General features: G+C 39.7%; 2 protein-coding genes and 2 long non-coding RNA genes across 9 annotated transcripts; 3 read left to right on the top strand and 1 right to left on the bottom strand.

The window, feature by feature from the left end:
- Positions 1–1,349: 1,349 nt before the first annotated feature.
- Positions 1,350–40,524, top strand: GSDME (gasdermin E). 5 transcript variants are annotated; one of them, XR_013181567.1, is made up of 13 exons: positions 1,350–1,461; positions 3,680–3,910; positions 5,040–5,232; positions 12,817–12,988; positions 13,985–14,105; positions 18,941–19,129; positions 20,759–20,886; positions 21,003–21,189; positions 22,552–22,625; positions 23,844–24,516; positions 37,244–37,393; positions 39,440–39,597; positions 40,351–40,524. XR_013181567.1 is itself a non-coding variant. In XM_077176131.1 (10 exons), exons 2-10 carry the CDS (start codon positions 3,700–3,702, stop codon positions 24,072–24,074), a joined length of 1,506 nt encoding a protein of 501 aa, XP_077032246.1. In that variant the 5' UTR covers positions 1,350–1,461; positions 3,680–3,699; the 3' UTR covers positions 24,075–25,448. The 5 variants fall into 5 exon arrangements, 3 of the variants coding, with proteins under 3 accessions (XP_077032246.1, XP_077032263.1, XP_077032251.1); XR_013181569.1 differs by lacking the exon at positions 37,244–37,393; XM_077176131.1 differs by lacking the exons at positions 37,244–37,393; positions 39,440–39,597; positions 40,351–40,524 and having other exon boundaries at positions 23,844–25,448.
- PALS2 (protein associated with LIN7 2, MAGUK p55 family member) lies at positions 26,143–84,754 on the bottom strand. Of its 2 annotated transcripts, none has more exons than XM_077176128.1 (12): positions 84,561–84,754; positions 56,781–56,902; positions 51,870–52,022; positions 43,484–43,636; positions 42,755–42,982; positions 41,479–41,610; positions 39,391–39,490; positions 38,801–38,869; positions 37,615–37,776; positions 35,884–36,086; positions 35,338–35,466; positions 26,143–32,999 (listed from the first exon to the last, which is right to left on the bottom strand). In XM_077176128.1, the coding sequence occupies exons 2-12, from the start codon at positions 56,895–56,897 to the stop codon at positions 32,823–32,825; spliced, it is 1,623 nt and encodes a 540-aa protein (XP_077032243.1). In that variant the 5' UTR covers positions 56,898–56,902; positions 84,561–84,754; the 3' UTR covers positions 26,143–32,822. The 2 variants fall into 2 exon arrangements, with proteins under 2 accessions (XP_077032243.1, XP_054496792.1); XM_054640817.2 differs by having other exon boundaries at positions 56,781–56,899.
- On the top strand, positions 57,257–61,135 carry LOC143693645 (uncharacterized). Its single transcript, XR_013181570.1, has 3 exons — positions 57,257–57,643; positions 59,987–60,072; positions 60,438–61,135. It is a non-coding gene; the product is annotated as an uncharacterized LOC143693645 (long non-coding RNA).
- Positions 84,755–84,766: 12 nt separating the features above from the next.
- Positions 84,767–90,805, top strand: LOC143693637 (uncharacterized). Its single transcript, XR_013181554.1, has 3 exons — positions 84,767–84,888; positions 85,526–85,830; positions 90,291–90,805. It is a non-coding gene; the product is annotated as an uncharacterized LOC143693637 (long non-coding RNA).
- Positions 90,806–119,805: the final 29,000 nt, after the last annotated feature.

Genomic DNA, 119,805 nt, shown 5'->3' with positions numbered 1-119,805 from the left:
TGTCCCCCCGCCCCGCGGGGAGCGGAATGGCCGCGGTGCCCGTGCGGGGCTCCGAGCGGTGGCACGGCGGGGCCACGCTCCCCTGCCCGAGCCGCTCCCGGAGAGGCGGGCGGGACCCAGCGCCGCGGCAGCGCCGGGCCTTCCCTCAGCCCTGGCAGCCCGCAGGACGGCGGCACGGCCGGGGAAAGGCAGGCGCCGCCTGTCTCCGGGGTGCCCGAGGCTGCGGCACCGGCGTGTGCAGGCACGTGCTGCAGAGCCCTCGAGGAACAAACAGAGGGCTTCAGCCAGGGCTAAAAGCTTTGGAGGTGTTTTTGGGGACTACGTGCGTTCAAAACCTGTAACACATTGTGTGGGCAGCCCAGCTAGGCTTTGTTTATTAGCTCTTATGGGTGTTTGTTTTTGTTTTTTTTTTCTTTATAATTTTAAGTATCTGGAGAGGAGGTGAAAGTAACTGTGATGTTCTTAATGAAACATGTAACATGCATGTCCTCACTTCATGCTCCCGTTTCCTTCCGATACAGACTCATACTCCTTTAGAATTCCAAGGCCATTACCACTCCTACACAGTGGTTAATGCCTAACAGCCCTTCTAAAGCTAAGGCTTTAGCCTTAAAAAAGCTTCCTCTTTGGCTTTTAGACATCGCATTTCCTTACAACTTGGGTCTTAGGTTAAATGCAAAAAAAAAAAAAAAGATTTGAAAGATACAGAATGTAAGAAATATCAGGCAACTATTTGCTTTCTTTTGTACTGACAGAGGCAAGCAGCAAGTGCTCATTAAATGTCGCTTTGGGTTTAATGTCCTACTATACTGAGTTAGGGAGCTGTAAAGTAAAGAAGCAGGGATGAGATTTGTTTGTTTAGGTTAACGGTGAAATTGGTTTCATTGCCTTCATTTGTTCTCATTCTTGCCATTAAATTATCCTCCTGTAGTCCAGATTCAGGCTAATTTTAGATTTTGTGGTAGGCAAGGAAGGGACTCTTCCTTTTCTCTTTCATGCCTAGCTATCTGCAAGAGTGAATTCACTCTGACGGGCATTTCCTACCAGCTTGATACCTTCCCTTTTATTTCTTTCAAACCAAGCACAGCTCTATTAAAATTTGCAGAGGAACAAACTCCCAAGGCAGAGCTTTCTTTAAGCTGGGTCTGTAACTACTCCCTGTCCATTGGTTCAGGATGGCACTAAGCCTTGGGCTGTATTAACTCCCTGATGTTTGGGGGCATAATTGCTCTGTGTCTTTGTCCTGGGAAGAAGTGAAGCAAGCTATTTTGGGGCATTGTCAAATTTGTGTTAAAGGTGCTATATCCAAAGATAAACAGGGATTTGGATAGAATATTCTTGATTTGCAGGTACATCTACACCAGCAAAATATGCTCCCTGCAAAGACATTACCAGCACAGCAAAGTGTGGGAGACACTACCATCATTTTGAGCGTGAAAACTCCCCCATCTCTCCTGTCTGGTGAGTGTTGCTAGTCCTCAGAAGCACTCTGTCCTCTTCCCTGGGTGTTCCTTTGGCTAGTCAAGAGCAGTGATGGGAAATGAAGGCAAAACACTGTGAACTGGAAGTTTTACAGACCAGTGCAGTGGTTCCTCTCATGAGATTTAGTGAGTTTGTAAGAATATTAGTACCTGGTTTTGCAATTTGTTTTATGATATACTCAGAAATTGGTGGCCTTTTTAATTTTTTTTTTTCCCAGAGACTATGCCCCTGTGAGCTGGCTATGTAGCAAGGGGATCAGGGTGAGTGAGCTGTCATGTAAAATACAAAAATGTTTGTAGAAGGTTTTGCTGGGCAAAGGCAGCTAATGCAGAAAGTGAGAATTTTTTTGGTGGTCCTCTACATAACAAATCAGTCACTGTCTGGCTGTTTGCAAAATACAGACACTCCTGCAAAAGAAGTCCTGTGGATAAAGGAAACTAGTTTTGGTTTGAAGTTATATTTGGGCTTTTTTCCTTTGCTGCTGCAGTGGATCTGCACTGCTTTATTCTGTTAAAAGTGTTCTTACTAAGATTAAAACCAGGGAGATTAAGGAGGAGACATAAGAATGTAAAAAATCAGTCTGAGTTCAGTTTAAGAGGTCAGAGAGCAAGAAGTCACTGGAAATATTCCCAGTGCCCACAGCTGAGGTTGTGCTGCAGGGTTTGCTGCACTTACAGTGAAAGCCCCAGAAGACTTTTCAGTAAAATGCTATGTGACTTAGACATTGCTTAAATCTTTTTGATGCAGGTATTGTTGGAAAACACCTTTTATTTGTTAGACAGACTAGGCTGTAGATGATTCATGAGGAGGCAAATACCTCATCATGAATTAGTAAATACTGTGTGGAATATCTGAAATGGGATTTGGGAAAAACTAATGAAAAGGTTAAGTTTGCTTCTTCAAAAAGGCTTTTTTTGCTAACAATAAAATACAGAGCCTGTGGTCCAAGCACTAATAATCTGTATTCAGGTTATTGTTTTCTGTCAATAATCCTGAGTGCTCACTGCAATATCAGTTTTTGTTTGAAGTCTGTCCTGCCTTACTCTAGTCTGTGTTTGTAAATGAGAAATCTAAGATCTGTGTGGAGCAAGACAGGTAATTAATCATGGAAGTGTGAATACCCTGCTGAGACGTCTTATGATCGTAGTTGAACTTTCTGGTCAGTGCCAGCTGGGGGACTTAAAGGAATGCTGCTGGATTTAAAAACTGATTTAATTCTGGAGATATCATTAGCTCAGATAACACGGAGTTGAAAAACTAGAAAGATTCTTTAAAAATATCAAATATTAATTTATTAGAATTGTTTGTTTGGCACCTGTGAATGGTTGTTTTTACCGTTTATTCTGTGACTTCAGCCAGACTCCCTTACTGGAAGACATTCCTTGTAAATACAGTAAAATACATTCCCAGGGATAAGGAAAACCTTACTTTATAAGAGATGCTGGTAATTTTTAATTAAAATCATTGCAAAGCAACAGTAAGATAATGTATGTAGTTGTGTAGGGGATATGAATAACAGTTGTGAATAACAGTTGCACATAATGTATGTTTCATTTAGCTGTAGTTATGCAAATGAAAAATAGAAAATTGGAAAACATTGAAGGTAAAAAAGAGTTCATAAATAAAAAAATTAATTGGAACTTTCCAGGGGTGTAGTTCAGAAACAAAATTTAGTAACAAGGATGCCAGCTTGGTGCTTTTTATAGAACAGTTGTTATTATCTATCCATGTGTTTATACTCCCTATTAAAAAGATCAAGATAATTTGTGTGAGTAATACCTAATTGCCTTATGTGGAGTAAGTTTTATGTTAGGTAATAAAAGAAGGATCCTGTGGGGAGGCAGAAATCCTTTGCCATTGCCCCAGTGCTCTGCTCATCACAGCTGGTCTCTACGGGGTGCTCATTAGTAGATGCTTTTTCATAGAATTTCAGGTAAGCTGTGTAACTTTTTCCTCCCTAACAGAGTAGTAACCTGTGAATGTCCCTCTTAACTAGAATTCTTTTATTAGTTACTGAGAAAACTTGCACTGGGACAAGTAATTGGAACTCCTTCCCAGCTCAGAGTGGAGAAGATAGGTTGAAGACACCATGGTGTTCCTTTGTTAATACCAATTCTGTGAAGGACTTCTTAAAAGGACAATGTAAATATTTATACTTTCCAACTGTAGTTGTTTAAAAACAGATGTATTCTTTCAGGCTTTAACTGATTCCCCACGATGTTTGCAAAAGCAACGAAGAATTTTGTGAGAGAAACTGACAGTGGAGGTGACCTGATCCCCGTCTCCCACTTGAATGCCTCAGACAAGCTGCAGCTTTTGAGCTTAGTTACGAAGAGGAGGAAATTCTGGTGCTGGCAGAAGCCCAAGTATCATTTCTTGACAGTCACCCTGAGTGATGTGCTTACTGAAGACAAACCAATAAAACCAGGTAAAGCCATACTTGGGCAGCACTATTGGTGCAGATAAAAACAGTACAATCCCTAACCTGTTCTGTTATTATTCTCAATTATGTTATTAGAGGGCTTCTTTCACAGAAATGTTCTGAAGGAATCCTCCATCCATGGGAATGAGACGAATGGATCTTTTCTCACTTGACCATTTATGTAACTAAAACTGGTAGTAATAAATGTTGGTTAAAAAAAGAAGAAAGTTTTGCCTGGGTAGAGTTATTAAATTAAGTGCTGAATGTTGTCAGGCTGTATAGTCCTGCTGTTTAATAACAGTAGCTACAGGAATATCCCTAGAATATTATAGGGGGCTGTATGTCATAGTAGTGTGAAACTGTACTGTGCTTCAGGTCAAAAGCAGTGAATGAACAGTGTCTTGTTGGTGTTAGTAGCCCAGGGAATGCTTCCAGGCCAGGCCAGATGAGTTTTACCACCCATTCTGTTTGTCTTGCTCAGACTGTTAAAAAGGGTTGACCCTTGTACTTTTTTCTTCATCCAACTATAGCAGTCCCACCCATGTTTTAAGATTATTGAGAAGGAATCCCATATTTCTGGACATGTCATAATTCCATACAGTAAAGTAGATAACTCCCTAACCTAAGATCTTAATTGTAGCTGGCTTGGAAATACAGCTGATTCCAAGTTGGCACTCTGCTTTTTAGGTATATAAAATTCAGAGTTGTTTTAAACCAGTTAGATTTTTCCATTGGTTTTCAGTGAACTTTGGGACAGCCCTATGATGAGTTGTGTCAAAATAATGCCAAAATACTAGCACCGTTGTACAAGCAGGTCTGCTTTGCAGTTTTCTTTGTAGCTGAAATAAATTTCAATCATTCTTTATAAATATTTCATAGTGTCTTAGTTCAGCACTTCAGTCACCTTATGTTTTCCTAAAATGGCAAAATACTGAAGATAGTAGGGCAAAGATGATGAAAACATGAAGAGAGCAGATGCAAGAGTTGCAGAGATGTAAATTTTATTATTTACCTCTTCATACTGTTCCTTGCCTTTGCTAACTTGTCATATTTTCTGTAAGTATCTGTTCCTCTAATCACTTAAGGACAGTTTCAGCACTTCTCTTCACAGAAATTACTGTTATTGCTTTCCTAGTGATTGTGGAGTCTGACTTTGCAAAATATATGGGGAAGTTTGAAGATTTTGTTCAAGGAAGTATTGAAACATCATTTGTGAAGTTCAGCCTGGGAGCTGGAGGGAAAGGTTTTGTGGAAAACCAGTCCTCATTTGGAAACCTGAGGAAGCAGGAGGTTGACTTGCAGCAGCTTATGAAAGATGTCAAGGACAGGTATGTTTCTAATGTGAATGTTGTAGTGGCCAAGAGAGATTACTGAGCTGAAAAGAGTTGGGCCAGCTGTGGTCACTCACCAGTTAATTCTGTAGTGTTGCCACAGTTTGAAAATTATTTTTATTGTAAGCTTTCATATTCCTGACAAATCATATATACAAAAATGAAATTCTCCATATGTTGAAATCTTGTTAGACAGACTTTTCTCTTTCTTGTTTTAAAAACATCTCTCTGTTATTTCATTTTACATTTTTGCATTAATTACTACCTGGGACAAGAGCCAAATCCTCCCTTCTTTGGGGGACTGTACTGAGGTAACAATCTGGAAAAAAAATCAGTTCTCTGTGTTACTGGGGCATTCAATATAGAAATTGAATTCAGAACTGCTAATGTTCTTGTAAGCAGGCTTTTTAATTTTGTGTGTGTGAGTGAGCATGTTAGAAAATGAGATTATTTGAAGTTAAAGGAATAGCAGAGGTGAGCAAGCATAGTCAAGGCATATTCTACCAGCTGAACAAAATATAGATATGTTGCTTCCTGTTATACACTGTATTAACTGAGGGGAACCATGTTCTTTATTTTCCGAGATATGCAACACTTCTCGCTTCCTGTCCTACTCTGAAATGGGATCTATTTAATGTTGCAGTGGGAGTGTCATGTACCAAAGCCTGTTTGGCAACCAGCTGCCAAGTCAGGGGTCTGCTCTCTGTTGCAGGTCGAGGCTCAGTGGGAGATGAGGGTGCTTTATTTGTGACAGCATTGTACTCTAGATCTGTAGCAGAGGCTGTAATGAATTTAAATAGCCTTTGCTGATGCTCTGAAGATAAAGATGATAGGTTTTTGCTATCAGTGCAGAAGTTGTCAGAAGCAATGTAAATTTGCTTTAGATACACCGATGTTCTAGAAATAATCGATTCTCCATTTTCATGGGAACAAATGGCTGGTGTTTCTTTTATTGTGAGCATTCACAAGTCAACAAATTTATTCTAATAAGGCACCTTGCTCTCTTTGTACTGAGTGCTTTATTAAAAGCAGAAAATACTGGGCCAAATGTGTGCACCAAGCCAGTAAAATTAATCTGCATCTAATACCAAGACAATAGTATTAGTCAAGATTTAGAGTCTTGTTTGTAGCACTAGGTAGAGTCTTATGGAGAAACAAACTACAGTAACTTTGATTTAGGATCAGTAAGCTTTTGCTTGAAGTTACCTACTCTGTTCACAAAAAGAATCCTCCCACAGCAAATCAGCACATCTTGGAGTTCCAATCCTTTATGTAACTAAATACTCAAAAATACATTACCTTCTTTTGAGTGTTGAAAATCAGTAGCTCTACACTGATCTGTGTGTGACTGTTAACTGAAGTTGATGTGTATGCTACTTTATGCAAGGCAGTAGGTCTTAGTTCATACAAAAGATGCTCATAGCTTATTAAAGCTTATGATGTACAGTGTGTAATTGAAACTGAGTCAGTTTGCCTTCTGCCAGGTCACTGAAAATGATGAGTATAGCAGAATTTTTTTTTTCTCCAGTGTAATGCAGAGGCTCACTGGAAATTGTTGGCAATGCCTTATAGATGAAATTCTACTTACTCGTTCATAAATATTCTATGATTTATGATTGATTGTGTCCGAGTTTCAAACTTTCATCTCGTTCATGAGTACTGTGTGAAATTCAGGAGTGCTGATGCCTACAAGTTAGTGATTTTTGGATGCAAAACATTACAGTATTTACAAGAGAATGTTTACCTGTCAGGCCTTGTGAAATGAAAGGCAGCAATCTGATCTTGATGTCATTTAACAGCATGTGGTGCTTTTGCTTGTTTGATCAATCATTGTTTCATTTATTATTTCTACATATATAACCTAATTAAATTGCATTTTTAAATGTTCTTGTATTAGGCTGATTAAGTCAAAGCTGCAGATTAGTAGCAGTAAAATCTAAAAAGTCAAAGCTGATGTGCCTTTTAAAATAAGTTACATGAGTCTTCAGTGTTGAGCAAGCTGAAAGTGCTCAGTGGCAGGAAATCAGTTTCCTGTCACTTCTTAAGTGAACCTTCTGAAGGAGAATCATACTGATCTCCTGATTAGATTCCAGGTGCTGCATTTGCTCCTTTTTCTGAAAAAGAGTGAAAGCTGAATGATGTGGGATGAGATGCTTCCTGGTTTGCAGAAGCAGTGACATTGTAAATGCAGAACACAATAATTAACATAATAAGTAATACCTAAAATAAAGTTAAACAATAGTTTTAGGTATACAAACTTGGCATACTTGCCTTTACATTATTTTTGATTTTGTATTACATAGTGCTTGCTAGTTCACAGAGCACTGTAACATGCTGATACATGATTTAGGGCAGAGTCCTGTGCCTTTAGCTCAATTGGTTTGCTATGGATTTAAGATATTATATTCCATCTTCTATTTTAAGGTTTTCAGTACTGTTTGCCATAAGGTCCTCTTAGAGTAGTTGATGAAGTATGGGCTGGATGAGCCACTTTTCAGTGGTGCCCAGAGACAGAGCAGAAAGCAGTAGGCACCATCTGGGACACAGGAGGCTCTGTCTGAACATGAGGAAACTCTTTTTCACTGTGAGGGTGGCTGAGCACAGGTTGCCTGAGGAGGCTGTTGGAGTTCCCCACCTTGGAGACATGATCCTAGGCAGACTGCTCCAGTGGCCTTGCTAAAGCAGGGAGGCTAGACCAGATGACTGTCCAACCTCACCCATTCTGTCTTCTTCCCAACCTCAACCATTCTTCTTCTTCCCTCCAGTAAAAAGATTTATGAGGATATTATGATCTCTGTACTTCTCATATATTAACAAATTTGCTTGCTTGTTTTTTACCATTTCACTAAAAGTCATGGAAGGTTATTAAATGAGAAGTTCTGAGAGGACAGGGATAGCAGTCAGTTCACGTCAGCTGCAGAAAAAATTGCCTATCACACTTCCATCATTTTGTGTGAATGATTCCTAACTCTGTCATTAGCATATTAGGAAAAGAGTTGTGTTTTTAACAGCATGCTCTGGCATGCTGAAAGATACTTTCATACTGTTGCATACTTCATTTTAGTTGAATTAGTGAAACTGCATGGTACTGTCCATCCTGAGACAAAAATAAATGTCTATTCTTAATCTGAGTACAGTGGAAATTCAGACTATTTTGTGATATATTTTTTAAAACTCCTTGAGCATTTATGAGCATGATGAGAAAACCATTCAGTTTTCTATGTAAGCTGCTACATGCGATAATATGAAGTCACAAAGTGTTGTGAGACAAGATTGAATAAAAGCAATTGTGTGTGCCTGTGATTTAAAAAATAAGGAGCATGTCAAATAGAAAATAGAGAAAATACCTTGCAGTCTGAGATGTTTCTGTTATTCTTAGGGAAGATGTTCTGTGAAGTACATGTCAGGTTATTCTGTAGGGAAAATAGTGAAATGCTATCAATAAGCTGACTATTGCAGATGCTGTGTTCTGTAAGAAGTAGGTCAGAGAGGTTATATTTGAAGTGGGTTAACAAAAGAAATATGCATCTGTGCTTGGTGGAAAATGGCAGAGTGAGATTTTACTCTCTGACACTCATCTCTATTAGAGCAGGAACAAAGCTGGGTGAAGGCTCTCACTTGCAAAAAACACTATTTGTATGGAAGACATCAGACTACAGCACATTATAAATGAAGTGGAGAAGAAGCTGTGAGCATGAGCTGCCTGTGTCTCTGCAGCTGGGAGAGGAGGTGTGTTGAGGTGACATTGCCCAGTACAGGACCGAAAAGGTTTTTTACTTGTAAGTAGTTTGGACCAGTGAAAATTTGTGCAGAGAGGCAGCAGTGCTGATTTCAATGTGAGGATGGAGAGTACGCACAACAATACCCATTCTCCTTGGTAATTGTAGGAAATTCACAAGTACCTTGCTTTGAGGATTTGTGGGTGGCTTACTGAGCTGGTTAGACAGGATTTGATGGAAAATGGTCCTGTGGCCTCTCCTTTGTGGGAAATTAAGTCAAATTCCGTGCCCAAAGGATAGACCCTCGGTCTCAGCACTGGAGTTTAGAGCAGGCTCTTGCTCTCTACTTTAACTGTGAGAGCCTGCTATGTTGCCAGGTGTTGTCTGTTTTTTCTTGTCTTTATTTGGTTTCTACTTTTCTCTTTTCTTTTCTGACTCCAGTCTGCAGCAAATTGCCTTTATGCCTCTATTGTCCACTGCTTTCCTAATGTAAGAAGAAAAATACTGAATGAAGGTGAAAGAAGTCTTTGCATTATGGGAGAAAAGAAGTGTTTAATCTAGTTAAATGTGGAGTGAGACCAAAACTCAAAGAAATTCTTTTATTTACATGTTTGACCTGTAAAGCTTCCAGCATAGTAAATCATTAACCTCAGGAAGGTTGTTTAGGCAGAAGAAATAATCAAGCAAAACCCCTAATTTGTATTTTTAAAATAATTTTTATTTATACAGGCTTTTACTCTGTGTGTTGATAATGGGACTTGGCAGACCAACATCTCATTATATTTTCTGTAGTGTTATTTTTGAGTGCTTCAGCTCAGCTCCTTGGGGTGGGAATGGCAATGGTGATGTAGTATAAATGGCACAGGTTTGGTGCGGGCTCTTGTATAGTACAGAGTGAAAGAGATGGTAAGAGCCATGGTTGTAGAACAGAAGTAAAAGCTCTGAAACATGACCTGTAAAATAAAAAAAATCAATGCAATTTATGTGCCTTGCATGCATGTGTTCTCAGGGATTTAACTTGGCCATCTTGTGTTACTCAGATATTTTCTTATATTCAGCGTTATGCTGGCAAGTGAGTTCAGTTCTTGCAAAAATACAGTCATAGACTCAGCAGCCATTGCCCTGCAATACTTGAAGGCCTGCTCAGATTATCAAACTTTAACCCTGTTGTGGATTGCTCTTGATGACTGTTTTCAGTGATAATTTAGATAAGATACTTGCTTACCTTGTGTCATCATCTCCTGTTTGAGTTGCTGAGGAGAGCAGAATATTTTGCCTTCAACAGGCTGTGCCCCAGTAATAACTCATGATGTGCCCACATGCAACCCCAGAGTTCTGTTTTATGATGGAAAGTTCAGTGCCAGAAGTCTAGAGGAGAGCACTTTACTGTGCTGTCCTCAAAGAAGGTTTCTGTTGCTGTGGGCAAGGCTGTGTGTTTGAAAGCTCTGAATTTAGAGCTCACTGAACTTACTGGGCAGAGGAGAACAGTTTTGACAGCTTTACAATGGGACACATCCCACTGATGTCATTTGAACCTTGGGGCTGTGACAGTGGCTGGCACACATTCAGCTCTGTGCAGGGGATCCCAGGTCACCTCTGGGCACTGCCTGGGGTGTGCTGCTGCAGCAGGTAGCTCTGTGTCCCTGTGTGTCCCTGTCACTCCATAGCCCTCAGTACTGCAGCAGCTCCTCCAGCGTTGCCTCCAGGATTTGTTCACTGCCCCTCTCTGCAAGTTAACATCTTCTGGCTCTGCTGCTGCTTCTGCATCTGGGCCTCAAAGCCAGGAGTGTGACAGGGTTGGAGCCAGTCCTGCCTCAGGCAGAATACTGTAGAAGCAGGTGGAAGAAAAAGTCTCTTGAATTTGTTTGGGGATTCATTTGCATAGGTCATATTCTGTAGGTTTCTTCAATTAACACTTATTCAGAAATAGCAAATCTTTATTTAATAGGTGTTTTTCTACGTTTGTTTGAGGGGCTTTTTTTCCTGTAAATTTTGGAGATATCCAGTAAGTTTTTCATCCTCTTAAACAGTCAAAAAATACATGTGAAAGCAAATGACAAATTGTTTTTGTGCTTCTTCATTGTTATTTTTCCCCTGTGGCTCCCTAGGTCAAATGTTAAAACTGCAAGTTCTTAGTGCATTCACTTGTATTTTCAGGATGCTTAGCACACCACTTTGAAAACATAAATAATTATTGTGAAGTATATGATAGGCTTGATAGACTGTAACTAATGGCTCTGGTTTGGCAGACAGCTCTGGGAATGGTGAGGTTTGTGGTTGCTTGATATTTCTTGAATTTTTGCTTAATCCAAAGGTTCATTGCATTCCAAGCATAAAGCATGACTTTGCACCAAATGAAAAAAGGTTATATTAATAATCTCAGGAATGTTTGGGGCTGCTGCATTGCTTCAGAGGTATTTTCTTTCCCTTGTCTAAACAATCAACTTTAAGGTTTTCAGACAGTTCATTCCAACTGATTGAACTTTCATATAAGCATGTAACTCTCCAAAGATCAAAAATTGCCTGAGGACGTTTTAAATTCAATAAAAACCCCAGCTGACTTCAGACTTACACAGACTGTATAAATTCAGAGCTTCAGAATCTAATAAATCTAAAACTTTTTAATTAAAAGTGGAGATATCTCGATTTAAATGAATTGGAGTCAGACATGTCTTTCTGTCACATTTTTGGGAAATTGCCACTTAGGTCCATGAATAGCCATTTAGAATAAAAGGGAGGAGAAAAGACTGAATAATTTGAGTCAGGGATAGCAGTCCTTTAATCTTCCAATAGTTTTGCTAGATTACCTGTTCATAAAAAATAAAATATCTCATCTGAGGACCTCCAGTGAATATTTTGCAAAAGTGTAATATAATTGACACATTTTAATCAATTAAATACAATTAAGAAATTGCTTTAACTGTTTCCAGAAAGTCTGTTAACACCCCAAAAGACAAGGTGGGGTAGATTTTGTAACATTTTCTTAGAAAACTAACCTCCTGTAATGTTTCTGGAGTTCACTTTCTGTCTTCTGCTCATTCTAAGAAGAACCTAACGTTTGAACTGTTTCCAGCAGCATTTAAACAGATGCTGAATTGTGCTGTGGAGTAGGGATGGTTTATTAAGTTGGTGCCTGAGCTAAGTGTTGAGCTCCCCCCACCAAGTTAGTTTTTCTTTTGACTGTGGCAGTCCTGCTCACCAATTTTGAATTTTGCATCTATACCAATGAATAACACACGACTTGGAAGCAGGTGGGTAATCCCCAGTCTCAAAATCAATGAAATCTTCTGTTTTCTCATTCAGCCCTTTGAAACAGTGGGGTCAGTGTTGATCCCACTCAGCCTGTTTGGGGTATAGGTGAGCACTGAAACAGATCCTTAGCAAGCAGTGGGGGTTGGCACTGGGGCATTGCTGTCCTTGTGTCCCCCAGCCAGCACCCCCTGCCATGGCCATGGCAATGTCAGTGCGAGCTCACAGTAGGAGAGGATTCAGTCCAGTGTCCAAGAGCCTGACTGGCTGGTTTTGTATTACCCAGGAAAATTAAAGTTGCCTTTGCTTCCCTCTTGCTTTTTTCTTTGCTTAGAAAGTATCCAGACAACTTCCATTTTTGCTCAGAGTAGGGAATCAAGAATTCAGTATATATTCAATATGTATGTGAGGATTTACTGTGGAAAAGAAATATTTACTGCTGCCAAATAACAAAAAGAGGACATCATAATTTTGAGGAGGCTCCTCATACAGAAACCATTGTCATTTTTGCAATAAAACCTTCTTCAAGCAATTTAGAAAATGTGGTTGGTCTTGTTTTTTGGGGTTTTTTTCACAATTATAGTATCGTTACTGCTGTATTTTTCTTTTTCAGAACAATAGATCTAAATAGTAGTTTGCTGCAACAAGTAATAGAAAGAAAACGTGAAGTGTTGTGCATCTTGAGAGAAAAGATAATCACGACTCAGAAGTGTACAATATCTGAACATATCCAGACAGAAGAAAAAGTCAGTGGTGTGATGGGATGCACTGCAAAAACAATAAAGGTAAAAGTTCCTAAAAATCTGCAAGGAATAGAATGTTTGCATATTATCTGAGAAGAAATTATTTCTCCAAAATGGACTTCAGAGTAATTTTCGTGCTTTTCTAATGTGCTGAACAAACTTTAGTGCTTGGTTGTGAAAATTCTGTATGGTAAAATGCTTTTTCCACTGCCTTTCTGGCAAAAGGTGCCATGTTTTTATATGAGCCTGGAATGTAGTTTCCATCAATACCATCAAATTGTGATTCTGTTTCTCTGTAGATTCCTGCCTACAGCAGAACATGAAGCAAACCTAAAACAATTCATTGCAATTGAATAGCAAAATGCATTGCTGAATCACGTTTATTTGAAAAGCCAAGTAATCATTCACCACAAATGGTCGCAGTGTCTACTGAGTTTTCATATTTATTGGGAAACTATTTGTTTTTGATCATGGGAGTAGAGATTAACTGCATTATGAGGCTATCTGAAAAATTGCCTGTGAATTGAGAAGGAATTACTGAAGTCAAAACATGCTCATTCACTGCAAGTTGTTTGTTTTTTTTTTTTTAAGCTGGAAATCACTTCTTTGTGCAGTGAGTCTCCAGTTGCAGGGATCCAGGAATTGCAGTGTAACAACCCCCTTTGCAAGTGCCACCTTCCTGGTACCAGCCTCCAGCTGGGCAAAAGAAATGTCACAGTAGAATTGGGCAAGGCAGGACACTGAAGTGGGTGCCCATTTCCCATTGACATGGGGCTTCATGTGTGACAGAAGCTACGCCTGGAGCTCAACTTTGTGCTCGGACAGGGTAGCTAAGAGCATGAGAGCTGCTCTTGCCACTGTGTTTCTACCTCATTTTTCATCTAGTTCCTTTCTTAGATGCCAGATGGAAGGTGTAACACTTTGATGAGACATCATGAAGAATAAAGGATATTCTCCCTCTGTATTTTTCACCTTAATTACATGTTTAAGCTATGCAGTAGCTGAATCAGATAAATGGTGAATAAATCTGTCTTGTAGGTTTCAGTAAGTGAGAATGGAAGTCTGATGAAGGATTCTAGTGTGATCCTTGAAATTCCTCCAGCAACCACTATTGCCTATGGTGTAATTGAACTGTTTATAAAGCACAATGGCCAGTTTGGTAAGTGAAAAACTTTTTTTTTGTGGCCCACAGTTCAACTGTGGGCAAAGCTGTTTGTCAGACAATGATTTTTGTGTTTCCCTGTGTGTGAAGGTGATTATGTTGTATGGTGTCCTTTGCCTTGATAGTTATTTGTGCTAGAAATGCAGATTTAGTAAGTTTAAAACTTCGATATAGTAATGCTTTTTCAGTGGCTTGAACACACTGTAAACTCAGAGTGACTTAGGTTTCAGGGAACCACAGGAGATTGTGTAGCTTGAGCCTCTGCTTAAGACAAGGCCAACTTTGGAACTTTGATCTAAGTTCAGTTAGATCAGATTGCTCATATCCTTATCTATTATAAAGTTTTGATTTATCTTCAGAGACAGAGATTCCATCGCTCCTCTGGACAGCCTGTTATCATGTTTGACCACCATGGTAGTGAAGTTATTTTCCTCAGTATCTGCTGTTTGCTAGATAGCTCCAGTCTGTGAACGTGCAGCTTGTTCTCAAGAGTCCAAAACTGGACATAGCACTCTGAATGCACTTTCCCAAGTTGAAAATTCAGTTCCATCAATCCACCAGCTACAGTCTTGTCAGTGCAGCCCAGTATGCAGCTGTTCTGGTTTAGGGCATATTTGGGAGCAAACTTCAATAACTGCAAGGGCAAGCTACTGATCCTCTCGGATTTATTGTCCATGTCTTTCACTGCAATTTTGCTTCCAGCCAGCTGGCCCTTGGCCTGGGCTATTCCCTTTGCCTGTTGCAGAGAGTGACCTGACTGTAAATCAGATCTCAACCAGGAGTGTTTAGACAACAGTCATGTTAAAAACAGAATCCTACATTTGGGACTGGAATTTAAACTTCTCTAGCTTACACTTTCATCTAAAGATTGCCCTCAGAGTGGTTGCAGAAATGCCCTTGTAGTGTTGTCTGGTCATGCTTTACTTACGTCAAGTCGAATATTTTTCAGGTTAAAAAAATGTTGAAATTGGCTTTGGGGGGAGTTGTATCTCTGCTCTGCACAATCACTTGGATTTTTCTTTCTTGTCTATCCTCATTTAAACTCATGGACCTAAAGGAGGTTTCAGAGGATGTTATGCAAGGAGGAATAAAATCAGATAGTAGAGGTGGAAGATGGGAAGGACTGATGTGGAGAGAAACAGGAGATACATTGAAGAAATAATTGGAGTAGAGTTGAGATTTAAATCCAGGATGTGCTTTACTTGGATGAGAAATGCTGAAGATTAACTCTCCATCATACTCCTTCTGATATAAAGGAAGTCTGTAGGCTCAAGAATAGAAGTAAATATTATGTAACCTGTAAAAAGTTTCTGAAAAGTGGAATTGCTCTGATGTAGCCCGAACACAGAGATAGTAGCAGAGGATGTTGACGTCATGGTTATAATGGAGCTGTAATTCAGAGTAATGAGGTGCAATTAAGGCTGTCTGACTGCATAGGTATATAACTGATAGCCTACTTAGATGATTTCTACATGAAATTATGATGTCCTGTTAGCTAAGAATACATAGGTCTTGTTAATGATCTGTATTTCTCTGCTTTTTCTACTTCTGCTGCTTTTTCCACTCTTTCTCATATTTAATATTAACATCTTTTAAGCTTCAAAACCAGTTTGTTTCATGTTTTGTCTTAAACAATCTATGTCCTGCCTCTTTTCTTTTTTAATTTGTGCTATTTTCCCTTGCCTGAATGGCATTGAGAAGGTAAAGGAGAGGAACTGAAAATAAAATTAGGGCTTTGCCAGCCAGAGTAAGTATGGTGGAGCCTAAACTTCAGCTTGTTAATGTCTGATAGCAGGGATCAGTGTCTGTTTATGGGAATAGAAAAAGCCTTTGAAGTTAAATCCAAGGAGTAATGTAGTCCTTTCTCGTGAGACTGAAAGTGACCAATAGCAGGTGTAACCTAGTGGGATTCTCTTGTTAGATAATTAGGGAGTAAGATGCATGTAAGCTTTTTCTTGTTTCTTTTTCTTTTCTACTGCCAGTACCTGAGTTACTCTGTTAGGAAGAATGGCATATGTTTCTTCTAAATGTTTTGACTTGTGCAACTAGACGTATTTGGATATTTTTATAAATAAAATAAATTTAAAAAAATTAGAAGGATCTAATACTTTTCTGATCCATTTACCATTGTGCTTTCCTGTAATCATTCTGTTTGATTTCTACAGGCTAATTTTTCACTCCATGTAAAAGCCGTTTCTGCTTAAGGCTTTGCAGTTTTGTGTCTCTAAAGTTGTGCTGAAGTGCCTCTTATTCATACTTTACAAATCGGGGGATATAAAAGCACCCAGCTGGTTTGTTTTGTTCTGTTCATGGCTATATGTGTGTGGTTTGCTTTTTCTTAAATGTCTGTAAATTAAGCAGTCCCAATATATCCACTTTTCCACATAAAGGAGTCTCTTTGATTGTTTTTGTTGATCATCTCTGGTTTTCTTGCATTTTTGTTAACATTTCTGAGTAACTAACAAGCTCTAACTGCACTGTTGGATGTTTGTCATTGATGAATGTAATAGAATTCAATACAGAATTTATTAACAGTCCTCTTAATACAGAATTTTGAGTCCTGTGTTTTCCTGTGAATTGAGTTCTGCTACAAATTAAACAACATCATCTGAAAACTTCTATTTCCCTTATTAGCATCCTTTTGCCTCAGGAGGGGAGGCAGTGTATTAGCACAGTTTTCCTCCTCAGGGTTCTTGTGAGAGGCTTGTTCTTTTCAATGACAGTAACATGAATGAGTTGGCCTTGCGGTGCCTCAGCTGCTGTCCAGAGTCTTGTTGCTTTGGGAAGTTCTTAGCTTGTGTTAATCGCTTTCTGCTCCTCTGTAGCTCCTTCTTCTCCATGAAGGGTTATGCAAGCATAAAGGTCTGTCATCTTTCTTTCTCTATGGGCAGGGATTTCTTTGTCTGCTTTCCCTTTGAAAAAGCTTTTTGCTGATGGAGTGCTCTCCATGCTTTCTCATCTGCTTTGAATGTCCTTAATTTAGTAAGACAGACTCTTACAACTGCAGAAAGGTTATATTTAGGTTTTGTTCCTGGTACATCTGAGCACTGTGCTTGATTAGTTACATTTTTTTCACTTTGCTGTCAGGTATTACTTTAAAATTGAGTTTCTCTTGCTAGCCTGCCTGTGTTTTCCTCAGACCCACTGCAGAGTGCCATAGGTACACATTCAAGTCTTGCATTTGAGCCAATAAAAAATGATCAGAATCTGCACCGGGCTTTGACTGTATTCTGCATCTTTAGGGCACGGTGTTGGACACATGAGCCCAGAATTTGATACTCCAGATTTCTCAGTATAACTCTTACAAAGGCTCCTTGTACCTTCCAGGAAGCCCTTAACTTCTGGCTGGGGGCACTGGGATGGCAGGATAAGGGCAGTCCTGTTTGGGTGAGTTTGGCCAGTGCTTGTCACAAAGATGAGGCAGAAAGAGTAATCCAGCCAGGCCAGGTGTGTTATTTCCTCTGTGATGTTACTGAAGAGAGACAGTTACTGCAGAGTGATTCTGTTAGGAAACATCCCTGGGTGATGTCCTTTAGAGGCTCTCAGAAGTCTCCTGTTGTCCACTTACCTGGAGGACTTGAGAATGGACCTGTGGCTTGGCTGAGAAAGAGGAGTCTGTCAGTGCCATGACCAACAGAAGGGCTCTCAAGAGTTTTTACAAATCTCAGAGAGTACTTTCATGTGTCACCTTCATCAGTGGATCCCCTTGCCTGCATTACAGCATGTCTCTTAGAGGTAGAAAAAGTAGAGAGTGGGGAATGAGAAGCTGGAGAGCAGTGCTGTGGAAAGGGACCAGGGGGTCCTGGGCAGGGCAAGGTGAATCTGACTCCCAGTGCCCTGGCAGCTAGGAGGGCCAATGCTGTCCTGGGGTGTGTGAGGCACAGAATCCCCAGCTCGGCAAGGGAGGGATTGTCCCACTCTGCTCTGAGCTGGGGCAGCCTCACCTCATGTGCTGGGGGCAGTTTTGGGTGCCACAATATAAAAAAACTCCTGGAGAGTACCCAAAGGAGGGCAGTGAAGATGGTGAAGGGCCTTGAGGGGAAGCTGTATGAGGGGCAGCTGAGGACACTTGGGCTGATCAGCCAAGGGACACTTCAGGGCACTTGGCTGATCAGAGAAGAGGAGACTGAGGGGAGACCTCACTGCAGTTACAACTTCCTTGTGAGGGGAGAGGGGGGCAGATGCTGATCTCTTCTCTGTGGTGACCAGCAACAAGAAATGGCCTGAAGCTGACTCAGTAGAGGTTTAGATTGGATATCAGGAAAAGGTTCTTTACCCAGAGAGTGGTTGGGCACTGGAATGGGCTCCCTAGAGAAGTGGTCACAGCACAAACCTGACAGAGTTCAAGAAGCATTTGAACAGCACTCTCAGGCACATGGTGTGACTCTTGGGGATGGTGCTGTGTGGGACCAGGAGTTGGATGTGATGGTCTTTGAGGGCCCCTTCCAACTCAGCTTATTCTGTGATTCTGTGAAAACATCAAGAATTCCTGCCTGCATCTCCTGTCTGCAGCATTCTGGTTTACAGTGTCAGCAGGAAGTTTTCATGTTAGTTTCTGTCTACATTAATTTAGTTCACAGGAGCTGGTGTCATGTTCTGTAGGAGGCAGCTGCACCACAGGTCTTGTCTATACACACTGTACCAAACATCAGGGATGCAGGAATGCTCAATAATTCACATGCACAGCAACCCCTGGCATTCTCTCCATCTGGGAAAGACAAGACATGGAGAAATAACATGCGAGAACACTAGAAAAGACAAGCTATCATCTCATTCAGTAATTGCTCGTCTATTTTATTAATTATTGTTTTTGATTGAATTTCTAATTCCAGAGTTCTGTCTGCTAGATGAACAGCAAGGAGGTTTTGAAAAAGAAAGTACAGAAGGCTCAGCATCTCCCCATTCAGTTCAATTCAGAGATGCTTCGTTCCTCTATCAGCCAGATGCTGTTGATAATGAGATGTACTCTGGGGCTAAAAACCTCGTTCCCAGTGATGCTTCTATAACTATATTGAAACAAGGTATTACCAGAAATGCTTTGCATGATTATATTACAGTGCATTAAATAACCTGATAGGCAGAAATAATCTGGTACAATAGTAAGTAAGAAATCTTGTTAGTTCATTTTAATAGCTCTTATCAGGAACTCTTGGGGGAATGCACTGAAAGAGTATAAAAAAAATCAGTTTGCAGTGAGTGTATGCAGTGGACTCTTTCTGTGAAGATTCTGAATCCATCTGTCATAAATACCATCTTACAAAGTCAGATGGCTCTTTTGCATTCCAGATAACCTCTGCACGTTTAGTGATGATACATGCTTTCATTCAGAAGGGGTCACTGAAAATAGTTTCTCATTATTTGAAAAATACTCTCAGTAAAGCTTCTCAGTTACAGGTTAAGTCTCAGAAATAGACATCTCCCTTGCCTTCACTAGCCTCATTATTTTCTGAGAAGCATTGTAACTGAGAAAATCAAAATGTGGTTTAAATGGAGATTTGCAAATGGGTATAATGGCCCAGGTACAAGTTTTTATTGTAGGAATGTGGAAAGAAGAGGCAGGAATGTTACTGGTGGAATGGAATGGAAAAAGGGAAAACCAGTCAAGGTCTCAGAACACACTGTGCTTTTCCTCAGTTCTTGGTGGAGTTCTTACAGCTGGTTCTCCTGATGAATATCACCCTCTTGTCTCTAAGTTTCCCCCTTGATAAATAAACAATATGTAAAAAACACTTGTGAAAGAATGGTATGCCCTGTTCTATTTTTTGTTTTAGTTTGACAGACCTATTTGCTTTTCTTGCTTAAAAGGCTCAGAGATTTCTTAAATTAATTTAACCTCTGCTGTCTCTTAGAAAATGAAAAAGCTAAAAAAAATTGTTTTTACTAAAGAATTTGGAAGTACATTTCATTTTATGTTATTTGTATAGACAAATTCATACCATTGCATCAGATAAACAAAATACCTGCCTGTGGCTGGGCTTTTTTTTTCCCCAGTGAAGTAATTTTTTAGTTATAAAGGACTTCTTTAAACAGAGCATGTTTCTTGACTGGAGTGACGTGAAGGAAAATTTCTTTTAAACAAATTTGAGAACACTTATATGCCCACATTTTTAGAATGTGGAAAAAAGAGCCATTCCAACCTTCCAGTTGGCATTATTGATTTGAAAGCTTCATTTTTTTTAGCAACATGGTAATTCGATGTCACAGAAGATTTAATTTCAGTATCATAGTTGAATTGTGAGAAATGAATGCAGAGCATTCTCTTGTACTTAATGAGTACTCTTCATTCTGCCATATAAATGAACATTCTCTGGAGATAAACTTCAAAGTGGAAGACTTAAGATGTAGTTAGTTTGTTAACATTAAAGTATTGAATTTCAAAATATTAGAAATACTGTACACCAAAATCTTGATTCTTGGTAGCTGTTCTCCTTTCTTAATGTTTGCATTGAGGTTTCATTAGCTACTTAGGAAATAAAATCAGATCTGTTCAAACCTTACCTTATAACTTGTACTGGTGAAAATCAGGATGTCAGGGATGTCAAGGTGTGGTGACAGATGAGCTTGTGAAACACACAGCAAAATGTTATCTGGTTTTACTGGCATTTTTGTAGAAATACTTAGTTTTATTTTCCACTGCTTTCTTGGGAAAGATCTGTCACGGTTGAAGACCCAGTTCCAGCCCTTTGTGAAGCTTCCTGAAGACAAGCAAAGAGCTTTATATAAAACCCTTTGTGAACTCTTGCTCCATGAAGAAATGGTGACTGCCCTGGGGGACATGGTAAGATCAAGAACCTTTGGATTTCTTCCTAAAAGTAATTTCAGAATAGTACTAGCATTCCCTTTTGCTTGGATTTTTCTCTTTTCAAGAAGTTTTGCTTATTCTTTTGCTTTCAGTTCGATGATATCTGCACAGGAGACAAGCCAGATCTGGAGGAGTTAAAACTTGAAGAACAAAGAGACCTCCTTGACTTCTTGCAGCTCTTAGGGTGCAGTTTAAAGAGTGAGCTGTTCTTGCAGAAATATCAGCCTCAGGATGAAGAACTTTTCTCAGCTGCTCACCTTCTTATCAGTGCTATATCTGGTATGTTGTAAAAAGCCCTTTTAAAAATTTTATTTTCCTTTTAGAAGCTCCCTCCATGTTAAAGCTTTTATGGCTTTCTTTGAGCAGTTGGTGAGCTGCATGAACATAAATTTTTCTGTTCCCTTTTTATGAGTTTGGTATACTATGCTTAGCATTCCTGGCTGTGAATTAAATTCAGCCCTCAATCACTGACAGATTTTGTGTGTAAATTGCACATTCCCCCAAGACTGCTCAACTTTGCTTCTGCTGAGTGTGAGCATTTGCAGTTTGGCAAGCTAATTTCTGTACTTATTGCCTGCCAGAGTCCTTCCTGCGTAAAGGCTGAGAATTACAAATTAGGTGTTGTCTCCTGTGTAACAGTGTATATTGTTCAAGTGCAAACTAAATTTAGCAAAAATGAGTTTAACACAGAGACACTGCATTTAGAGGGCTGTGTTGCAGCTGCTGAAACAGGAGATTAAACATAAATGTCAAACAAATGCCATCCTCACAATCCTAGTTAGCCCCACAGTGTTAATTAAAAGCTACCTGCAAAGTCCAAGACAGACTTCCCTGGATTTTTCTCTTCTGTCTTGTATATAAAGAATTCCTTGACATTAAGATAACGAAGGAAAGTCCAGTGTAAATTGTGGCACTGTGCAGCAGAATGTCAGTGTGCATCCATATATGCACAGGACCCAGGTGGGAGAGCTTAACTCATTTGTGGAGAGAGAAAAGAAATGGAAAACAGAAACCTGCTGATGTGGTATCAATTGTCAGATGCCATTAACAGCAGGGCACAGTTAATTGAGTGTGTTGCATTATCACCTGATTTTGGACATAATGTCTGCTACTAAAGTCCAGACATAAGTGTAGCTGGATCTAGATTCAAAAGCTGTCTTATGCTTGTTGCATGTGGTAGGAATTACAGCCTTGTTGTTCCAGAGTTGAAGGGCACCACAGGGATCAGCTAGTCCATCTCCCAAGGCAGACTCAGCTATGCCATTCCTCTCAAATCGGGCTTTGCAGAAGTTAGCATCACCTATGGATTTGGGAGCATAGGTTCTTGGTTTATTCAAGGCTTAAGTCATTCATCCAGCCTCCAGACTCAGAGTTAAACACTGAGGAGATACTTAGGGAGAGGCAAGGTGATGGGGAGGAAACCCCCTTTCCTACAAATGCCTTTTCTCAAGGACAGGGATAGTCAGACCCTCTGCCCATCCCATTCTGTTCTGCTGGCAGGAAGGGGCTGGATCAGCCTCTTCCAAACATCCAGCTGAGGAGGACCTGCTAGCTCCCTGATGAGGCTCCTGTTCCAGCAGCCAGCCTGGTGCAGGGCTGCTCACTGGAAATGACCTTTGTCTGTGCATGTGTCCTCCACAGAGCTGCCTGCTGACACCCTTGTCCTGCTGCGTGCCTGCTGCGATCTTCAGGTTGTTCCAGCCTTGTGTTGTTTGGTGAGTAATGGAGATGAGATGTGCTCGTGGGCACAGCAGCAGGAGTGGCTGTGTCCTCTGCCATTTTTCTCCCCAATAAAGGAGGAGATGTCGAGCTCCAGTGGGAATTTCAGCTGTAGGCAGTGCTTAGCCAAGGTCAGAATCTGACGTGGCAAATGCAGCACGTAATTTACTGCACGTGGATATCTAACTTCTGATCATTGCTGTATTTGGGAGATTTCATGGTTCAGGAGCAAAAGAAAATTGTGACTTAAGCTCTTGTTTTTCTTATAGTCTCACTGTTTTAAAGTCTCAGTAACAGTAAATCATCTCTCCTTGGGAAACAAATTTCGCTTTGATAGCAACAGTGCTTGAGCCTTGGCAAACCCTGAAGTCTCAAAACTCTGAGGCCATTTATTGTAACAGCTGAAGGAATGGCGCAGGGCATTAGAGTAATGCAGCACCTCTCCTGTGAGGAAAGAGTAAGAGAATTGGATTTGTTTAGCCTGGAGAAGAGAAGGCTTCGGGGTGACCTAATTGTAGCCTCCCAGTACCTGAAGGAAACTTACAAAAAAGATGGAGAGAGACTTTTTACAAGAGCAGGTAGTGACAGGACAAGAAGGACTGGATTCAAACTGAAGGAGGGTAGGTTTAGATGGGAAGAAGCTCTTTACTATGAAAGTGGTGAGGCACTGGAACAGGTTGCCCAAAGAAGTTGTGGATGCCCCAGCCCTGGAAGTGTTAAAGGCCAGGTTGGATGGGGCTTTGAATAATCTGGTCTAGTGAAAAGTGTCCTTGCCTGTGGCAGGGGGGATTGGAACTGAGTGATCTTTTAAGGTCCCTTCCAACCCAAAACATTTTCTATGATTCTGTGATTTTTCTAAGCTTTTAAAGTCACTTTAAAAAACAATAGTAAAATCCTTTAAATATGTAGGAGCAGGGGAAGTTCTTTTGTTTGCTCAGAGTGGTAGGTAAGTGTGATGTGCAGTGAGAGAAGTGGAACTCAGGGAATGACACAGTAGGAGAGATGTTTCCCCTTAAATTGTGCCATGGAGCTTTGGTTGTGGATCAGTACGTCGTACTTGTCAGGGCTAATAGCAAAGGGAATCTTGACCTTTTGCTGCTGCCTTGTCAGCTCTCCTGTGGTTTTATATGAAACTGAGCTGTGCAGTGGCAGGAACAGCAGTGCCTGGAAAATGTTTTAATGTCTCTGTCTTTTGCTGTCTCTCATGAATGCAGCCTAACATCGCTTCAGCCGATGGCACTGTGGCGCTGAGCAGTCCTTTGGTGGCCACTCTGGCTGACAGAGGAAGATTTGAGGCCGTGCAAAGGCTGTTTGCTTCATCAAACATCAATCTGGAAATGACAGAGTCTTCTGTAAGAGCTGTAACCATGAAAGAACCAAGATTCTTCCCACTTGTTCTTTATGTTGCACTGTATGGATTTCATGCTTTAGGTGGGAATGTATAGGAGCTGTACTGAGTATTTTGCTGTAGCCTGTTGCTTCTTTTGTAGCTCTGTAATTTTGGTGTGTTTGGGATCAGCAGTAGAGCTCTTCTGTTGGTACTTAAGGCAGCACAGCCAGGAATTAGGGTGACCAGGGGACTCTGCAGATTCAGTGAAAAATACATAAATAAGGGATGAAGGGGAGAAATTAAAAAAGAGAGCCATGGGAGAGAAACTGAACATAGCTGCTCTGGTAGGTGTCAGATCTGCAGGGCAGTGAAAGCCTGATTGCTTGCATTAATATGCATGGGAGAAAGCAGCTAAGTACAAACTCTTTTTGTAAGCAAGCAAACAGGCAGACCCTGGAAACCCAGGGTTCTGCAATGCAGCAACTGCTTTTCTCCTTAAGCTTGGGTGTGCAGAATGCCTTCACTCTGGAGCAAGTGCAATGGAGGGCTCTTAAAAGGTACTCGATTAGATTCTCTTAATTATTGACTTTTATGGATATGAACTGCACACTGCAGGAAATAACAAAGCCTCTTTTTCAACCACCAAGACCCACTTCAGGGATTCATACCTCTGTACAGCATTCTGTTTTCTGGTATGTTTTTACTTGTGTTAGCAAGTTTCAGCTGCATTCTGAACTTTGGCATGGCAATGCCTTCTGGTGTGTGCACATGAAGGGTCCCTGCTGCACACCACAGAAATGATCATTTTACCCATACGACATTTTCAATGCAGGTATTTTGCTTGTTTCTTTGACTAACAGAAAAGTATTAGTAAAGCACTGTGTGCTTGAACTATTTTGCCTGTTTTTTCATCATAATTTTTTATAATCATGGATGGTACAGAAATGCAGCAGAGATCACTGTAAATGTGGGCTTGGGAAGATGTTCCAAGTAGGTGGAGTATCAGTTGAGATGGCTGAGAGACAAACAAGCAGGCAGCTGTGTGGGGGTGATCAGTAACCAGGCCCTGCAGCGTAGCTGGTGGGTAGGAGTTCTGCTCACTTTCCTGCTCTATTCCCACATGGCCTTGAGCAGATTGTCTAAGAAGCCTTTAAAAAGTCACATCAGTTCAGCTTTCCTTGAGGACATGGACTTTGCAGAAAAGCACCACGGTGCCTTCCCACTGCCTGAGAGCTCAGGATAGCTCTGCACGCTGGGCCGTGGGCGGTTCTGCAGCTCATCTGTTCAGTGAAGCTGGTGGTGTTGCCTGAACTTTGTGCTGGTGTAGAAGGAAAGATCCTTGAGGAGCTGAAGTATGGAACTCTGCTTCTGGGAGCCGTGTGTAAGTGGGACAGTTGTCTTTTACCTATCACTACTAAAAGTCACCTCTGTAATGAGTTTATGAAAACTTTCTATTAAAGGCTATAGAAAAAATCAATAGAATAACTTACACATGTCATTTCCAGTGTTTTTCTTTTGGGGACTACATCTTTGACAAACAAGCAACTCCAGGCTGGCCTCACAGGGAAAATGCTTTTTCAAGCTTAGATGTGGTCTTCCCTAGCAAAGGAGGTGGTAAAAGACCCATAGAATGCTTCAGAGGAGGCTGAAGCTTGTCTGATGAAGGGTGTGATTTCACACCCTGATTTAACCTCCCCAGAACAGTGCTTCCCTTTGCCTTGCCCAGGAGGAAGGTTGGAGAATCCATACCTTTGCAATGCAGGAGGAGGTCAGCAGCCTTTCAAGAGTATGTGCTACCTGCAGAGGCCAGCAGGCTCTGCCTTGCAGCCAGTTCCCAGTTCCTTCCAGCTGCCCAAATCCCTGGGCTTTGTCCACTGGCCCATTCCAGTGTGGGCCCAGGAGATCAACTCCCTTTGAGCTGCAGTGCTCAGAAAATCAGGTGCCCAGCTTCAGCAATGATGACATTCCCAGGGTGGCTCAGGAGTCCCCAAGGTCTCCCTGTGCATGGAAAGGGGATTTGGCACATTCATGAACAGGGAGATAAACAAGACTAACTGAAAAGCTGCTTTTATGTAGGTGGAGCACCAAAATCCAAAGATAAAAGGCAGATTCAAAGACTGGTCCTTGATACATTATGTGGCTCAAATGCAGACTATCACCAAAAAGAATCAGAAAAAAGCCAATTACATTTTTTCAATATTAAATCTTTATTATATACAAAAATATTTTGTTGGGAATTAACAGAATTTCATCATTTGTACATTAACATTTTTATGTTTGGCTGTGTTTATTGTGAAAATACTAGCTGTGAAAAAGACAAGGTGGGGGGGGTCTTAGAAAACAAGTCACAATTTAAAAACATCCCACATAGTAGCTGACTTTATCAGTATGAAGTCACAATGCTAACAAGTCCCATATCCTAGGCCTGCTCTACAGTACTGTATTCAAACAATTAGGTACTAAATAATTTCCAGGTTTATATTAAAAAATTCAGCTAATTCAGGTTAAGATTTTTCTTGTAGGAAGTTTTCAGCTAAAGAAACTATTTTTTACAGGAGAGCAGTTTTGAAAGTTTTACAAATTCAAATCCAGGTTAATTTAATATACTGTAGAGATAAAAAAACGAAACAGAAAACCATGAGAGCTTCCAACTGGCAAAACCAGTTGTGAGAAAAGCAAGGTAAGGAAATTCCTGGTGACAGAGCTCTAATACACATTTAAACCCAAACACAACCAAGATCCTACAGTTCTTAGCCCGGTGTAAGGGTGGAAAGCAGCAACTTTCTTGTGTTTTAAACCCCACAGAAGCAGTTCCCCTCCCTACACCACAGTGCACAAATGTTACACATGGGCAACACATGGGGAGTGGGGAAGGGATGCTCAACATGCATTTTCCTAGGGGGAAACAATATATTTCAACAGTTATCTCCACACATAATTGTGTACAAGACCTGAACCCAAAAAAACAATCAAAACCTTTTTTTTGCCTGTACAAAGCAGCACTGTTCATTTTGCTTTATGCTATGGATCATGTGAAAGGTCAGGTAACAGAGAGATTGGGTTTTTGGAAGAGGCTCTGCTGTATTCAGGTAAATGTTGGCTGCTTGTGGAGTAACCAACAGCTGGCTCAGCCATGGGAACAACCAAAATTGCATGGAAAAGTATTAGCATGGAGCTACTGACATAAAAAAGAAGAGGCTAAATGGGAGAAAGTGTTTCCAGGACTACTTTAACTCTGTTACCTGACCACTGTCCTAGCAGCAAAAAGAACTCCATACCCAATGAGCATAAGAAACAGTTCCAAATACCAAGAAAAAAATGACTTCAAGTGTCACTTATTCTATAAAATATAAATATTGCTGAACCCCTGCTAAATAAATTCCATTTGTAGGTGAAGCTACATCACAGCTGTCACCAAGCTGGGGTTTGTTTTTAGGCCTGTACCAGTAAATCCCAGCTACAGTACCAGCAAATAAACTGAGAATTCAGCAGCTGACAATGTAACTGTGGAACCGTATCCCACTGCAGAGAATTCAGGTAATTCAGTAGACACTGCCTGAATTGTTTGCAGCATTACCATGGAGCTTTATATATGTATATATATGGGTGTTTGTGTGTGTGGGCACAAGCATGCTTTTTTAATATGATCAGAAGCCAAAGCTGCCTGTAAAAATAACCAAAACTGATTATTTTACAACTGTTTTCTATTTTTACTTTTAGGATCTGTCTTGGGCCTAAAACAGTGAGTTATACAAGTCCTAAATACTGATGTTTTTGTTAACTACTATTTCCTCTATAAGACACAAATTGAGAATCCCAGACAATTTCCACCAGCAAGCCTGTTAAACATATGTGAAAACTAGGAAGTACAGGCCAAAAAAGAAGAAACCCAGGGAAAATAAAAAGAAGGGCCAGGACTTCACTTCAGCACTGTCAGTCACAACAGTCCACCAGAGAAAGTAAATTAAAGTAGCCTTAAGGATAGAACCCCTTTCAGTGGCCCAGGAGAGGTTTTTTATTGCAGGGAGAGGAGGGTGCTGGGAGCTGAGGGGTATTTAAGGCAAGAGGCCCAGCAGACTGCGAGTCTTTGATCCAGTACCCACCACACAGACACCAATAAAATGATCTCACCACTTCTGCAAAGGAGCATCATGAAGTTTGGCAATAACCATGTGGTACTTGAACTCTTTGGAATTGGGGTGAGGCAGGGAACCCTGCAGGAAGCAAACAGCCTGTACAGATGTGCAGGACATGGGACAGAGCCCCAGCCGTTGGTTATCCGAGAGCTGCACCCACAGGCACAATGGACAGGGGGGCAGCTGCTGCAGGAGGCACTGTCCATGCACTGGGACACGGCCTCAAGGTTCAGTGGGAGCAGAGAAGCAACCTACAGGAAGCCTGGCTGGGAAACCATGGGAGAGGTGAAGGGAGTTCATATTCACAAGATTGGCTCATGTGTTAGGACAGGTAAGAACCCAGTTCCTGATCTGTGGAGCGCTCTACTTGATGGCTCTCCACTGGTCCTTGAGCATTACAGAGGCCCACTGGGCTCAAGGGGGTACCTAGCCAGGGATTTTCTGTGTTTCAAAGAGAAAGAAGTTTCCTATTTCTTAGCTGAATCACCCTCTTCAAAAAACAAAACCAAACCCAGGTGACTTCCTGAGCACTGAGCTGCAGGCAATTTGTAAGCAAGTCACTTAGGTATGATTTTAGAAGATGCAGCGAGTAGAGAGGATGAAGGAAAAAACGTCACAATTTGAGCTCAGCCAAGATGTGACAGTTTATATAAACAGAAATTCAAAAGCAATGAGCTGATCTGCCATCCTGCTCCACAAAGCTTTTGTACAACTAAGTACACAGAGCTGCCCTGAGCCGAGAACACGGCACAAGTCACAGATATTGCCTTGGTTATGAACTTGATTTTCCTTGCCTACAAAGATCTGTGATTCTGCTCCGTGTTTACCTTCGTTGCAAAGGGTTGCAGAACATTTTGAAAGACCTTTATAAATCTATGCAAGATGATGTATTCCATTATAATTATCCCACTAAACTTGGACTGCATCTTGATGCAGAACCTAAAGCAGACCTGCTATAACACTTAGAGACAGCAGGTCATCACCTGGGTACACAATGCACCACAGTATTTACAGGAGAGTTGAGACTGGTGCACGCTTAAGTGAATTTTTGGTGAATTCAGGGAAATAACTTACAGGTCTTGGCATACTGACTGTACTTCTATGTATAACTTTTCATTCACAGGGCAACTACAGTGTTTCTTCTATAAGTCTCTATATGTACAGAATTTTACAGCACCTCATGCACTGTCCAAAACAAATAGAAATTACAGATAAATATAGGGTTTTTTTAGATTGAAATATCTGTATATTTAGAAAAATATACATTAGTAAACACAATAAACCAGGTAGAGAAGTGTACCAGTTCTAAAGTCTCACATGCAGGTAACATTTCTGGATTAAGTCGTGGTAGCTTAGTATGTGATAACCAACATGAGCATTTTTTGTTTTACCATCCACATACATATACACAGACAACTATTTGATAATTTACTTTTCCTAAACTACTTAAATATTTATCTTGTGATACATACCACATATCTTAAACATTTAGCAGCATCTTCACCTCGCTCAGACACACCTATTGTACTCTTTAACAGTCAATGTAAAGTTTTCCTGTTAGTATCTGGAAAATGAATGTTTAGTACAGAATGAGATAACATGAAATCCCAGTTATTTTAACTCCTTCAAAATACTCCAAACAGGTGTTTAATGAAATGTTTTTGCTTGCTCAAAATGAGCCTCTCATAGTGTCTTCTTCCCTAATTGCACAATGTACAACAGCTGATGCAGCACACCCTGGCAGGTAGGGACCGTCACAGCTGTGGATGGGACTGAAACAACACCAGCATTTCAAGAACCTCCAAGAACATTCTTTTCAAAAAATAGTAACTATTTTTCTCATTCCAGTCATTCTACCAGGTGGGGACAAACTAAGCAAAGTATCTGATGAAAATCTGACTATACCAAAACCCAAAACTACCACAAAGAAACAAAGCAATCTCCCTCCCCCTCTCACCATTAAACAATCCAATGTGAACACTCGAGATTTAACACACAGATGCACAGGGTGTGCTGTTTGGGTTTGGGGTTTTTTCCCCCCCAGCCTGGCACACACACAACCAAATCAGACCTGCAGATACTTCCACACCATCTTTGTGCCAACCCAAGCAAGTCACCTTCTCTTACTGCTTCAGAACTGCACTGCAGAATTGCTCACTGCCATCTACATCACCACCACCACCACCCAAAGCTCAGCCACAACACTCCACCACCTGACTTAAACCCACAGAGTGAACCTGAAGCAAACATTCAAGCTTTAGGCTTTAGCAAATATGTGACTATACTGGAGATTGCTAACTAGGGAGACTCTCTTGACAGTATTCTCCCTGGGATGGAAACAGAATGAGCAGAGAGAAGCTTTCCTGACTACACCTTGGTGGCTGTGTTTCATGTGTTTGGTTCAGTAAATTTACAGAAAAAAGATGAAAATAAGTGATGCTTGCAATATGAAGTACTGAGGTGTGTAAACTGAAGAATCTTTTCATTCCATTCATTGGGGAAGAGTGAAGTCAGCCCACTTTTGGCATCAGAAATAAGGGTATATTTCTAACTCATAATGAAAAGGCATCTTATCTGTCCAGACAGCATATCTTATTTACAGCATATGGAGGACTCCCATGACACAGTACACAAACACAGTTCAGCCATGTTCAGCACAGAGTGCCAAAAGCAAACCACTGAAATAGCCAAGCAACAGCCCTGCTGTCATTTGCTGCTACACACCACACTCCAGCCACTTCTCAAAGCAGCCTCTGAGCAACAGGATCACAGAACGTGTCTCCTGGGAAAGAAAACTACAAGTCCCATGCTGGTGCCACAACTGAGAGCTCTGCCAAACTTAAAAAAAAAAAACAGAGAAAACAATCCTGGAAAGCATAACAATAAAAAAGCAGTGGTACAAATTTTCCTTGGAGAATTTCATATTCCCTCTGAAAAACATTTTGAAATCTCAGTATTAAGAGCCAAGAAGATCTCCTGTGCTACACACAAGTTTAACTAACGTTTTCCATACACACACACTGGGATTTCAAGCCTCCTCTGTCCCTCTTTCCCCACAACAACCAACTTTACAGGCTGTGTAAAAACCATCTGTTGCATACGGGTGTTTTTGAGTTTTTTTTCAAACAGTTTTCCTCTACTGCATCCACTCAATTTTTTCTTTACCTTGTGCACATAAAAGTCTTTTGAGAGCCACAGGAAGCAATGCTGTTTTACAGTGCCTAAGCCTGTCTTCCTCCAGAAATAGTTCTGAGGAAGATGCCTTTTGATAGCATTCCAGGTCACACTTTGGTGTTGAAAAGGAATCCAGAGCCAGGTGCCTGTCACCAGATGGAAGAGGAATTAAACAGATGACTTCAGTTTAGACACCTAACCCAGTATGTGATGGTGAATGTGACTATATACAACAGCTGACAGTGTCATATAAAACATGGTCACAAAAAGAGCTCATCTGAGCAACAAGCTGTATTTTCCTTCTGTTCCCATTAATTTACATCAGCTTAAGTTTTGATCAATGAACCTGAACCTAACCTAATATGAATTATATCAATGAGCGTACTGAGGGGAGAATTGTCACTGAAAAGGAAATACACTGTAAACGAAAAAACCTATAAACAACATTGCTTTTTAGCAGTAAGCTTCCAATTCACAAGCTATCTAATGAAAAATGCAATTAAAAGCAATGTAAGAAAAAGCACAGAAATGCCATTACACAACACTCAAAATACAGCAATTAATCACACACAAATATTTAAAAGATAATTTAGAACCCAGCTAGAAATCACAGGAAATGAAGCCACAGATCACTACACAAATACAGAACAATGGCCTAAGAAAAGAAAATGTCTTTTTTTTTCTTTTTTTAAGCAATGTGTTTTCACAAGTATGAATAAATAGTCCTAAACATTAAGTGTCACCTACAAGGCTCCACATTATCAGGTTCTCTCTCAAGCTACTTCACCATTATTCAAATTGCACTGAATTACCTTGCGTATGACTTTCTAATGTCAGTACTTCAACTGTGATGGGCTAACAGATTGGCTCCCAAGAAAGCATAATAAGCAGCTTGCAAGGTATTGCTCTATGTTATTTTAGGAGACAGATAGAAGGGAATCTACACAAAAGTTATCTAAATCAAGAGATATCAAGAACTTTTGAAACATCAGGAATGCACCAACATTAAGCTGAAAGCAGCTGGAGCAATGGACCTGTGTTTTTGTTACTGCTTTTAATATTTAAAATTCTGCTCCCATGAAATTATTATTTTTTGAAGAAAAAAACCTCAAAGAAATTAGTGTTCTTTCCTAATAAGAGCTATAGACTTTTGATCAGTTAAACACTGACATTAACAAATTTTACAAAAATTGTTTCAAGTATCCTTTTTTAATCACAGTGAAAATGTAAGACCAAGATGTAAATGCTGAAGTGAATGAAAGTTTCTTAGATGAAAAAGGCAAAGATACGAAATCAAAACATAGAAAAATGCTTAAACGCATTTCCTTCATGTGATATGAATAGAAAGGTTATCTGTAAAAAGTTAGAAAAATTAAAATAAATTACATATTTAAGTACACTTTCTCTTCAACATTTTTATAAAAATTCAGAACAGTGTACTTTTGAATATACACAGAGTAAAAATGCACAGGTGCTGTAGGTTATCATCAGTATCTACACGTCACGTTTGCTGTTGCTGACTTTATTTGTTACTGAAGCTCCCTGTGGAACACTCAGTAGACCCAGCTGATGGGGACCCACTGGGGCTCCAGCCTCAGTCTCTCGATGGCCGTCTGCAGCTTCTCAAAGGCTTTGTCCAGGTTGTCATTTACAATGGTCAGGTCAAAGTAGTGGTTGTACGCTCGCTGGATCCGGGCACTCTCATCCACCGTTTTTTTCAGATCAGTGTCCTATGCAAGAGATTTTTAAGGATTAGCGAATCTAAATCTCACTAAAGATTTAAAGATAAGACTTGGCAAATCCTTAGAGATGCAGAAGAAGATCCCTTCAGTACATACTGCAACTGACTATTTAAAGCTAGATACCATAGACATTTTAAAAATAAGGAAAGTTTTCATTTATAATGCATTCACACAGAAATTGAGCTAAAATACATTGAAAGGGCTCAGAAAGTTCTGAGTGGTGTCAGTAATGTTAAATATGGCAAGCAAATGTTTGCCAATCTTACAATTTTGAAGAAAATCAATAGAAGCACGTGAACTTGGGCTGGTGTGCACGGGGAGCAGTTAATCACTTTGTAAGGGCAACTGATGAACCAACCAGAATAAAATTAATGCTTTAGGAATGACTGAGTCAATCAGTTTTGTAAATATATTTGTGTCCCTTTTGTTTCCACAGAAGACACCAAAAATCCAAGATTTTAAATTAGGATGAAATGAAAGACAATTTCTAGCAGAATAAAGCTCTAGAATACCTTATGGCTCTTAGAGACAACATTTTAGCCTAGCTCACCTGACATCAGTCCCTCATTTGTAAACTACTGATACATTACTGTAGTCCTGACCTGAGCTGCAAAATATGCAGGAAATTTATATTCCTACATGATGAAGCCTTTATAAAGTGCCTCTGAGCACGTTTTTGTGTTTTGTTAGTCCTACATTCTTTAAAAATTCCTCTCAATTTTTGTGCAACATCAGTTTTTTGGAAGTAGTTATGAGATTTGTCTCCCTTTACAGTAATTATTTCAGTATTTGCAAGTCCTTATACAGCTGTCAATATAAAAACCAAAATGAAAAACTAAGTTTGTCAATAGCCTTTCCTTCACAGTGAATGAAGGAAACAAGTAAATGTATGAACCCAAGAGCCAGACTTTTTGTAATGGAATGGGTTAGGATGCTAGAAATAATACAGCCAGGTCTAACAAACTGTAATACTTTAAATGACATTTGTTTTTCATTTGTTCAGGAAGCACAAGAATATGAAATAGCAAATCATACTCCATATACATGTGCAGGGATGCGATGCAGAATCCATAAAAACACATAAATGCATATCTGAAATTTAACGAACCTCTCTATTATTTGTAAGAAGTAATACAGACCTAAAGATGTCCCTTAGGGAATCAAATATTAGGAAGTGCAGGAAATTATTTTTATACTTGTCTGGATAGTTTAAACCTTGCCTTCTTGTATATGCACCATAAAATTCAGGGTTCATTTGGAGCAGGAAAGAGGGATGACTGACTGAGCATCCACAGAGATACTAGAATGCATAATAACTAGAAGCCATGACTAAAAATTATACACTCATTTAAGTGGAAATACTAAACCACCCCCCCCCCCCCCCATTTTATAGCTTTGAGTGCCCTGTCAGCATTTATTCAAGATATTCCTATGAAGCTGCAGCACTGTCATTATGAGCCATCAGCAAAACACAGCTTTTTTTCTGTTGGGGAGTTAGTTGAACTGCTTCATCTGGCTTTTTTTTCTTTGCTCCTGAAGCTGGGAAAGTTCATGCCCACACAGAGTATTTATACTTAGCTGCATTGGAGGAATCGTCTTATTTCCCTCTGCTACACACAGTGTCTCAAGAAAAGGAGGGAAGATCTAATGAACAAAACATACCACTTCACTTTATATGACAAATCCAAGGAACAACAGGGGAAGCTGTTCAACACTTCTTATTCTGGCAGCTGTCAGCCACTCTCAGTGCAGCACATGATGCTGCAGCAGTGAAAACAAGGACAACCTGCATTCTTGGGGTTTTTTCTGGGTTTTTTTTGGGGGGGAGTGGGGGTTGATAGTTTGCTGGTTAGTGAGATTTTTTTGCTTTTTCCTTTTTTGACACAAGCTGCAATATCTTTCCCAAGCATTACACATTCCATTTGTAAAGCACACACATATTATAAGACAAACAGGAACAAAAATTTGGGTGGGGAGGGAGATGGGAAAGTCAAGGAAAGACATCTGCATAAAAGAACAATTGCAACCATGAAATATCTACCATTTGCTGCAAATAATCAAAGGTGACAGTTCCCAAAGTACACATTACAAGTAATTTTTGTAATCAACACTTCTCTGTAAGAGGTCTATTTTTAAGAAAGAAGCAATCTCCCTTATACATAATATTTGATTAACTTCTACTAAGTAATCAGCAAAAGTCTTGCCTAGCTTTTCTAAGAGACATTTGTTTCAGAACAAATTCCACCTAAAATGAATGATAAAGAATTTTTAAAAGATCTAAGAACATCTTGTTCAAAGAAAACTAAATAGGAAATGATCTGCTTACAGTGAGAAGTTTGGTTGTAATTCCAGCATCTACCACAGCCTTGTGCATAGCTCGCAAAGTCTCTAACTCTGGAGCAGCAATAAACACCACATAGGGCATGAATTCTGAAGTCCTCAGAATTTTTAGAGCCTAGAGGCAAAGAAAAAGAAAAAAAATTAAAGTTTGAGAGTGACTCACCACATCTCCCCCTTACTTAAGGGACACAACAAAACTCATCTGTGATGATGGGCAGCAATACATAAGTGAAGATTCTTATTTCTATTTTGGAAATTCCTACATTGCCTTTTGAAATGCTGAGCATCATTCTTTCCTTGGCTAAAAAGATTATTTATCACTCTGCAAGACTCCTCTTTCATGCAAAATTTAAGTTGGGTATTTTCCACCTTTCTAATCCATTCCAAGTAAGTGCCACAAACACAGGAATTCAGCTGATAATTGTAACCTTGAAACCAGATAAGAAGCCTTCAAATTTGAAGGCATCTCTCTTCACCTCTTCAACATTATAATCCCACACATGTTATAATAATAACATTATAAATCATATACCTGTGGATTCACATCCAAGATGCAGGTCCTTCCTGTCTGAACAACTTCAAGGATGGAATCAATTTTGGTGCCATAAAGATTTCCTTCATATTCTCCATGCTCTAAGTATCTGCCAGCTTTAATATCCGTCTCCATTTCAGCTCGTGACACAAATCTGTACGCCTGCCCATCTTTTTCATCATCCCTTGGCTTCCGTGAAGTAACTAAACAAAAAATTAAAAATATAAATTGAATGTTTTCATTTTATATTTGGAATATAAATATGAAACTGGACTGCCTATTAAGTAGGGAGACTATAATACACATTGTTATACAGTTGTAATTGCTCCATGTACACGTTTATTCTTCATTCTAGATAAATTTTAGAACTGAGCACAGCCCCTCCTGCTGGATTAGAACTCAACACCAAGAACATGCTTCTCCCCATAGAGCACTGGATCAATTTCATCCCTTTCCCACCTCCCAAAACACATCCTACACAAATCTGTTTATGAATAACCTGGAGAATTTTCTTCTAATCAAAGACCAACTAAGTTTACTGGTTCTCCCACTTAAAATCTGAAGTAGAAAAAAAGGTTCTACATACAATAAACTGGGTATTGCATGTGCATGATTAGACTAGCAGATTGGGGAAAGTTTACTTTTATGCCTTTGAAGAATGTTTAACAACTGTGCTGCATTACTTACATATATTCAAGCATCTATATAGCATTTTAGAGAAATAAGTAATTCTGAAGGCCTTTTTGAAATAGAGTAAGAATTTTAGAAGCAATAAAAAGCCTCTTACTATTTCGCCAATATAAACTAATGGAATTCCCAAGAGAAGATTTCTTTTTAAAAGTAACACTGAGAAGTCAACCTTGTTATCAGGCCCATCAACCAATTTTAAGTGCCCTGGCCAGTTTTGATGCTAGAGATTCAGCAAATGAGAGAGACTGGTTCTCTCATCTTGCACAATTCATCTTTCAGACCTGTCCCTCCCTCCTATTATTATCAGATCTATTTCTTGCCCACTGGAAACAGAAGGGAACAGACTGTTTTCGAAATTCTGAAAAGTACATGTCAGGAGAATAATAATGTAGCTAGAGTGGGCTTCTCTGGTCAACAGCCAAACAGGAGGGAGGAGTTAAAAAAAAAGGTTAATGAGCAAAGCATCTGAAAGAAAGGCAAGAAAAAATGCTTCAGGTAAAATAAGTTTTTTTCTGCTATTTATAGGGGGGGAAATAAAAGATCATGTGCTTAAGGCTAGATATATTAAAATAGTTATACAAATCTTGGAGATTACAAACACTTCAGTTTTATTGGATGTTTGCTGCTTTTCTCTACATTTCTAAACTAAGCAACAATTTATAATGCCTAGTCCACAGGTGGAAAACTAAAAGGAAGACCTGAGAAACGCCACTGGCTGTTCATTACAGAAGGCTACTGGGAACTTATGGAATGACCTCAGTAATGGATGGCGACTGACACTGAGGAAACCCTGACTGAAATACTGCACAGACAAAAACTGGCATTCTGCAGCATCAGTACCATTTAAGTGCTAGTTACAAATGTTTTCATGGTCATATGTTAGTTCAGTTTTCTGAAAACAGGAAGAGCCTTTTGTTTTCCCACTCTATACAAATTTTATGCTCTGACAAAATGACTCCAACACTGAATCACAAGGATAAACATCACCTACTTTCCAGTTAATCAAAGGATGATATTACATTCAGAATCCTGAGAACTTACATGGCACTGTAGTTCCAAATCTAGTAGGATTCAGCACAATAAACCTGTTCTTCAAACTCCTTCGCCCCACTCCTTGGGCCCCAATCAAGACCAGGGTTTTCCTCTGAAAAGGAGGCATTTTGGCTACTTCCTCATATATCTGGATTTCATGGCGATCAAATTCTACATTGAGAAACGTACAAAAAGCTTTAATACACACTCAGGGCTGTAAGAAAAAAAAAATTAAGTAGTCCTGTTTATCAACAGACCCCATGTGAATACAAACAGTGCTCAGAGGGCAGTAAGTTTGGCACAAGACTTCTAGCTTTAAATTGGTTTGGGAATAAAATAGTTATTTCTCCATGGACAACGTAAGGTCAGGTTCTCTCTTTTACTTCCAAGGAGAAAGTCTGTGTTTGATCAGAAGGGGAAAACTGTGACTGACAATTAGTGAACTTCCACAGAATCATGGGATGGTTGAGGTTGGAAGGTACCTCTGGAAGGCATCTGGTCCACCCCAATGCCCAGGACCACATTCAGACCCTTGTTGATTATCTCTAGGGAGGACAACTCCACAGCCTCTGTGGATAACCTGTGCCATTGCTCAGTCACCCTCACAGTGGAAAAGGTGTTTTCTGATGTTCAGAGCCTGTGTTGCTTGCTGGCTCTTGCCCTGTCACTGGGCTACTCTGCAAACAGCCCACCCAGCTCCATCCTCTTTGCACCCTCCCTTCAGGTATTTCTACACATTGGTGAGAGCTGCCCTGAGCCTCCTCTTCTCCAGATTGAACATTCCCAGCTGTCTCAACTTTTTCTCATGGGTGAGATGCTCCAGTCCTTTCAACATCTTTGTATGTCCACATCTCCCTTGCACTGTGGAGGTGCCCACTCTTAGGTGTGGCCTCATCAATGCTGAACAGAAGCAAAAAATCACATCCCCTCAGCCCACTGGCAACAAACATTTCACTGTTTTTTCTTAACACCCACTCCTTTTTCTCTGATTTCCACCCACCAAATGATGTATGCAGCACAGCCATGTCTGCACTGGTTGCTATTGTTTTTAAACCATAAAAACTATCTATCAAACTTATAATCTATCAAACTTATAATCAAATATTTTACTGCAAATCTTTAGCTTTGGATACACTACACTCTGCGAGTTTTGACACCTAAAGAACATTGACTTTCATGTAGTATTAAGAGATACCTGCATTTCTTGTAGTGAGATACATCATCTTTTTCTTTTTTTTGCTGCTTATTGTTCCACAGAAAGGCCCTAAAAATAAAAAACTAGATGAACTCACAATTTCTGTTAATTTCTAAAACTTATTTATATGAATACATGAAATTTTAGATTAATACATTTATAAGGACTATTCTAGAATTGTATATATCCTAGGGCAAGAAATTACATCTATTTACAAACCCATCAAATGGTACAGGAACAACTGAACACATAAAAAAATATTTTCCTAGAAAAGAAAGCAGCTGAAAAATTCATGTTTAGCTTATTAACTTTCTGTGCATACCATACAAAAACTTTTTAAAAAGTGCACACTGCCTGTCCCACCTCATTCAGCTTTTCATCACCAGGTGGCAAAACTGATTCATGTATCTTTGAACACTAAACAGAGACTTCACCCTTTGTCCTTCAGCAAAAGCCAAAATACGAAATTCAGCATTTCACAATAATCTGTGTAATCTCACACAGCAGTTTTTCTATTATTTATGAAGGTGGGAAAAGCAAAACAAATGGAGTCAGAGCAAAATCTACTCCTGAAATTTATTAAATCTCACCTGAGTTGTCCCAGTCCCTCCTAACAAAAGCCTTCCTCTTCTCTTCCAGGAACTGGCTAGGAATTAGACCTGCACTTCCTCCTTCTTTGACATGACTAGCCTGGGAGGGGAAAAAAAACCCAAACAAATAATTATATTTAACTTGCAAGAAGCATTTTTCTCATCAAGATGGTGTTGACTGACTTCCTCATTGCCAGTTTCTCAGTGGTGAGTGTTGATACATTTACTACTGAGACTTAAAACTTCAGAGTCAGATGTAAATATTAAAATTCTCTTTTACAGGAATAGTGTCTTGATATTGAGTATTAAAATTTAGAAAATGTAAGTAAAATAGATGCAAGTTCCATCACTGGTTCTCATTATGTTAGTAAGCTCCTCCAGACATAAAATATTGGCATAAAATTCCCAAGTGGAATTCTCTGGCTCCAGACACTGAAGTCTCAGGTGACAAAAGTCAAGATTGCTAGTATACAGTATACTTATTTTATATTCTTGAGCTGCTCCAAACAGGCTTCAGTACAGTTTATTAACTGTCATTTCCCAGTGAATGCCAGTAACACATCCCTAATCATGCCTTCAAGCTTTCTGCACTAAGCAACTACATATTTAAAATCTTAGTAACTTAAGCATTCCCAGTGATGAATTGGCTAAAATATTCTATAAAATAATTTCATGGCAAGCTCAATTCTCAGCAAGCTTAACACACACAAACACAGTTATGAAGTGTCTAATTCTCCATAAATCTTTTGCTTGCAATAAATCCTTCTTTTGCTAACAGGAGATGTTTGCTTTTCAACTTGTATGCTTTTATCTATGACTAACTGATTTTTTACAGTATGAAGTTTTCATTAACAGTCCAGCATTTCTAGAAAGCATGAGGAAAAACTAAACTTCTTTTTCCTGGGGCATGATCTGCATAGCAATACACTATACTGATTTAACACATTTCAATATTGCCAGATTGAGTGTTGAAGATTTATTTCTCCTGGACTCCCACAAGTTACAACTGGAGAGACTGAAAGGCAATACAGAAGTCAGCATGAGAGCTAAACATCAAATTCCTCCAGAGTTTTGGAGTGTCTACTTCTGAAACTAATTAAGTTGGCAGCAATAAATTCTCAGCCTTTCCTCACACTTTTTATTGTCTTTCTTTCTGTTATTACTGTCACTGAGAAGCAACAAAATTCAGCAGCTGCTTAGGTATGTTGGAATCTTTCTGTTGCTTTTAAAGAAGTCATAAATCTTGTTCTCACGTAGTCTGGCTCTCTTCTGCTTGTTACCTTGCAAAGGGTGAGCAATGTAGGGGTCGAAAGGGAAATTAATAATGCTATACTCTTTGCCAGTTTTGAGGATCTCAGTTGAGAAAAGGGTCTTAAAAGTTCACAAAAGAGTCTTAAAAGTTCACTTGTCCCATTTTCAGAGGCACTGATAATATTTAATTCTGTGAATAGTGTCTTGTAAAAAATAAACATAGCATAAGCACTGGATTACATTTCTACTGCAGGACTGAATGTAGAAATACCACCTTAAAGCAGGATGAGCTGTTAATATTTGAAACACAGTGCCACACACTGTGACTATGAGCATGCATGATGCACAGCTCACAGACACTGACCACTGTAGAAATAAAACATACAGCCTCTCCAGACAGCTATTCTCACTCCCTTCAAATCCACAGGATTAATTTCTCTCTCTGCATCTCTGAGCACTCAGGAAGGGGTCCACGTCTTCCACAGCTGCTGTCAGGGAAGGCTTACCAGAATTATAGTCAAACTAAGACTTTTTTTCTAGAAATTGTCCACCTAGATTTATTTGTGGGAATGTCCAGGCTTATGATACAAGAACAAAGACAAATAAACACAACTAATAGTAAAATGAGTGTTACATATACAATTTAAAACATTACTTTTCCTTTAGTATTTCAACTTCATATCTTTATATTAGCTTGAAATTGGATTGAAATATAATTTTTTTTTTGGTGTATCTACTGTTAAATGGAAGTAGATCATAATTTAAAGAGTTTATTAGTAAGGCACCTACTGATGCTTTTCAGTTTTTTATTTTACTTATTTTAATCTTTTTACCAACCTGCCACCAATTCGGATCTTCCCGGTTTACAATCTGAAGAATTTCTCCTTTAGAAAATTTCAAACCTGCTTCTTTGCATGGGATGAGGTTGTCATTATATGGATTATAATCAAAATGACACTTCACAAAAACCTGAAATGTGTAAAAAGTAACAAAGCTTAAGCATTATAAAATACATTCTGACTAATCTATCTGTCAAACTGAAGTAATGTCTTTACCTACAGCATAAAAACCTTGACATGATCCAAGCTGCATTTGGCATGTAAAATACAATCTAGGGGGAAAAAGTTATTCACCAACTGGGATAGAATAATCAATGGTGCAAGCCTTGGCTGAAGTAGCTTCATGATAAAAATTAAAAAATCTGTTCCATTTGGACATGGTATTACAAAATGCTCATTTTTGCATTTCAGTGTATACAACTCAATTAGAATTCTGACTTTTAACTACTTAAAAATACAAACAAATTATTGGAATGTGAGCACTGTATTTAAGGCTTGTAGAATCTTAACAATTACTTTTAAATCATTGAGTTCATGGCAAAAAATAACAGGAGATGCAGCTGCTTAAGACTCAAATTTGATGCAGGGGAAGAAACAGTAGGTTGCATGACTGAACTGAAAACAGCTTTGACTCTCTTTGTACCAGGCTGGGGAGTAAAGGAAGCCCTGCACCTGCCTCAACAGAGCACATTCCCTCAGCCTCTACTCAGTGGAAGTCACAGGCATTAAGACCCACTACTTGAAGGAGCATCTTATAGGGTGCTTCAAAGGACTGATTCAGCTCAGGAAGTCACTTCTGCCATGGAGAAATTGACAGCCTACAGCAACAACAAAAGGATAAGGAACAGCCACCATCCAAGTTCCCACTGAAGTCAGAGAGTTCAAAAGCCTGTCTGTTGAATTAAATATGTTTCTGAATTCTGTTAAACTGATTATTTTGACACTAACCACATTATAAACACACACACACTTCACTGCATGAAGTGTGATTGTGGTCAGGTCATCAGAGATCACTTAAGGTCAAAGAAATGTGCTTTATATGTGGCATACAAATGCCTAACAATTTTAAACACTAATTTAAGTTTTTCAGGCAGGCATATTAGGTGAACAAACTCATCTCTAAAATGTAATTAAAAGTAAATACAGGTATCTAAATTTTACTCTTCCTCCTAGCATTATATTCATATGTCTAATCCAGAATCTTAGAGAATCTTACACAATAAAGTACTCAGCAGAAGTTCTTTTCACAGAATCATCAGAAATGTGCTACTGACCTGTTGAGGAATGACAGTGTCTCTGTAGCTGGGGAGAATTTTCAAAGTGACACTTCCACTGATGTTTTTCAGCAGTTCTTGCAGTTCTTTTGGGTTGTTTCCAACCTCGTGGCCATTCACCTCTTTAATAATGTCCCCTACGTGCAGAAGACCTTGCCGATCTATCATTCCTCCATGAAGAATTCGGGCTATTACCAGATCGTTGTTCTCCACTCTGAATGTGACTCCCTGAAACAGGTACAGGTCACTCAGTTTACCACTGTTGGAACTTCAGTTTCATTTTACCATTACCTCAAGCACAAATACACAGCTGTGGGATATTCCACTCACTCCAATGAAAACAGTTACAGCTACTACAGTGTTAGAGCTCCTGATACAGAGAAGCATCAAGTGACAGAAGTGCTTTCACACAAGATTTTCATAAGACTGAAAAATTACTGCTGTTTTGATTGCATGCAATCCTTTCATCTCATATCAAGATGTGGTGTTAGTCAGTTTTGCCAGCAGTCATTCAGGCCAGTGACTGCCTAATCACTGTCCCATTACTTCTTAGAGAGAATGGGAAGGAGTACACGAAAGTATCTTCCTATTTCAACCTCTCAATACTGAGCTTATCACCCATTAAATTACACAACATAATGAAAACACTTAAAACATAATGCAAGAAATCAGATATGTGCAAACATTTTCACTAGCATTTTAAAGACACACTCACCCTCAATTACTTACCAGTGGCTCTCCTGCTCTTTTGTGAATTCCAAGGATACGAATAGCATCTACTGGAACAACCTGGTTGTTCACGGAAGAATTATTGACTTCTGGGCTAGAAGGAGGGGAATCATAACATTTTGAAGCCACAATATCATGTGCTTCCAAGAGTGACTGCAAAGGAACAGAAAAAAATCTTTTTTATAGTCATGAAATAACTGTTTGTGAAAGGATTTAGTGCTGAATTACCACTGAATCTGTCCTTTTGGGATCAGGTCATAATACCATTACTTCACATGAAATAAAGCAAAAACGGACACAATAAATGCTCACATGAACTGATAAGCCTATTGCCTTGGCAAATATCCTATCTTGTACAGAAAAATGCTGCTTCTTAAGGAAATATAGGAGAAATGTAACTAAACTGGGAGGAATGTGTGATGTTACAAGGGAAGAAGACACAAAAAGGAGTACCTAAAATAGTCTTCCACCTAATGAGACAGTATCTGAGCAAATGGTTACAGTAAATGAACAGCCCACTGCAAAAAAATGAAGATAACTCATCACTAGATACTTGTGTTTAATGCAATAAAATTTTCCTCCACAGTAATTTGGATAATGACAAGTATGCAAGGATTTCTAGCTATCTGCAGAATGAGTGCTTCCTGCTTGCATAAAGCCAAGGCAGAATTCTAGTAACAAATTAATCCAAGCTTACAGAGTTTACTTTCTGGAAGACAGGAGCTCAGACCTTAGAGTTAACAGTGTTTTCTCCAGTCCATATACGTAAATATGAGGTAGAACGAAGAGATCCAAATGAATATAATCATGTTTGGAAGACAATGTAATTTAGGCATGATTTTTTCATAAAAAATATCTTAGGATAAAGAAAAATGTGTAAGGAAACACATACAGGTAAAGCAAGATCAAACTTGTGCACTAAGACAGTGGAGACTTGCAGACTTTCTGTCTTTCTGTCACCCTCTAGTGTAAGGTGTCCCTGCCCATGGTGGGGGATCTGGAACAAGATGATCTTAAAGGTCCCTTCCAACCCAAACCATTCTGCAGTTCTATGAGAGGAACAGGGACACCTGATAGCCATCATACGCAGTAGTCCAAAGCATCCTACAGCACAGGGAGTCACGCTGACAGATACACAGAGAGCAGCAGCAAGCAGAAGAGATGCCTACTGGGCCTCCAACTACACAGCTTTCTTTCCAACAGTGACTGGTCAGATATGGTCTAAAGGCAGGTTACTGACTGTGTCACAGAAGTAGCTAAAAAAAAAAGACACCATGGGACTATGACTGATACTGACATGCACATGCCAGAGGAAGACAGCAAACTACCAGAAAGCAGAGCAGGCGAGCAGGTAAGAGTCATGATTTGCTATGCAGTCTGCTCCATCCTTCTGTAAGCCACCTCTAAGCTAAAGGCTGTGCAACCACATCAGGTTAGTGCTAAGCTCAGCATGCAAGCCCTCAAAATGTCACAAACCTGAACAGTCATTTTAATCTGCCCATTACACGATGAACCTGCTGATATTTCAACTTGAGGTTAGAACGAAGTATTAATTCACCAATTTTGCCCCTTCCATTAAGACTGTAAAGACAGCTGCTTATTGTGGCTGCTCTGATACTGTGGACACAAACCAAATCAAATTAAATAGGAAAAACAATCATTTATTTAAATTAAGCAGCTGTCAGATGGTAGCAATTTCTAATTCTTCACTATCCAAGATACATCCAATCCAGAAACCAGGAGAATAGATCTCTCTGCCAATGTTTGCAAGCAACATATTTTTGGATCTTTCTGCATTTCCAAAATGAAACTAATTTGCATCAGCAACACATTTTTACAGATTAGCATAAAACTCATAAAACCAGGTAGATACAATGGTATGAAACTTCCAGTTTTCTTCTGGTCACATGCTAGAACAAATTGTCCCTGAAGCTTCTGACCACAACTCACTATACTTCTCATAAAGCCTCACACAGCTGCCTGGACAGGTCTCTGCCCTTTAATGGTAATGCAATTTATAGATTATAATCTGATCCAAAAAGCCTACTAAAATAACAGTCTGTGTCATCCTTTTCAAATTAAAATGCTCCATAAAATTCTTCAGTTCTTAAATCTGATCCCATTTCACATTCTGATCCTTTTTAACCACTCAGTTTTATGGATAAGCATGAATTCATACAACTGCTACTTAACCATCTCTCAGTCAAAGGATCTTTTTCCTATTTCCTTTTACACAATGCCTGAGTCACAGAAGGACTATCAGGGACTGCTCACAACTTTAAAGTGTTTTCTTTAAGAAAAGTAGTTCATGGGTTTCCTGGAGGCACAGTTAACTTATTACTGTCCCACACCTAACTCTCAGGTCTGAAACTCAAGAATCTGTACCAGTTTTATGAGCCTGTTTCCAGCCAGCCAGGTCATGACCTACAGGCCTGAAGAACACTTAAGTACACACACCTGGCAACGGGGCCTTGCGTCTGTACCACTGCCAGACTACTTGCCAACATTTTGTGTCTTATTTGGGGAACATGGCTGAGGGAACTGAGAAATACAGTTACATGAACTTCTCTTGTTTCTTTCTTGTGATACCCAAAAAAGTGATATCCTGTGCTCCTGCAACTCTAGAGCTCCACTGGAATCTGACCTTTCCAAACTGGTGCTGGAACACTTATAAAACCACTGCCAAAGTCTGCAAAACAACATGGACTGATCAACAACCAGAAAACGGTTCAAAGTTTCCTCCATACAAAATTTCCTCCTGTAAACAGGATCAGCTGATTATCCAAGACTGGATAGCTGTAGAAAGGTTCTCATGAAAAAATGCCAATATTGTCAAAAAAAGGCAGAGGAGAACTGCTACAAATCACAAGAAGTAATACACAGTCCAGTGGAAACACACAGACAGTATGGTCTCTTTATGCAAGACACTGTCAAAAAACAATTCATAAACTTAGAAGATATTGATCTCTTTACAGTAGTTTTCTGTAGCTGCATATATTTTGACAGGTAAAAAATATTTTAAAACATAATTGAAAATTCAGTAAACAGAGAACCATTAAACATGCAAGGCTCTCTGCAGTACTGAAGTCAAGTTAAAACTCAACATTTGTTTCTCATTAAAAAAATTCTCAACACAATCAAAATATGTTATGAAGCACTGCCCTAAATAACAGAATGACCATTTCTCCAATTCTGATCCAAAAGAACAATTAAATTACAAACTGGGGGCTGTGGTGGGAGGGAATACACAAGAGTAGAATGACGCTATAGTCTTCAATTCAGGCCTCCTTTCCTAACATTTTAGGCCTAGAAGTATCTAAAATATTTCCTTTCCTCTCTTATGCTCTAAATGTGTGCTAGTCTTCCCTGATAACCTTGTTTAAATATTAGAACTTAATAAATAGACTAGAGACTCCTAATGTTCATGTGAAAAGAACACATTTTAAAGGCTCTCCTGGAAAAGTGAGGGAATCATTTATGACCCTAGAAAAATCAGAAGGGATGATAAGAACACAGGAATATGTAGGGAAAATAACCCTATATATTAATATCTGTCTAGGAGACAATTTAAGATCACGTTTTCTAAATGAAACATTTTAAAGGTATGATCAGCCCTTATAAAGCTAACTAGTAGAACACAATACTGGCTGCTTTTCAGATTAAGTATTTTACTGCCAGCAGAATCTATTTAGGATGAATGGTTTAGCTAATTCTTGAAGGGTGAAAGTAACAGAACAAGCTCTTCCAAGAGGAAGTAGAAGTGATTTTTCTGCATGTTTAACCACTCCAACAGTATGAAAATTTTTAACTGCTGTTTCTTTCCTCAAGAAAGAACCTCTCTTACCACTCCTGTGTTCTGCTCTCCAGCTACTGCCTGGTAAGACTTGCTGCAGCCTTTTCCATGTGCAGCACGTGCCAGCTGGCTCTCCAACACATACTGACCTACTGGCCAGCCATCAATACTATGAAACTCATTAGAACTTTCACACTTTGACCTCTAAAAAGTTCAGTTAAAACTGAAAGGGGTAAAGAGTGGAAGGGATGAAAAAACAAGGAAACAAGAGGAGAAAAGAAAGGGAATAATAATACAGCCAGGCATGCACCTGTACTCCAGAGTTAGTCCTTCCCAAATGCTCTTCTACAAAAATGTGTAGAAAAAATGAAGTCCTGTAATTTGGTATTTCTAGCACTAAATGCAAACACACTACTGCACTGATGCCTTGTATATCCACATTTTATACTTGTATGCCAAGGCAGGTTACAACTGTAAGGTGAGACTGTGATAAAGTGGAACCATTCATTTGTAAAATACAGTCAGCCTCTAAACCAATTACACAGTCGTGTCCATAGAACTTTTAAAGAGTCAGGTTGGATTGTTTGTACTTTTATAGAACTGGAGAAAGGATGCAAATTACTTTTTCTATAAATGCAATTGACATTGTATTTTTACTCTTTCCCTTCATGCAGGATTTGGAATATGTCTACTTGCACCAAATAAAGCAGAAATGATACCACTTATTTATTGAGTATTTAGGTAATTTTCTGTTTCCTTTTTGCAGAAGAAGACACACAGATTTCCCAAGCCTTAAAAAAAGATACCATATCTACATTTTGGTCCGCAATTTGTCCCAGAAGTACTTCTAGAATGGTCTTAACTATGATATCAGTTCAATAAAAAATAGTACTTTGACCTCAGCTGATTTTGTTGCTTGCACATGGGTAATGGAAGTGCAAAATTAAGGGCTGAAAATTCTCCCTAATTTTTGGCTTCAGAAATGAATCACAGCAGATATACTTTGAAGAAGTAGCAAGGTGCTTTTGCCCATACACAGCAGCCAAAACTGCTCATTGTTTCTGCAAATGAGACTGAATGCCTCACAACAGGCACACAGAAAATAAATTTTAAAAATACAAATTAAAACTTCTTCAGACTTTTTTTTTAATGAATTCCAATTCTGACAGAGTGATGAATAGGCCAGTTCCCCAGGGCAGCATTTAACTATCTTAACCACCTATTTTCTCTTCCTTTCACACTTTTTTGTCCTTTTTGTACAATCCAGACTTTGCAGCAAACAAAGTTGCACTGCATTTTTCTTACATGCCCATGACTCACCCAACACTACAGGGAAAGAAGCAGCATATAAGCAATAACCATGACATGAATATTTAAACTAGGTTCCAAGGAAGAGTCAACAAACTGCAAAACTAAGTGTGACGCTGATACTAAACAAATCAGAAGTTTCCATAAAACCCAGAATGACTGGACAAAATGGATCACGGGAAAGCATCAACATGCTTAATAAAGGAAGTTATGCTTCTCAAATCTAGTCAGATTCCTTGGAAGAGTCACCAACAAGCATGGCAACAAGGCAGTTAGAGTTGTTAATGTAGAACAACTTCCATAGCCCTTTGGCAGAAGTCTTTCAGAAAAACAAAACTATAACAGGATAAGCAGTAAGGGTTTCAAATGGAAGAAAATATTGGTTAAAGACAGAAAAATTGGTGCCAGGAATATGGTATTTTTAGTCTTCAGAATTCATGTCATCAGGTGATTTCCACAGGCATCTGGGCTCAGTTCTACACCTGCCAATATACTGACATGTCAGATAAATGGCCTAGGAAATGGGGATGAGAAGTGAAATGACAGTTTGCTGATGCTGATGAACTACTCAAGGACTAAACAACTGCCTGTAACCTGCAGAGGCACCTCATTTGCAATACACTGAGAACAAGGCAAATTAAATTCAACACAGACTACAAGAGAAAACACAATCCTAGCTTAATGTATTAACTGAAAGACTCAGAAATGGTATCTCAAAGATGTAAACAATACAAAACCAAACTGAGCCTAACAAGCAATCCACCTCTACTCTCCCTGAGCCTAGAGGTATCTCTTCCTTACTGACAGGGTGGTCAAACGCTGGAACAGGCTCCTAAAGAGGTGGCTGATGCCCCATGTCTGTCAGTGTTTAACAAGCATTTGGACAACACCCTCAATAACAGCCTTTAATTTTCAGCCAGCTCTGAATTGGTAAGGCAGCTGGAGTGGATGATCACTGTAGGTCCCTTCTAACTGAACTGCTCTGTTCTATTCATCAGCTGTTAAATAGGCAAACCAAATACTAGGAACTTTTAGGCCATGAGTAGGAAATGCAATGTAAATTATGACACTATTTTAGAAATCCATGCTGCATACAGCTTTGCTTCCCTTCATTTTATTTATTTGACACAGAGAGACACAATGAGGTCTCTCAAACCACAAGTAACATGGAAAAGCTGATTAAGAAAAACTGTTCACTTTCTTCCTACACAAGAGGACGGGAATATTAAGTGAAATTGACAGGAGACAGTCTCAAAACCAAAAGAGCACAGTCTCCACTCAGATGGGGGATGCCGTGAATGACAGATTTTCATATGGGTTGAAAAAAACAACTGAATAAGCTCATGGAAGAGAACCACAGGTGGATGGCACTACTTCTCACTCAGAAGTCTTAGCAACAAATCACTATATCTTCACCACACATTTTGGAAGGTATCATTGTTGGCTTGTTCTAGCCTTACAGCCTTCACTAGACACCTACTGCAGAGATAGGGAAGGAAAACAGAAGAGATATTTGCTAAATGAACCTTCAACATACAATTAGGAAGCACTAAAACTGAACAAAACTGTAAAGTTAAGATAGCATATATGCAGTTCCATGTCTGCTCCTTATATATCAAGCAACAGAAAAGGTACAAGAAAGAGCATAAATACTGACACTCCAGTTCACCAGCTATTTTGGAACTTTCACATTACATGTTTAAGTTGCTCAAGCCTGAACTAATGAAGTATCTGACACCAGCATCACATTCTGCCTCTCTGTAGATCTGACCACAGAACAGGAATAAATGCTGGGTTTGCCTTAGTGTTGGCTATTCACCCAGTAATTCTTAGTTGATTCTTAGTCACCCAAAAATTCTTATTTGATCTGTCTCCTACAGGCCATCTCCAGTTTCCACCCCAAAGATCCTTTTCCCAAGCTTGTCTCTGGCCTTTGCCATCTCTCTCCAGAGATCATTGCTACTGAGCCTTTCAAAGTGCAGCACTTCAATTGTTATGCCCTTTTCATCTTTTGATTCATCATCCTCTTTGACTTTCAGCTTTATTTTCTCTCTCTAACACAATGGATCATTGTCAGGTCTGTCAGTGCACAGGTGGCCCTCAGTTCTAGTCCTTGTGCATTTTAACTATCAATTCCTCCAAACTCATCCAGTCCTTTTCAAGTACCAATTTTTTCTATGGGATCAAAGACTGATTTGCAGGTTTATGCACCAGTAAGTCTTCAATCATAGTTTTTCATCACTCTGCTTTTCTTTCTTTTCTTTTCTTTCTTTTGCTTTTTCATCACTTGCCTTTCTGGACAAGAGCACAAGGGAGGCCAACACAGGAGAGGCAGAGGAATTGTCAGTATTCAGAAAAGCCACTGCCCCAAAAGCTGAGTTCTTGAAGCAATTCCTTTCCCAATAGGACACAGTACAACCAAAAGCATTTTCAGTGTTTATCCATGTTAAACAGTAATATATCTCACTGCTATGTTTGTAAAACATGTAATGAAAAACCTGGGGGGAAAGTGTGTTTAAACTCATCTATCCCAAAAATGCCTATGACTTCATAGCTGTCTGCCAAAAGAAACCCACTTATACTATGGCAAAAAGTTGTTTATGCTCTTCTACAGAATACCTTTAGCTTAGTAGCAGTCCACTAAAGTAGCAAAGTCCACTAAACCCTACCTAGAAAGGCCAGAATCTACAAAGGATTTTCAAACCTCGATCTTTGAGGCTCAGTACAGAAGCTAGTCATAGAAACAGCCAAATGGAAAAACATCTGCTTTTGACAAGCACATGTCAACACTTCACTTAAGCAGAGCACCAGTGAGAGGGCTGCAGAGTCTCAGCTTCAGCTGCAGTGCAGATCAGCTCACAGAAGAATCACGTTCATTCACTGTGCAAAGCATACATCTTACATACGAGTATGAGTGCAAACAGCTGAACTGAAATGGACAGTGTTCATGATCAGGAACTGAGATCACCTGAAAATGTTATGGATGAAGCAAGCCTTTGGGGAATTTTTATGGGAACTCCAGTCATACAGGAAGTAAAAGCTTGTCCAAGATTTATAACAGAAACTCCAGGAGAATTTAATACAGTGAGTAAAGGTGTTTTTGAAATTATATCAAAAAATAAAATCATGTTTATTTTTAACATGGCTTCTGATTTACCTTTTATTTGAAGTAAAATCCTACATATTACATTTTGTTATAGTTCAGGTTTTGTTTCATTGTTATTCCTAAATCTGTATGTGGACACTGATACAGTAAGTTGATAACATACAGTAAAAAGGTGGCACCTGAAAATGAGGCTCCTTGAGTATTCCAACCAATTCTGCAACATTTTCATCCTTATTTACTAAGGGACTGATGTCTTCAAGAATTTCATTCACCAGCTCCAGGTTGTTGTCACTGACAGCCTCAAGTTTAGAATCTTCCAGTCGCTCGTGAGCCTGTAAGATTAAATACACGAGACTATAATGTAAATAAGTTTTGAGTGGTTCAAATCTATAAACTTTTCAAGTAATTTCTCAGTGCAACATTCAGCAGAAAAGCCAGAAAAATTATATATAGGATAACCTGATTAACTGCTGAAGGATTTTGCATGCTCAACTACAGGATCCAATAAACTTTATAAGCAGCACATACCAGAGAGGCTTTTAAGTGCCTATCTCCTCTATGCTATACACACCAAGCACTGCTCTATCAACAGTACAGCACCTCAGGACCTTTCCTGCTTTGGAACCCTGGACAAGTACACCTTCTAGAAGAAGGGCATAAAAGGAACTATGGGATCTTTTCAGAGTCTGCAAGAAAAACATTTACCTCAGACTCCTCTCATTCAAACACCTTCTGAACAGCACATTTTACCTGCTAAAATCTGCCTAACTGAAGGAAATGCTAAAGAAAAGTTGAGGTCAAAGGCAGCCAGCAGTATCCTGGGCTGCATTAAAAGTGTTACTGGAATAGTGAGTGTTACTCAGCACTAGTGAGGCCACACCTGGAACACTCTGGACATTCTGGAAACAGCTCAGTGAAGGGCCACAAATATGATGAAGGGTCTGGAGCACCTCACATTTGAGGAAAGGCTCATCAAGCTGGGACTGTTCTGCCCAGAAAAGAGAAGGCTCAGGGAAATTTCATCAATGTGTATAAAAGGTATACTATGCAAAGAGAACAGCCTGTTTTCAGTGGTGACTGGTGACAGGACAGCAGGCAGTGGGCATAAAATGAAACTCGGGAAGCTCTGTCTGAACATCAGGATACACTTTTTCCAGAGTGAGGGTGACTGAGCTCAGAGCAGATGGGAGTTTCCCTCCTTGGAGATACTCAAAAGCTGTCTGGATGTGGTCCTGAGCAACCATCTCCAGGTGGCCCTGCTTGAGTAGGGAGAGTTGGACCAAATGCCCTCCAGAGGTCCCTTGCAGCCTCAACCGTCCTGTGATTCATTGATAACATTTCATCTATTTCTAGAGCTATTCCTGCAGACATAATCATTTTCCTGAACTCTGCAGATACTGAAATTCATTGAAAGGTAGGTGCTTTGAGCAGGAAGAGAAGCATCTCTGAATGCTTAATTTATTTATTACAGACAGGGCTCTATCACAGAACTAGGGAATAAGAGGAGGCAAAAAATAACACAGATTCTCAATTAAAAGTTATTTTCAACACTGTAGCAACAAGAAATTTACAAAGGAGCAATTACTTTGGCATATAAAAGCCAAATACATAATAGATATAATTCAGAGTCAGCTATATATACTTCCCACAGATAAAATTTGAAGGTATGTGAGCACTTCTGCTCTCTTATTACTGCTTTAAAACTGACAATAAAATAAAATTTTGCTAAAAGCAGAGAATTTTGCTTCCTAAATCATCTAAGTATTAAATTGTACTTCATATCTATAAAATGCTGTTTCTGCAGGCCTGATGGCCAAACTCTGGAAAGGTTAACTTAACAAAAAGGCATTTCAAACATTCCCCAACACCAACACACACAAACCAAACAACTGTAATTACAAAGTTATAGGAAGCTCGGCACCTACACACATTCTCCTTTGTAAGGGAATGCTATTTTGTACAGAATACATACAGTAAACAATATCCTTCTTTTACAATTTAGTTCTTTTACAGCAAGTAAAAACACAAATCTAGTGATTTTCAGATATAACCCAACTGTAAAACCTTTTTAAGATTAGAGAATATGCGTTACCTTTTTTCTCACTCATTGTTTTCAAAAAACCACCACTAACACTAAGTGATATAATCTAAATACAAATTTTCTCACCCTCCACTCCAGAATCAAGGCCATGTATATACTGGGGAACATAAAGTTTTATCAGTAAACCATCTCTGATCCTGAAATATGTTGAGGAGTAACAGGATATGGAATGGTATGAATAAGTTAAAAACCAAACAAATAGGAATACCTAACTTGGATATTGCAATTTTTTGTTCATTTCAACAGAACATTTCAGAAATACTGATGCTGACTTTAACCTTTCTGTACATTCAGTATATATCATACTTGCCAAATGTTCAAATAGTAAGGCTTTTACCTCCAACAATCTGATATCTTAAATACTGGACTAAATGCTTTTAGATTACTCCCAAGATGTTTCCTTGGCCTGGGGTGGGCATTCACCTGGTCTCCTGTAGGCTGTGATATAATGCTAAAAGCAGTAGTGTAACAGCAGAAAGAAGATAAAGTTTTGAGGTTTGAGAGAATAGCTAACAATCCAGGAGAAGAGAATTTTGATACCATAGCTCCGCAGCAAAACTGAGGAAAATTCATGCTTGTTTAAAGTTCAACAGTAATTTTCCAAAAAGCATATTAATTCTAAAGACTAGTTAGGATTGAACACAAACATCAGCATAAGAAAGATATGGAGTTGGGGCTGTTAAGTCTGGAAAAGAGAAGACTCTGTGAAGACCTTACAGCAGTCTTTCAATACTTAAAGGGAGCTTAAAAGAAAGATGGGGACAAATTTTTAACAATAGGGCAGGGCATCATGATTTTAAACTAAAAGAAGGTAGACTGGGACTAGATATAAGGAAGAAAAGTTGTAGGATGGTTGTGGTAAAACACTGCAATAGGTTGCCCAGAAAGGTTGTAAACACTCCATCCCTGGAAACAATCAAGGTCAGGCTGGACGGGGCGCTGAGCAACCTGATCTAGTTGAAGATGTCCCTGCTTATTGCAAGGGGGTTAGACAAGGTGACCTTTAAAGGCCACTTCCAACCAAAACTACTCTATGATTCTATAAACATCAGGGACAGGAAAAAACATTTTACAATGATAACAGTTCTCCTTTCCTCTACCACCTACTGAAAAGTGGAAAGGTTCAGTGAAAGAACCCTATCCAAAAAAAAAACCCTGTAATTTCTACCTTATTACCTTTATTCTATACAGGAAAAGTGTGAAATGAATGCAACCCAGTTTTAAAAGATCAGCCAAAATGCACTGCAAAATACTGCAAACTAACTACTATACTTATTGTTCACCTTCATTTATTTAAGGACCAAAAGGAGAAAACAAGTTTGTATAGCTTTTGGCACATTTCCCCAAGTTTCTTATTGTCCTTTTTGGTGTACTTTACATAATGATTAGTCTTAATAACTGGCTAATAAAGGAAAATGAAAAAGCTTTTGCATTTCTGGCCTGGTTTGAAATTATTCTGCTGTAACAATGTAACCATCTCAGAGAACTGAGATGACTGAGAACTGAGAACCAGCTCTTCTAATAGAAAAGCAAGTTTATGTATTTTTAGGGACAAATATGTGAATTACATACGCTTCACCAAATGTGTTTTGATCTTATCCTTATTTAGCACTGCTTGTTAAGACTGAGGATTTTTCCAAAATAATTACTAAGAAAATATGAGTGCAGTCACACCATGTGAACACAATTAAAACCTTTAAGCATTCTAGATAAAGCATGTGTATAGTTAAGAATCTGTTTCTGTTACAAGCACTTTTTTTACATCTGCTAGTCATTAAATTCCACCTAATTGTTACTGGCCATTAAAGCACAAATTCTTTATAAGAAAAAAAGGCTTTGCAGTGAACATTTTCTTCGTGATAAATATTAAAGATGACTTATGCAGCAGACACTTAAAGTTGTTCCCATTGTCAGTAAAAAAATGCTTTTACTTACTCTAGTAAATTTAGTACACAAATCTTTCTCTCTGCAGTCATCTCACCAGCAGATAACACACTTCCATTACTTCTAAGTTTATTACTGTGCCATGTCTTCAACTTAAAACCAATTTTTTTAACAGCTAAACAGAAGTAGATTCTTACATGAATTCTCATGAGAAGTTTTCCTTTCCAGATTTTTATACTGAACAAAATCCATTGGCAACAATCCTTTAGCTTTACAGAGGATTTCATGCCTGCCCAGAGGGCACTGCTTTCAGATGTCTATTCCTATTAAAGAGACAGCTGTATTTAAGTTAACTGGGTTTTCCTCATGAAAGGAGCTTATTTTTATGAAGTAAGATTAAGAACATATATAAGTGATGTGCAGTATTTTTCTGCATTTCCTACTGGTAAGGCCAGCTACATTTTAATTAAAGAGTCCAAAGATTTTTTTGCAAATATCACCTTACATATTTATAATTGATTGCTACCACCCATACATAAAAGATTTTTGTAATCCAAGAACAAAAACTTAGGATAATCCATGTTTTAGAGAGCTGACAATCAAAGATAAAATTATTAATCTGAGATCCAGGAAAGGGCATGGAGAGAATATTTTCCTGGCATATCAGAAAGTAGTTTTGAGCTAAAGATGAAAAGAAAACATTTTTATGCCACAGGATAATGAAGGTGACTGCTCTCACTTTTCATCTCTGGCAAAACCACTAAAAGTCAGAAGGCATATGGGTTATGCACACAACAGCGGTTACAAGACTACATTAAAATCAACTGCTTCTAATTCCAAATATTATGATTTTTCTTCATAAATAATGTAACCACATTATTTCTGTAATCTTTGAATTTTTTATCTTCCTCTAGATTTTTCCATATAACTATTAACCAGCATGCAGAGAAGTTATGAACTCTTCACCTTCAAGCCGGTCTTCAAGTCTTTTAATAAGATGAACCAACAACGCGTTGTGGATACCTCAATCCACACTCAATGTTCACAAAATAATGTAAGAGTTAAAACATTTCCAGATTCTACTCAGAGCAGCAAATTTAAATACCTTAGCAAGCGATCTTACGATGGGGTTTTCCATAATTCCTTTAAGAAAAATCAGGTCTATTTCTTCAGCGCCTGTCGATGTCGGCAGATCAGTAAGGTTGTCTAAGACCTGCTGCATGGCTGCTGACAAAACAAAAACAAAAAGTAAATACTGACCAAAACAGGCTTCCATAAGGAGCAAAAGTGTGGGAAACACCACAACATTAACTTTAAAGATGTTAAGCAGTCAAATACATTTACTGAGAACAAGGGGACAGAACGGAAAAAGAACTTTGTGTGTGTGTGTCTGAAAATGAAATAAAGGTTGCATCCAACTGAATCCAGGCCCAGCACATTCCTTCCAAGATTTGCTACTAAGGATTGAAAAAACAAACAAGTATAAACTATGTATAAAGTATGCATAATCTTCCAAATACAATAAAATCAAGTCCTTCAGTACTCTTTTTATTTCATAATTTTCAGAAGTTTTCAGCCCTCATACCTACAGCAACCCACAAGTTTTACAATGCCTGTAGAGGCAGATTCACTGTTGTAAAAATGACCACATAGTTCCAAACCAATTTTTTTCAATCAAAAATATGCTTCCAAGGCAGCTCTTACTGTGGGAACACTTGTGTCCACCCCAGCAGTCCTTCACAGCCAGTCCTGACCCACTGCACTCTGGCACTAAGTGCACTAACACCAGCCTGGTCCCGCAGCACACTGCAATGGGAAGCACACCCTACAATGAGAAATGCATCATGCCTGCCCGGTACCCTCAGACTTGCTGAGAGAACCACTCTTGGCTGAGAGTCAACAATGCTGCCTCAAGAAATGTCAGGAAATGCCACCATCCCAGCTGTCTGATCCCCTGAAGTCATCAAGGTGAGTTAAGAGAATTTGTTCTTGTTCTTAACTTTACTCTTTTAAAGTCCTGCCAAGCTATATATGCATGCTCAAATAGACACACACACAGGTGTACTAACAAAATCTCCAGCTGAGATCCCCAACAAGCCCAGAAGCCTTGGAATAACCACTGTGTTCTGCAATGCTCTGCATGTTGCAGAGTACTATATATCAAGAAAATTAGAAAAGCCTATATGCCCCTTCTCCCACACAGGAATTAACCTTTAAATTTCCTCACTGCTTTATAATGAAAGCTATTATGAAACTGCACAGTAACAGAACAAACTGCATTTCTCAACACCTACTTTCTGATTCTAATTCTTCCTAGAAAATTCCATCAGAAGAAAAAAATTTCAGGCCATTCTTTCTGTTGAGTGGAACTGACTTTTTAACAAGCAAATCAACTCACATGCAACATTTTAACTACAGCAGTGCATGTCAAAAGACCTGTATTATGTTAAATGTTTTAACCACACTTTTAGTTTCAAAAAAAAGTGAATTTTCTGTGAAACCATGAGTAGGAGGGAAAATAACACTTTATGTTTTCAGATTTTGAAGCAGCATTATTTCTATTTTGTAACAGACAAAGTCCTGTCAGCAACCACACATTATATAAAGTCACAAAATTACCATGCAAACAGTCCACAACTTCCCCAGACTAGGTAGGTCCTACATCCTGACTAGTTCAGCTGCAGATGAAACTGCCTTCTTCACATTTTCTCAATTCCCAGTTTCAGACTCGTGACTTTTAAAGTAGTCATGCAAGCTGTACTATCTGCAGAAGTGGGCAGATGTTTCTGGCCAATTTATGTCATAGGTGCTGCATAATAATGCAAGTGTTAGAATAAGAAGCTTTCTTTACATTTTTAACAGTTATGCAAATTCTTTTCTAAGGAATTTCAGGTTAGCACTTTTTCTCCTACAAATAATCGGAGAAAATGCAAAGCTTCCTTGAAGTCAAAGTATGCATCTCAACTACCAGCTGCAATTCCAGCATCTTTGGTCATATTATCTCCATGACATTAACCTGTTTCTTACTTAAGCCTTTCAGAATTCTGCTTTAGATCAAATTTAAAAAAATAGTCCCTAATAGTCCCTTTATCATCAAAAAGAAAACGTTAATAGCAATGTTAAGCTTCAGAAAAATGTCTTCATGCAAGTAGTCAGGGTGTTTTCAAATTAATATTTTATTCAATAAAGGTTCCACAAACATCTAGCATCAGAACTACTTAAGTATATTTCAGCATTTTTAGAAAACAGCAACCAGCTTTATCAACATGCAGAGATCAAAATATTCACAAAGGCAGACTTGCATTCCAGGTCATCAAAACCAAAACCAGCTGTTCTCAGAAACAGCTTCCTACAGTCGTGTGTTGGTTGTCTCATGGCACAGCCATCACAGCAAGAGTTTCTTAGCTATAAATAGTGTTGTCTTAATATTAGAAAGCAAACCAAAAATGCAGGATAAGGCACCTTTACCCATGCTGTATTGTTTATGTTTAAACACAGTATGAGGCTCAATATTGCCTCAGTGTAGATAGTTCCCCATCTTAAAGGGAAAATTTTTCTAAGTAGTTGAATAAAAAATAATACCTTCAAGTATCCCTGTGTTTTAATCAGTTACAATGTTAAGCACAAAAATTTTAGACTGAGAGAAAGGTTAAGCTTCGACAGTCTTTGCACCTGTTATCTAGCACAGGGTAGGCAGAGGAGCATTTATATGCCTCACCATGTTTCACTGCTTTACACTCACCTGGCAAAATATTCAGAACATGATCGAATGTTATTTGTCCAAAAAAAATATCAAGTGCATATTCCAACAGGAATTATGTCTGCTGGTTTATTCAAAAAGAATAGACCACAAATATATGGATACTTTTTTTGATGGACTAGACAAAGCATTTTAATCTCAGTGTTTTATGTGCATTATACAAGTCATGAGCCACTTTCAAATATAGTTCCTGTTTAATGTGAAAAGCTGGTATTTGTTCACATGTGAAAATAGCTTTGAAAGTCTAAGCAATATACTGACTACGTATGCCTTAGATATTCATACATGTACTTCAAAAAAATTTGATTTATCTAAAGACTAAGGGCAGAGGTGGGAGGAGGGGAAGACACTTTGGGAAATGTATTATGGAACCGTTTCTGCTGTATCTATTCAAGAGGCTTTCATTTACTCATTTCTAGGGTCTATTAGACAACAAACAACAGGAGATACTTTGTTTCCAGGCTTAATTATAATGATCTTTCAGAATAATGTAGATTCACATGGAATTTCAAGTAGCACTCATTTAAACAATTTCACTTTTTTCTTTTCAGGGATAAAGCCACCTTAGCACTTTTGAGAAATCATCTTCTCTTATTCCTGAGCAGGAGGAATGAAAGCAGAAGATGAAAGTACTTAGGTAGGAAAGTTTTACTTAAAAGATCAGCTCCTACCAAGCAAGAAACAGATGGAACTGAGGAGTTTTGAGACTACCAAATCTAAATATCCCATCAAGAATTGCCTTTTGAGGTTCACATCTCTTTTGAGGTGAATCTGCCCTTGAAATGTTGATAGAACTTACTGGGGGGTAGAAAGCGCTGTAGAACTTACATTCAAGTCAGGCATACTGAAGAACTAAGGACTACATGAACAAACTGCATAAACCAGGTTGTCAGAAGTCCTTATTATTATTGTGTACTTTGGTGTACAATAAAGAGAAAATGTGTGCTTTTCCAGTGGAAAACTAATTGGGTATCTCTTCCCTCTCTTGTCCCATTTTTACAGGAAAATAATAAGACTCTAGTGACTTTGAGAGCTCTACCATTCACCTCCCTCTCTCTGAAGACAAGACTGTTTCTATATTCAATGACCCGTCTGGGGAAAATGTTAAACTCATCACAACACATAAGGATTTGTTTTAGTGAGGACACCATGAGACAGGCATGGCTGACTACAATGGTTAACAAAACCAACGAGGAACACACATGTATTACAAAAAACCCACTGACGACAGCCTCCAGACACGCCAGGAGGAACTGGGTGGCAGAAACAACTCTCAGTTGAGGCGAGGTGCTGAAATACAGGAATTCTTAGGAAAGGGTGACAACAGAACTGAGTCTGAGCTGGGACTCCTAAGAAAAATGAGATTACAACTCCAGCCCCCGGCTTTCGTGACAGGGAATACACACAGAATTAATTTCCACAGTCAATTTTCAAAGAACATCTTCATAACCGCAGCAAGTTTAAAGCCTCAAGCAAGACTCAGCAGGAACATTCTGGTCTGCTGTGTACATGCACTGAGCAATTTATTCCTACTATACATATGACCCCACATTCAGGCAAACTAGTTTGTCATTTGAACCCCATTTCAAAAAGGGAAAGGGGGCAAAGAGATGTTAATTGATCTCTGTGGCAAACATCATGCATCCTGAGGCGTGGGAATACAGAAATCCCACTTCCTAATGCAAAATTTACTAACCAGAATTAAATCCTCCTAATTCCCACAGAGTTCTTCAGACAACCAAAGGATGTTTCAAAGGTTTAATCTACACATCGTACCTTACAATAGTAAGTTCAGATCAAACAGATGTAAAAGATACCCTGATAACTCCTTTCTTCTTGTAATTGTAAGAAAGAGGCAAGTTTTCACCAAGCTCTCAGCTGTGATCCTTCTACCAAATTTGATTTTTATTCTTTCTTTCAGTGCCTAATTCTTGACTGCATTAATTCTATGTAGAGGAAAGAGGAAGCATACATTTAAATAAATTTTCCAGATTTGCAGACAGAAGACAAATGTGTCACTCACTGGGGAAAATTAAAGCTTTTCAGAATGAATATTTTGCACAATTTTTTTTAGCTCAGCTTCATTTTATTAGTCTCCAAGCTTACAAAATAACAGGAATGAAAAGAAAATTATGTATAATATATTTAAATAAACATGCATATTTATTTCCACATGGCCTACTCATCTGGATAGAAAGTTATAATAAATACCTCAAGGACTACTGGAGAGGCAGGTACTCCACACAAAGTCTAGAAAGTTAGATTAAAATCTTGTCACATACATAAACTTCAGAAATAGTTTCTTGTGTAATTTAAAACCTTTTCAAGAGGGATATATTGAAGTTTCACAAGCCACACAATAAGCTCAGACAAAAGATTAATTTTTAACTTCGCCAGCCCTTAACCAATGACAACTCTGTAATTTTTTTCCCATTTCTGTCTAAGGTTTTTAAATAATGATCATTATGCTTAAATAAAAGGCAAAAGAAAAAACAAAGTTATTTTGTCTCGGCCACTTCTCTCCCCACTCACAAATTATAGCATTTTTGGCAGTCTAGAACACAGAAAAGGAGTACCTATGAACAAGTTAACATTCTGAGAATATTTCACAAGTTCATTCACAAACAGGCTATTGACCAAGAAGATATGAAAGGCTGACAAAGCTGTCTTACTACTGCTAGAGTACATTTCAGAAGCCATATTTTCAGATAGAAGTCTCTGGGGAAGCACTATGCAGTGAGCACATGCAACATTATGTTTGTGTTTTCCCAGCCAGCAGCTGCATGCACTGAGCAGGATCACTCTCAGCAGCAGCTCCAGAGCAGCGAGCGCTACAGGAGTGGTGGAGCTCTGCAGTTCCACCCCAGGCTCCTCTGCAAATCAGGCACTGCTCCACACCACTGCTGACTGCAGCAGGGTGCAATGACAGTCCTTCAAACACCCAGTCACACACCTTGCACCTCCATCTGACAGACACTGCCAAGCAGGGAGCACTGGGCCAGCCCTGGACAGCCACCTGAACTCAGACATTCCTGGGCAGCGTTCCATTGTAACATCACTCAGGCACCTCTCCTAAACGGGACCCCTTCCTCAGGCTGCAAACACAGCAGATCTCCTCTAAAAACACAGAAAGATTGATTAATGAAGAAAGCTGTTGTCTGCAGCATGAACACTTTACTGACTGCAGAATCACATACAGCAATGAATTTTTAAAGGAAGAAGGAGAAGTCTAATTGATAAGAATGAATGTTCCTCTGGATATTCAAATTCTGCCCACTAAATTTCTGCACATTGAAAAGAAATAACGTAAGTGCTTAGAAAAGTTTATTAATTTTTTTTACTTCATTTTCTCCAAGTCTACTGCCAAGCCAAGATGAAACTATTTTAACATACCTATAAATAGAGGCTCAAGCAGTCCCTACCCTTATCAAACCTGGCTCAACTATATCTTTCATGCCCATGTTTCATGACTGTGAAGGTCACAAAAGCTATAGGGAAGAGCCAACAATCCTTTCCCAGCTTGAACACTGCAGACATACTTCTTTCAGGCTGCGAAGATTGTCTAAAAAAAGACGAAGCACAAATTTTCTGATGAACAGATGGACCTCACAGCTGCATCTTTGGAAAAAATAAAAGCACTATTTAAAAGTAATCTCAGCAAAGATAAAAAGGGAACAAAACATCAAAACTCCAAAACTAGCAGATTAAAAAGCTTAAGTCTTATTTAAAATACATATATCATGACCAACAACAAGACATTGAGGATAGATACACTAAAATCTAGTTTTAAGGAAATTATGTCAGACTTCTCTTTCTTAAAGGATTGCCAAGAAAAATATTTCATAAAGTACAAAGGCAATTAACTTCATGCTAACTAAGCTTGATGCTTTGAAGATAAGCCTATGTAAGTGTTAGGTATTATCAAGTTTTCTGACCTTTTTTAATTAGAAGAAGAATGATGCAAGCTTCAGGCACAGAAATTATTAACTGAGGAAGGACACACACGCACACAACAGACAAGAATACAGAAAAAAAAAAATCTTTAAGCACCATACAGCACAAAGCAGAGCATGTACGAGCAAGTCAACTAAAAGTTTTTTAAAAGGTTGAATTTAAAATTTTATTTGTGTGTTTTTACTTTTTCTCTACGGATATTAGGAAAGTATACACTGATGTCACGCAAAGAGTACTGTACGTTAAATGAGTACTAGGACATGCCCCAGGAGAATTTTCAATTTTGGTGAAGAAAGACTGTACTACCCTTAGTTCTTCAACTACCTTAGTAGTTCAGGTACTGGAGAAATATATTTGAACAGATTTTTAAATGAAGGCAAAACATTCAGTGGATCAGCAGTCTAAGATTCTACTTTGTAGTCAAAAGTTACAGGAGAAATTCAACAAAGTTTCAGAATGCATCCTGCACTACACTCAAGTTATACAAGAGGCTGAGCTTATTGCACACATCCATCATTCTCCCCGGTATTTTGCAAACAGTAGCTGGATGAAGAAACCTGCATTCTCTGCAGACCTCTGGTAATTAATGCCAGTTTTTATGAAGTCTAAAATGCCAGCAAAAGAGATACAACAACCTAAGTACACCTTTTGAAGTATTGCTTTCTCTAATGCGCACTCTTCCAAATGAATCAAAAGCTTTGTATCTGCATTTCTGCCACAGTACTCAGTATTATTTATTTGTTGCAGTACTACAGAGCCTGAAGAAAGCAGGACTGCAAAAATGCTAATATAAGTAAAGAAGACAGTTATATAGCAAGGAAGAAGTCATGTGTAACAAACAAACAAACAAACCCAAACAAATGTAAGAATCAGTTTACTGTACCACTTTTCTTGGTGAAACACTTGATGGAAAGCCATGCAGAACCACCTATTGCTTTATCCTATTCACAAATTCAGCCTAAGGACAGCTGGAAATCAATTAAGATTTCTTCCTCAATTAAATCTCTTCTTCACACAAGTAAAAAAATTAGACCTGAAGAGAAAATAATGAACACCCTTCCAAAGGGATAGCAGACTTCCACTCCAAGAACATGCTTTCATCTTGTTGCTGGTCTCCAATCAACACTGTCATAGTGGATAAGGCAAGCTGCATGTTGTGTCCCACTTCTGAGACCAGGAACCCCAGGAGCAACTGGCCCAAGCTTGGCCATCAAGCATCTTTTTCCAGCCATTTGCACTTTCATCTAGGAACACTGGATAGGCATTTTTTCAAAGAAAGGTAAAATTCACAAGGCTTGTAACGTACTCTATTGTCAGTGTAAATGAAACGGTTCAGAACATTAGTTACAGAGCTGTTCTGTAGTGTAGCTTTGTGCACGTCTGCAAAAAAAGACAAGGTACTTCAAATAAACAAAATTAGATACTCCACTGTGTAGCAAAGTAACAACACTGCACCTCCAGAGATCTGTGATGCATCTTATTACCAGAGATGATGTTGGTTTCACTGCAGTTTGCATCCCAGGGGTGTCTGCATCCTTGTGTTCTGAAAGCACCTGATCACTCAACAGAGTATCAGGAGGATATCATTAAAAACAATCCACACTTCAGATATCTGGGCATTTCCTTAATCTTGGTTAATAGAAAAATCTAGATTAAACAATTGTTTCTGCTCCCTGTTCTTAATCCAATGTTTTTAACATCTAGAAAGCACAATGTCTCAGTTTCCATTATTGGACAAGAGTCTCGTGAGTGCCTTGCATGACACCATTAATACTTCCCTCTCTAGTGATAGGGAGAGATAATGAGATCTATTTTGACCTTCTTACAGTTACATCATACTGTCAGCTCAACCTACTGGTCTGTCACAAAACAGTACAAAGGTACACTTTAAACATCACTCTCCTCCAAAATTAAAAACTGTAACTGAACAAAAAGTCCTCTTTCTTCAGTGAAAATACTTCACATATATATATTTTGTCCCACTGCTATTACTCCAGGCTTCAAATTAGTTTTTGGCACTTTGTTTTTGTGTTTTGGCACTTTTTGCTTTAGTGAAAATGCTTAGACAAGGAAATGTACCAGAAACCACATATCATCCAGATACTACTGTTGCTTTTAACACTACTTCCTTTTACAGCTTCAAGCGTAGGAGACACTCAGGAATTCTAACAAATAAGAATTTTATAATGAAGTTTTGATATCAAGTGAAATAACACTGTCATAATATATTCTCAGAGTTATAACAGCAGAATGCTTTTTTAAATGAAAGCATCCAAACTCAGCACTTTCAAAATCTGATTGCTCCATTATGATGTAGCTGTAAAAAACTACACCTCTGCCCTTTTACCAGTCACACCCATATGTTAACATTTCATGCATTCACTGTTTCAAGCCTCTGCTACTGTGAAGTATTTATTGAATTATCCCTTCCAAGCTAATACACTGGAGTATTTAAATTAGAGCTGTACCAGTGCAGACATAAAATTATTTTTGAGCTTCCACTATGGATGCTACACAAGCATTTAAAAGTTGCTCAAAAAAATTATATGGAGAAAACAAATACATGACAGCTTTTTGGAGCACAAAATAGGTTAAAGCACTTTAGAAAATATTTAGACTATGTCAACATATTCTTTAATAAAAAAGGAAAAGGTATTTAATTACACTATTATTATACCTAGCCCATTTTTCTATTGAAAGGAAAAGAACCACCATGAAACGCTTCCATAGGGAAGTATTCACTTAATTTCACTCAATTTTCTACTGCATCCCAGCCTGAAGACAAAAAATTTAGCACAGGAGTGAATCTGCAAACAGGAGTGAATCTGCAAAATTTATAACATTTAAATTAAATTATCTCTGTCCCAGGACCTCAGTTTTCAGTTTTACATGATCACCTAATACATTTTCCAAAAATTTCACTTGAAGTTCATCCCTAAACTCTAATGCTCCCACTTCCACTAAACTAACCTCTCTCATGCACACACCCCCATTTCTGCCCAACAAACTTATCTGGAAGCAGTAAATGCAATTCACTAAATGAATAATGCTCTAGTTCAGGGTGACTTGCAACAGAAAAACAAAAAAACCCCGTTTACTTCACTACCTTTGTCATATGACACAGTTCTTGCTTATTTTAAGAACACAGCTAAAGCTTTACCCACAAAGAAAATTTCCATAACACAGTTGGAATGTTAGTAGTGATATAGTGGATAGAAAATGGCTTTTTCAAACTTGTTTGCCAAATAACACAGCTTATCTTTTTAAATAGTGAAAAATGCCACATAAAAACTTTGTGTTTTAATAAAGAAATGGCAAAATATGGCATGTTAAAGGCTTACTTGACCTTCAGGAATGCTCAAAATACATCTCCGTCACTCCTAGTGAAGAGACTCCACTCTAAACCTTTCTTTCAGTTCGATGCAGTCAAGATTTACACAATTGCCTATTCATTACCCTCAACAGTTATGTTTCTTTAGTCCTTAGAAGGCTGTGTTCAAGAACCCTGGAAAAGGAATAAAAAGATCAGCTTGACACTTGTATTTTGAAGGGAACTGAAAAACTTCATGGAGTAAGTCACACTGCCCTTAGTCATGTGTTTTATCTCCTGGACTACTTCCCCACGTTATGTTACCAGGATTTATTCACAATTGCCAATGTTTAATGAAAAGTGGGAAATCTAATTTCAATTTAAGAATATCTAGACACAATAGCATCAGGAAAAATTTATTTCTAGTGGTCTTGGGGCAGCTTGGATTAAGAACTACATGCTTTTAAGGAAACTGCCACTTTGAATGCTCTCTTTGAATGTTTGCCACCTTCACTTTAAAGTTAAAGTTACTGCTGTAAACCCTGAAGACAGTGTTCTGTCTTGTATAAGGTGGGCACAGGCAGTGAAACAGCAAAGGGTGTCTTCAAAACTGTATGTGATGCATACTGACATGTTTGAAATTTTCTACTCCATTTCCTCAGAACACCAAGTTGGATTTCATTAAGTTTTGCTAAGAACTTCTGAATTTTCAGTCATGTACCCCACCACTCCAACTCAAGCAAAACCAGAGATCTTTCAAGTAAATTTTGCACATTTTTTAGTTAAAATGTCTTGGTTTAGTTTTTTTTTGGCTGGGGGGGAAGGGTTGTTTGTTTGTTTGTTTTCAAAAGAAGTACTGGCAAATGCAAAGACAGCCAAACTTTTCTTCTTGAACAGTTCACACCACTGCAAAACTCAGTGAAGAATAATATCTGTCAGGGCTTTTCATCCTTTTCTGAGACAGGCAAATTGCTGTAAATCTGAAAGGTTTGAATCGACAACTTCTACTGATATGACATCATCTTTTATAATGGCTTCTCTTGTGAAAGTTCCATGATGGAACTTGCTTTCTGACTGCATCTGAGCCATGAGAAAGCCTACAGAGAGGGGAAAAAAATTGTGAGATAATGTTTTTCTCGACTTCAAACTGCAATTGCTGTATCTTAAAAGCAGTTCATATGCATCCTCATATGCTAACTCTCTTCAAACCTCTTTATGCTGAAACAATAAAAACCACATTATCTTAATTTTCACTCAAGTCCTTTGTTCTTTTGTTTCCGCACTTCTTAGGTGTCTCAGAGAAAGGAGTTGGGAGAAGAGAGGAGGGTACTAGTACAAACAAGTACTAGTACAACACTTGTTGGATTTTGACTATAAAACCTCTCAGATCTGCACAAATTTTAAGACCCAGTCACCTGGGTAGCAGCAGTCAGGACCACTTCTAATGCCATCCACAGAAAAGAAGAGGATTCCCAAAATAGCCTATTGAAGTCCTCCGTGTACAATCAGAAATGGTAGGTTAGGGATCATGAGTCTCTGTCCCCAGCCTTGGAATTTCACTGCAATAGATAAATAATAAATCCATGTTAGAGCTTTTCCCCAAGAAGGTTTTATGAAGTCCAGGTCCTGACCTGGAAAAGAGTAATTGCTTTACCAGCCACCATCAGTGTGGCACTTGAGAGGACTGTCTCATCACACCAAATGAGTTCTCAGAGCAGTCAGTCCCATCCATGGTTGTTTCTGCTTATCTTACTCCCCACTGAATTCCTCTTTCCCTGAAGAGTACTGGGCTTGAAAACAATATAAAAAAGAGAGCAATGTAACCTCCTATAGATAAATTGGTTCTTTGGATACAACTAGTTTTAAGATTGTGGAATAATTTAACATGAAATTACCTTCAAGTTCCCAAGAAAACTTGAAAGGGCTAAGATGTCTTTTTACATAACTTTCTGGGTGTTACAAGGTCAAAATCACATTGTTGCCAGTATTTATGAATGTTATTTAAAAAAACCAAGTCCTGTCTCAGCAGACAGGTTATACAGCACGCAAGGTAGCAAAAAATAGATGGAGTAGTCATTGTCTCCACAAACTTGACACATAAGTGAAATGGCCCCATTCCTCCTCAAGATTTTGAAAGGTCTGAAACAACATAGTCTAGGGATGCATTTTCAGAAGTATAAATTCCTCTTTGCAGAAAGAATATCAACCTGTTTACTTATTTTTTCAAATAATTATCTCTGTTTCTTTCACTTTTCACTATACTTTTCTTTAAGTTGTGCCCAACACCAAATGGAACTTTGATCCTGTTTCAATTTCTCAGAAACCCTATCAACATAGCCCCCAGAAGACCTGCACACATTCCACTTGTCGTGTGAGAGAAGAAAAGTCCTAGACTCAGGACAGAACCTGGCTGACAGTCTCCACTCAAAGAGCAGCTGATAATTTTAAGCAGCCCAGGCTTGCACTTCCCTAAGTCAACAGATCCCGATTCCTCAGCTACATGTATCCTAAGAGTCAGCTACACTTGTGTGCAAAGCTGTAAAGACTGCTGGACTGCAAGGACACATGCTGGACTTTAGCTTGCTTTTTGGTCCAGTGAGGAAGGAAAAACAGCTTGAAGAAACAGATCTAATAAAGTAAACCACATGCAGGTAAACTCCCAAACACCTGTCCCTGGACAGATCCAGTGGCACACTAAAAAAGATGTTGGCCCAGCAGCCTGGTAAGCACTTAATGGATTGCTGATCCAGCCCACTGGCATTAGTTTGTACATTGAGACATCCTTTAGAAACATCAGATCGTCGGGCCCAAACTTCCTTCGGAATAATGTTTGTAACAAACCTCAGCAGTACTAACACCATAGTGCTTGGAAAGGGACCTTTCTATCTTCATTAATATCCTTTCCACAAATCAAGCTTACTGATGGCACCGAGTATTCCTCTACACTAACCTGCCATACAGAAATCCCATTTGATCCTGTAAGAAGGAATTTGTGTTCAATGACTGAAGCATTTGAAACATGAAAGAAGCTTTCTCAGCTGCAGAAAATCCAGCAGATATTCTGTTTTTCCAAAGACAGTGTCAGGATTTAAATACCACATCACTTCTCAGCGTAAGTTTTCAGACCCAGACAAGCCAACTTTCACACAGAAGGAATCAACACTTGTTTTTTAATACCAGAGAGACTGCTTTGAATCAGCTCCTGCCAGTAGTTCAAAAAAGAAGCCAAGTCTCTGCATTGAAAAAATCTTTTCACAAATTAATTACCATGCCTCTGTCCAGAACAATGGACATCAAGAGCTATGAAGGATAAAGATTCAATCAGGCATGCATTATGTTGGCTCAACATAGGATTAAATTATGGCTGAAAGGGTAGAAAATTAAATAGTCTCATGGCAATTTTTTGATATACACTCTAAGTACTTGAAATTCACTATACAGTTACATAAATTTCACATGTGCTCAAAACTGTGATCTTCCTGTGCTTAATAAATGAATTGTTAGCATGTCAAACAAGTTAAAACAGAGGACTCCAAGAAGACCTGCAATTTCCTGGTCTTGTGTACCAACCAGAATCTTAAACATGAACAGAAAAACATTCTCATCCATGCCAAATACCAGCAGGATACTGCAGAACCCTTCCTCTAAAGGATTTTTACCAGACATACACTGTTCATCAGTTTTCCTAATTCTTTATTGAAAGTCCATCACTCTGCAGGCAGTTCTTGTTCCAGAGAGATACCCTGAACCTGAACAGGTATCTTTTTGTGAGGAAGGAACACTTACACAGTGCTTTATGTGCACACATCAGATCTCTCATTTTAAATTATCAGGAAGACTACCTTAAGTTCAAGACTTAATAAAATTAATAAATCAGTATAGTAATTCTATCAGTCTCGGTTCTGAGGCTTTCCAAGAACAGGTGGATACAGATTTTTCTGTATGACAATCTGTATGACAATGAAAAACAATGCAAAGATTGATGAAATGATAAGTTTATAGCACAGCACAAATCTGCTTCATGCAGCAGAGTTGGAAGACTCCACCATAAATTTGAAGCATGGAAATATCACTGCAACTGCATCCCAGTCATTCTTGTTTCACCGAACATTTTTACTTGAATCTACTGTGCTAACAGCACAGCAAAGCCATACAATACACAATGTCCTATGACTTTCAAGATTCCATAAAGACACACACATAACATAACAGCATCCCAAACATATTCACAGACACAGCACTTCCAACATCATGTACAAATAATCCTCTATAAAAACTCGCTGACTTTAATTCTCTTTGTTGGATTATATTTCAGGAGGAGTAGAAAATATATTTCAGTGAGTTTAATCACCACCAAAATGTACAAATTCAAGATCATCTCAAGTGTCAGATTATCTCTCATGGGTTTTTTGCAGTCATCATACCAGCCATCAGAACACAGGCCTGTGCACATACCCCAACATCAGAGTTCAAATCATTTAGCCAAAGACCCTACCATACACAGAGAAGTTGGTCATCTCTCCAACACCCACATAAAAGTAAAATTTTGGTTGAGTCTTGAACACCTATGTAATAGTAAATTATTTGAAAATGTATCTAATAAAAGGGAAAAAATGGCTGGAAAGTAGGCAACACATTATAATGAACTTAGAAAAACTAGATACAGCAAAAGGAGTAGCTCAGTAGGAAAAACAAAAAAATGTGAAATGTCTTCTATATTCTAGCTAATGGCCCAGGAAACCACACCCAATCTGTCATTTCTGTACGCAATCTAGCACTACCACATGGTGCTTACACCATGCTGGAAGGGGTAGTGTTTAAATGGAACTGTCACCTGCTTCACCTGTCTTCATGTACACAGACTGGCACTTCTGCCCGGAAGATAACACGGTGCTTATTCATTGATGCCAAAGAGAGGCAGGTTCCCAACGCTGAGTCCCTCACTGTGCCCCTCTTTCAGCCCACTGCCTGTAAAAAAGTTTGTTAGACAATATTCCAGAGAAGTAGAATTTGCAAAAATATTACTGAAAAGGATTTAAGTGTAAACTTAGCTGCAAGCAGGTAACCAGCCCCAGTGACTTCCAAGTTAATGCATCAGTTAAAGTTGGTTTGGGAATTATGTGAAAAAAAAAGAATAAAATGGAAGTGACCTACTTGAATGAAAGACTCATTCAGAGGTTTATATGTTCAGATCCCTCAAAACAAGCTGACAAGAGGTATTTGCATATATTTCCTTAAGTACAAACTGTGAAATGTCACACAGTATAATTCTTGATTAATCCATTAGGTTCATACAGACTCGAGATTTTTCCACTATCTTTTTATTCACTGCCTATTTCTGTTTACACAAGAAAGTACCCCTTCTGTTTCCTAAGTATACCCAAATGTTCAAGAATCAGAGTAGATAGTAAAACCAAAATGGCAGCTTAGCTGCAAAAAAAGAATTAGTAGCTTGAATAAAAGCAACCTGTGCTATAGACATTCAGAGATCTTCCTAACATTTTGGAATTCTAATTTAAAATAGGATGGCCAAGATCTCAAGAGTCTCCTTATGAGTCTTCACTCCTTTAGCCTTTCTTCATCCTTTTAATTCACTCAGAAGCTGCCAATGAACTCTAAAAACTACATAACAGAAGCTTTAGCAGGATTCTAATTTTGGTCACAGATAACTAAGTAGAGCAATTCTAGATAATATTAGCTGAGATTTATGATGCATTCACTATCTTCAGATGCACAAGAGTATTTTTGGGCATCACTTGGAAAGACAATATTCAATGTACAGCTGGTAAATTTTATTCCTTTTTTTCTCCTATTTCTATACAAGAAGCATATTCATGCTGCACTTTTTTTTTTTTTTCCAAAGGATCTATTTCTTCAGCAAGAGAAAACACAAGTCTGGTCAAGCCTCACTTTCAACACATCAAGATGATGAAATTACAGCCGGTTTTGAGAGTAGAAGTTAGAGAAACCTTTGTCACTTCTCTGAGCAAGATGTACCAATAGAGGAAGACCTGCCCTCTTGGTGCAACTCGGGATAAGAAAGGTCAGTCAATTTTTTCTCAACTCCACATATGTTGTGTTATATCTTTTCTATTTCTGTTGCATTATTACTAAAATAAATAAATAAAAAAACCTTTACATAATTGTTTGTTTCACCTACCACTATGAAAATCTCTTCTCCAAAGAACAAACAGCATCTATAGAAGCCTAGATCAAGTTCTTGGTAATGGAACTGTTCTTATTTTTATACACTTCCCAATTTCTGTCAAGCCTGAGAGCTTCCACATACCATTCAGACCAAACTAGGGATTTGTCAGTGATTACACTTCCTATTAAAATATAATAAGAAAGTCACCTTGAAAAAGTATTTTTTAAAATCTTTCTAAAGAACTGTCTTGGGACATTGCTTCGTTATTGCCTCTTTAAACGACACAACGATCAAACATGAGAACTGTGACTTTTACCAATGAGTGAGAAGATGACAGACTGGAAAGTAAAGGGGAAAGAGCTTTTTTCATCTCTCTGAATCCTTGGCACCGCATTTCCAGCAGGTAGTACAAACTATTTCTATAACACCAAGCCTTTAGTTTGTATGGAAATCACTGCTTGGATTCTAAGATCTCCTATCAAGCTGATTTTGATCGAAAACACATCTCCAGTTCACTGCTAACACAGGATGATCTAGAACACCTGATTCCATTCCTCCTCCTTACATCACAAGACTGAACCTAGAAGCTTTAAAGCCATTGCTTATTGCTGTAAAACTGGAAGTGTTTTCCAAGTGGTACCAAATCTAAAAAACTGCTAGCTACCTGTAGAATGACTGAAGTGAGTGAGGGAAAGATGAGCCAGCTGCTTCAGCTTGTTCCCAATTCTGCATGTAGATATAGGACAATGTGAAGGAGGATGTTAGGAAGGATGTTTTTTAATCACAGCAATTGAGACAGTGATGTCTCCTTATTATCAATGCATTTCCACAGATCAGTTGAACATGCTTCCAGGCACAGGATACCATACTGTCAGACTAACTTGAAAGAGCATTTCTATTGCTAATTGAGAACTCTCCCCTTTAGCTTCAGACGACCACCTTTTACCAGCTCACATATGTAAGTTCAAAGGACTCAGTGACCAAACAATCCAAAATTCAAGCTATTAGAATGTTCTTCCTTTTCCCCAACACACTTTATCTTTCTGTGTTTATTAAAACCCCACACTAAAGGCAGAAAACCCTTAAAGCCACACCAAGATATTTGCCAAGGCTAGGTTCACCTTATTCAAGGTGCCTGTGTGGAAGCCAGTATCAAAAGGAACATGTCACAGGGCAGCAGTCAGATTTCTAGAGAGCAGGTAAATATGTAAACAGGCCTGCAAGCTCCAGTGTTTGGAGGCTAAACATCTATTTCTGTTGTTTCACCTGGACACATCATTAGGCAGAATGGAGCAATGGCCCACCAAAGACCAGCCTATGGATATCCTGGTCAGTCTGACATGCTTCCTAAACTAAAAGATGAGTAATCATTAATCTGCTGCAAACTTGCCACCAGCTCTGTTACCAAAGCAAGAACTAGTACTGGTTCAATCTTCACAGAAGGCTACAATGCTGCACGTATCATATCTCAGTTATCAAGCACTTCAGTGAAAATCCATTGTCAATTATTTAAAGAAACTAAACAGTAATCCAATCCAAGGATAAGAGTTTCTCATGTTTAATCAAACAGATCTCCAGTGCACACTAGCAATTTATGTATGAATACAGTCCATTAAGGAGTTGAAACCAGCTTTGAAATTGAAGCGTCTTGAATGGTAAAAGCACCCAAACCAAATTACAAAAATAATCCACAACCTAATTTAATTTAAAAAATCTTCAGGTTAAATGTTAGCCAGATTCTGGGAGATTACCTAGAGAAAATGTCATGTATGTGTACTTTGTATTTATGCTTTCCTAGACAGTTTATGGATGTTGGGCTTTCTGTTTACAGACAAGCGTTTTTTTTTAAGATACATATGTACGCATACATATACACCCACATACATCTTAACACACACATATAAAATACTGCATTTTATTAAAAATTCCTTCTTTTTCTGTATGTTTCCATATATGTATGGAGTTGCATGCATGCATACAAACAAAATAAAACATGTATTTTTAAAAGACAGACTGCAACTTCCAATCCATTACTGGCATCAACCCTGTCCAGTTCAAATGGGTAATATCCTAACACAGAGGAAGATCACATCAAACAAGAGAAAGATCCTGATGCAGGGTCTTTTTTCAGTGCAATATTAGAGAGTAGGAATCTTCTTCTTACAGGTAGCCACACCCACAGCTGCCAACGTGTGCCTGGTATTTCAGGTCATCCTCTTGCATTTATACTGGCTCCCTAATGACTTGCAGAAGAGCAAGAGAAGAAAAAGAGTGGCAAATGCATAATCTCTCTCTACTCAAAGATGGACTTCCTGGAGCCCTTCAAGTCTTACGCCTTTAGCATTATCAATCATTCTGCTGTCTTAGTTTTCAATCCCCTCTGCAAAGCTGTAAGATCATTTTAGAAGCTGCTAATTTGCAGGCCCAGGGCAATTACATAAGATGTTATTTTAGTCATGAACAACACACTAAATTTTGGAATCTGCTGCTGTTGCACATTAGCACAATGAATTCTTCATTGGTTTTTGGGTAATGATGTCTAGGCACTTGGGGACCATGCTACGCTTCTTTATGCCTATCTGTAAGCTGAATTTAAGGTTATCCAGACACTAACTCTTCTGGCCCCAGCATCTTCTCATTAAGACACATCCATGTCTTCTGTCTTCTTGAAAATCTGCTCAGGGATAACACTAATAGGAGCTCCTGACAGATTCTGCATGGTTTCAGATGCTGCACTGCATGTTAGAAAAAATGAGCTTGATGGAACTTCAGTCTGACCCAACGAAAGAACTTATTATTTGAAAACCTACTGTATTCAATGGGACCCAAGTACTTTCAGGTTTGCAATGGACTTACATGTTACTTAGCTAGGCTGTAGGACTTCACTGACAACACAGGTAACGAGTTTTACCCTGTAACATTGTACTACTTTTGCATTAGTACACAATACTCCCGCACTTGGATACCAGATGCCAACTACAGAACTGAAATTACTGCCTCTACAGATATCCGGGCTGGTCCTGTATTCAACACAAACAGGAAGTCATATTCTGAGACCTCAAAACACCAAAGATTTCCTTCTATTTCAAAACAGCATTGTATTATTAGAAGGTTAATTTGCAAATTAATCTCTGTAGTCTTCTCTCATCTACTGCTTTAAGTGCATTGCTGCTTCTTAAAGTAAGTAAAATCCAAATACAAACAGGTCATTTATATAAATGCATGTGCATCCAATCGTGGTTCACTATCATCTATCCAGAGATTTGCCCTTCCTTCTGAAGTTCATGAAAAAAATAGGAAAACCATTTTCCTGACTATCTCCCCTGACTAACTCTGCTCCTCTGTTTATTTCACACTAACTGGCTTTCTGTCCAAACATTTTGTAACAGAGGTAAAAGTAGTAACTTGCTTTATTCATGAAGCTTACTGCCAAACTACTGGAAAGATTTCAAACCCAGAACTCTGGAAATACAGATTTAACAAAAACATTGCTCTAGCTAGACTTGGTTAAATGTCACAGTTGAAAGATTTAGTGTGCTTACTCTCTGCTTATTAAGTAAATATTTCCAGTATTTCCAAATTAAGAAACTCTACAACTGAGACTAACTGAACACAGCATGAGCTGTATGAAGTTGAGGAGCAGAACAGATACCTACCTGAAGGAAATTAAGTTATAGATGAAAAAAAGTTAATGTCATCCCCTCAAATGCAAGTATTCTTAACTTTCTCAGTCTAGTTATAAGGAAGAATAGTAAGCCTTAAAAGTGATCTAAATTTTGAAGTAATTACAGAAAAATAAAACTCAATGTATTAACTCACCCTGGAGGAAAAAACAGAGTAATCTAATTCAAACTAGTCTATGGCTGTCCAGAGAGATTACCTCCTGGAAGTACAGTAATTATATTTGTAAAGTAAAATCATTTATGCCTGGGGTAGGGAAGCCCAAGGGATTTTATTTTTTTATTATTATTTGAAATGTATAAAAGCTTTATAGTGACATCCATAGTGAGGAAAGTGCTTTGTGCACAAAAGTACACATTCTGTGTAATGGGTTCATCAGAAGTGGTGAACAGATAACTGGTGTGACTGTATCACACCAGATGTCACATATGAACAGATATACAGTTGCACTTTTCCATATAGGGCCCATACATTCTAAGCTAAGTAGCAGACTTCTGAAACTTATTACACATGCATTTTTTGCCAAATTTGTAATTAGACTAATTCTTACAACTCTTAAAAAAGGATTCTTAATGGTTTCACTAAATATTCCTCTATGTAGTTTTTTTGCTAGTACCTTACAAATAAAATTACTTCGAAAAATCCAACCAAACACTACATTCTTAGGAGCTCAAACTTACTTCAAGTGTCTTAATTTAACAACTCCAGTTAACAGCAAGACCCAACAGCACCATTCTGACAGTCACACTGTCATATAAAATACTTGTGGTTTTTGGAGAAACAAGGCGTGTGATCAAACAAGGGCTAACTTAAGTCTTGTCTACAAAAGAGAGCCCTACCAGGAGCCAAAAGTTCATGGTTTGAACAGTTAAAGAGAGCTAAAGTAAAATACTAGAAACTTGAAGTCATCTATGAAGCAGTTATCTCAGAAATTTCAAATTACACAATGCACCTTGAGACCTTCCACTTCATGATGAGTCCACCTGCTGAACAGTTCACCGTTCTCTTTTCCATTTCCTATTCATTAATGCCAATGAAGTTCTTCCTTCTGAAGGCCACGGCTGCTTTCCTGAACAGCATGGAATCTGATGTAAGACCGAGAACTGTGTGCTAAACTTGTTAAGAACTATGCATTTCTTTCTGCTGCTGTTTAGTTAGTCTGTGCTGTTTGCAGAGCTATTTGCCAAGATTTGACACAGTTAAATGTGCACGCTTCAATTCATAGCTAATAAATTCCATTCAACAATAAACCTGCCTGCTTCCAGGCGTCAGCACAAAAAATCCCAGCAGAGACTGCAGCAATCTCCCCATTTAATAGACTGCTGGATGGGACAGTCCTTTTTTGACCCAGCTACCAGAGCAAGATTCCTAACTGATTCAATTTTTGGCAACAGCAGATTTTTTTTTAAAAGCCACTTATTTGTTAAGAAGCACCAGCTTATTTATCAGTGTGCTCAGCTAAGCATGCAGCCATCCGCTTCTGTCACTCAGCCGGCGCGGTGGCCCCGACGGCCCCCAGCCCATGCCGGCGCCGCTGTCCCGCTGTGGCCACTGGAGAGCGCGCTTGAGCCGCCTTTCCGAGCCGACCCGGCGCGTTCGGGCTCCGCATTTCAACTTGCGAATCATTCCATACAACACCCTTTTCTGCCCCTTTTCAACAACAGCCAAAGCCTCTTACATTCTCACCAGTGTATACACCCAGTTAACCTCCCATTCCAATAGCACGATTTTTAACAATGTCTGGATCCCTAAGCTTTACCCGTTGTGTGTGTGTGTGGCAGACGCAAAGACCAATGGATGGATGGATTTTTTTTTCCTATAAAATTATACGTAAAACTCAAGACACGATTCAACTCTCCGGTGCTCCCATACCCCTTTCTCTTTGTGTATTTATAGCCTGTCCTCAAAACTGCCCAAACGTTTCTCCCCTGCAGCAACAGGAACATGAAACAGATGTGAGGGCTCTCAACCATCAGTGAGAGCAATTCAAGCACAGTCATTACTGCCCTGTGACCAGGTAATGTTACAGCAGTGCTGATTAAAACCCAGCAACACAAGTTACCAGTTTATCTTGCTTCCCAAAGCACAATGACTTAAAGGTAGTGTGTCCATTTGATCCCTCCTGCGACAAGACACCTGTGAGATTATTGTAGAGCTAATGATGGACAACTCCTCTCACACAACAGGCTTACACCAAGGTTGAATTTTATCCATGCAGCAACTGGGCCACCCCACGTAAAGCTATGAAAGAATAAAACAAAATTCACAGAACTGAAACCAAGTGTTTCACTTGATAAATAAGCTGCAGTTGAACACTGCCTTAAATACCACACATAGCAATGTACACCCAGAGTTTGTCCTCAGGGAAGATCATGTAAAACAAATGCCAACTGCAACAAGTTCCTGGAAGTTGTTAAAATACTACAAAGAATAAATCTGTATAAAGGAGCTTCACTGGTCAGAAGTGACTGAATCAAGCACTGCTCATCCCATTTTGCTGTTCCGTACCAAATGTAGCGTAAGCAGCAGAGCCGTGCCAGTAGATCTGAGAAGAGAGACTGACTGTCTGTCCGATTTGAGTTCAGATGACTGAATGCCCGACTGCCACGCACTCCATGAACATGAAGTTTCACTTACCAACTTCTCCCTGCCTGCATGCTCTTTACCAAAGAATGCGTAAACTGAACTTTCAGTTGTTAATTACAGCTCCTTCTAATGATCTGAGGAATGTGTGAGAAGCTGTAAGCAGTACTATGACTACAGCAAAATTAATAACATTCAAGCAATTTCTGTGCAGCAGCCCTGTCATTTGCAACAGCACAACAAATCACAATGCAGTAAGCCAGAATAACTTGGAAAGGAGAAATTAACTTTTCTCTCACTTCATTTACTAGAACATAGTCTGTCTTCCCAGTCTGAGAACTTCTGCTGCATAAGCAGTTTCATCTTGCCAAAAAGATCTCTGTAAACTTCAACAGAGGATCAGAAAAGGAATGGGATGGAATTTTAATAAGATATGTAAAGGCTGACTTACCAACTGGCCCACTGACTTGTTAAAAAAGAAATCAACATCACATAAAAAGTTGTTGGCACGTTTTACATGCAAAGCCTCTGACATGATCCCTGCAGTCAGATCTCTGAACAATTAATGAATGAATATGGAATAAAATATTTTTTAAAAAATTTATCATGGAATGGAATAACATGGCCAGAATGACTGACACATCTTTCTTTTATTCTCCTGCTGATTTACTTGAGGGGTCCCCTACCTTGTGTTACTAGTCTTAAGAAAAAACTTTATCCAATCTTTTTACCCTCAGTCTATTTACCCTCAGTCTATTTACCCTCAGTCTACTTTCCTCCATCCTGTGTTTGGATATTTTAAAAGGTATCACTTAAACTTTTCATCAATGCATATTTGACCAGTGGGTGGAGATAATTAGAAAATTAAACACAAACTATTTGAGTAGCCACTCTTAATACAGAAGCAATATTTGAATGCCACAGCTCTTTCAGTAAGAGCCTTAAGAGTGAACTATCTTAAAATAAAAATTTAAACATTTTCTTACATCCTAATTTTCATTATTTTAAGAGTATCTCAATAAAATGTTTGCAATCAAAATGTAAAGGCTTAAGCTTATTTCAAATCAACAATTGTCTCCACCTACTGGAAAAGTGAATTTAACTGAAACAGTAATTTGATCCTTTGGGATTTGGGTAAGCAGAAGCTGCAAGAGGAGCAAGGTTTTTGTGTTAGATACAAAGAATTTGTGTGTGTGTCTAGTGTCATCATGTTTTGTGTCCCTCTCCCCCAAAAACAAGTTTATAGAAACCACATTCTCTGCAGTCAGCATGGATTACACTGAGTCCCTGCTCTCAAACAATTCTTTGTCAGAATGTAAAACTAATCAATACTCTTAAAAATCATGTAGAGGTAATTTATCAAATTTGTTCCTAGTAAATCTGAAATGTCATCTGATTTCAGTATCTTTCTAATTGCCACCATGGTTTCATGAGACCTGGGCACTAGAATGAGTTCTTTAAATAACTGATGTGTAAAACCCATGGAATAGTTGCTAATATGAAATATTGTTACGTTACAAAACACTGTATGAAACACCTTTTTCTTTTAAGCCACGGACATTGAAAATAATTAGAACATGATGATAAGAGTAGATAACATCCCATTTTTCAATTCTTATTATTTATCAAAGGTCGTGAAATTACTGTAACTTCAAAGACTCTAATTAACCCAAAATAGGAATGTAAATGTTTACATATGGAAGAACCCCATCCTAACTTCTCTTTCTATCTTCTTTTTGGTCTCTATTATTCTTGTAAGAGTGACATCTGCCATAACTACATAATTCAGGTGTGCTTTATTCTGAAAAAAAGCAATTTTAAGCCCCAGGATAGCACATTACCAACACCATGCTTTGTTGCACTACAGTATTGCTGTAGTATAAGCTGAGATCCACCTGCAGATGCTTATAATGACCACAGAACCCTACAAGCCCTGTAACAGAATCTGTGAGCAGCACATCTGGATTTCAGCCTGTCTCTCACATGTCACACCCAACTAAACTCACTCCTCTCCAGCACCCTCTACGAGCTCCTTCTCTTGTGGGGGACAGCAAAACCTCTCTTCCCTCTCACAGACTTGTTCTTAACCCTGCCAGCATATTCTGTGTTATATTTCCACACAAATAAGTCCAATAGTGTTTGAACCGCTCCAGTTGCAGGATGCTTCTAAAAATTCATGTTTTTACCACAAGTGCAAGGCCAAGCCTTCCAGGTTTTATCCATTTTTAGTTTAAGCACACAACATGATGGAGCATTTTATTTTAACATATGTGAGCTTTTCTTCCTTTCAGATCTTGAGAGTCTTATTCCTTCAACATCTGCACAGAGACTGTCACAATCCCAAGTGCATACCTGTCTCTTGAGCAAAAAGAAATTCCTCCCGCTCCTTCAGCATGAGAAAAGATTCACTGACCAGTGTCCTAAACAGAGGATCAAAGGGCACTCACAAGCCTGGGACAGTCACACTCAGTGAGAACTTTAAATCACTCAGCAAAAAGTATGGGTTTAAAGCAGGACACTGAACTTCTAGAAAATGGCATTCAACCTACAGTTTCGACAAACAAATACCTTTAGAACAACACGAGAATTCAGAGACTGAGTCACTCTACAAAGACACTCATACTAAAGAGTCTTTTGCTTGTCATTTTGGTATTAGAAAGTTTTCTGCAGATCACTGACCTCTGTTTCTGCACACAAAAATACCAAACACATGGACTTAACAGCAAGCTGGATCTTGATGCTGACCAAAGATACCCAGTGTCTGAGGATAATGCTCTGATCACATCCTTAACAACTTAAAATAAAGCCAAATTATTTGATCAATTACTTGGTTTTCCTGCTTTTACTATGGTTAAATATCAACTGAAAATGCCAAAACTAGTAAGTCATACTGCCAAGATTTCTTATCCTTTCTGCCTCCCTGAGGTTTACAAAACCTTTCCTTTTCCTGTTTTTACAAAAAAAAAAAAAGGAAAATAGAGATCAGATTAAAATTTTATGCTCTAAATAAGAAATGTCCTAAAAGTCAGGGTTCTTGCAGATATTCATCCCATTAGTGTTTGTTAAGACTCTTTTGTATTATTCAGGTACATTTTCATTACTTCCTTTCTTATTTTTCTTTTATTAAAAAAAGGTAAAAAGAAACCATCATGATTTAATAGCTTCTACTATTTTTTGAAAGGGAAAAAGGGCACAAGAAAGAGGCAGCTCAAAAAAGGTCCAATTGCACATATGTTGCAACAGCTTTTCAATCATTTTAGAGACTTAGAGTATGCAGTTGGCCCACTAATAGAGCAGCAGAACAGATACCATTCCACAGAGCTAGTACAGTATATTTGTCAATAATTTCCATATTAATTAGTTCTCAACGAGACAAGCTGAAAGAGCAGTGATCCATAAGATCTAAAATAAATGCAAGCATCCTGAATTCAAGGAATATACACCCTTTTGGTTAGGTGTCAAATATTCCATTAAAAAAAAAAAAGAATAAACAAAAAACTCCAAAACCTAAACAACAAAATAAAAACCTAGCAGTGCTACCAGCATTGTGATGCCATACCTCAGTACTGCAGATTTTTCACAGCAACAGAGATCTCAGGTAATCTATCTAGTGCAATACTTTGAGAACAAATTAAGGACAGAAGAGCATCAATTCCAAGCATTTCAAGGGAGGGAAGAGGAAACTAAAGATTTCTCTGAAGGGTCATTTAAAAATCCCATTTAAATGAGCTCAAACTAGACTTCAATTGTCAGCACTTCATTTAAATGAGAATTTTCTCTATGTCCTTTTCAGGAAGAATTTTTTGGCAGATGTTGTATGGTCCGGTCAAAGTGTTAAAAGCCAACCACCTCAGCAGAAATAAAAGGAAACATTATGATGCTAGTGTCAACCCAGCCAGTTTAACAGACACTATCTGTTCAGAAGCAGCATGCTAAGATTTGAAAGCCTCCTCTAGTCCGACATCTATTTATAGGTGCCCAGTCTCCATACAATTTCTCACAGCCTCTTCTCTTCTCAAAGCCAAATGGGAGAAGTTAAATGGATATAATCCTGGGCCTTGTGCTGCAAGATGGCCAGAAGATCTGCAAGTCTCCTCCAGCAAACCCATATGCAGGGAGACCAGGTGTTAGGAGAGAGACTGGTTGAACCTACGCAGGAGTCAAACACATAGAATAAACCTTCCCCCTCCGTTTTAGGAACACACGCATCTTTCCTCAGCCAGCAAGTTGACAGTAAAGAACCACATCAGCATCAGAGCTTCAGCAAAAGATACCAGCCTGCTTCGTCCTCAACACCAAGCAACAGCCTAAACCAGCTGCCTTTCAAGCCAAGACAGAAGCTACTCAAGCCAGCTCTGACCCCCGAACAGCAGCAATGTCATCCAAGCACCCTCCCACCTACAATGCTACTACTGTACATTGCACCCTCCTCAAAGAAACTCAGAGGCTGCTGGCTTTTTTTCCGTGCAGCCTCTACCACCCAGCACCCATGCACGTTTTTTTAAAGCACTGATCCAGGTCGGCTCTCCTTCATCTCCACCAGATGTAACATCGCAGGAAGGGTGCAGATATTTTCCTGCATAGGGAGCACAACGCCACAGGCTGAACTCTGGTCCAAGCTCCGCACATCCATCCCTGCTGCCTCCTCTCCTACACCTACATCCACTTGCCTGTAGTACTCGTACAACGACCGAGGAGATGACAGCACTGCTGGAAACTCCTGCCCACCTGATCACAACCACATTTTCGCCCCTTTCCCCAGTCAGAGGCAGACGGAAGGGGAGGGTTGACTTCCTCAGGTAGAAAATAGGCAGGGAAAGGCCGGGGCAGAGATCAGGAGAGGAAGAATCACCCCAAAGGGAGAGCAGATAATCCCCGAGAGGCGAGGCTGCGGAGGAGCATAAACGCGGAGGGAGGGACAGCGAACTGGGGGGATAATCCGGCAGAGAAGGGGGGAGATAATCCCCTCGGAGGGGAGGAGGTGGAGGATCCCAGAGAGGGAGGGGCGGGAAACCTGATAATCTCCAGGAGGAGAGAAAATACCGGGAAAGAGGGTGGGGGGAAGGGGGTGGGCGGGTGGATAATCCGGAGCGGCAGATGAAGCGCGAGTCTCCCGGGGACGCATCCGGAGGCGGGAGGAGGAGGGTTAATCCCCGCTCTAGGGGCAAAAATCCCTCTTCCCGGACTCCGGCGCTGCCATGTTCGCTCCCCTGCAGGCCCGCCCGGCCCCGCTACCTGCGGACGGCTCTTCCCGCCTCACGCCACACGCACACGCGGCGCCCCCGCTCCCGCCGCCGGGTCGAGGGGCTCGGCCGGGATGGCAGCGGGACCCCGCCTCCCACCACCATTTCCCCGCCGGCTGGGAGGGACGGGAGAAGCGAGTAGCCGGGCGGGCGAACCCTCCCTCCCCCCCTGCGCACGCGACCTCCCTGCCGGTACGGGAACTCACCGGCCGGCACCGACTCCCGCTGCTCCCCGTCCCCTCCTCCCTCAGCGGGCGCCGCTCGGCCCCATGGACGATCCCGGGCGCGCGGGGCTGCCGGAGGGACGGCGCGAGCCGGAGGTGCCGCCGCCGCTGCTCTGCGCCCGCCTCGGCGCGCGCCGCCGGCGTGGCTGTAGCACGCGCTCCCGCCGCCGCTCCTCTGCCCCGCCCACCCCCGGCCAGCGCGAGCGCGCGCGCGCGCGGCCTCCGCGGCAGTGGCGCGCGAGCGCCTCCCCCGCCCCCGCCCGGAGGGAGCGCGCGCGCCTTTGCCTCAGCCACCCCTCCCCTTTCCTCCGTGAGTGTGAGTGAGTGAGGGAGTGAGTGTGAGAATGAGTGAGAGTGAGAGTGTGAGGGGGCGAGAGGGGTCGGCGAGGGTGAGAGAGCGAGCGCGAGTGCGTGGGAGTGCGCGTGACTGCGCGTGTCACCGCGTGTGCAAGCGCGCGCGCGTGCGAGGCGGCGGTGGGGGTGGCGCGGGGCCGTGCGGGGACACGCGCGCGTTCGTGTCACGGCACGCGCGTGTGAGGGCCGCCGTGGGTGGCTGCGGAGCGAGTGAGGCGGCAGCGAGCGAGGGTGCGAGGCGTCCTCTCGCCGTGTCCCCGCCGCTGCCCCCGGACGGCATTCGGGCTCCCCCCGATTCGTGCCCGGGACCCGGTCCCGATTCGGGCTCGCCCCGGTCCCGAGTCCCAGGAGGGGACACGTGGCGCTGCCTGCTCAGTCGCCGAGTGCGAGAAATGCCAGCCGAGAAATCTCACATTTCACTGGGGAAAGGGAAAGTGGGGAGTTTCCCCTGATGCCAATAACCTGCAAGACCACTCAAATGGAAAGAACACTGGGAAAGCCATTTCCCCGCACTTCTGGTCACTGTTCAAACATTTCGTGTGTTTTGAGCAATGATTACAGAGCAGCTCTCGCTTTTTTTTTTTTTTTTCCAGGAGAGACTCTCACCTTTGGATACTCATGGACTTAGGAAAATTTGGGTTGCGCACAGTCAGTCCTGCATGCAGAATTCTCACTAACTAAAGATGGACTTTTTTGGTCTTCACCTAAGGGTAAAATTTGCTCCAGAAACGAAATGCTCATATCCAAAACAATCTGTCATTCCTCAACTTGTTTTCATTCACTTATTCCTCCTCATACCGACTTTTCCTGGAAATTTTTGAATCCAAGCATATACTTCAATTGCAATCTGTATAATTATGCTGTTTTAAGAATACCCAGTAGCCCAGTGTGACATAAGGTAAACCTTCATAACAAGCTGTCTGCAATTCATGCTGGCTTTTTCTTTGGGACCCAGTGGAGAAAAGGGAAAGCCAGAGCTATGAGGGGGCAGAGTTCTAACAGAAAATCCACTCGTTACCCATTTTTATCTTAATGGGTTCAGATTCTGCTCTCCTACCAGATAATGACTAAACTGATTTCTATGCCACCAACAACATCAAAAAAGCAGCTGATATTTATGATGGGCATAATTGCAGAAACTGTGGAACAGCAGCCAGCCGGTGAAAAACCTCTCTCAGATTTTCCAATAAAGTTGCATCAAGTAAATGAGGTCTTGTGCACCTCATCTTAGGAAAAATGTGTGTAAAATTCCTTTAGGAATTATTTTTACTTACTCTTCAAATTACAGTAGCTACCCTGTGCTGAGAGCTTCATAGGCATGTGGAATTATACATCCCCAGGTCCAAAGAGCTTACAGCCCTCCTGCAATTTCTCAGTAAAAAGTCCAAATTGAACATATTTTTGGTAAATTGCTTCACAAACAGTTATCTTTTCCTTGTTAAACTGAAAGGAAACTTAAAATGGCATGAAGGATTCTAGGCAACATAATGACCTGAACCACCCTTTTGGTGTTTGAACCCCTGCAGCTACAATGGAAAAACTGACAGGCATAAAAAATCCTCATTCCCCAAAAAATAACTTTAGGTCATTTTCTCTCCTTTGCCTGTAATTTAGTTTTTTGGTGATGTTCTAATTGAGCCAGAGCCACAAAACCCATAAGTGCCATCTCATCCTGTATTTCACAACTCAACATCTTGTTGACTTCTTCTCTCACAGTCTCTGCGTTTGTGAAAACTGAACATTATTCTATTAAGGAGAAAGGATTGTAGCAATTTATGCTGACATCTTTCATGATATCCTGACTTTACCTTCCTGGCCAATGAAAGAAAATTGCTTCACTGCAAAACAGAGGTTCCTTATTACAGTTCAGCTCAGAGCTTGAATCCAAACCTGTGAAATACAAGAGCCCATTTTTGGCTGCAACATAAATATCTAAACACAAAGTAATTTGACTGCTCCACAGTCTTGAGTGTCTTCCATTCTGGCCTCTACAGCTGCTTTTTGGCTATTAAAGCCCTCTAGGGAATGTGTCCCAAATGCTCACACACCATTTTTTGCCCACTATTTAATCCATTTGATCCATTAGGGTCAAGGAAGAAATAGAGATGTATTGTTTTAGAGAAGAACTTAGAAATTGATGTTTACCCTCTGTCAGGAATTACCATATCCTTTGGGCTTTTTGCTACTTACATTTGCATGCTGCTCATCGCAGAATTCCCCCGTACAAGGATGGTCCTTAGGACCCTGCTGGTGCTGTTCAATCGGAGAGCTTTGAACCATTCCCGCAGCGCAAAAACAACAGTAAATCTCTTTTGTCCATTGAATGGGCAATTACTGCACTTCAGCCAAGCCTCACCCTGTTCCCAGTTTGTGGTAGAGAAGGCAGGACCTGGCCAGGGCTGACTTATGTCCCAGCAATTTCTGGCTGGTGATCATGGTCAGCCAGGCATAGGTTAGAAGAGTGCCAAACCCGACTTTCTTGATGCCAGGGATTATCTCAGTCTCTGTCTAACCACAGGATTCAGGCAGCGTAAGGACTGTATGGTAGGGCAGCCCCAGCCCTGACACTTCTGGGCTGATTGATTTGCATTCACTAGAACTGGAGTTTATGGCTCCTCAGAGCTTTGAACTCAGCCTTTGATGATACAGATCTCACTTGAGCGCTTTTGCTGTTAAATCTTCTGCTCCTTTTTGTAAAACTGCAGGGACCAGGGTGCCTAACATTCTGTCTGTTCTGATGCTACAAGCAACAAGGTAGAGGTCTTTCTCCAGGGTCTTTTGGTTTTGCTAGAGCTCATACCCTGAATTTAGAGGAGTTAGAGGAGCAGGCATTCCAATTTACAGGATGTGGAAAGGAGGATGTGGTTTTCAGTCCTGTTATAGTTCTGGATGTACACAAAAACAAAAACCTGTAATTACCACAGCACTGCCACAATAGTGGAGAGGTTATCTGCTGGCTGGTGTCAACTGTGCTGAAATTGTCTTATTCTCCGCAGAACTCTGGGTTTGAATTCCAAATTCTCTATCACTGTTCTGATGACTATTTTAATGACAAAATGAGCAGTTGTACCCACAGATGGGGTACTTCTTACAGTTCATTCCCCTGTCCATGCTTATTGTGGCAAACTGGTGTTGAGTGAAGGTCTTTGGGGTGGTGTATTTTTTTTAAAGGAGGTTTTAAGCTGATTGCTGGCACACTCAGTAAGTCCAGTGTTCTGCACACTTTGGTGAAGCAGTGTCTAATTTGGATAATCATTTATTATGATCGGTCTCAAGACAGACCTAACTTTAGACTACTTCTTTATTTGATAAGCACCAAAATATGCTGTCTTCATAATCTGAAAAAATTAAGACAATGAAATGTCAGTTTCTTTGCTGTATTTATCACTATTTGGAGATCTTATGAAAATGACTTATGTATAACTTGTTTATGGATGGTATTTACATACCATCCAAAATATTTTTTACCAAGTTTTTTTGTGGCAAAGAAACAATCTAGGGAATTTTTAATTATCATTATCATTATTCTTATTTATTTTTGTATGTAGTTTGTTTTCATTTCTGCATGCAAGGCATCATAGAACATTTTTTTTAAAAATCCATCAAATACAGCAAAATTTCTAAGAGATTATACCATTTTCCAAGCTATGAGTTGCTCCAGAGTAACTCATTAAAAGATCACATAGGTAATTACAAATATCGATGGTAAAATAAAACCAGGTTTCTTTCAGGAGCTGGTGATCAAACCCACAATATTTAGGAGAATATCGATTTATATGGAAAGGTGGTATGAAAGAATAAAAGAAAACAGTACCTACAGAGTTAAAAGGCTACATGTGTAATTCCTGTGCTATTTTGATCACTGAGGTCTGTATGCATGTGGAATTCAACTCCATAGAAGGAGATAATGAAGACAAATAGTATGGCTTTATTTTTAAAAGGGGTGGATAATTTCATGGCAGCTTACAACATTGGTAACTGGGCAGGCTAAGATAATAAGGCTAATCAAATCTCATGCTTCACAGCACTTGCTCCCTGCGGGGTCAGGAAAAATCTTTCCACTGTATACAACACTATACAATTAGCAAGGTTATTATTGGGGAGCAGAGGTACAGCCTTCTAAAGCAACAAGCTTTTGCCATTATCAGAGAACAGAGGCTGTACTTGACCCAACAGAAAAAAGCATTATTTTCTTGTGCCACTTCTGCTTCTCTACACTGACAGAGTTTTGTAATTATAATTCTTGGGGCTTTTTAGAAAAAAATCCCTGGAACATGATTACCTAATGGCATTACTGTCTGAAATCTGTCAAATAATCTTCCACCTGTGACTGCTTGCCCAATTCAAAAATAGTTGCCACTGACTGGACTCAGGAATCACATTGATTACACTGTTGTGGGTTGCAAGTGCTCATTTCCTTCTCATTAGGTCAGTAACGTTACAGAATTTGCATCTTTGCAGCAGTGTAGGCAGAAAGACGTAGTCCCAAATGATGATGGGTTTTTAGCTAGGAGCTGAAATGACATATTTTTTGAATATTTAGTTTGGGAAGTACCCTTCATTTTCTTTAATTGCCTGAACATATTGTTGTAGGTGTTCTGTGTGTATACTTGTATTTTATCTCCCATCAGTGTGTGCATCGGAGAAATTATATTAGATGCAATTGAAAATATTTAGCTATTTTTTCTGCAAAATTTATTTCTTTGTGTGATACTCTTTATGAGTTGGTGGGGTTTTTTCCTCACAAGGTGGAGGAAGCATGACAGCAGAACAGCATTCTTTAAAAACCCATGTTATGAAAACAAGTCTCTTTTTATGAGCTATACCTCAAACACAAAGACAGTTATTTCGGAAGTGCTAATTATTTTCAGGTGACCTATACTTTTTCCCTGTGCACAACTTATATGCATTCTCAACTCTCAGCCCACACACTGTTCAGAGCAGGGAAAAAATCCACCAAAACACAACCTCATCCCCATCTTGATATTTGGGCTAAATGAAGAAAATCTAAAAACGTAAGAGCTTGCATAAAAACCATTTCAAGACTTCTTCACAGGTGCAAAAGTGCTTATCTTTCTTAAATAAAGAATATCCAACCCCTTTCTTTCACTAGAATGTGTGGCCATGAGCTGTAGAAGGCTCAGCTAAATTAATCAAAAATAAATTGTTGTTTCCTCCTTGAGTCTCAGTAGCAAGTTCACTAAAGGATCTACTGTCTACAGTATCCTCCTGAATACAGTTAGGCATAAATAGAGCTGAACCATGACAATGTTCTGTTACTGAGTAATGGGTGATTTAGTGATGGCAGACACAGCTGGTTTAGGTGCTCAATGCCTTTTTTCCTTCATTCTTCACTAGCAAGGTCTCCCAGGCTTCTGTGCAAGGAAAAAGAGAAGTACCAGCAGTAGATGAATATCATGAGAGGGATTACTTGCAAGAACTCAGCTCATGCAACCCAGATGGTTTGAACCTGAAAGAGCTGAGTGGGCTGGCTGGTGTCTTTACAAGGCTGCTCTCTGCAATGTTTGAAAAGTAATAGAGATCAAAGAAGGTCCTTGACAACCAAAAAAAAGACAAATTTGCACCCATCTTCAGAAAAGTCCAACAGGGAGATTTGGGAAGCTACTGGAGGGCCAGACTCATTCAGGTAACTGGTAAAGTCCAGGAGCAAGTCATCTCGGAACACATTTCTAAACACGTGGAGAAGGTGACCAGAAACAGCATGGATTTACAAAGAGTAAATTATGTCTAACCAGCCTGAAACATTTCTATGGTTAAATGGCCGGATTTATGGATGTCAAAACCTAAGCAAGGCAGAAAAAACCTTAATAAACTACAGCAAGATTTCTGACACTGACTCTGACAATGTCCTTTTACCCAAATTCACAGGTTTCAGTCTGGATGAGTGGACAACGGGATGGATTGGATGGTCGGGCCAAGAGGGCAGTGGTTAGTGGACCATGAGGACAGTAGCAAGAACAACAAGTACAGCATCGCAAGGGTCTGTTCTGGAACATGTCCTGTTTCACATCATTGACAATGACCTAGAGGAAATGTCACAGTGATGGTTGCTCAGTGGATTTACACATGAGAGCAGGTTGGGGTACAATTAAAATGCTGAGTGGGAGGGCTGCCCTCCAGGAAGACCTTTGCATGCTGAAGGACTGGGCCAACACAAACCTCATGAAATTCAGCAAGGACAAAAGCCGAGTCCTGCATCAGAGGTAGACCAACCATTTGCACTGATTCAGGCTGGGGGAAAATGTGTCTGCATGGTTGGACAGCAGCTGTTCTGAAAAGGCCCAGGGGTGTTGGTAGACAGCAATCTGAACATGAGCCAGCGGTGTCCTCTGGCAGCAAAAAAGATCAACAGAAACCAAGGCTTTATTAATGTAAGAGGAAAGTCTGCATATTATTGCCCCATTATCTTTGCTAGACTACCTTTAAATACTGCACCCACCTGGGGCCCTTTGGGACCCCCACTAGAGGAAAGACATTGAATGAAGTGAATCGAGTTCAGCAGAGGGCTACCAAGATGGTTGGAGGCTGGAGCACTTGGCCAGTGAGGAGAAGCTGAGGGATCTGGGCTTGTTCAGTCTGGAGAAAGGATGGCTTTGAGGGGGACATGACACTAGTCTGGCAGTGCCTGCAAGGAGGTTACTGGGGAGATGGAGCCAGGCTCCTCAGTGGTGCATGACTGAAGGATAAGAAAAAATAGATAAAATGAAACCAAGAGGAATTCAGTCTGTATACAAAACCTGTTTCACAACAGGAAGCAGTAGAAGTGGTTGCCAAAATAAGTCATACATTCTCCATCCTTGGAGGTTTTAAAGACTCAGCTGGATAAAAGTGTCGAGTAACATGGTGTGCTCTCACAGTTGTGCTTTCTTGGACCATCAGGTTGAGCTAGAGACCCCCTGGGCTCCCTTCCTATCTGAATTACTCAATGATACAATGACTCCAATAGTTCACAGAAACTATTTCTACCGTGAATAAAGTTCTGGTACATATGGGTTATTCAATACAATGATAAATCTTAAATTATACTGGGAGCATGTACCAGAATCCAAGCCACAGCTGCCCAGCTGTGCAGTAACAAGCTGGCTGGAGTTCCATACTCCCCACTGTTTGCTCTCCTCCTGGCCTCACCAACTGTGCACTTTTGGTTGCTCTGCTTTAGGAAGAAAGCTTGCATACTTGGAGTCTTTTTTGGACATGAGAAAATGTCTTAGGTTTTCCATTTCCATAGCCTCATTCCCAGAAAAGGGGGCCCCCAAAGTGAAAGAGAAAAATGACAAGATTATGAAAATAATGCTTATGAGATGTCTTGACAAGATACTCATATCTGAAAATAATTTATTGGAAGAAAATGTAGAAATTCTCCTATTTTGCCATCTTGTCTTCAGTCCAGGCACACGAAAATGAAATTCCAGAAAAACAGAATACAGACATTCTCATTTTCCCAAAGGATTCCTTTACATTGCTAAAATGATGTCATTTTACACACTCTTAAAAGTTAATTTACACTATGTGATAGCTGTAAAGGGACTGTAGTTTAAAGAAAAATCAAGTCCCAAGAAATTTTTGTCACATTCAATAAAATCAGAGTACCAATGAAGAGGATTTTAATTAAAAACTTCAAATAAACTCCAGGGAATCAAATCATTTGTGAACCTAACCATATCAGAAAAGCCACAGCTCAGCAGCCTACATGAGTAGACTCAGCTTATTTCCTAACAGTGTTCTCCTTACACAAAATGTTGCCAGAGAGGCTCTGTATCCTCATGCTTCAAGGCCAAATTAATAGTTAGCTGAGTGCAGAAAGAGCCATTCCTTACAAAAGAGAAATTAATTTTAAATTAGCAGCTTCTACTGAAAAGTGCTCTTCCCTAAATTGTTGTTGCTCTGTAGCTACAAAAACACCTGTAGCCCTGGCTACAAAAGACAGCTCTTTCCCCAAACCCTTTGTCTGCAAATCTTCTCAAGATAAAATACACTGCTATTCATGCCTCCAGCTCAGTGGGATACCAGCAAAAAATTGTCTCCAGTGAAAATCTAGTAGAAGATAAACAGTGTCAGTAGGAAGCATTGCTGCCTGTTCCCTTCTATCTGCCATAGCAAATTCATTTCACAGAACCCACAGGTCAGTCTGGCAACGATGACAGCAGCATCAGAAGACACTTTGCTGTCTGAATGGGAGAATAAAGACCAAGTACTGAAGAACAAAATATGAGGTGCTTTTAAAAGATACATGGATTGGAAAGGAGAACAAAGAGGAGAATAACTGCTGATTAGGTATTTTTCTTTTTAGAAAGGACTCATTTTACTTAGAACCATATTTGTAGATCAAATTCTTGTGACAAATATGATACCATGGGAAGAGCAGTTCAGGAATTGTTCTGCCAGTATTGATCTTACATAACTTCCATTTCCTCTTTAATTTTCAAATGCTTGTAAGACTATAATATGTAATTTTAAGAAATTGAGCCAATCCTAAAAGTCCTAAAAGTATTTGAAAGAAATCTAATTATGGGCACTACAGCAAACCAGGCTTTTTAAAAAACAATTTACTGTGGCGCATGTAACATAATATCTCCATTTAAAGACTAATTACTTGTACTGCATGATCTAAACAGACCCCAAATTTGTATTTTTTGTTCCTGCAGTTAATTTCTTTCACAAAATTGCTTATCATTTGAGAAAAGTTGGCTTGTAGGACTAATGGCATCTTTTTGTTCTGAATTTTATGTCCAGTCAAAACACCATTTTTGCTGTGGAGTGGATTTTGGAAAGCCAAGGGAAAGTATGGCCTCCTGAACCTCTTTGTGCAATTTACTTTGGTGAATGGGGATGGTTAGCATACAGATGTATGGAGTTGTAAAATACAAATCTATCTGTGGGAGCTACAGAAAAAAACTCTTATTTACTTTGCATCCGACAAATTTCTGGCAAAGGAGGCAAATAAGAGCAAGCTGACTAATATGGGGCTGCACCTGCCAAAGGGGAAGTACAGGCTAGTTACTTCATGCTTCTCACAGGACAAAGGCTGTTGGCAGGATTGATTTTCTGTTCATTGTCTACAGGGTTCTCATTTTTGTTTTGACTTTCAATTTTAGGAGACCCCTTCCTAGGTGTTCTATAGCATTTTTATGCCTTTCAAAATCTGTGTACATATCACAGGGCTTCTTCTCTAGTTCTTTAATATTTTACTAAGAATCTAATAGTGGAAGTTCAGGATTCTTTTTCAAAGCAAAATTTAGAAGCATCAATGTCTGGAATACACAGCTGAGTTAGTCCTGTCAGATAAGGGTAAAAATCCCTTATTTTTTCTATTAATAGACTGACATGGATTTTTAATAGCACTTTTTCTATCTGGTTAAGATTTTTAGCAGCACTTTTTCCTATCTGGTTACTCATTAAAGAAAAAACCCCAAAGCAAACAAAAATTAAATAAGCCTTTGATCAAAATTGGAAGTTGGCAGCAGTACTTTCCCAGGCATAAGATTACTCAAAACAAAGGTAAATAATAGTGGTAGGTGCCTGCAACCTCTTGGGGCATTGGACTTCCACCTTCTACGATCCTAATTACTTCATGAACTCTCATACATGTTTTTCAGCTATACTATTTGTCTATTAGTCAAACACTGGAATCTGGAAGGGGGAAGGGAGAAGGAAAGAGGACATGCCATTGATATTCAACAGTGCACAGCTGTTTCAGAAAAAAAATTGAGAGAAGAAGTAAAGTATTCAGCTCTAGGCTGAATTTTTGAAGGTGGTGTACACAGAATTTGGCCAGGTCACAAGGCCATGTGATTTCTTCTAATCACAAGCTGATTGTTGTTTCAGGTTTCTGAATTTTTATCTCATCTAGATTCCTATCTGTGTCTGAAGAATGCAAGACAAGGCTCAAAGGTAGGACAGAAGTGACTTATAGCAAAGCCAGGTACTACCATTTTACAGACACATTCACTCTCAAATCACCAGTACCATTGCTTACAAGAGTTCATGTTTACACGCTCTACTACTGGTAAAGCCAGTGGTTGAGGTTGTGTGACAGCTAAAATGCTCATTCCTCAAGCTGGAAATTAATTGGGTTTAATTAAATGCAAAGCAGTCAATGTCAAAATCAGGCTGACAATACCAAACTCCAAATGAAGGTATCAGCTCCTAAAGAATATTGAAATAAGTTCTTAGAAGTTTGAGTCCATCCAAGGTTCACATTCTTTCCCCAATGGTGAAGGCTGACCTCTGCCACTTAGAGCAAACACAGCCCTTTTCTGTGCCCTTCAACAGTCTCAGGAGTAAGACCAACTTTAGGAAGAAAGGAGTGTTCAAATCATCATGGGGAGTATGACATAAATTATCCCTTCCAGGGTAAGAGAAGTGTTTCTATCTGTAACCAAAAGCCAGCACGGAGCTGTCAGTCCCCACTGGGGATCCACCCTGTTGCCACAATATGCAGCTGTCTTCTCTCTTCCACTCAGAGAAGCAGAAGGGAGCATATGGTTTTGTACATTTATCTTCTGTGGCATGACCTTTTTACCTCTGCATAAGGGAAAAGGAATGTTGAGAAAATTCTACCTTTTTAGTGCTGTATTAATCACCAAGTGCACATTTGCAATCATCTAAACTAAACACTTGAGTTTGATTTCTATTTAACAGAAATTTTAGCCCAGCAAATATGATCTCTGATTATCACTTACATTTCCAGGGTACTATTTTAAAATGACAGCTTTGAAATATCATTATTGAGTGCACTAGAAGCCCTCTCCTTTTATAGAAATCTATTTTTGCATAAATAGGAGTATAAATTCATTGAAATAGATTTCATTAAAATGCATGTTTATTGATAAATATTACAGAACCAAATTACTATAGGAATAGCACACAATAAGGCATGTATTACTTGACCATTAGTACAGTTTTGAGTAGCTGAACTGTCCCAGTCTGGAGCTTTTTGAAGCACAGTAGGTGCATTTTAATAGGCCATTGAAACATGGCATCTTGTGTCTTTCTGCAGTATATTATGGAGTGCATTTCACTGAGAACATATTGACTGCTTTTGGCCTAAAAAATGGATGAGAACACTGTGTTCCATACATGTTAGGAGAACTGGCAAATTGTGGCATTTCTCCCTGATGACACAGAACTTCATGGGAAGTTGTGAGTCATATGAGGTAGGAATCTTGCCTAAACTAAGACATTTTTGACACTGCAGGCAGCCTGCGTGGTGTCCAACTGTCTCTCCAGAAGGTGCCAGCCTCTTCTAGATCTTCCTTCATCTTCACTGTCATTTCTACACAGATGTCTCACATACTTGGTGTCATCTGGTGGACTTCATATGCCTACTTGTTGGCATCTGAACGGCTGCCATTACAACCTCTACCTCCCATAATAACCCAGCTAGACTAGCACAGAAATACTTCAGCCATGAGCTAGGGATAGAGAGACATATGGATAGACAGCTGGATAGGTAAGCTCTCTCCAGACTTTCCATGGAGCTTTGCTGTTGAGGTATTCTTGTTCTTCCCAGATGATGGGAAATCAGAAACAGAGCAGCTGAGTCAGCTGAGCCAGCTGATGCATTTCTCACCAAGAGCTTCTGCAGCCACAAAGATTAGTTCCTGCAAGGCCTTCTCCCTGAGCTCTTTGGCTTTTCTTCAGAAGGGGCAGAACTAAGAAGAACTGCCTACTAACACCTCACAAATCTTCTCAAGTATCTCAAGTGTCCTCTCTGTGGATATCTAACAATGATAGCAGTTTCAACCCAATGCATTGAGGTTTCCTCATCCAGTCATGATTCAGTCAGTCTTAGCAGAGTTCAGAATGACTTTGACACAACTTCTACAGCTGGTAAGAAGGGAAAAACTAAATATTAAGCCAGAACAGATTAATTTAGAAATGTTCTAAATGTGCCCACTACTCTATTGGTCTCAATATTTATTTTTTGTTTGTTTAGTGTATTAACTTTTAGATGTTTATATTCGTGTCTAGTACTTTATCAGATCTTAATGAGCATATAACAATAAATTATCCCAAACTTGTATGCTGTGATAACTTAAAAGTATGGCAAGGCTTTTGAGTTTTCTAGTGCATTAAAAAAAGATTACATTAGTGCTTCAAAAATAGAGTGAAGTAAATAAGTTCTGACAGTATAAAGAAATGTTGGAGAGAATAGAATCAAGTTTGTAAAAGAGCATCTCTGTTTATTCAGAGCAGAGTTTGATGTGCTAACTGTTAAACATTAATGTATTATCTTGATGGATTTTGTACCTACACACTATAACATCACAGATGAAAAAGCTTTAAAAATAGCTCACTGTAATATGTGCTTCGTTTATTAAAAATGTATGGGCAAAATAGATTGCATTTTTCATTGTCTTCACATTCTTGTCATTGTTCTCACAGTGAAAATCACAAATTCTGTTTTGAAGCTGAAAATGAATTGCAGTTGTCATTAAATGTGGGTGTTTACAGATGTTATTAATTGACAAAATAGTACACTGTTCTCAGCAAGAGAATGCTCCATTTATACTCTAGAGAGCTGAAAGCTGTCCAAAAAAGGAGAGAAGAGCACTTAGAAGCTTTTGAGACATGAAGAACATGGCACATGGACATTATCTGTTTCTTGCCTTTTTTATTGATAACCTGCAATAGTTTTTACTGTGTTTCAAATGTCTTTTATCAAGTTTCACCAATAACTTTGGCAGCCAAAATATGGTTCTAATCCTTCTGTTTTTATCATACCTCTTATGAAATCTTGAAAACTGGCAATATTCAAGCTAGATAACATGAACAGTATCCAAAAGCTTCTACACCCTGTGTTCCCCTTCTAATTCTGCTAGAGGCCTAATCCATGGAGTCACAGACTCACAGAGGCACAAAATTTCCATCAGCTTTCATTAAATTCAGTAGGATATTCAAACTCCATCCATTTTTCAGGATCAGGAAATTAATTTCCACCAGAAATATCTTATGTAAAATATATCTGCTCTAAAAGAATCTTTCCTATTTAAGAAGTATTTTCTCCGAATTTTTTTTAACTGCTTTGCATCAGTGGAAATCAAAATTAAATGAGTTTTAAATTATGATAGGAAACTATGAGTTTTAAATTATGGAAGGCAAGACTGACCTGTAATTATCTTGCTCCTTCCAAAATAATCTGAATCTTAATAACACACAATTGACTGATCTTTCAGGAATCAAAATACTGGTGATTAAGACAGACATTCCAGTTAAACAACTATGTATGTAGATTCTGGTAGGTAATAAAAAATGGGCAAAGTACAGAATGAACAATGCCTATGTTTAATTTTCAAATTAACCTGTTAAAATTTTTCAAAATGTTTCTGTAGTTTTAATAGGAAAATATAGCATGAGTGTTGTGGTCAAAACATTAACTTTTAATTCCCTAGTATGGCATCCTAAGCCAGCATATTTTAGTAGTAATATTACTTATTCTCTATAGATTTCAGTAGCACCAAATAGCATTACTCTGACAAAAACATATACCAAGATGTCCCTCACAATTTTTTCTAATATGTATTTTTGTTGTGTCTTAATACTTTTTGGAAGACAAATATAAAGGCAAAAAGTGGTCTATGTAAAAATAACCAAATGAGTAAAAAAAAATGATACTTCAGCTGAGATGTATAGCTCATATCTGCACTGCTTCACACTGCAGAACCACTTTCCAGCATCATGGTGTTTTATAAATATGTGTTTGACAGCTCAGTAGCAAAGTATATTCCCACTTTGGGTGGAACATTGCAATTCTGCAGGATGTTGATTCATTGTGAGTTAGTCCAGTTGGCAAGTTAATTAATGTCAGTCAAAAAGAAGAGTTATAAATATCTCCATACACTCTGCTCTTCCTTTTGCTTCTTCAGCCCTACTACATATGATGGTTTTGACCCAGGCATGCTTGTTAGGTTAGCTTGAATTGTACCTTGCTTAAGTTGATCTTTTGAACAGTTTACCCTTGCTTTAACACAGCAGCTCCTTGCTAAAGGACACCTCAAAGCAGAACCCTTTGAGACTCAGCAGGAGCTTACAGGCAGATGGTGAGTGCTTTTGTGCTGAAAAATGCTTTAAAACAATCACACAACAGACTGCTTAGACTAAGATTCTACCTTAGTCACACCATATTTCTTACAGGATTCTTCAAAAATATTTTCCAAATTGGGGGTCTGCTGAACATTTTCAGGAAATGAGTCTATTGGGTTTGCAAAACGCTGGAAAAGAAATGTGATTGCACCAGAGCAGAGTATTCTTCTCAGATAAGATGCCAGCAGCACAGTGCTTGTAGGGCTGGAGAGGGAGGAGCCCTGCAATCATGTTTGTGCAGCAGCAGCACTGCAAACATCTTCTATTTTCATTTGACAGTTTGCAGGTCTTTGATCCATACCAGCATCTGCAGATGACATATGCATGGCTCTGTGCCCCCGAGGGAGTAGGTACCAGCTGAGAGCTCTACAACTGCACCCCTGAGCTCTGCCAGCTTGGGCTTTGCTTCAGCTTTGCTGAAAGTGACCATTGAAGTCTTCCTACATCCTGTCTGAGAACCCACAGTGAGCTTTTTTAGCTGGGTTCTTTCAACTGAGACTTTCCACAAATTGTTTTCTTCCTGGTACCCCTGTCTTGTTGTAATGGAAAATACCAGGTGCTGCTCATGTCCCTGTAAACCAGCCAGAGACACCCAGGCAAGGGATGTGAGCATGTGGTGAGAAAGAAACCGGAAACTGGTGTATGGCCCGAGCATTTCCCATCAGGTGCCTTCAGCTCTCTGTTTACTGCTGCAAATCCTCTCCTAGCAAGCCATGCCTGCCCCCACACTGACTTTAGGAGCTCAGGTGTTTATCACAGAGCACACTGCTTATCACAGAGCACAGCCTCCCACTCTCTGGGCCAAGTTCAGGAAAAACAGACATTTCAATGCCTCAGCTTAATTACACACATTATTTATTGGCTCCCACATCTTTCCATTGATTGTTATGTCAGAACCTAATTTAACAGTAGTGGAGTGGCAAGGAACAGAGGGCACCCAGGGGCTTAAGGCACTTGCATTTTTTTCCTAAAATATCCTGAATCATGCTGATATTTTCTCTTTAAGGAGCAGGAGAATATACACTAAAATCATAACTAAACATTTTGACACATGATGTCAAGGAGAGTTTTGCCATCAGCTCTTTACACAGCATGATTGAACCATAGCTGGACAGCTGCTAACAGGGTAAAAAGCTGTCCATGTGTTAATACATTTTCATGGCATCCAGATATATAAATTCACAAGCCCAGGAAAGGGCAGCCTTGCTAATTTGAGTTGTAATATGTCTTTTCTAAATTGACAGAAATGTTTCTCTGTCTGCTACTCTTTAATATAGGGTAGATCCTGTCATCTGCCAGAAGGATTTCTAGTCCTATATTCCAGTGCTTATTTGAAATATTTATGTCTCATAATAAGTTGGAAAGAGCTTTGTCAGTAGAGAAACACAAGAAGCAGAAACATACAAATCTAAAGATGCAAATTCCAAGGAAAAGCCTAGATTTCTTCTGAAGGGATCAGCACAGAGCAGCTGAAGTCAAATTGTTAGAAATTTGAATGAATGAAGAGTTTCTCTTGCTCTGGTCCTGCAACCCAGCAAACATCTTATGGGGCATTAGATGCATAACCTTCCCACTTGAAAAAATTCAGATTCTTCCATGTCCTGAGGTTAAGATTCTTTCATTTGTAGATAGAATATTGTGTCATTTTTTTGGTTCCTTACAGGAAGATGAGTCATTAGGAGAAATGAACATGGAGAATGCTTGACACTCTGGCAAGAGGAGGATAGGAATAACAAATATGGGTGAGGACATGGGAGGAGAAGGCAGAAGAGATGACTAGAGTGTTGATATTGCCTGCAACTGACAGCCTCAGAAAAACTAATTAGGGCTGAAGAAGCTGAAGAATTCCATATGAGAATATAGAGTTTGAATATTAATAGACTCTTCTCTATTATTTTCCAATTTTAAATCCATTAAAATTGAAGGGGCTTACAGTTTGGGAAAACGCATTTCATTTATTCTTGTGACATGATGAGAAATGCCAGGATTAGAAGATAATGGTTTTTGCAAGGGTCCAAACCCATGTGTATACTGGGGTTAGCACACAGCTAATGCAAAACTGAAGGTTGCACTTACGTAATTCCCTCTTTAAGGGTTTCCATGAAATTTAATGGTAAACCAGGATCTGTTTCTGAATACGGTTGGCAATGTCACTCAGTATTTGCCATCAGACAAGGAAAAAGCTTTGTACACTATATTTTTCATTTGTTTTGCTATTATGCTGTTTTAAGAATGATTTACCATTGCTTGGCTCTGTGATTCATTTGATTGCTTTCCCTCATTTCAAGATGAATTGTGGTTTTTCATCTGTTTGCTGTCATGTCTCATTTCACTGAAACACACATATTGCGCCTATTGCCATGCAAATATGTGCTATATAAATAAAATGTATTATTATGATTACCAGAGTAAAAGAGCCCATAGTCATCTGTTACAGAGTGTGCTCTTTGCCAGACTGGGTGCTCGTGCTCACAGTCCCTTTATCCATTTCTGCTGGCAGAGATCTGGTGAGACAGCGTTTCTGAGCCCTACTGGCTGGGAAGCATCAGGAGGACCAGAGGAAATGGGAGAAACGGGGCAGATTCATCACTGATACTTCCACAGAGCTACAACTTGCTTTCCTGAGGCACAAAACAGCGATGAGAATCCAGCTGTGAGTTTTGAGCTCATCAGACCTCAGGGAATGGAGTTGGCAGTTGAGCATTTGGGTGAGAAGCCTCCCAGGAGCACCCGTAGCCACAGTCTGACAACCGTATTCCCTCGTCTCTCTCCTGCACTTACCTGCTGGTTGCTCTCCTGCCTCATCTGCCTCCCTGAGGAGTGAAAGCAGCAAGTGCAGAAACACAAAAGCATCCCCCCATCTGCCTTTGCCCAGCTTTTCTTCAGTCAGGCAGTGCATGGAAGAGCACACATGGCAATATGTGAAGCAGTTCTGGGGTGGGTATCGCTTGACAGGGCTATGGGTCCTCCCAGTCTTACTAATAGCACTGCTATAATGCAGTGAGGGTGTTTGTTTGAGTGTTTGAATTGTAAACTGAACTCCTGGAGATATGAATGTGACAGCCAGCCATCTCTTGCTTTGCTCAGAAGGATGAGGATGCCTGACATGTTCGCTTCAGAATGACATCTGCTTGCAGATAAGAAACCTCAAGGAATGTATTTTGGAGTGCTGTCTGCATGGGTGTGTTGGGGGGAGGAGGAAGAGATCTTACATTCTATTAATCAAGTCATTCTGCTATAAACCAGAATATATTTTTGTGCTAAATTAGGCCAAAAAAATTAAATGTCTTTCCTGGATGCCTGGGTGGAAAGGGCTGATCTTTATCAGTTCCAGGGGCTGATCTATATCGGCTCCAAACACACAGTGATTCATGATATTCTCTGGACTCCTGAGAGAGCCTAGTTAGCCTGCCTTGGTTACATCTTGCTGCTGCTGCCACTTTCCCTGCTGGCATGTAATGTACCTACAGGCACTAGATTTCCTAATTACTTGTGTTCTTACTGCAAGCCAAGACTGGCTATATTTTATAATGCTCCTAAGGGAATGAATATATTCGGCCTGTTGAAGCTGAATGCTCTCTGGATTCTTAAAGGTTTTCTTATCATTTATCCCAGGCACCACCTGGGGTGTCCTGCAATCTGCTTCTATTGGATTTCTAATGACTGCATGCAGGGACCATACCAGGGAGTATGGCATGGTCCACTTACATTACAGGGGTACCTCAGAGTGGGAAGAAAAGCCTGGCCAGGTGTAGGGCACAGGGAGAAGGAAACTGCCAGACTGCAGTAGCTCTCCATGACATGGAAATGTTGTAAGGTTTAGGACAGGACACACAGAGGATTTTAAAGGATTTTTATTGTTCTGGACAAGGGAGCATGGAAGGCAGGACAGCTGCATAAAGAGGCAGATTTCATGTAATACAGTCTCAGGGGAATTGTTGACTCTGAAAGAGGAATTAGGAGCAGGCAGGGCAAGAGGTGGCTGAAGTATCTGGAAAAAAGTGCAGCTTGAGAACAGAGACTACAATGTATGCATGCAGTGCCCTTTAACCTTGACCTATAGACATACTCCACACCACAGTCTCCCCTTTCCTTGCAGGACTCTAACAGCTGCTGGTGGCACTGTCAGGCAGAGAGAAAACTATCCTGAGTCCTGGCTGTGGTATCACATGTCGTGTCAGCAGCAGTGGCAACTAGTAACATGCAACGTGTTTGCAGAGTGAATGCAATGCAGAGAACTCTCTTGAGCGTATTGGAGACTGACAAGAAGTGTATGGTGCAGATAAATCAGAAGACAAATGACTTCAAATACCTTTGTCATGGTGCAAAGGGGCATGGGGAGCTGTACATCTGATGTGGGCCTAAGGAAAGCTGAGCCCACGAGGTAGTGCAGTGTGGACACAACTGGGTGAAGCCAATTGGCACGGTGAACTTGAGCGCCTGTGCTCACTGCTCCAAGCACCATGGCTGAGTCACTCCCCACTGAGCTGGTCTCCCTGCTGAGGCTGGCAGGCAGCAGAGCTGGGAATTGGGTAAGAAACAATCCAGCTTCTTCAGAATTTGGTTATGATGTCGGTACTGCCTCGGTTCTCCACCCTAACACCTCTGCAGCTCAGGGGTGGAAAATTTCCAGCACTGAGATCCTCTGCTCTTTTGGTGCATTTCTGTTCTGACATCTGCTGAATCCTTGAAGAAACATCTTATGATAAGCTGCAGCAGAAATATTAGTGTATTTTTAATAGTGACAGTTTTTATTACCTGGCAAGTGATCCAAATCCACCTCTGTATTTGTGCAGGAGGGTCAGGGAAGAAAGCTGCCAGCTGACTTCCTTGACATCTCTGTTCTTAGTTAACATGTCCCAGTGTCCCCCAATGTCAGCCTTGTCCCCGTTTTCACAAGTGATCCCCTTTTAAATCCAGCTTTTCATAGCCACTGTCAAGGGTTGTTATAACTCCAGTGGTTGACTTGTATCAGCTCCACAGCACCTGATGCACTTTCCACCTTCCCCATCTCCATGCTGGGCCTCCCAGCAATCAGGGGACAGTGACTTTTTGCTGGCAATCTCTGCTCAGCAAGGAAGGAGCATCCCCAAGGATGCCTGTCTTGCTGGAGTGGTGCTTGATTCACGGCAGGCACATTCTGCAAATGTACTGAATTTCACTGATTTGCCAAAGGAGAACAGTAGAAATAGTTTTGAACTCGTTCTGATAAAAAACTTTTCCCTCATAAGTAAAAACCAGGTTTTTTCTCTGAGAAATACCACTACTTGCTTTGATGGGACCTTTAAATACAACAATACAACATTTGATGTGTGGTAAAAACTATCAGAGAACAAAAAACCAATGGTTCTGGATTTGTTGCTGATCTAGACAAACTGACGCTGACTCATGGCCAGCTCATGTGGAACACAATCATAAAAAGTTACAATTTCAGTTGTTTTCTGGTTAAGTGAAAAGCCTGGAAGAGTTGTTCATGTTCACTGAGGTGTACAATGTCAAGGGACAGATCAGCAGGCTCCCAGCTGCTGAGCACATGTGAGACATTTATGCTGCTCTGAAGTAACACTTCCTGTCTCAGAAAAAACCCTTACATGCCCTTACAGCAATTGTCTGGGGACTCAGTTTCTCTGATTTGACTGTTTCTAACAAAAAACGGTATTTTTCATTTTTGCTGTCAAAGAATTGAAAGAAACATCAACAAGAAATACTGAGATAGTCCCAGAAACAGCCCCTAAGTAGAAAAGCTGAGCAAGGAGGATTTGTAGAAACTGCCCAATACAGACAATGCAAACACCCCTGCAAATGGCTGTGTCACTTCAGAGCTGAGCCTCCAGAGCCAGATGCCTCAAGCTTGATGGAAGGTGATGAACTGTGAGAGCAAAGCTTGGGCTTGCTTCTGTGCTTGGGTTTCACTGCCAGGAAACCAGGATGCTTCCTCCAAGCTGGAGGCAGAGGATGAGACAAAATTGCAGACAGCTGTAGGTAAGCAGGGAATGTCAGGGAGCAAAATGCAGCAATGATAAATGAAAATGACTGTGTGGGCGCACCTTCCAACCAGCTCAACTGCTGTGAAACATGGGATCTGTGGGGAAGATAAGGGGGTTTAGGCAAGGGAAACAGCTAGTTAGTCTTGGCCTGAAAAAAGGGGAAGAAGAGCCTTCCTCTGTCACTTCACAGAAAATCCTACCTCTTGATGAAAGTGGTTATTTGACAGTGTGAAGTGCCTTCCAAGATTTCCATTTTATTATCTGTATGACTGAAGCGTCTTTCTTACCTACAAATGTGAAAGAAGAAGGGGAAAATTTATCTGGAGTTGTTGAACTTTTATTTACCACTGAATCTTAGAGACAACTTCAAAACTGCTGTGTTCTGACTTCCATGACAACTTGCTCAAGAGCTAGGATATCCATCATGAAATACATGTTCTAAAAAAAGTTCTATGCAGAATTTCAGCTACTTCAGCTGAGTAATTCAGACTATCTATATCTCAGTAACATCTGGTATATGTGTTTGTTGCTCAGCTTTAGTTTGTAAATATGTTTGCTCTTAGCAGCATTTGTTAATATAATTTTCCTTGTATGGGTGGATTATTTTTCACTGTGTGGCACTGTTAGGAATTTCCTATTTGTAACAACATATCTTGGCAGTTCTGTCAAAATACAAACAATCATTAAAAGCTAATAGGTAACCAGTATTAAATTGCACTGAATGTTGGTATGTTCTAGATTTAAGTAATCCTGAGTAGAGGCTATTGATTTTACTGATCTGTGAATGTTCAGCACTTCTGAGACCTGGGTCTTTAAAGTGGTGTTGTTTTTATTACTGTCCAAACTAATAACCTTAATGCCTAAAAATTGTTCTTTCCTCTCTTGAAAATAACAATCACGTTCTTACTGTGACTCTTACACTGCCTGCCAGAAGACCAGAGCAAATGACTGCAATTTCTAGCATACCAAAATTTAAAAATAGCATGATAAGACTGGTCTGTACATCATCTGTCTTTATCACATCAGAAATTGAAACTTCCTGGCAATTTGAGAAAAAGCCATTAATACTCATAGCCTTTTATTAGCCAAGCCAGATTTGTTTTAATTTTCTTTTGGCAATAGCAGTAGCTCCTTGAGACAGCACAAGCAGCTACACCTGAGCAGAATCCAAAAAGGACACCTTGCTCCCACCACAGCAATGTTAACTCTTGCATTGTGGCTGTGAGAGAGCTGCCAGTGCTTTGGTGGCAGGGCAGTTCTCTGGACAGACACACAGACAAAACTGACTGTCACTTGCAGTACAACCCTTATTTTACTCATATAACTCAGTGAGGAGATTCACCTCACCTGCACCACAAGCCATTCCTGAAGAGCTTCTCGTGCTTTTCAGAGGCAGACACTCCTGGTTTGTTTTGCTGGGAAAGGAGACACAATGCAATGTCCAAATATGGAGTTTATTTGTGCTATGAAATCAGGTATTTGTCGAGACATCTGTAATATCATGAGGTAATAATTGGACTTAATATGACTCTGATGAAGCCCATTTCTAGGTGATTTTTTTGAGATCTGAAGGGTGTCCCCCATAACATGATTTTCATTCTGCTTGCCAAAGCTGTGTGCTTGCAAAATCATTCAGACCCTCCCTTCTGGAGTCAGTTCACCTGAACTGTTGGATGATAGTGACTCCCCTGACATTTTCCTCCTGAAGGTGATAGCAGAGCTACCTTTCCAGTCTTTTTCCCCACCAACACCAACTATTTTTGTATTCTGTTCTCATCACAATTCTAGTGAGAATCGTGCTTTGCAATCTAAATAGGGGGGGAAATGCAGTATGTTTTTATTTTGTTCACAGTCCAACCACACATCTTAAAAACTTTGAGCATTTCATTTTGTTTGAAACCAGCACATTAAGGTTCATTTATACTTACAAAAATATATATGTTGAAGTTGTTGTTGAGAGCATCTGATTGTTATTCTTTGACAGAGCTGTCACTAGAGGGTCCATTTTGAGCTCATTCATTGAAAGCTGTGGCAGCAACAGCAGCCAGCCTTAGCTCAGTTCTGCCTCCAGAGATTTGCAGAGAAGCTATTTGGAGTTTATCACACAGTTTTGCAAAACACTACAGCCTCGGCAAGCTGTCATAAAGAGCCTCTCTTTCCAACTGGGCTCGTTTACAAGTAGTATTTTATTACTCTCTGCTCTGTTTTACCCTACACCTTGCAAAATCTTTCTTCACCTCTTCTACTCTGCTGATAGATTTAAAAATTCTGAAATATGATTCTGAAAAATGCTTGGTATTTTTAATGCCAAGTTATAATTCAAGAGCTATCCAGCTCCACTTCAAGGAGAGCTCTTTGATGCTAAGCTGTTCCATGTCCTGAGCCACCTATACAGGACCTGCAGCTGAGAGCCTTGTCCTGAGCACAGCCACTTCCCAAAGCCACTCTGCAGGCTGTCACTAGTTCCCACCCATGACTGTAGCATTTGATGACAATCAGACATTTCCATCTGCTGTTTTCATATGAGAATTTTTAACTGGAGCACCAAAAGTCACTGGTGTCTGAAAAGCAATGCACTTTCATCCTGTCAGGAGGATAACCAAGCAAATAAAAAAATCCATGAGGCTGATTTCACTCTTGTACGTTGCTCTGTGTACATTGGCTCTGCCACAAATCTGTTTCCCAGGAGAACTCCTCTTGGAGCCAGCCCAGCAGCTCCATATTCCCCTTTCCTCAGCATAACTTCACAAGGGGCTTGAGGGAGTTCCAGGTTAGAAGTTTAAATTTGGGGTTGTATCAGACTTGTCACCTTAATTACACTAATCTGCGTCAATAGAAACCTTCTTGTGCCCAACCCATCAGCTCCTGGCACTCCAAGCAGCATTGCTGCTGAATCTCACTGTTCTATCTCAGGGCACATAAACATTTGGTGCTTTTCCCAAAGTCTCAGCTCCTTGAGTTGAGTGATTATGTGCACACACCAGCTTGTAAAGGTGAAGAGCCAAGTTCTTGCTACCACTCTGCCCTTTCCAGCAGAGCTTAAATGTCATGGGAAGAGAAGCAATACGCCCTATTTGAAAGGTAAAATGTAGTGGATGATGTGGTCTTGCAAGCCAGGTGCACACTGCAAGCACATTTCTGGGGCTCTGAGGCACATACACCAGGAACAAGGACACAAATGAAGGGGCTGGGTTTGTGCAGCTGCCTGACCCCCTGGGGATGCAACAATTTTAGTTCCATGTCTGATGCAAGCACATCCCTCAACACCGTGTTTTCCAACTGGGAGAGGGAAGCATCTGCCACCTGAAAGTTGCTATTTTGCATGACTGCCTGCTATTTTGCATGACTCCCTTCCAGCTCTTACAGTTAAGTCCTGCTCTCTTTTTCTGTGTCTCATAATCCTCAGAGGCAGTGTGTCCTCACATACTTTTCGAGTCAAGAAGGAACTGTCTTCTTCCTATACATCAGTTTCATCAGTCATATAAATTCCATGTGAGACTAAAAAACCATTGGCCTGCATGGAATTCTTGTACCTATTTAGTGGCAGTAATTCAGGTGATTTTTCTCTTCCATTTCTTGTTCATCTGCATTAGTGGGTGACAGTCTGTAACAAATGCATTCGTACCTAGTAGATTTCATTAGCATAAATTACATCTCCCTCATGTGGTAATTGATACCAAATATTTCTGTCATTTCATAAGATCATAATTCTGAGAACCAATTTTTAACCCATGTAAACAATGATTATTTACAGCTTTGAAGATAAATGACTAAAACCTTTACCTCTTCTTTTTGCAGAGGGCTCTGTTCATTGTAAAATTAAGTTTTCTCAAAACCTAATCAGTAATAGTCTATAATATAAAGCAGAGTCAATCAGATTAATTTGTTTTTTCCAAGACTTTGTGATACTTAAAATAGTAACCCCTTTTAAAAGCATGTATTTGTGTCTTTGATGTCTGTTGATATGGCAGCAATTTCACGGTTCCCAACAATAAGTTTTATGGGTGATCACACCAAGAGTTTCACCTTTTTTTTGATCAGAGTAACTCAGTTTCCTTGTCCAGCCCAGCCTCATCCTTCAAATTTTTGCTTTGCCTTCCCAAGCTACCTTTTGTTTCCCCACAGCCTGAAGAACCTAGCAGGTAGGTCTGCTCTTTCAAATCTCTTTCCTGACACCAGGAAAAAAAAAAAAAAAAAAGCTGAGAATATTGTATCTGATTTAGAAAATGTTGCATAGCTTCTGAAACCAACAATCTCATCCAAGAACCCCATTACTGAGGGCTGCCAGGAGTTCAGCCACAATTGCAGTTAGTGCTAGCATTAACCAGAATGGTTTGTGTTCCCTCTCCTTCCCTTCCCTCTTTGCAATTTCTGCCTAATGAAAAGCAAAACTGGTGCTATTGCTTGCACTTGTGAGAGGAAGGACAGCCTTGTGCAGCAGCTCCAGGCTGCTGCCTGCAGCCCCATCCATCTGGACGTGTGTTTCTGGATGTCTTTGCTCATGCCCTTTCCAGACTGGGCGATGCGGTGTCGTGGTGCACACCCTGCTCCAGTACCTGTGCCATGAACCCTGGGGGTGCAGCTCTCTTTGGCAGGGGGGCACAAATCCTTAGTGGGGAGGTGGTGGGGACAGGAACCCCAGGTCCCTGGGGACCCCAAGCCTGTGTGACAAGCCAGGGCAGTTGGGGATCTCAGCTGGGGACTGTGGGTGCAGGTCAGCAGGCACAACACCCTCTGCCTGTTTCATGCCGAGTATTGAAGGGCTCGTCACACAGCAGCTTTTGATCACTACCCCCTTTGGATGAAAGCCAGAGCAATGACGTCGAGATGAAAGCTTCTGTATCCCAAAAGCAATCCCCTAAGCCATCCAAGTCCTTCTAAAGCTCTGACTATTTGCTAGCTGAAGAGTTTTAGGTTGGGTATGTAGCACAGATAAGAGTAAAAACACTCCTGTACAGAACAATAGCATTCCTTTTCTTTTGGATGCTCAGTCTGTTTTCTTTCCAAGTGTTTGTTTGCTTGTTTGTGCTTGCTCTGCCACTGATCTTTGAGAGATTCATGCCCACCCTGTAGTAAGGGGAATGGGGCTGGCTTAGCTTCTGTAATTGTGCTACCACCTGTACCTCTTCTTTTAGTTCAAATAAACAAGTCCTATTAGTATTGACTCTTCTATTCAAATTACATTTTTATGCTGCTGAGTTTATGGACTTACATTAGTTTTAATTCTTACACCAAAATAAGCAGTAAAATAAAGCTGAAAAACTTGCAGTGCAGCCAGGGTCACATTTTTCAGCTGATATGCTATGTGGCTATTAAGGATGCTTATATTTTTTTCTATGAATTGTCATTTCTCCTTCTCCCAAAGTCAACAGAGGAGTAATATTATTCTTCTGCCTCTTCATAAAACTCATTGTGTTCAATCATCTTTGGTATAGGGGCTGAAGTCTGCAAAGCACTTACACATGTACAAAAAAATCTTCAGAACAACTCCCAAAAGCAGCTGATTAGAATCAGACTGATTTAAGAGGCAGGGAATATACCAGTCTGCCTGATTTTAATCAGCCTGTTGCAGAAGATTGCTCTGAAATTCCATGTTATTTTCAAATGCTTGATCCCTGTGCTACATGTATTTGCTATTAGAGCAGGGTCACTAAAGTGCTGTCTCTGGTGAGAGCAATGGGAGTTTTGCTACTGACTACAGTGGAATCAGGATTCACCAGAGATATAGCTGGAGGTTATCTGCTTTTGATTTGACTGCTGCAGCATTCCCCATTTCTCATACCAAACATGGATATTTGCATGTATTTGCCATCTGTGGACATCACTGACTTTCACCAGATAACCCAATGCAAACACCAAGTTTAACCATTTAATCATTACAAACAGTACATTTAAAATTATTCTCCTAGTGAGGGTATAACATGCAAATATCTGTAACTTGTCTCATTTTTGAGCAGATGCAGATTAATCTTTGTGAAGGGGTTTGATGATCTGAATAAAGGCTGCTAAAATCACTGTGCAGGATTTGAGTGAAACAGAAGAGCTCACAGATCTGGACTCTTACGCAACAATTAAAGTTTGCAGAACGAAAGATACCCAGGAGACCTCTATCAAAATTTCCCTTTTTGTCTAATCACAGATAGATTTAAGTAGTATCACACTCCTTAGCACTCTCAACTCTAGATCACAGCGTTTAAAAAATGCCTTTTTAAATGCATGCCCAGAAACATGCCAATTCACTGCACGACTCACTAGAGAAAGGAACAACGCAGCTTGCTGCTAAATGTCTTTCTCTGATCTGCCTCTCAGTTGAATCAGACTGGTGTTGCACGCTGCATAGCTGGTAGAACTAGTCTAATTTCCTGGTGTGATAGTTCAGAGACCCTAAAAAACAATTCTATACTGAAAAGTGTATGAAGATGTAAATAATTTAATTTAGAGTTTAGATGTACAAGAATCATAAATAGAATTAAACTCATTAATAGCATCATTTGGCTACATTCACAGCAATGTGCAAACCCATTAAGAGCCCCAAGTCAAATTCTAAATAGAAAGTTGAGGGTGGCTCTACATTTAATTTAAAAGCATTTTTTTAAACTAAAAGTCTAACTGCATTGTGGGCGGTGTGCTTCTACTGCTGAATAATTTCTGAACGTCAGAGCCCGCAGCACTTCAAAAAAGGTGATCAGCACCTCAAAGAACATGGACCTATCTCTAACAAGCAAGAGTGTTTTTATCATTCATTGTTAATGAACCCAAAATTTCCAGTAAATACTAAATATGCAAATGAAATTCATTATGGTGGTAGTAGATTAATGCACTATTTATTATTTTTATTCAAGCACTAGTAATTATCTAAAGAGAAATGGAGATTCATAAACAAGTTATTCATTTAAGCTGTTAAATAAAACCTTAGAACTCTATAAATCTCTTTGAAATTTCCTTTAAGTTTACATTCCTATCAAGGCAAGTATTCTAATGAGGAAATGAAAGTGTAAGTATGCCAAATCTGAAGTTTTAATTGAGTTTGTTGACAATAGCAGTAACAGAGTGCAAGCAAGGATTTTGAAACAAAGACAATGAGTCAGCCAGCTGATGGATGGCAGCTTATATGCAATTGAATATATAATAATATAGAATACTTCTTCCTAGCTTCCATTAATAAAGAAAGCGTGTGAGCGCGTGCGTATGAGTAACGTCAGCTTGAGGCTGAGACTCTGGAATCTGCATCTGCAGCTGAACAAGTCTGGATGGTGGTGGGGTCCTGACTGGACTCTCACTAATATATTTCATCAACAATCTTAGTACACAGAGGGATTGTTTAATTCAAGCTGCACCTATGGAGATAGCAAGAAGCTGGTGGGGAGATTCCAACTGCCTGTGCTCCAGCACCTAAAGAGCAGTTTCCCCAGACAGATACTAATGTTCCCAATCCTGCATTCACCTGCACTGTACCCCAAGGTCAGAGGCTACTTTTGGCAATATTTGCTTAAACTGTTTGTTCAGGATTTTTTTTTTACATTTGCCAAATCAAATAAGCACATTAGCAAGTGACCTGATGATCAGCTAGTAGGGCATGATGCCAGTGGAGTAAGCTACACAACTGAAAGTGCTACTCAAAAGAGCACATCCAGCCATGCTCCTCTCATCACCTGGAAGACAGGAATCTGAAAACCTCAGTACATTATCTCTGAATTCTGTCATTGATACTTCTCATGTACACACTGCCAGGATCAAAATAAATTACTGGAAATACCAAACCATTTACAAATATAAGCACTGTTAACCAGCTGACTTACAGTTCAGTCAAAGAGGAATCACAGTTTTCTTGAAATTCCAAGTCTTATGTAAAATATGAGCTGCTTCTGGCTTCAGAGTAAATATGTGCTTTTGTTATCAAGCAGCTGACATTTGCAGGATGAATCCTGTGTGAATTTTAAAATAGAGAATGAAAGTGAAAATCCTTCTCATTGGATGAAAGGTAAACTGAGTAGTTCCTGGGAAGAATGCAATCTTCTTCTCCTGAAAGGAAGCACCTGGGTATTGTCAGGGCAACTTAATTGTTCGTTTCTAGCTGATAGCAAGAAATGAACACTACAGAGCTCTGTTTGTGTCACCAATGTAGATCACAAACCTTTCCCACAGAAGTGGTCATTGCTGAGATAACTCAGAAAGAGATTTTGCCATAGGAGGAAATAAAATTCAATTTCACATTGAAAACTTCCATGTCTACACAACAAGATAACTGTGAGGAAATGAAAAATAGCAATTTCCCAATCAATTTGATATTAAAATCAAAACTGCAATGTTTACTTCAATCTTTTTGTATTCCTGTCCTCAGAGATAGAAATATTTATTGTTAAACAGATAGAATGAGAACTTCAGAGCTTCAGAACAAAGACTGTTCTGAGTATCTCATAAATTTTACCTCATGATCACTGTGGTTCAAAACCATTGCCCATTCTTGGCACAATAGAAGGAATGAGTGTCTGAAATTGCATTTCTGTGGTCTGGAGGGATAATGACCTTAAAGAAAAAAATGTTACTAGTTTCCTCACTATATGACTCTAACAGAGTTATTCCAACAGAGAATGTGTCCACTTTTTCTGAGAAAATAATTATTTATTTCTGTATTTTTAGGATATAGGAGTGCCTCACTTTGCATTAATAAAATTAGTGTTATAAATGGTATTTTTTGTACTGTGTAAGTTCCATATTCAACCAGAATAATAATAAATACAGTGAAACAGAACCAGATTATTTTTTGCTGCCATTTATCAGTAAAATTAACAGTGTATTAATGGAAGACTTGTGCACTAGAAAAACTTAAGCCCTAGTGACCTGAGGTTAATATTCATGTATTTAGATTGCTGTCAATTCCCAGGATTTAAGAAAAGCCTGGGATTTAACAGAGTGGTTAGAGTAATCATAAGAGGCTGCTGTTAAAAACGTTGGATTGAGCTTGAACTGTCAATCACTTTTAAAAGCAATGTACATATAAAAACAAGGTTATCAGGTGACCATGAAATGTCTTTTGTCATCAGTGAGTGAGAGCTTCAAGAGCTACAGGGCTCTCAAAGTGGTGAAACTCATGAAGGCTGGGTCAGAGAAAGGGCTTGGAAAGCCCTGCAGCTTCCCCAGTGTGGACTGAAGAGAAATGTCTGTATCCCTGTCTGCTTCTGTGGCAAACATTGCTCAGTTTTTGTCAGCTGGAATAGTTCTTTAGGAGTTCCTATTTTAACAGAAGAGAGCTAAAAAAATAGGAGAAAAAACCTTAATGCAGCCATGCAGCTTCATGGGTAAGGAGGGAGCTTACAACTCATGCAGCACCAGATACAAAGCTTCATGCAGGGGAATGTTTCTGTTCCAATTGTCTCACATACTAATATATTTAATAATGTTGAAAAAACCCAAAGAAATATTAGTGTTCTGGTTTTGGCTGGGATAGAGTGAATTTTCTCCCTGGTAGCTGGTATAGTGTCTGGAATTTAGTATGAAAATAATGTGTTGATGACACACTGATGGTTTCAGTTGTTGCTAAGTGGTTTTTATACTCAGTCAAGGACTTTTCAGCTTCTCCTACTCTGTCACTCAGAGGTGACAAGAGGTTGGAAGGGCACACAGCTGGGACACCCAAGCCAAACTGGCCAAAGGAATATTCCCATACCATGTGACAACATGCTCAGCATACAAACTGTGGGGAAAAGCTGGTCAGGGATCTCTGCTCAGGAACTAGCTGGACATCAATCTGTGGGTGGTGAGCAATAGCACTGTGCACCACTTGTTATGTACAGCCCAATTATTCTGATGTTGTTATTGTTGCTGTCATCATCATCACCATCATTATTATTATTATTATTATTATTACAGTCATCATCATCATCATTACCATCATTATCATCACTATTATCATTATTATTCTTATTATTCTCGTTCACTCCCATTAAACTGTCTGTATCTCAACCCAAGGGTTTCCTCACATTTACTCTTTTGAGTCTTTGCCCCATCCCACTGGGAAGGGGGAGTGAGTGAGTGGTTATGTGATGTTTAGTTGCCAGCTTGGGTTAAACCAAGGCAGCTAGAAAAAGTATGTGGAAGAAAAAAAGTGATTTCTTTTCTAGAAGTACAGCACTACAAGCCTCAATATTAAACTGTTCCCTCTGACTTGGAGTGGGAGGGGTGGAAGCCTGACATAATCTGGGGCAATGGCAGGGACCATCATTCCTCCATTTCACTGTCCCTCCATCATCTGGATAAAACAGAAGATGCCCCAAGGTATTTCAGTGGGCCTGGGGTGATCAGTGAGGTGGGAGGGAGATCAGGAGACCAACTCTTGTCTGTAGCACTGTCCTCAGCCAACCCCAGGGATTTCTTACTGCAAATCAGAGCTCCAGCTAATGCTGCTTGACACAGAATTAACTCTCCCAGGGCCTCCTCTTTGCTTCTGCAGTGCTGCCACTGGAAAAAAAACCCGAGACGGATTGTGTGCTCCCCACAGGGTTGCACTGCAAAGAAGACTAGAAAGACAGAGGAGAAATGTGAAAGGAGCATCCCTTGAAAGATCCATCCTGCAGCCCCACAGGATACAGGCTGAGGCAGAGTCCATAGTTTAAAATTATATAAATGTCATATATCTCCCATATCTTGCCCACAGGAATAATAATGGTCTACAGCAAAAGCAGCACGAGTTCTGTATCATCTTTCATGCTGGTGTATTTGGATTGAAACTAGAAAATAAACTTAGTGTTTCATCACTTTTTCAGACTTCAAACATGTATGTAGCACTGCTTTCTGTCTCTCTTACAACTGCAAGCTGAAGCAAATATTTTATCTGTTACAACCAGTTTAGCACTGCTCAAGAACATTACAATGATTTTCTCCTCAGTCATTTTATCATCTTACTTTTTAGGTGTGAACCAGCATTTTGTAGATTGGCTAATTTAACATGTACAAATCTGTCCAGTGGAGAATGGTAACAGGATTTTTTACATCTTGAATAATGTGAAATCACTCCAAACTCTGCACCAAGGCATGAAAGAAACAGTTGTGTGTGGAGCCCCTGGAATTTCCCCAGATCCCCTGCACAGTGTCACAGCAGCCCAGGTGCCCACAGGGGTGACAGGATGACAACACACAGGGCATCCCAACCTCACTGGCTTTCTGGGCATGAGGGCCTCCTCAAGCAAGGACAGCTGGTCCATGTGTCTGTCATCAAACAGAGTGCAAGCAGGCAGGCATTTCTTGAGGCTGGATATGGAATATAGCATTTCAGACTGCAAGAAGGAGCCCTTCTCAAACCTGGGTTAGCCAAGAGGTGTCGAGGAACCAGGGGCAGCTGAGCCCTTGGCTGGGTGTTTTGTGCCCTTTGCAGTGAGAGTGATGATTTCTGCCCTGTGAACTGGCTGAGAGCTGTTTACAAGGGCTCAGCACAGCCCTGGACCTCCAGCTAACTGGAGCGTGTGAGCCCCGGATCAGCCCGGAGCTGCCTCAGCACTCACGGGGGCTTAACCTTGGCCCATGGAGCCCTGGCTCCAACGTGTTAAAATGTGCAGTCACTAATGCAACAGTGCAGCTTCTTCTGCTGACGCAGAATGAACAGCTTCTGAGGGATTTTGAGCAAGTCATGGGTTAAACATTGCCCTGGGAACACTCCTGGAGCTGCCTTCGTACATTGCTTTTTTCCCCTCCTGAAAAAGAGGTATTTGCAAGCCATGCAAATGAGTGAATTCAGCATATAATTCCAGAGTGGCATGCAGCTCCTCTCTTGCCACATACACAGACACTGTTTTTAGTGCACATCATCACATGGTGATTAATGGCAACGTGGCATTTACTCCAGGGAATGCAGCCAGCTTAAACATGAAAACCCACATAGACTCCGATGGACAGACAGGCATATAAATTCTATTTATTTTGTCAGCCAAGCAAGAAAACTGTAAAAATAAGAATACAAAAATCTGCTCTGATGTTTGCTTTACTCAGGGATAAAGTGATTTAACAGAATTACCAACCATGATTTTTTCTGAATAGGGTTACACACACTGGCCTGTCACCACCCCTGTAGCTAAGCTGCACTCGGCACAGTACCAGATGCACGAGAGAATAGAGAGAGGGACTTTCCACTCTCTCTTGGTTCCTTTCTTTTGGTGTTCCCAGGGGATACCACCAAGATGGCCCCTGGAACAGCCTCAGCTGTGGTCACAGCTAAGGGGGCTGCTGAGCAGCAAGAGGTCACTGGCCTGGAGTAACATTTACACCCTGCTGCCTCCTCCTCCTCACCCAGCTGCTCTGTGGAGGGAGCTGTCACCCAGGGTTCTGCTGAGATGGAAAGGCTCCTCAGGAGATAATTTAAAGTGCTTTATGGCCCTTTCTATTACTCTGGAGTTGCAGAAGTGCTTTATGTTTTGTAAGACTGAAGTTCTGGTCTGATATTTGTGTTCTATCTATATTTCATCTTTCGTAGCCATCAGAGACTATCAATGACAAACTGGCTCTCCAGATACTAAAGGTTTAGTGTGGTACAAATAAATGAAAAGGACAAAGGTTTGGGCCATAAAAATGAAACACAGGGTACAATTGAATTAATTTATTTTTACATCTCAGATTAAAATTGCCCTTTCTCCTTAATTTTTCTGAATGTAACTTAAATCTTTTAAGGTCAGTGGTTCCAGGTAGTTTTGTGTTATCTGATATGCTCTTTCCTGATTTTCTCATTGGTGTTCCTCAATAGGACTTTCTCCTACCTTTTTGTCTTTAATACAGGAATTTTTTTTCTAAAATTGTTTCAAGAAAAGCAAATAAATCTTTTTTTAAAAAGTTCTCTTTTTAGATAAATATTTTTTTTTGTGAGAATCATTCCTCCTAGCACGGCATTGTAATTCAGTCTGCTAGCCATCTACAAAAAGAAGCATTTGTGAATAGGGTTGAAAGGACATGAGAATAGAAATCAGAAGACTAATGCCACTCAAACGTGCTCCTCTATGTAATATTTTTGTGATCACTTTCCCCCACTCTGTTTGACTAGATGGGAGTCTCAGAGGCTAAAAAATACAGGTAGAGTATACAAATATTATTGAGTATCTAAATCTTAGTTAAAGTCCTTTTGAAGGAATACAAAATCCTCCATTTATTTAGTTTACATGAGTCTAGATGATCATTTCAAAGGCAACAGCATACACAATTTACTCATTTCATGCTGGGAGGGAGGAGCCTTTGTTTTCATCACCAGATATATTTTTAATAGCTGTCCATTCAAGGCTGAATTTCAAAATATCAGATATCCAAAGGAGTCAAAAGCAAACATAAAACCTCTCACACAATTCAGGCACACCCTTGCCATATTCCATGCAATTATTTGTCTATCTTGGAAACATTTTCTGGTTTGATGTTTTAAATCAAGCCCATGTAGAGAAATAAGACTAACCAAATTATCACACTGTCCTACATGTCTTTACACAAACATTTCCACAATTTTTACTAAAGAACCCCAGACAACAGGAAACAATAATGAACCCCTTTATAATATAAACTTCATCTTTTTTGCAAATTGCAATATTGTCAGAAAGCCAAATTTCTCGTCAATATATTACGAACTTCTCAGCTATTTGCATGCAGCAAGGATATTAGAATGATAGTATTTTAAAAATAGACTCACATAACATTTTTTAGTGTAATCAACCATGGATGAGGCCCATCTGTCATATCTAGTCTGTATGACTAATTGTTTGTGGTCTGTAATTGAAATTTAAATTTATTAAATGAACAGAGATGCCATTATAAATGCACTAATTCAATATGTGGAAGGGGGATGGCAGGATATGAAGCTGGGCAGTAGCTTCTGAGCACTGTTTATGTTTATACATATTCAGATGAATGTGATCCTTTCTACAACTGGGCCAGTCCTTCTGCAAGGCACCTCCGAGCTGGCCGGCAGATGCCTAAATCATCACAAACATTCTCCTCCTCCTTTGTCCATACTTCAAAGGGGGTTGTGAATGGAAGATGAGCCTAGGCTTGTTATAGGAGGTCCTAGAAAAAAAAAAGAGTTCTTTGTTGTCATTGTAAAATATGGTAATGTCCAAGAGATGAGCTGTGGTTTCATACAGACCATAACAGTGGCCAAGGCCAGCAGAGTGTCAAAGAATACACATGCAGACAGCAGAGAGATCTGTTTTACAGACCATGGAAGGAATCTTAGCCAGATTCATGGCAAAACTCCCATCAACTTCAGAAGAGTCAGGATTTCTCTTCTTGGAAGTGAAGTGAATTTCTGTGATGTGCTAAGCATCCTCAGCTGCCATCAGGTAAACTTGTGGAGAAAGGAGGTCACTCAGCCCCTGCAAAATTGAGTTCTTCATCCCTGGAAAGCAAGGCAACATTTTCATGCTCAGTAAGAAAGTATTTTCAGAAGGACTACACTGCTAATTTTTCTTCAGTGGAATAAATAACTACTGAACATACACAGATGTCATCACCAGATGCAATTTCTTGGTTGGAGTCACTGTAGAAGCAGAAAAGCCACCAGTGAGCTCTGCATTGCTTTATTGTTGCTTTTTTACATTGTCACTTATTTTAGAAACCCCGTATTTGCTCCACTAATCTGTTTTATTATGGTTGTGTTTTATCCTTCTGTTTGAAAAATAAGGCTAAGCACTAGATTTAATCCCAAGGATATAAGAGCATGCCTTCTGTGAGAGCCTGTAGTTCTTTAATGACTGCAGCACTGACATGTTGGGTATGTGCATGGGCAAGAAGTGGGGCATATTTTTTAGCACTGGTAG

This window comes from Agelaius phoeniceus, chromosome 1 (genome assembly GCF_051311805.1).
Source record: "Agelaius phoeniceus isolate bAgePho1 chromosome 1, bAgePho1.hap1, whole genome shotgun sequence".
NCBI classification, from domain to species: domain Eukaryota; kingdom Metazoa; phylum Chordata; class Aves; order Passeriformes; family Icteridae; genus Agelaius; species Agelaius phoeniceus.
The sequence above is the reverse complement of the archived record's forward strand: the minus strand, read 5'-3'. Positions and strand labels throughout refer to the sequence as shown.

Coding starts and splice junctions, on each gene's coding strand:
- GSDME (XM_077176131.1), top strand. CDS start 3,700: ATGTTTGCAAAAGCAACGAAGAATTTTGTGAGAGAAACTGACAGTGGA. Junction 3,911..5,039: donor AGACAAACCAATAAAACCAG/GTAAAGCCATAC, acceptor TTGCTTTCCTAG/TGATTGTGGAGTCTGACTTT. Junction 12,989..13,984: donor GCACTGCAAAAACAATAAAG/GTAAAAGTTCCT, acceptor TCTGTCTTGTAG/GTTTCAGTAAGTGAGAATGG.
- PALS2 (XM_077176128.1), bottom strand. CDS start 56,897: ATGCAGCAGGTCTTAGACAACCTTACTGATCTGCCGACATCGACAGGC. Junction 37,777..38,800: donor TCTCACTACAAGAAATGCAG/GTATCTCTTAAT, acceptor TTCTCAATGTAG/AATTTGATCGCCATGAAATC. Junction 33,000..35,337: donor TTACAACCAAACTTCTCACT/GTAAGCAGATCA, acceptor TCTCTTGCATAG/GACACTGATCTGAAAAAAAC.